This window comes from Scyliorhinus torazame, chromosome 7, assembly GCF_047496885.1.
Source record: "Scyliorhinus torazame isolate Kashiwa2021f chromosome 7, sScyTor2.1, whole genome shotgun sequence".
NCBI lineage: Eukaryota > Metazoa > Chordata > Chondrichthyes > Carcharhiniformes > Scyliorhinidae > Scyliorhinus > Scyliorhinus torazame.
This window is the reverse complement of record NC_092713.1, coordinates 116,703,979-116,848,157: the sequence shown is the minus strand read 5'-3', so window position 1 is coordinate 116,848,157 and position 144,179 is coordinate 116,703,979. Positions and strand designations below refer to the sequence as shown.

General features: G+C 46.7%; 3 protein-coding genes across 21 annotated transcripts in view; 2 read left to right on the top strand and 1 right to left on the bottom strand.

Annotated features, from left to right (window-relative positions):
* Positions 1–3,714, top strand: part of ssbp3a (single stranded DNA binding protein 3a) — a 239,744-nt gene extending 236,030 nt beyond the window's left edge. For 7 of the 14 annotated variants that reach the window (XM_072511347.1, XM_072511345.1, XM_072511342.1 and 4 more), the window contains 2 exons: positions 346–447; positions 2,237–3,714. In XM_072511347.1, the coding sequence (XP_072367448.1) occupies positions 346–447; positions 2,237–2,266 (132 nt within the window). In that variant the 3' untranslated portion in view covers positions 2,267–3,714. The remainder of the gene's footprint in view (positions 1–345; positions 448–2,236) is intronic. The other 7 variants (XM_072511344.1, XM_072511340.1, XM_072511339.1 and 4 more) reach the window with 1 other exon arrangement.
* A 20,329-nt stretch (positions 3,715–24,043) lies between these two features.
* On the bottom strand, positions 24,044–74,080 carry mrpl37 (mitochondrial ribosomal protein L37). The gene is made up of 7 exons (XM_072511327.1): positions 73,650–74,080; positions 59,568–59,751; positions 44,354–44,469; positions 34,618–34,803; positions 34,127–34,281; positions 25,452–25,655; positions 24,044–24,546 (listed from the first exon to the last, which is right to left on the bottom strand). Exons 1-7 carry the CDS (start codon positions 73,972–73,974, stop codon positions 24,469–24,471), a joined length of 1,248 nt encoding a protein of 415 aa, XP_072367428.1. The 5' UTR covers positions 73,975–74,080; the 3' UTR covers positions 24,044–24,468.
* Positions 74,081–74,216: 136 nt separating this feature from the next.
* Positions 74,217–136,244, top strand: LOC140426496 (NADH-cytochrome b5 reductase-like). Of its 6 annotated transcripts, XR_011948215.1 has the most exons (10): positions 74,270–74,336; positions 92,102–92,172; positions 96,023–96,199; positions 109,055–109,212; positions 113,875–113,962; positions 114,112–114,216; positions 116,188–116,391; positions 133,345–135,046; positions 135,212–135,248; positions 135,351–136,244. XR_011948215.1 is itself a non-coding variant. In XM_072511330.1 (9 exons), exons 2-9 carry the CDS (start codon positions 92,170–92,172, stop codon positions 135,365–135,367), a joined length of 789 nt encoding a protein of 262 aa, XP_072367431.1. In that variant the 5' UTR covers positions 74,264–74,336; positions 92,102–92,169; the 3' UTR covers positions 135,368–136,244. The 6 variants fall into 6 exon arrangements, 4 of the variants coding, with proteins under 4 accessions (XP_072367430.1, XP_072367431.1, XP_072367429.1 ...); XM_072511330.1 differs by lacking the exon at positions 133,345–135,046 and having other exon boundaries at positions 74,264–74,336; XR_011948214.1 differs by having other exon boundaries at positions 133,345–135,248.
* Positions 136,245–144,179: the final 7,935 nt, after the last annotated feature.

Genomic DNA, 144,179 nt, shown 5'->3' with positions numbered 1-144,179 from the left:
TCCAGTAATAGACTTTTAACGGTCTACCCACTGGCCTCCATTTTTATTTTATTTTTTGCAACGTGAACCATCTTGTCTGAATGTTCAGTTGCATTGCTCTCTCTGAGCTGTGTACCCCATTTCATAAGATTAAAATTTTGTCAAGAGAGACCCCATACATTGAAGACAGTGGGAGCAACACATACCATGTTGAAGGCATAAATTTAGAATTTAACAAGGATGTGCCAGTAACTGAAATTTAAAGTTTTCAGATTTGGATTTGCTTGATATAGCTGATATGCTAGTTGTATGATTACAGGGAGAATTGCTCTTCTTTTACTGACAGTGAAATTATTTAATTTCCAGAACTCTCCTAACAATATGAGCAGCATTACTAATCCTCCAGGCACTCCAAGGGATGACGGTGAATTAGGAGGCAATTTTCTTCACTCCTTCCAAAATGATAATGTGAGTATGCGTGAATGTCAAAGAAGAGCACTTTCAAATAACCATGGCAGATTTTATTTCATGTTATTTTGAAGCAAGACTCAGATTTCCTTTTCTGGCATATTTGTTAAAATTCATTTCTTTAAAGTTACAAAGTGTCAGTGTTTGAAGGTTAATTATACCTATTGTACCTGGCTTTGCACAAAACTGTCTAGAAGAGCAATAATAGAAGTAACAAGTCTCCTTAAACACTTCTTGACTCTGAGCCCAATAAAAAATTATTTCGCCTGAAAATATAAAACTGAGCAGTGGAGAGCAGGAAAGCCTTGGATTTGATTTTTCAATCTGTGCAGAGGTGGAAAACGGAAAAAAAGAGCTTTCAATTTGCCACGGAATCCCAGGTTGGAGGAGAGGAAACATGAGGCATGAAAAGAGTTGGACTTGGCTTTGATGCCCCATCACCATTGAATAAATCATAGAAATTTACAGAACAGAAGACAGCTATTTGGCCAATTGAGCATGTCCCCTCCAAGAACCATCCAATCATACCCATATCAATTTTCATGTTTTTGTCTTTTTCCAAATATGCAGCCACTCTCTTTTAAAAGCTATTAGATTCTGCTTTCATAAGTAGACCTTCCTCTTGGTTCATCTGGTGACATCAAATTCTACTTGCAAGTTGGCCATGATAATTAGAACCTACATTTTAATTAAAATTGATGATTTCAACCACTGGGATCTTTCACTTACGAACTGACCAGTGAAAATGGTTTTCCTGATTTACTTACAAAAAACGCTCTTATTTTGAACAGATTTCCTCATAACCTTCTTTATCCTAATGAAAAGAACCCCCCCCCCATCAGTTCTTCCCAATAACTAAGTAAAACGCTGAGGCGCTGTTGGCGCCTGAAGGACCAAAAGCACTGTATCATTACTCTTGGGAAGAAGAATTAGGATAGAAAAATGGAAATGGTAAATGCTGCTAGTTTCCCTTCTTCCATTAACACTGTTCAAGTATCACAAAATGTACACCTGGGTCAATAAGTTGGGAATCACGTAACTGTAGATAGAAATGAGAGCATTCCCCAAAATCGTCAGCTGGAGAGAAATATTTCAATTGAAAATAAGTGACTTTTTTTTAAAATAAATTGAGTACACCTAATTAATCTTTTCCAATTAAGGGACAATTTAGCATGTTCAATCCACCTTGCACATCTTTGGGTTGTGGGGGCGAAACCCATGCAAACACTGGGAGAATGTGCAAACTCCACACGGACAGTGACCCAGAGCCGGGATTGAACCTGGGACCTCGGCGCCGTGAGACTGCAGTGCTGCCACTGCGTCACTGTGCTGCCCAAGTGACTTTTTTGTTTCAGAAATTAAAGGTCCAGTGCTTTATTAAAATTATGTTAAATTGTTGATCTCGGGCTGGTCCTTTTAGGGAGCTCTGAGAGAAATTCCTTGGTGTTGGGGAGGTAGAGAATGGGAGGGAGGGTGGTGTTATGGGAAGGTAAGAGTTCTACACATGCAACTAACTAGGAGTTCCTGCTGCTCATTTATGGAGGTCATAACTCAGATGCTCGGCTTTCTCTTGATGTCAAAGAAATAGAAAACTATGTCTTTAAATGCAGTTGGTACTTCTCCACAGCAGTGGGAATTGAATAATTGCCTTGTAGCTTATGTACTGAACAGCCAGTCTCACAAACTATGTTTGCATATCTGTCATGTTTAGTAGAACCCAGAATTTCTGATTTGGTCTGGTATAAAATGTATGGTTCCAACCCGTGTAATCTTTGTCACTTTCTTTCAGTATTCCCCCAGCATGACGATGAGCGTGTGATTTTTCCCCTTCCCCCTTCTCCAGGACCAGAATGACGAGACGGCTGCCCTCTGGAAGATTAAAGAACGTATGCAAGAAGCAGTTCAACGTGTTGACGAGGAACTGGGGGCTAAGCCCCAATTTTGAGTTTCACGCAATAAAAAGGCTGAACTTCTTTTATTCCATAAACATGAAGGACAAAAAAAAAGATTCAAGACATAAAACCCTTCTCCTGGAAGGACTGTACGTTACACATCGCATCTTTTTGAAGCAAAGAAAAAATGTAAATGCCTCTAGCACCCGAACAGACCTCCTCTGCTTCATCCTTTGAACCCGTGTATTTTTGTGCTGAACTGAATAAGGCGCTAGTCTAGGTATAAGATCCGATGTTGTCCATATTGTAGCCATTTTATCTGGGACGTTTACACAATGTGGTTTACTTTCGAAGACCCTTTTTTTGGTGGCGCAGATTATTTTTTCTTGCTTCTGTGAGCCCTCCCCTCCAGTTGCAAGGTGTTAATCAGTGGCTTGTTCCATACCTGTGTAGCTGAACGATGATTTGCGCAGTGGGTTGCAGATTGCGAGGATTGTATATCTTTTCCCCAACTCCCACTATCCTCCCCTCCCTGCGCCCACACGTACTTTCACACCTCGAATCTGGATTGGTTCAATCCTCTGTTACTTACCTTTATCAATCCAGAGGAAAACTCTGTACGCAAGAAAGAGACAACTGCAGACACGTGATTGAAAGAGAGGAAAATAAACCGTTTTAGTGGCACTACAATCGTGCTGGGATCTCTGTACAGTTACACACTACCTGTAGATGGTCTTTTGTTTTAACCCACTTCTATACAATGTGTATCAAGTTATGTAAAATATTATCTTGCCTGGACAACCCTTGTGCTGATTCTTGATAACATTGTAGCTGTTCTGTGTTTCTTACATTGTAGTCTGGTTATAAAAAAGAAAAAATTCTACATTGTAGTTTTGTGTTCAATATTTGTTGCTAATGTTTTATTGAGGGATGTTTTTTCTGCACCCCTTTACAGAGTTTTCAGGAACGTCAACTGTGTTTATTGTGCTGACTGCAGGTTATGGGATGTTACCATACTTTGTTTTTGTTTTTTGGGGGGTGGTGGGGGTTGGGGGAATAGCAAGATCTTTCTAAATGAATTGCCTTTTTAGATGTGTTTAAAATCATTCTAACTGTTGTTTAGCTGTAGAGTTGCTGAACGAGTATGTAAATCTCCTATTTGCAGTCAGATTGGAACATACTGATGAAATTTTGGTGTTTTACTGTAGATTTCGATCTCCAGGAAATCGTGCATTTTAAACTGAGAAAAAAGAAAAAAGACAAGTCTGGCAAATGTAATTTTACAAATTCGCTAAATTATTGTCTTCATTGGGATGGTTTTGAATGAAACGGTTCTTTTCTCCAACGCTGTAATAAATATAAACATAAAACTTAATTTTGATTCTTTTCTGCTAACTTGTTGACCCTTTGCTACCTTAAGGATTGGTTGAAGATGTATTTAAAAATATCTGTTCTTCCTCTTAAGATTTTAGCAGAATTAAAGTTGCCATTGAAATGCATTCCCTTCTATATTGTGTAGAAAAATAGAATGCAGTAATCTGTGATGGAGCTGGATATGGATATGTTTGAGATGTGATGCTAACACTTGACTGTAAAGCCGCATTAGGAATTTTCACCTGCGTAGGGAAAAGGATGAAAGGGAGCTGTGGAGAGTGCATAGATAAACTGTCTGGATACACCGTGAGTCAGGTCAATTTTACCTGTGTAGCCAGGGTTTGAGTCCAGGCCATGATTACATAATCGAAACCTTCTCTGCCTGCTAGTTATGCTGAATTGAGTTTGTGAAGCTTCATCTCAATTTGTAGTGGACCAGCCTTGTCGCACAAATTGCCTTAATAGGAGACAACATTGGTACTCTCTAAGTAACCAGGATGGTATAAGAACTGGAGATCTCACATTGGTGCAGCAGGGGGTGGGGTTCAGTGGGACAGACAGAACAGGAAATAATTACCTTTTTCAAAATGAAGGAGAAATTAGAAAATGCGAGAAAACTAGTTATAAATACAAAAACAGAGAGCGAGGCAGTAAGTGTTTCTACAAGTAGATGAAAAGGAAAAGATTAACTAAAGTAAATATTGGCCCCTTCGAGGATGAGACTGGGGAATTAATGGGAAACGAGGAGCTTGCTGATCTTTGAACAGTTATTTTGCATCAGTTTTCACTGTAGAAGACACAAAAAGCATCCCAATAGATGTTGAAAATCAAGAGGGGAAGTAGGGGGGGAGCGACTAAAACGATCACTGTGGGAAAGTTACTGGGAAAATTATTTAGGCGAAAGGCTGACGAGCCCCTTGGACCTGTTGGCCTGCAATCTAGTATCTTGAAAGAAGTGGCTGAAGAGATAGTGGTTGCAATGGTTGAATATTCCAAAGTTCCCTCTATTCTGGGAAGGTCCCAGCAGATTGAAAAGCAGCAAATGTAATGCCTCTGTTCAAGAAAGGTGGGAGACAGAAAGCAGGAAATTACTGCCCAGAACAGCTGTCATAGGGAAATGCTGGAATCCATTATTAAGGAGGTAATAGCAGGACATTTATAAAATCATAATGTAATTGAGCATAGTCAATATGTTTTTTGAAAGGGAAATAGTGTTTGACTAATGTATTAGAGTCCTTTGAGGAAGTAACCAACAGAGTGGAAAATGGGGAACGAGTTGATGTGTATCTGGATTTCTGAAAGGCATTTGATAATGTGCCACATACTGCACAAGCTCATGCTGTTGGAGGTAACATATTAGCATGGATAGAGGATTGAATAGCTAACTGGAGGCAGAGTTTGGATAAATGAGTCATTTTCAGGTTGCCAAGCTGTAACTAGTGGAGTGCCACAGGGATCAGTACTGAAGTGTCAACTATTTCCGATTTATATTAATGACTTGGAAGAAGGAATTAAGTGTATGGTAGATAAATTTGTTGTTGACACAAGCTTAGGTAGGAAAGTAAGTTGTGAGAAGGGAACAAAGAGTCTGCAATGAGATATAGATAGGTGAAGTGAGTGGACAAACATCTGGCAGATGTAGTATAATGTGGGAAAATGTGAGCTTGTCCACTAGGCAGAAGGAATAGAAAAGCAGAATTTTATTGAATTGGAGAAAGACTGCACATGTCTGTGATACTGTTGAATCTGGGTGTCCTGATATACAAATCATAAAAACTAGCACGCAGATACACAAGTGGGGCCTTTATTGCAAAGGAGATGGAGTAGAAAAATATGGAAGTGTTGTTACAGCTGTACAGGGCCTTGGTGCGAGTCCACCCAGAATACTGTGTGCAGTTTTGGTCACTCGAGGGTTTTGCTTACATTAAAAGGTTCAGAGAAGGTTCACTAATCTGATTCCTTCTGTGAGGGGGTCATCTTATGAGGAAAGATTGGGCATGTTGGGCCTGTATCCAGTTTAGAAGAATGAGAGGTAACCTTATTGAAATGATCCTGAGGGAACTTGACAGGGTGGATGCTGAGCGGATGTTTCCCCTTGTGTGAAAGATTAGAATGAGGAGGGGCACAGTTTAAAAATAAGGGGTCTCCCATTTAGGATTTATTTCTCTCGGGAGGTGTTAGTCTGTGGAATTCTCTTCCACAGAGAACAGTGGAGGCTGCTTCATTGAATATATTTAAAGCTGAGTCCGATTTTTGATTACGAGGGAGTTAAGGGGGTGGCAGGAAAGTAGAGTTAAGGCTGCAGTCCGATCAGCCATGATCATATTGAACGCGGAGCAAGCTAAAAGGGCTGATTGTCCTCTACTCCTGTTTCTTATGAGCTGTAAATAGAATATTTTTTTAATGTGAAACTTTTTGAGATGTTTGAGAGATCTGTTAAGGTGCCATATAAAATGCATTTTGCCTATTCCACAATCCTGGTGTAAGAGTGTTTGTTGATGCTGGTTGCCTGAGATAGAATAATATTCCATTTTTGAGCATTAAATACTGGGGCTTTGACCAACAGATCCTAACTAATGGGAGACTTTTTGAATGGGAAGGTGCAATTGAAGTGAATGGGGAGGCAGAGTTTACAATAAATTGGTAACTACAGATAAGGAAAGAAAGCAGACTAATATGAACTGTTATTGAGTTTCGGTATCATTTGTTATTTATAATTCAAATTTTGACTGACGTTCTGATCTCCCATCTCTTGGGTGAAATGGGTGAAGATTTTTGCAAGGGAATTTGGTCCATAGCAATGATGACATTTGTGTATTTCATATGAAGCATTACTGTTAATCCATTTCCATGCTTTTTCCCTATAGATTTTATTATTATTTCTCAAATCTAATTTGTTTTTAAGGACGTTATGACTGCTGCCTCAGTAACTACTTGTCGTGAAATATTTAATGATTTAATTCAAACAAATATACTTTTGTCTGCCTTTGTTGTTCGCATGATAATCCTGAATCTCCAGCCAGTTACTGAATTATGTACCAGTCTTCTGTCATTTACCATCGCCCAATACCTTTTTTAGCTCGGAAAATCTATTGGTATTAAGTGAATCAGACTGAATGCATGGATTAAATCTCCCATGGATACGAAGATACATCAACCCTAAGAAGATTATATGACAAACTTGTCCAAAACAGAGGTGGAAAATAATGAGAAGTGAATAAGATTTTGTTTATTCAGTGGACCTCAAAATAATGCATTCCAAATTAAAACTCCAGTGTGCCAATGCTTTCCTCTGCAAGTACCAGTTGACTAGATCGTACAGCAACTTTACTGAATGTTTGCATGTATATTGTATTTAAACAGTTGAAAAAAGAAAATATATCATTAAGCAGGAGTACAAACTAAAATAAATTATAGAAAGTAAAATGAAAGCAATAGAGGGCAAGGCAGAAAATAAATACTTTCAGTATGTTTTGTAAGAAGAGAGTAAGCGCTGAATGCAAAGAAAATTAGCTTCCAAATTGCATAAAAGAGATAAATATGAAGTAGAGTGTTAGTCAAATGAATGAAAAACAGTGAAACCAATAAAAAGATGTACGGGGAAAGGGCTAACATAGTGAGGAATGTTCAACGTATTTATTTGCTTTGCATTGTGCAACAATGGATGATATAGGGAAGTTGCGATAAGGAGGGCACTGAGCCTACAAAGGGATATAGATAGATTGAGTGAGTGAGAAAATGTTTGGCAGACAAAGTATAATGTAGAAAAATATGAGGCTGTCCACATTGGGAAGAATAGAAATCAGAATATTATTTAAATGTAAAGAGACTGCGGAATGCTGCAGTACAATGGGACCTGGGTGTCCGTATACATGAATCTTAAAAAGTTAGCATTCAGATACAGCAGGTAATTAGGAAGACAAGTAAATGTTGACCTTTATTGCAAGAGGGATGGAATAGAAAAGCAGAGAAGTCTTGCTACAATTGTACTGGACACTAGTGAGATCACACCTAGAATACTGCATACAATTTTGGTTTCCTTATTTAAGGAGGAATATACTTGCATCGGGGGCAGTTCAGAAACGTTCATTAGGTTGATTTCTGAGATGAAAAGGGTTTGTCCTAAATGCAAATGTTGAGCAGGTTGAACCTATACCTATTGCAGTTCAGAAAAATGGCAGGTGATTTTATTAAAAGGTAGAAGATACAGGGGACTTGAGAGGGTAGGTGCTGAAATAATGTTTGCCCCTCTAATCTGTAACTAGGGGTATGGTTTATAAAAAAAAAAAAAGGGGGGGTCCCATTTAATTCAGATGTAATACATTTATTTGAGGGTCGTTAATTGAGATTCTCCATTTCAGACAGCAGTAGAGGCTGGGTCACTGAATATATTATTTTTTAAATAGATTTAGAGTACCCAATTTTTTTTTTTCCAATTAAGGGGCAATTTAGAGTGGCCAATCCACCTAACCTGCACATCTTTGGGTAGTAGGAGTGAGACCCAAGCAGACATGGGGAGAATGTGCAAACTCCACACGGACAGTGACCTGGGGCCAGGATCGAACCTGGCATGAAGCAGCAGTGCTAACCACTGCGTCACTGTGCTGCCCTTACTGAATATATTCAAGCTTGAGTTAGATTTTTTATCTACAAGGGATTTAAGGTTATGGGAACTTGAAGGTGGAGTTACGGCCACAGTCTGATCAGTCACTATGGGCGGGATTTACCAGCGGTTCGCGCCGGTGGGATATTCTGGTCCTATGCCTGCACAGTTTTCCCAGCGGTATGAGACCGTATGATCCTGCTGGTGGGCCTATTTCCCCCACCGAAAGACGCGCGGTGGGGTGGTCGGTAAATTCCGCCCTATCTTATTTAATGATGGAGAGTAGGCTGGAGGAGCCAAATGGCCTACTCATTTTTCTTTTTCTATTTTGTTGACTATGAACATTTCTGTATGGGATGGTTTAACTTCCTAACAGTACAGTGAAGCATCCTTTTTGCAATTTCATGTTACCAATGGAGCACCCATTGTAACAATTAGTTGCAACCAATGAAAACCAGGAATATGAATAGTGTTGTTAAATTTGGTGAATTTTAATATATGTGTATATATATATATATATATATATACATACATATATATATATATATATATATATATATACACATATATATTATATATATATATATATATATATATACATATAAACCATTCAGCATGTTCGTGATGATTTCCTTTCTATAGCCAGTAGTAAAGCATGCTCCGATTTAATTTTGGAGGGGAACTTTAATTGTCGAGCTCACGGTCCATTAAAGCAGAACATTGCCAATGTTGGAAAGTATTTTGGGGGGGTCACTGGGGAGAAAAATCAAGTAATTAGATTATGTTAATTTGGGGTATTAATAAACAGATTACTCAAGGAAAAGTGTACCAAAGCAAAGATGTTTCAGTCTGAAGTGCTATCATTAGAAGTGAAATAATTGAGTTGAAATATTTCTTTTGGTGTTGGTCTTGATGAAATTCCAAAAAATTTAGATTGTTTTATTATCTGAATGGACGTAAATTAGGGGGGAATGTGCAACGAGACCTGGGTGCCCTACACCAGGCACTAAATAATCATGCAGTTGCAGCAAGGCAAAGGCAAATGATATGTTGGTCTTCATAGCAAGAGGATTCGAGTACAGAAACAGGGATGTGTTGCTGCAATTATACAGGGCCTTCATGGGGGCTGCACGGTGGCACAGTGGTTAACACTGGTGCCTCATGGCGCTGAGGACCCGAGTTTGATCCTGGCCTCGGATCACTGTCCACGTGGAGTTTGCACATTCTCCCCGTGTTTGCGTGGGTCTCACCCCCACAACCCAAAGATGTGCAGGTGAGGTGTGTTGGTCACGCCAAATTGCCCCTTAATTGGAAAAAAAATAATTGGGTACTCTAAATTTTAAAAAAATACAGAGCCTTCATGAGGCCACAACTGGAATACTGTGTACAGTTTTGGTCTCCTTATCTGAGGAAGGATGTTCTTGCTCTGGAGGGAGTGCAGCGAAGGTTTACCATACTGATTTCTGGGATGGCACGACAGACGTATGAGGAGAGATTGAGTCGATTAGGATTGTATTTGCTGTAGTTCAGAAGAATGAGGGGGGAATCTCATAGAAACCTATAAAATTATAACAGGACTGGACTGGGTAGATGCGATAAGGATGTTCCCGATGGTGGGGCGGGATCAGGCTATTGAGTTGGATGATCAGCCATGATCATAATGAATGGTTGGTTGAGCATGCTCAAAGGGCTGAATAGCCTCCTGCTCCTATTTTTTACGTTTCTATGTTTTAAGTCGATGAATGTAGCAAAGGAGTTTGTATTAAAACATTGCTGCCCTTGGATGATCATCTTGTTTTTAATAAAATTCTAATTGTTCTTAAAAAGCTAACCTATAAAAAAGGGGAGAATATTTTAAACAATGTTATTTAAGTTTGTGTAGGATTTTAAACTTTTGACTATTTAGAAATACCAAATCATATTTCAAGACCATTTCCTCAACACTCCAAGCCTCTTCTGTGGTGTACAGGGGATGACCAATGATCTCCACGCCCTTCATGCTGCTCTTAAGATAGCAACCGGGAATTCAGTGTGCTGGAGCTTGTGTAACGAACCTGCAATTCAATTGCTGGTGGCACTGCAGTCTAGCCTTGCCAAACTTCCCTAGCCCAGAGATGCCAAGCTCTACTGCAGCAGGTTGATATCAGTCAATCCTGCACAGAACGGGAATCAAACCTGAGACCTTTACACTGGACAAATTTGAACATTTTTGAACAAGTAATTCTTTAGTAATCCACATGTGGCAGAGCTTGTTTTAAAATAAATTTAGAGTACTCTGCACATCTTTTTGGGTAGTGGGGGTGAGACCCACACAGACACTGGGAGAACGTGAAGATTCCACACTGGCAGTGACCCTGGGCTGGGATCAAACCTGGGTCCTCGGCGCCGTGAGGCAGCAGTGTTAACCACCATGCCGCCCTTGCATTTGGCAGTGCTGATTGCAATTTTTTCTTGTGGGCATCACTGGCAAGGTGAGAATTTATTGCCCATCTCAAGTTGCCATTTGAGAAAGTGGTGGCGAGCTACTGCCTTGAAACGCTGTATTCCATCTGGTGTAGGAACACCTGCAGTGCTGCCATGGAGTTCCAGGGGCACTTGACCCAGGGACAGGGAATGACAGTGAGAATGATAAACGTTAACAGATTTTTATTCGGACTGAAGTTAACTGAGGGAGCTTGAAATACTAGAAAAATGTTAACAAAAAACAAATTGTGAAAATGACTCATGCGAGCTGATAAGTATAATATATCAGTTGTCAGACTGTCTGTCTCTGTCTTGGCATGTCTGGCAGCTCTCTCTCAAATTACCTTTGATACATCACTCAAAAGGTTTTGGGGAAAAATAGATATTTAGATCAAATATATGTTTCTCACTCTTGATATTTAACACTGTCATGAGTCATTTAAGAATGTTTTGTGCTAATATGTGATCAATGGTTCTGGCCCGAGTGATATCTCTAAACTATTAAAGCATTTCTTACTGGTGTTGAATTGTCTCTGCTGGAAGAAATAACCAATATCTTGTATAGAGGTAACCTAATTTCTTAAACTAATGCTGTTATTGTCTCAGAATTTGCCTATAATGTCACTTTATTGTACATGCAGAAATTCATTTTGAGTACATTACTCATTTGTTTAAATAAATATGTATAAATGCATGACAATTAAAAAAAATAAGGGGGCAGCACGGTGCCGCAGTGGTGAGCACTGCTGCCTCATGGTGGCGAGGAATTACAGAGATCAATCTTTAATATAAAAATGTATTAAAAATTATACCAATACAGACCTGGGTTCAATCGCGGCCCCGTGTCACTGTCCGTGTGGAAATTGCACATTCTCCCAGTGTCTGCATGGGTTTCATCCCATAACCCAAAGATGTGCACGGTAGGTGGATTGGCTAAGCTAAATAATTGGACGTTTTATTTTTTAAATTATTTTTTATTTTTAAAAATATATATATATTTATTAAAGTTTTTTAACACAATTTTTCTCCCTTACAAACAATAATCTCCCCCCCCCCCCCCAGTAACAAAAAAAAAAACGAGAAATCGCGCAGAGCAAGATATATACATGGCAAAATGATATATTTACACAGCTTTGTACACTGGCCCTCACCCGTACATGCCAGTTTCCCCAACCCTTCATGTTATCTCTTGCTCATCCATCCTCCCAGGCAGTCCCCCCTCCCCCCCCCCCCCCCCCCCCCAAGGTTGCTGCTGACCGACCTTCCTCTAACGCTCTGCGAGATAGTCTAGGAACGGTTGCCACCGCCTGTAGAACCCCTGCGCAGACCCTCTCAAGGCGAACTTAATCCTCTCCAACTTTATGAACCCAGCCATATTTTTTTTTTTAAATTATACCTATACATTAAAATAATCAAGTAAAATGAGTGCATATCCTCATCCATTAATCAGGCTCCTATTTAAAGTTCTTAGAGAGGAGCATAAATGAGTTCAAGAACCAATCTGTCCTGCATCTGAGTGATTGCAACCACAAAATACTTGTTCCTTGTACTAAATATTGGAAAATATATCGAGGTGGTAACAAAATATGATTGTGAATATCCAAAATAGCTGGACTGTTTTCAGTTCTAGATGTCTAAACATTTTTCTGTGTTTAAAATAACTTTTAAAAAAAAGAATTTAGAGTACCCAATTATTATTTTTTCCAATTACGGGCAATTTTGCATGGCCAATCCACCTAACATGCACATCTTTGGGTTGTAAGGGTGAGACCCACGCAGACATGGGGAGAATGTGCAAACTCCACACTGACACTGACCCAGGGCCGGGATTCAAACCCAGGTCCTCAGCGCAGTAGGCAGCAGTGCTAACCACTGTGCCACGTGCTGCCCTCTGGTTTAAAATAACTATAAAGGAAACCTGTGGTGTTTTAAAATGTTTGGTATGTTTTTTAAAGTTAATTATATTGCTGAGACTTGAAACGGTGGCTTCACTTCCTGTAATTAGCTCTTTCTTTGTATCCTGGTCTTTGCTGGCAGCAGGTATTAACATTGCAGCACTCGAGCTTTCTCCTAAGATTTTACAGCTGCATAGGTGGTCAAATGCACCAAAGAATGTACTGTACAAAGACCAATAAATCTTTCTGTATTCCTAATTCCTAAAAGGTCTTCCATGTCCAGGATAATTTGTTGGGCCAGAGATTCGTAAACTTAGAAAATGTGTGATTTGTAATTATAAATTCTCCAGTTAAATTATTCCCAAAAGGCGGCATGGTGGTGCAGTGGTTAGCACTGCTGCCTCATGGCGCTGAGGACCCGGGTTCGATCCTGGTCCCGGGTCACTGTCCATGTGGCGTATGCACTTTCTCCCCGTGTCTACGTGGGTCTCACCCCTATAACCCAAAGATGTGCAGGGTAGGTGGATTGGCCACACTAAATTGCCCCTTAATTGGGGAAAAAAAGAACTGGATGCATTAAATTTATATGAAAAAATTGTTCTCAAACAAAATGGTCAAATACCAGGCCCAGTGAACCAAGTGGAAGTGGTAATTGTTTCAGGATTTATTACCAGAGAAATATACTGAAGGGAACAGCATGAACCTGTTCAATAAAATAATTAAATGAATCTTTGACGAGGAGCAATTGAAAAGGGCGAAAAGACTGGTAAAAAGTTAGAAGCGATTCATTCATAGAATCAACCCATAGAGCCCATTGATTGCAAAGAATGTGCAACAAACTCTTCAATCCAACTGGTTCATGCTAATGCTTCACATTACCCTCCTCCCACTTGGTTTTTTGGGTCCGCTGAACTGTTATAAAAATTCTTGCCATTAAATGTAAAAAATGGGAGGGCAGCACGGTGGCGCAGTGGGTTAGCACTGCGGCCTCATAGCGCCACGGTCCCAGGTTCAATCCCGGCTCTGGGTCACTGTGTGGAGTTTGCACATTCTCCCCGTGTTTGCGTGGGTTTCGCCCCCACAACCCAAAGATGTGCAAGCTAGGTGGATTGGGCACGCTAAATTGTCCCTTAATTGGAAAAAAAAAATGAATTGGGTACTCTAAAATTAAATATATATATATATATAATAAAAAATGCAATGCATCAGGAAACCAGTTTGGAAGTTGGCTGATATTGATAGGTTTATGAAATCAAATCTTAGAAGATTGGGAGGTCAATTAAAAATATTAGCTCAGGAATATGAGAGAGTTCTATGGGTGAGAAAAGAGGCCCGTGTTGATGTTGCTTTGCCTGCAGCTAATTACAGGTACATTTAAGGGTGTGTGCTGGATGGTGCATTCATTATGCTTTAACCTCAAATTATTTGCTACTAAAACGTACTTATGCAAAATAAGATTAGCTGCATCCAAATTAGATAAATGTGATTTTTGAAAAACCCTGGTTAGGTTGTAATGTAAATGGAAAATGCAATTTACTTTCGTGTCAATTTTGTCTCCAGTTATTTTCACATGGCTCTTTTTATGGTTGTCATTAATACTATATGCTTTCAATATTAATTTGCAGTCACTGATTAAATCTGCTTATTGTATATCATTTTAAATGTGAACAAAGCTTTCCTAATAAAACTTTAATACAGGTGGATTTGTGTTACTTAGGAGTATTATCCACATAATTCTACTCCAACATTTGCTTTCAAATGTCATTGTGTAATGTAAGTTGCTGCATACCGATGACTGACATTTTAAACAGTGTGCGCGCTGCAGTTGTGCAATTAATGCTCTTAGCTGGAGTGAGTCAAAGTCTTTATGTAACACTTAGAGTTGCTTTTTGAAGGTAAATTGGGTTTGACAGCAAATTATTTCAAACAAACTGACAAGTGCAGAATACGGAGTTGTCTAGAAATGTTTTAATGTTACATTGAAGTGAATTTACCTTCTTAAATGTGCAATCTGCTATAGCGAAGCAAAATGATATTAGCATTTCCTGTCGTGTGTTAGGTACATTAATTTGACAGTTCATTGTGGGTTGGAGAGAAAGCAAAGAGGAATTTCCATTTAAAATCAATGGGTGTAAAGATGGTTGTTTAGTCTGTGTCTTGAAGTTCTCTGCTGTTTGATAGTTCTGGCATTCTGATAATTGCACAGCACGGGTAAGAGATAACTTTTTATATGAATCTTTACTACTCTTGCACCCCAATGATTTGGGGGTACAGATTTATATGTTCCAGGAATATTCCAAGTCCAGTCACTGCTGAGTAAATTAATCTCCTGTAGGCCAGAGCAGGAAAGCTATTGGGTGGGATTCTCCGTCAGCTGACGGCGGAATCAGGAAATGCGATTGGGCGGAAAATCGGTTCCAATGCCAAAATTGTGATACTCCGTCTCCTCGACAGCAGCGCCAATGCGTTCCAGAACACACGTACAGTAAACAACGTTTGCATGTCATTAGCGGGCCTGACCCGGTATTCTCCGGAGTCTCCGTCTCAAAAATTGTGAAACCAGTTTTGTGGCTGATTAGGGAGAGAGAGAGCAGGTAGGACACAGAGGCGTGACTGCGGGCTGCTGGGCCGGACACTAGCCAGGGTGGGGGAGCCTGCCGGGGCTGGGGATGGGGGGTGATGGTAGAACGGGCTGAGTGACTGGGGCAGTGTCCAGTCACTGACCGCCAATACCGTGGCCTACAAGGTAGCCACCTTGCTGCGCACGCACTGACCACCCGCGCAGGCCCCTGGTTCTGCAGAGTTACACTGACTATGGGCGCCCAGTCCCCCCCACCCGCCGTCGGCCCACCCAGGGCAAAGCCAACAGTAGTCCGTATGGGGGCCACATTGCCTACCCCTAGTAGGGGCAATGCCAGCCATCAGGGGTGGGCGCCAGGGCCAGAGGTCCCCCGGATGGAGAGGGACATGTGGTGATTGATCCCGCAGGGCCACCATGTTGCCTGGTGGATGTGGTTGAGCATGGGGGTATGCAGAATGCTAACATGTTGGCCTTTCACCCCCTGCAGACAATGGATATTGGAATACAACCAGCAATGGTGGCCTTCCCGCTGTTCGCCGCAGCCCTGGGGGATTGTTCTAACCCTGCAACTGTACGAATGGGGGCTGCTCGAGGAGGAGGAAGCTGCCGGAGCGGGCAGCAGAGGGGCAGGTAGCAACCGCCCAGGTTGTTGGAGATCCGGCTGCCCAACAGGCCGAGGAGCAGGTGCCAAGAACCGCCTGTCATTCGAGGACCTGCCAGACCAGGCATGTCATTTTAGACTCCGGCTGAGCAGAGAGACAGTGCGACATGTCTGCCAGATGATGGCGCACCTGGCATCGTGGGGGTATGGTGGAGGCTACCCACTCCCGGTGGCTGTCAAGGTGACGGTCACTCTGAACCTTTACGTGACGGGGTCCTTACAGGCGCCGAGTGCAGACCTGTCCAGGATCTCACAGACCTCGGTCCCCCGCGCCGTCACAGAAACCCAAATGCCAGGCGGCGCAATATACCCAGGATGCCCGGGTAGCACGGTTCGCCGCCATCAACTGGTTGCCTCAGGTCCCCAGGGGGTGGTTGACTGGATGCATGTTCCCCTACGGGCACCTGCAGATAACAGGCCGCTGTACACAAACCGAAAGGGGTTCCACTTGCTGATATGTGTCCATTAGTTGCACATCATGCACGTCTGTGGCCAGTAGCCGGGCAGTGTGCAGGACACCTTCATCTTGGCGCACTCTCCGATTCCTAACATGTTTGAGACGAATCTCCCCACCCAACCAGCTAGGGGGATTGGTTCCTGGACAACGTGTTATCCGCAGTCTTGGCATATGCCACCTAGCTGGAAGACATCGACCGTGGAAACCCGCTACAATGAAGCCCATGCCACGACCAAGAGCGTGATTGAGCGGTGCGTCTGCCTCCTGAAGATGAGGTCCAGATGCCTGGACCACTCTGGAAGGGTCCTCCAGTATGATGCTGAGCAGGTCGCCCGCATTGTGGCGGCCTGCCGTGTCCTCCACAACATCGCACAGCAGAGGGGCGATGTGTTGGAGGAGGAGGAACGGCAGGCCTAGTCTGATGAGGATGAGGGGGTGAGCAGGTTATGGAGCCCAGGCAGGCACGGGAGGCCGCAAGACGTGCGCGCCAGGGCCAACATGCATGGGACGCTCTCAGCGCCTCCAGATTTACCGACTAGGGGAGGCAACAGGCCAGGGGCATGGAGACCGCATCCCAACCTCACACTCCCTCATGCCACCCCCACCTGCAACTCCCTCTGTGATACATACCCGCCGCACTAGTGGGTGGGGGCCCTGGGTTGGCAGTAACATTGGGTCTGGTCCATGGGGTGGAGGATGATAACCCGCTTTGCGATGAGCTCTGGTGCTCCATATGATGAGCTGTGACTCCTGCCCACTGTAGCACCTTTCACCGTCCAGAGTGATCCCTGCATGCGAGCTGGCCATTCCCTTACACGGTCCCATCGGATACCTGGGGTGGTGGTGGTGGGGACTGGCGGCGGGCCACCCACAGGGTCTGCCCATTCCCCCCCCCCCCGCCATCCCAGACCAGCCCACCCTTCGTACCCATCAGACAGAGCACCGAGGCAGGTTGTAACGGTGGCAAGAGGTGTTTAATGTGAACGAATATATACAGATTTGTGCCTTCGCCCCTATAACTAAACTGTGACCAGCGATTGTGTCAACTTAACAGGTGACTAGCTTCCTGGTCTTATGGGCCCTAACGCTATGATTAGGTGGATCCCCAGACGGTACAGCAGGAGTGGTGGTGGCCTGCTGTGATTCCTGCCATGGGACCTGGGTTTTCGTTAGCGGGCGTCTTCTCGGACGACTCAGCTACTGCTCGGGTGTCCCAGGTGGCCTGGTGCTGCCCACTGCCCACCAGATGCACGGGGGGGTGGAGAGGAGGAGTAAGTGGTACTGCCGTGTTCCGGCACACCACCTGCGGGAGTCACCGACACGGACCCCATCACCTCCTCCTCTTCCCTCGATGGCCCCCCGAGCTACGCCATGGAACGCGGATGCAAGGGGAACCATCATCTGAGGCTCCCCTGCCACTCCTGGAGGCCAGCTCTGGTCTCGACCAGGGTCTGCACGCTCGCTCACAGCCATGGAGCACAGGGAGTGAACCATCTTCGTCTGGGACTGCGCCACATCACGTTGCAACTGTGCCAGCACGTTCTGGGTTTGTGTCACATCAGCCAGTAATTGCGCTATCTCCCTCTGTGTCTACGCCACATCGGCCAGTGCCTGGGCAATGCTGCTGACATTCCCAGCTATGGCCTGCTGTGACTGGGCCATACTCAGGAGCGCCACTGGGATTTCCAGGTGGCTCTGGGACATGGCCGCTTGTGAGGTGGCAATCCTGTCCTGGGCCTCGGCCAGCGCCTGCACAGAATGCTCCAGGTCTTGGACATGCTGCTCCAAAGCCAAAACCGTCGCCCCCAATGCCTGCACAGCGGACGCCACAAGTGCAGTTTGGGCCTGGGTGGCACGCATTGTCGGCACCACCTCTTGCTCCTGCACGTGCTTGGGCTCCTCCAACTGCCGCTGCAGGTACTGGGTGCTCGGCGACAATCCCTCATGCATCACCACTATGGTTGGGACTGTTTGGCCAGAAGTTTGAGATCCATCTGGACAGCAGCTAGTCCCTGGGGTTGGTCTGTCCTCCAACTGTCCGCCCCCTCAGTGCTCCTACCTCCACCTGATGTACTGGATCAACTGTGTGGTGAGCACCAGATAGTGTCCCAGGAGCCTCTTCAAAGTGCCCAACCAAGGTGAGTGTATCTGGGATGGTGGAGGGTGTTGGAGACAATTGTGATGGGAAATCTGTGTCATCCTTTGACCCAAGCTCCGGGTTCTCCTGAGTCTCGGGTGGAGGGCTATCTCTGAGTTGTTCCTATCACTGCTCGGCTGACTGGGGAGCTCCACTGTGGCACTGGCTGGGGCGCCTGATGAACCCGCCCCATCACCAGCAGGTCCTGCGAGACACAAGACAAGACGCATGATTAAACCTCAGGCCAAGGGGGAATGGGTTTGTGGTGTTGGGGGGGCGTTTAACATATGTCAGTCGCCCGCAGCTGTGCTCCACCTCGGCGACCTCTAGTTCCTCTGGGCCTCCGACCACGTCCATGGCCCTTTGCTCAGCCACGGTGCGTGGCCGCAGGTCTGGCCTTCCCAAGTAGTTGTGCGTGGCCTTCTCCTGTGGGGGGGCGGACAGAAAACAGTGTTAGACAATCCGACGCATGTAGCCTAGGGCGTGGGTAGCAGGTGGCCTCAGTGGCCAGGGCCTTATCAAACCCCCCTCAGAATATTATGCTTTATAGGGCGGCACAGTGGTAGCACTGCAGTCTCACGGCGCCGAGGTCCCAGGTTCAATCCTGGCTCTGGGTCACTGTCCGTGTGGAGTTTGCACATTCTCCCCTTGTTTGCGTGGGTTTCGCCCCCACAACCCCAAAGATGTGCAAGGTAGGTGGATTGATCACGCTAAATTGCCCCTTAATTGAAAAAAAATGAATTGGGTACTCTCAATTTAGAAAAAAAGAATATTATGCTTTGTACCTCATTCTTCTGAACATCAATGAGTCTAGGTCCAACCTGTTCAACTCTTCCAAACATACAAACCCTTTCATTTGGGATTAGCCTAGTGAACCTTCTCTGAATTGTTTTCAATGCAAGTATATATTTTCTTAAGAAAGGAGAACAGAACTGTACACAGTACAGCAAGTGTGGTCTCAACAGTACCATGTACAGTTGTAGCAAGACTTCCCTAAATTAATACTCCTTCCCCACGATGGCGCTGAGGACCCGGGTTCGATCACGGCCCCGGGTCACTGTCCGTGTGGAGTTTGCACAATCTCCCCGTGTTTGAGTGGGTCTCAGCCCCACAACCCATAGATGTGCAGGCTAGGTGGATTAAAAAAAAAAAATTTAGAGTACCCAATTATTTTTTCCAATTAAGGGCCAATTTAGCATAGCCAATCCACCTATCCTGCACATCTTTTGGGTTGTGGGGGCGAAACCCACGCAGACACGGGGAGAATGTGCAAACTCCACAAGGACAGTGGCCCAGGGCTGGGATTCGAACCCGGGTCCTCAGTGCCGTAGGCAACAATGCTAACCACTGTGACATCGCCCCTAGGCTAGGTGGATTGGCCACGCTAAATTGCCCCTTAATCGGGAAGAGAAAAAAAATTGGAGACTCAAGTAATTTTTTTTTTTTAAATACTCGTTGTCCTTGGAATAAAGGCCATTTGCCTTCCTAATTACCTGCTATGCCTACATGCTAACAGTTTGTGGTTCATGTACAAGACACCTAGATCCCTCTGTACTGCAGCTTCTGCAATCTCTCCATTTTACTCACAGTTCACAATACTTCCAAGTTTTCTGTCACATACAAATGTGAAATTGTGCAATTTCAATTGCACAATTGTGAAATTTGAATTTGAGGGGCTGGCTTGTAATGCAGAACAATGCCAGCAGCACGGGTTCAATTCCTGTACCGGCCTCCCCGAACAGGCGCCGGAATGTGGCGACTAGGGGCTTTTCACAGTAACTTCATTGAAGCCTACTTGTGACAATAAGCTATTATTATTTTGACCATCTGCTTTTCTGTTCTTCCTGCCTCACGTTTTCCCACTATGTTCGTTCTGCCATCTACCTATAACCCTTTGCAGACTTTTTGTATCCTCATAGCTTGCTTTCCTATCTATCCTTTTATCATCAGCAAATTTGGCTACAATATAATCAGCCCCATTGTGGAAGTCAATAATACAGATTCCTTTCTCCCTTTTGTTGATCTAGTTTCCATTTCAATGCATCTCTGCTATTTATCTTGACTATCTCTTTCATTTTTCCATGTTATCTGTCACAATGTCCATTTGTTGTAACAGAAGGACAAATCGATCAAGATTGCAACTCAGTGCAGAATAAGCTGCATATTCTTAAATCAGTTAAAAGCTTGATGTTCACAAGGTGGAGTTTTAGGTTTGTTTTGCATCTCTTCAGCCAATTTCCCAGACCAGGATTTTGGGTGTACAGGGCACAGTTTCAAATGTGTGTGTGACGGGAAACTTGGAAGTTTTGTGAACTGTGAGAAAAATAATGATAGACTTTAAAAGGATGTGGTCTGGCTGCTGGAATAGGAAATTTAATGCAGAGAAGTGTGAAATTATACATTTTGGCAGGAAGGAGGAAAGGTGTAAAGGCTAGAATTCTCTTGGATGTCCAGGAATAGGGAGAACTCAGGATACCTGTGCAAACATTGTTGAAAGTGATTAAAAAGGCATATGGGATCATGGGCTTTATAAAGAGGTGCATTAAGCACAAAAGCCTTGAAACTATGGTGAATCTTTATAAAACACTGGTTCAGCCTCAACTTGCTGTGTCTAATTCTGGGCACCACACTTTAGGAAAGAGAAAGGCTTTAGAGCTGCCAGTCATTAAGATCATGGCTGATCTCTTGGCCTCAGCCCTTTTTGCCTGCATGTTCCTCATTACCCTTGACTCCATAATACTTCAAAAATCTAACTCAGCCTTGAATATATTCAATTACTTAGCCTGCATAGCTCTCTAGGGGTGGGAATTCCAAATATTCATGACCCGCTTGAGATAAGAAATTCCTGCTAATCTGCGTTGAATGGATGGCCCATTATTCTGAAACTATAATCCCTACTTTTAGGTCTCTCTCCCTCCCCCCCCCACTCCTCATGACATCTAGGCTGTCAAGCTTCCTCAGAATCTTAGATGTTTCAATAAGGTTACTTTTCATTCTTCTAAACTCCAATGACTATGGGCCTAACCTCCTCAAAATGTCCTCACAAGATAACCCCTTCATTCCTGGAATCAATCTAATGAACCTCTGAATTGCCCCAATCCAAGCATATCCCTTCTTAATAAGGAGACCAAAACTGCATGCAGTACTCTGGGTATGGTCTCATCAACACCCTTTAGTGAGACTACTTATATGCACCACTCTCCTTGCAATAAAGGCCAACATTCCATTTGCTTTTCTACTAACTCACTGTATGTGCATGCTAACATTGTGTTTCATGTACAATACAGTGACACACGTGATCTTTGAGTTGCAATATTCTGTAGAGTATCTCTATTTAAACAATCAGATTTTCTATTCTTTGCACCAAAGTGAATAGATAGCCTTACATTTTCCCACATTAAACTCCCAATTGCCAATTTTTTTTCCCACTCACTTAACCTATCTCTAACTCTTTGCAATTGTATAAGTTAATCAGATCTTCGGTTCTTCTCTTCACCCTCCCCCCACCTCTTTGCCATCATCTTTAATATCTGTGGTTCTGAACTTACCACTTCCTTATGTTTCCTCTTCAATGTCTTCCGTTGATCTGCCTTTCATTCTTAGAAATGTTTGTTCCCTTATTTCAAAGTGATTTGTTTTTCCCTTCAGACTATGGGAGTTGATTTAAATTACTGTGTCCAGTCGGTTGATGTGATGCAGCTAGTGTGAGGGTGCTTTCTGTTTTTGTGTGCTGGTTTGCTTCTGTTTATCAGCCTTACACCGTCTAGCAGCAACACGAAACCAAGAACCAAATGTGTAAGTCTCTGTCAGTACACAGCTCTCCATCGGCAAGTCCTCGGCTGTGCAACCTCATAGGGACACCCAGAAACTGGGTCCCTTGTTTCAGAGAAACTCAGACGAGGTTTGCAGTGTGCAGGCTCACTGGCATGTGGATATGCTCTTGCACTCGTGAACAGCATTCTGGATACCTCGGGTAAGTTGAAAGCTTAATAACCTTGACAAAGTAATCTGGGGTGGTGCCCAAAGGTGTATTGATGTTTAAACATTTCTGACAACTGCAAACAAGCTCGGGCCAAACGTAGTGCTTCGATTCCCCCGCACTATGGGGCAGCAAATCCCACAAATAAATACGAGAATTAGGAGCATAAGCAGGCCAATTGGCTCCTCAAATCTGCTCCACTTTTCTATAAGATCATGGCTGATCTGATTGTGGCCTCATTCCACTTTCCAGCTCTCGACTCCCTTGTCTATCCTGGTATTGAATGCCTCCACTGTTCTTTAGACAAGAGAATTCTACAGACTAGTGACACTCAGAAAAAAAAAAATCATACCTTAGTCCTAAATGGGAGACCCCTAATTTTTAAAATGAGTGCCCTAATTCTATGCTCCCTTGCAAAGAGAAACATCATCTCAGCATATAATTCTAAGAGAGTTTCTTCGAGCAGCATATTCTGGAACCAACCAGAGAGCAGGTTATATCAGACTTGGTATTGTGTAATGCGGCAGAATTAATTAATGACCACAGACTAAAAGCACCCCCAGTGATCACTATGATTCAATTTTGCATCCAATTTGAAAGCGAGAAGAGTGGATCTAACATTAGGACTTGAAACTTAAGATCGGGCAACAATGTAGGCATAAACATTCAAACAGCTGAAGTGAACTAGGATACAAGGCTACACAATGGATGAATAGAGAAACAGTGGCAGACATTTAAGGGGATGGTTGAGAATATTCTTGCTATGAAGAAAAATTTGAAGGGGAATACCAATCATACATGGTTAACTAAAGTTAAGGAAAGCATCAAACTTTCGGGCGGGGGAGTGGTGGAAGCACATAACTGCACAAAGTGGCTGGTCAGAAGAGTGGTCAGAATATGAAGCACAGCAGAGAATGAAATTAGAGTATGAGAGGAAGCTAGCTAGAAATGTAAAAACGGATAGCAAGAATTTCTACAGGTCTTGTAAGGATCTGCCTCTTTAAACCTGATTTCTCTTTTGTATTCCCTTTTTATTGTTACCTTGGCTGTTATAACTTTTGTATCTGGGCGATTACTGAAACACCCCCACTACCAGTGCAATTTGGTCTGGCCCAGTGATGACATTTTGATGCCCTTGGCTGTCAGCCAATCGGATGCTTTGATTTCCTGGGACTTGACTGGCTCTCAATGATGATTGGTGCTGGTGTTCCGGAATGTTCTGCCAAACTCACAGGCTCGTTTGTAGAGTGAAATATACTTTTTGATTAAGAGGCTTGGAGAGCCACATTTATTTTTCTCTCTCTCAGGCCTTTCTCCCTCCATAACCAGTTACCTTGCAGGATGATCCAGAACTGCACCAGCTGCAGACTGGGTTATTTGAAAATCTCCTTTTGATAATCTGAGAATTAGAGAACTCTAATCTTACCTCAGTGAGCCTGATAATTATGAGTTCTGACTGAATCACGTGCCAGAAAATCCAACCCAACTGGTGGTTTCAACATTCCGCCTCCTGAGAAGACAGCTGACTACAAAGACTTCAACATCAGTCACAAGAATCTTCAAGTTTGGATTTATTGTCACTGAGGTACAGTGAAAAGTATTGTTCACCGAAAAGTCCAGGCAGATTGTTCCATGCATGATAAACATAGGACACATGATAAATACACAATGTAAAGGCATGGACATTGGGTGAAGCATACGGAGTATAGTGCTAACTACAGTAGTGAAAATTTGTAGAGATCAGTTCAATCCATGATACAGATGAACATCAGATTGTAAAAAAATATTTTTAATAAAGTAGCATTATTCATAATTTCCAATACTTTTATCTCTCAACTCCAAATCTTCACGAAAGTCCAAATGTCACTGCAAATGCTTATACCGTTTATACCTCAAGTCTACTTCCGATCCGTTGTTTCCCCTGACATTTCCAGAAGTACAGTTCTTCGTGGTAGCACTGCTTTGTTTTCCTTGTGATTCTATACAGCTCCGTGCAAGTACATGGCAAGGAACTTACTGAATGTTTCTGGACAATATCCAGACAGTCCAGCAGGAATCTAGGGAAAAGAAACCATCAATCTCTCAACATAAGCAGATACAAATTTTATTTATGTTGGTGGACTAGTAATTCAGAGGCCTGGACTATTAAACCACAGATTAAGTTCAAATCCTACCAGCAACTGAGGAATTTAAATTTAACTAATTTAATAAATCTGGAATAAAATGCTGGTAACAATAATGTCGATCATGAGACTACCAGACTTTTTTTTTTTTTTTTAAATACTCCGGTTCTATCTGCTAACAGTTTGGTCGACATGTGACCTAGGGCCCACAGCAATGTGGTTGACTGTCCTCTGCAATGGTTTGGCAAGCCCCTTAGTTACATTCAAGAGGACCGTTCCCACCACCTTCTCAATGGTGGTTAGGGATGGGTATTCCTGTGAATGAAAAAAGATTTCTGGAAATCTCTCCAATATAGTAAAAGAACCCGATTAGCACTGCTGCCTCACGACGCCGAGGACCCGGGTCCGATCCCAGACCCGGGTTTGATCCCAGCCCCGGGTCACTGTGCGTGTGGAGTTTGCACATTCTCCACATGTCTGACTGGTTCTCACCCCCACAAATCCAAAGATGTGCACATTAGATTGATCGGCCATGCTAAATTGCCCCTTATACCAGAAAGGAACCACAGATTTTTTTTTTTTTTTTTTTTATTAATGGCACTGCCATTGCTGATGCATGGTCCGGGGCTGGTTTAGCACACTGGGCTAAATCGCTGGCTTTTAAAGCAGACCAACAGCACGGTTCAATTCCCGTACCAGCCTCCCCGAACAGGCGCCCAAATGTGGCGACTGGAGGCTTTTCACAGTAACTTCATTGACGCCTACTTGTGACAAGTGATTTTAATTTCATTTTCATTTCTTAAGGATCCCTTCCCCCAACAGTTCAATTTTGTACTCACCTGGACCACTTTCTTTCTGATTGTTGGACGACACTTTGCATAATCATACAGTAGCTGATCTTGATCTAACCAAATTAGGTTTTTTACACCATCATTTGATTGTAGATCTGTGGTATTTAGCTGCAACACCAGGAACTGGAACACCCTTCCATTTGTGGCAATGCATTGTACTGTAATAGGATTATCCAACACCTTTGGCTCTTCCTGCGAGATAGAAAAAAGTTCAAATCAGTTCTTCTCAGCTGGTGCAAAACAATCAGTACAATAAACAAGATTCTAGCTTATTACATGGGAGAAGCCAGACATTAGATTCAAAGATTCCTCTTTCACACTATAAGCAACTGCATAGAATTTACATATAATGCTTTCAGTTGTTCAGACATTAAAATCCTGGAAGGATAGATTTAGTGGTTTTGGAAAATTGCAATTCTCCTTTTGCCCCTACAGGAATTTCTTTCTGAATAAATGTTTTCCTCTATCTATCAAACTTTCTTTTTTAATTTAAAAAAGTGCCCAATTGTTTTTTTTCCCCATTAAGGGGCAATTTAGCGTGGCCAATTCACCTACCCTGCACATCTTTGGGTTGTGGGGGTGAGACCTACGCAGCATGGGGAGAATGTGCAAACTCCACACGGACAGTGACCCGGGACTGGGATCGAACCCGGGTCCTCGCACAGTGAGGCAGCTGTACCTCACTCTCAAAGGGTTTCAATCACATATAGCCTGCTCCAGATGTGCACATTAGATGGATTGGCCATGCTAAACTGCCCCTTTGTTAGTAGATGCCTGGAATGCTGAGGGATAAATCATAGAATAATACAGCACCAAAGGTAATTCAGCACATCAAATCTGCACTAGCTCTTTCAAGGAGCAATCGCCTCCACTGATGTTTCCCCACATCCTTGCAATTTTTTCTCCACTTATTCATCTAACTTACTCTTTAATCATTATACACTAATAGGTGCTCCTGCAGCACCTGCATAAATTTCTCTGTTGGAGGGAGTGGGCAGTGCCCCAGGATAGACGTGATGCAGATTTTGTGATCCCGCACAAGTATAAGGGCCACTGCAGCGATCGCAACAACTATCGAGCATCATAAGACAATGGAGCAGAATTAGGCCACTCGGCCCATCAAGTCTGCTCAGCCATTCAATCATGGCTGATATTTTTCTCACCCCCATTCTATCTTTTCCCCATAACCCCTGATCCCCTTATTAATCAAGAACCTATCTCCCTTCTCCCATAACCCCGGATAAATCAAGAACCTATCTATCTCTCAAAGACACTCAGTGATTTGGTCTCCACCACCTTCTGCGGCAAAGAGTTCCACAGATTCACCACCCTCTGGCTGAAGAAAATCCTCATCCCTGGTTAAAGGATCGTCCCTTCAGTGTGTCAGTTGTGCCCTCTTTAGTAGTTTTTCCTACTGGTGGAAACCATCCTCTCAATGTCCACTCAATCCAGGCCTCACAGTATCCTGTAAGTTTGAATAAGAACCCCCCCCCCCCCCCCCCCCCCCCTCCCCTCATCCTTCTAAACTCCAATGAGTACAGACCCAGAGTCCTCAACCGCTCCTCATATGGCAAACTCTACATTCCAAGCAGCATTCTTGTGAACCTCCTCTGGACCCTTTCCAAGGCCAACGCATATGGGGCCCAAAACTGCTCACAGACTACTCCAAATGGGGCCTGACAAGAGCCTTATGCAGCCTCAGAAGTACATCCCTGCTCTTGTACTCTAACCCTCTCAACACAAATGCTAACATTGCATTTATCTTCCTAACTGCCGAATGAACCTGCACATTAATCTTAAGAGAATCTTGAACTAGGACTCCGAAGTCCCTTTGTGCTTCTGATTTCCCAAGCATTTCCCCATTTAGAAAATAGTCTATGCCTCCATTCTTCCTTCCAAAGTGCATAACCTCACACTTTTCCACATTATATTCCATCTGTCACTTCTTTGACCTCCTAGACTGTGCAAGCCATTCTGCAGCCCCCCTGCTTCCTCAATACTACCTGTCCCTCTGCATATCTTTGTATAATGTCCTGCTGAGCATCATGGGGAAATTATTTGCCCTAGTCAGACTGCAGATCTTGGCTGAACGCATCTACCCAAGCCCAGTGTGATTTCAGAACAGGAAGAACAGAACAGAACTGACGTGATGTTCTCAGTCTGACAGCTGCAAAAGAAATGCTGTTACCAAAAGAGAGAGTAATCATGAAATCATCATGGTATCCCTGCAGTGCTTAAGAATCATAGAATTTACAGTGCAGGAGGCTATTCGGCCACCAAGTCTGCACCGACCCTCTGAGCACCCTACCTCGACCCACTTCCCTGCCCTAAACCCCACCTAACCTGCATTTTTTTTGTAGCATAGCCAATCGACCTAACCTGCACATCTTTGGACTGTGGGGGCAAATCAGAGCACCCAGAAGAAACCCACGCAGACACGGGGAGAACGGGTAAACGTCAGACAGTCAAATCACCGGAGGCCGGAATTGAACCCGGGTCCCCAGCACTGTGAGGCAGCAGTGCTAACCACTGTGCCACCTCTTCACTGATCTCACCAAGGCATTTGATCCTGTAAGCAGAGGCGGTCTATTAGGCTGCTGGAAATAATAGGCTGGTTGCCTTCCAAAGCTGCTCAATGTGATATCAACAATAAAATGATGGGTAAAGTCAACAATTATGTGGCAGTGGAGAACTGCAGTGGAGTCAAACAGAGCTGTGTCCTGGCACTGACAGTCGTTGCCATACACTTTTCTTGTGCGTTAAGGTCACCCACATAGGGTGTTCACTTACACACAAACAAGTGAAAGAAAGCTGTGCAAGCTTTGCTTGCCTGAGATCCAAGACAAAGGTGCACAAAGTTCTCAGTTGCTCGATGCTGATTATGCTGCACTGGCATTCCATATCGAAGAACACTCTAGCAGCAAATTAACAGATTCATGCCTGTAAAGAGTTTTGTTCGACCATCGGCATCAGGAAGACGAATGTCGTGGTCCAGGATCTTGCCATCTATCAGCATTAACAATGTGACACTGGAGGCTGTTAATAGCTTCAGATGTCTAAATTCCACAAACTCTAGCAATCTGCCACTTGATGCTGAAATGGACATTGCAATGTTCAAGCTGCAGTTGCAATGTTCAAGCTGCAGTTGCAATGTTCAAGCTGCAGTTGCAATGTTCAAGCTGCAGTTGCAATGTTCAAGCTGCAGTTGCAATGTTCAAGCTGCAGTTGCAATGTTCAAGCTGCAGTTGCAATGTTCAAGCTGCAGTTGCAATGTTCAAGCTGCAGTTGCAATGTTCAAGCTGCAGTTGCAATGTTCAAGCTGCAGTTGCAATGTTCAAGCTGCAGTTGCAATGTTCAAGCTGCAGTTGCAATGTTCAAGCTGCAGTTGCAATGTTCAAGCTGCAGTTGCAATGTTCAAGCTGCAGTTGCAATGTTCAAGCTGCAGTTGCAATGTTCAAGCTGCAGTTGCAATGTTCAAGCTGCAGTTGCAATGTTCAAGCTGCAGTTGCAATGTTCAAGCTGCAGTTGCAATGTTCAAGCTGCAGTTGCAATGTTCAAGCTGCAGTTGCAATGTTCAAGCTGCAGTTGCAATGTTCAAGCTGAGTAAGAAAGAGTGTGGAACATTAGCAATCTGATGGAGAACACCAAGCCGGCATCTGCACTGCAGTCCTGGACAATGCTAAAACCTGGACAACATAGGTTGGACAGGAGAAAAGGCTGAACAGTTTCCAACTTCATAACCTCAGATGTTTCCCTGGCATCTCTTGACAGGACAAGGTCACCGGTTTAGAGGTCCTGGAGTAAACACTCATTACTAAGCCAATGATGTGGGTGCTGGCTCAACCACATTCATCGGATGGATAATGGCCATGTACCCGAAGACCTCCTGTATGGTAAACTGGCCACTGGGACACAACCTGTTGGGTATCCATACCTCGGCTAGAAGGATATCTGCAAGTGAGATATGAACATTGTAGACATTAACACTGACAGCTGGGAGATATTTGTTGATGGCCATGACCTCTAGAGGCTGACTGTTCAGTGTGGCATTGGCAGAGACTAGCAAGAATAAAAATCTCAACTGGCCAAGAACAGGACTCTTGGAGAACGTAGACTAGCAAATCGTGAACCCCTTTTTAAAAAAAAATTTAAAGTACCCAATTATTTTTTTTCCGATGAAGGGGCAATTTAGCGTGGCCAATCCACCTAACCTGCACATCTTTGGGTTGTGGGGGTGAAGTCCATGCACACACGGGGCGAATGCGCCAACTCCACACGGACAGTGACCCAGGGCAGGGATTTGAACCTGGGTCCTCAGCGCCGTAGGCAGCAGTGCTAACCAGTGTGCCACATGCCACCTAAATCACAAACCCTCTTAACCCACTTATTTTCTCTGCAGCAAATCAGCCAGATTGTTATGCCAATGTGCAGATGATGCTTAACAGAGTTGACCACCACGGTCACAATGTCCACTTTGGTTACAGAAGGCTGCCACCATCAGACCAATTCAGGCAGTGCATCCCAAATCCTAATCACTTGCTGCTTTAATGTTTTTTCTCATCATTCTTTTGCCAGTCAATTTACATCTGCACCTTCAGCTATTGGAAACAGTTTCTCTTTGTTTACTCTATCGGAACACTGAGATTAAACACCTCGATCAAATCTCCTCAAATACTTCTCATTTCTAAGGAGAGAAACAAACCCCATTTCTCCAGTCTATCTAAATAACAGGAAGTTCCAGGGATGAGGGACACAGGGAAAACCTCTCTAAAGCCTTCACAGGTGATACCACATACTCTAGCTAGAGCGGAACTAGAATTTCATACTGGTGATCAACATCACAAAAGGAGATTATCTGTTCTTGATCACATTGTTGTTTGTGGGAGCTTGCAGTGCGCAAATTGTCAAATTTCCTACGTTACAACAGTACACTTCAAAAAATATTTAATTGGTTGTAAAGTGTTTTGTGACGTCTGGTGGTCATGAAAGGTGCTTTTAAAACACAAGTCTTTTTTTAAAGAATATAACTTCCTGGCTTGTATTCTATGATTCTATTTATGAAGGTCAGAATCTCATTTAGTTTATTAACCTGTTCTGTCACTTTCAAAGATATATGCACAAACACGTCCAGGTATCTGTTCTTGCATCCTTCCTTTAAAATTGTACTTCACATTTTCCTACATTGAATTTTACCTGCCCACCAATTTCACCAGCCGTTTACTGCCTCTTCATGTATTACTATCGTCCTCACTGTTTAGAACATAGTGCAGAAGGAGGCCAATCGGCCCATCGGGTCTGAACCAACCCACTTAAGCCCTCACTTCCACCCCATCCCCGTAACCCAACAACCCCTCCTAACTTTTGTGGTCACTAAGGGCAATTTATCATGGCCAATCCACCTAACCTGCATGTCTTTGGGCTGTGGGCGGAAACCGGAGCACCTGGAGGAAACCCACGCAGACACAGGGAGAACGTGCAAACTCCACACAGATAGCGACCCAGCAGGGAATCGAACCTGGGACCCTTGCGCTGTGAAGAAGCCACAGGGCTATCCACTTGTGCTACCGTGCTGCCCAAGTATTTCATTTCCAGCATTTGAGACATCTGCAAATTCTGTAACCAAGTCCAACTCATTACTGTATATCAAAAACAGCAGTGATCATAATATTGAACCTTCGAACTCCACGATATACCTTTTTCCAGTCTGGAAAAAGCAATTAACACAGCACTTTTCTATCTCTTAGCTAATCACGCTTCCACTGCCCCTTATATCCCATTGAAACTCAATATATAAAACATCAACTGCGTTGCCCTCATCCAAACTCTCCATTACCTCATAAAAAAGTTAAAATATCATCTGCCCTTAGTAAATCGACACTGGCTCTCCTTTTAGTCTATGTTGTGGGCTAACAGCTGGTTTGTGATGCAGAACAAGGCCAGCAGCGCGGGTTCAATTCCTGTTTCAGCTTACCTGAACAGGCACCGGAATGTGGCGACTAGAGGATTTTCACAGTAACTTCATACTTGTGACAATAAAAAGGTTATTATTATGTTTGTCCCACTGGCTGTTAATTTTCTTCTAGATTTGGTTTCCAAAAACTTCCCCACCACTGACCTTAAACTGGTCTGTAATTGCCAGGTTTATCAATTCTCTTTGTTTGACGAAGGGTGAAACATTTACAATCCTCCAGTTCTTTACCGCCACACCTGTATGTCAGGAGGATTGGAAGATTATGATCAGCACCTCCGCAATTTATACCTTTGCTTCCCTCGGCAAGGTAGCACAATCCACCAACTGGTCAGATGACTTATCTACTTTAAGCATTGCCAGTCTCATTATCTATTTTATCTCATCCAGTATCCTGGCAACCTCTTGTTTATCAAAGGCTTGGCAAATTCTTCTTCCTTGGTAAACATCGATATTAGAAAGAGTTAATCCTTGAAGGTCATCGAAAAGAAGTGGCACAGTGGCTAGCACTGCAACCTTGCTGCGTCAGGGACCCGGGTTCAATTCCAGGCTCGGGTGACTGTGTGGAGTTTGCACTTTCTCCGTGTCTGCGTGGGTTTCTTTTTTTATTTAAATTTAGAGTACCCAATTCTTTTTCCCCAATTAAGGGGAAATTTGGGGCAGCACGGTGGTGCAGTGCTTAGTGCTGCTGCCTCACGGTGCTGAGATCTCAGGTTTGATCCTGGCTCTGTGTCACTGACCGTGTGGAGTTTGCACATCGCCCCGTGTTTGCGTGGGTTTCGTCCCCACAACCCAAAAGATGTGCAGGGTAGGTGAATTGGCCACGCTAAAGTTTAGCATGGCCAATTCACCTACCTTGCACATTTTTGGGTTGTGGGGGTGAGGCCCACACAGACATGGAGAGAATGTGCTAACTCCACACAGACAGTGACTCGGAGCCAGGATTGAACCCGGGTCCTTGGCGCTCTGAGGCAGCAATGCTAACCACTGCGCCATTTTATTGGCCACAGCACAGTTGAAAAACAGCTATCATTCAACTATAACTTGAATTTAAAAGTAAAAAGGACACGTGGGTTTCCTCCGGGTGCTCTGGTTTCCTCCCCACAGTCTAAAGATGTGCAGGTTAGGCGGATTGGCCATGCTAAATTGCCCCTTAGTGGGAGACAAGCACTGATGCTTCACAGCTCCAGGGTACCAGATTCAATTCCCAGCTTGGGTCACTGTCTATGCGGAGTCTGCACGTTCTCAGTGTCTGCGTGGGTTTCCTCCGGGTGCTCCGGAAGTCCTGAAAGACGTGCTGTTAGGTAATTTGGACATTCTGAATCCCACTCCGTGTACCCGAACAGGCGCCGGAATGTGGCGACTAGGGGTTTTTCACAGTAACTTCATTGCAATGTTAATGCAAACGTACTCGTGACCATGAAAGATTTTTTAAAAAAAGGTTAGGTGGGGTACTGGGAAAGGACGTGGCCCTATGTAGGGTGCTCTACCTAGAACACCCCTGTTCTCCCCTGTGTTTGTTTGTCTTGTGTGGGTGTGCCTCTCTCTCTATATAATATATATATATTTATATATAATATGAAAGAGAGAGAAGAGAAAGAAAAGAGAGAGTGAGTGTGAGTCAGACAGACAAGTTAAAGTTATTGTTTTTGTTTACCAATTCTCCTTTGTACTTTTTATGTTCAAATTCCTCCCTTATGTTAAGGCAACATCCGTCATATATCTCCTTTTCTGCTGCAGCCTACTAACTTCTTCATCAAGGAAGCTTTGGTTGCCCTCCCTTTCCCTCTTGTGGCAGTGTACCTAGACTATACTCAACTCCTTTTTAAAAATAAATTTAGAGTACCCAATTTATTTTTCCAATTAAAGGCAATTTAGCATGACCAATCCACCTACCTGCACATCTTTGGATTGTGGGGGTGAGACCCACGCAGACACGGGGAGAATGTGCAAACTCTCCAGTCTCCACACGGACAGTGACCCGGGGCCAAAATTGAACCTGGGTCCTCAACGCTGTGAGGCAGCATGCTAACCACTGCACCACCCTGCCGCTTCTCTATTCCACCCATTTCGTTCTCGAGGACTAGATCCAGCATTGTCCCCTTCCTCACTGGGCAGGAAGCACACTGATTGAAAACATTTCTCCTGAACACTTCAGAAATTTCTACTTTTTTGTTTTTAGTATAATCATTGCCCAGTCAATATTGGGTAATTAAAGTCTCCCACAATCACCACTCTAGTTCTTGCACCCCTCCAGTTTATTTGCAAATCGGCTCCACTATGTCCTTACCTTCTTTATAAAAAAAAATTTAGAGTATCCAATTCATTTTTTCCAATTAAGGGGAAATTTAGCGTGGCCAATCAACCTACCCTGCACATTTTTGGGTTGTGGGGGCGAAACCCACGCAAACACGGGGAGAATGTGCAAGCTCCACACGGACAGTGACCCAGAGCCGGGATCGAACCTGGAACCTCGGCGCCGTGAGGCCGCAGTGCTAACCCACTGCACCACCGTGCTGCCACTATCTCCTTCCCTTCTGATTTGTCCACATCCCTGATGCACGATGCAACAACATCCATCACTGTATCATTCCATAACCACTGAGTTAAAGCTGAGCGCATTCCCAAATTCAAGTATGTTTAACGACAAACACATTAAGTATAAAGTAAGTGGAATTTCTACTTCAACACTTACACCATATAGAAGCTTGGCCCTTGCAAGTGCATTTGCAAATGTGAACATGATCATCTTGGCCTTCAGTGGTTCTGGTTTGAACCTTGTCTTATCCGTAGAAGATTCTGCAATATACAGTGTGTGCGCGTGAGGAAAAGGGTACCCTTCACGGAAACCTGTATCAACACAATTAAAAGCAGTGCAAATGGGTGAGAACATTACAGAAAAAGTGCTAACTACAAAAAGAATACTGTTAGGTAAACCCCATTGACTTGTGAATGCTTGAAGTCCCAAAATCAAAATACATATCACAAACAGCATTGAATTAAACTGAACTTTCGAAATAAATTCTCAGATTACACGTTTCTTTTCTGCACCATTTGAGATATTGCTTTTCTTTCTTCATCCCCTTCAAAATCTCATTAACAGCAAAATCAAAGATGATGTGGTCAGTATTTTGCCAATTGAATGCCAATTAAATATGTAAACAGACTATTCTATTAAAAACCCACCTATGTCATTGCGTACTTCATAGACATGTGTTTGCTGCAGGTCAATGTTAGGAGAGATGGGATAGAAGGTTGGGAGGGCATGACTCTCAGTGCTTAATATCTCCTTATTTCCTGCTGCTGCTGGTAAAGGCTGCTTACTACTCAAGAGGATTCCATTTAAACCACAAACCCGGAATATGTCAGACCCTGCAAAGAAAAGGAAATATTTAGTATTGTATGAACTCATCAGCTATAATTTTCCCTCCTCAGTGTTGATTTCTTCAGGGCACTGACTATTTACTGATTCAGCTTCATGAGTGCTAATCGTCTTTAGTCATCTCGTGGGTAAACTGTCCATGCACTAACCTATCATATCATTTGACTGTCAGAAACATCACTGTCAAACGTAATCTCATCCTAACTAATTGCATATGCATTTCCAAAAGAAGTCCAGTTTAACTAGTAAAATGGCAAATTTGAAAAGTTGAATAATATGGAAAATCAACAGCAGGCCCATCAAAAAGAGGACAGATTACAACTTTACGTAGAAATCCTTCCAGAACATTAGTTTCAATTCTGATGATGTTTAGTGGCCTTTTTACTTTTAAATTCAAGTTATAGTTGAACGATAGCTGTTTTTCCAACTGTGCTGTGACCAATAAAATATCTGCCTGATTATGATCAGAATCAGCAAACTCAACACAGGCAGGGGTTCAAACCTGGACATTTTTGGAGATATGGTTTCAACTCCACATCAGAAAATGCATTTGTCAACTGAGCTAGCATGAGGAGACCTGTACTTATCCAATAACTATTGAAAGCTTCTTGTTCAAATTATTAATAATCACTCAGAATCAAACAGGAGAAGAGGCCACCTATTGTGTTGGCTCTATGAAAGAACTGTCCAATTAGTCCCATGGCCCTACTCTTGTCCCATACCCTTCAAATTTTCTTCTTCAAATATATATCCAATTGCTATTTAATTATTTTTGAGTACAGAGTGTTCTGATAAGCCTTTCTCCTTTATAATTGTTTCTCTGGCGTCTGTTGAGGGTTCTGAGCATGTGTGGACTTTGGTGGGGTTTTCAGTCTGCAAGATCTGCAAGCAAGACCGATTTTTACTAGTGCTTCTGTTTTCATAGTTAATATCGTTACTACAGTTCTGCTGAGTTACTCTTATTGTCAAACTTTGTTATGTATTTATATGAAGTTCCTTATTTTACACATTGCATTCGGCTACCTCATTTGTGGCCTCAAGTTACCACAAAAATTCTTCTAAATTCTCAAAGTAATTAACTGATCTAATTGTTTTATTATGTAACTATTGTCATGAGAATGTCACTTTAAGAAATGTTTGTCTGCTCATGTTACTGCAATGGTGTCAGAGTGTGGGTGGAGCTGGGCTGTATGTCAGTTTTTAGTTTCACTTTGAGAAAAGCTTGGGTGTCTGTGTTTTTTTGGTTTTGTTTCAGTGTTGGAGCTGCAGCCAGCCAGAGAAGGTGTAATGTTGTTCTCTCTGCCATGTAAAGACTATGTCTTGATCATTTGGTAAATTCAGTGATAACTGTTCTCAGTAGTGAATTTAAACCTGATATGCTTCTGTTAAAAGTTTTTTTTTTTAAATGTCGTATGGATGTTAAAAGGAAAGCTTAAGGATTACTTAGTGTTGCATTCTATGGGGGTTGTATTTGAATTGATGGTTGCTAAGATGTTCCCTGTATGTTTTAAAAAGGTTAACTTGAGTTCATAGAATAAACATTGTTTTGCTTTATAAAATACTTTTCCATTTCTGCTTTACCACGCCTGTAGAGTGGGCCGTGTGCTCCCCATACCACAATCTATTAAAAGTTGTGGGTCAGGTGAACTCCATGATACACTTTGTGGTTCTCTAAACCCTGGCCCATAACACGGAGAACGGCAAAGGAATGTATAGTTCAAAATTAACTTTTCCTTCGAGATGGCTTATTTTTGCTTTTACCTCAAAGCCTAAATATATTAAATTATATTAAACACAAACGTTAGCTAGCACATTAATCTAATCAGAAAATCAGTTCATGGTATAAAATACTTGTATTTATTTAATTTTTTTAAGAGCATCGCTGCAATACTTCTGAAATACAATTATTGCTGTCAAATATATTTTTGGCAGGGCAAGTTCTCAGGGTTGTTAAGAAAGTTCATGGGGACTTCCAGTGGCGGCGATGAGGGAGTGAGCCGCACATTCGGTGGCTCTCACTCCGGCGGGATTCGAGGACCTGGTTCCCCGGTTTTGCGGGACTGCGGAGCGCTGGAAAGACTGCCACGGAGGTGCTGAGGAACAGGCAGAGCTGCATGGAACCGCGGGAGAGCAGAAAGCAGCGAAAACGGGAGAGGAAAGGACAAAGGCAAGGTGCAGGGGAAGCTGACCCGGGAGCAAAGATGGCAGACCGACGGACCTCGAACCCGGCGATCCAGCAAGCGCTGGAAAACATGTTGCAGGTGATTAAAAAGCAGTTTTGAATAGTTGAAGCGGGATAACTTGGACCCACTTCAGAAGGATCAATTGAACCAGAGATTGGATGCCCAGGACGAAAAAGTTAAGGAGCTGGGGGAGACGGTGGAGGAGCAGGTGGACGCGCAGACGATTGCTGCGCTAGAAGTCGATGGGTTGAAGGAGAGACAGAGAAGACTGCTGGACAGAGTAGAGGAACTGGAAAATAGAGCCCGCAGACAAAATCTGAGGATCATCGGCCTCCCGGAGGGGGCTGAAGGAGCAGATGCCACAGCGTTTGTGGCTGACCTGTTGATGCAGCTGAAGGGGCCTGACGCCTTTCCGTGACCGCCGGAGCTGGAGGGGGCACATAGAGTACAGGCGAGGCAGATGCATCCGGGGGTTCCCCCCCCGCCCGATGGTGATCAGGTTCCACAGGTTTGTGGAGAAGGAGCGGGTATTGCAGTGGGCAAAGAGCGCTAAGAGCAGCACGTGGAATAACAGTGTTCTTCGCATTTATCAGTACCTAAGCCAGGTGGTGGCCAGGCATCAAGCAGCCTTCAAATAAGTTAAGGAGGTGTTATTTAAAAAGCATGTGAAGTTTGGTCTGCTCTTCCCGGCTCGTCTTTGGGTCACACATCAGGGCCAACACCACTACTCCAAGCCCGAAGAAGCGATGGATTTCCCGAGGGATCAGGGGTGGCTCCCGTAAAAGGGACCCACGGACGCATGCTAGGGTCCGAGTGTTATCGTTTGGGGGGATGCCTACTGTGCCTGGACTGACGGTTGACTGTTTACTGCTTCAAAGAAGCCATGTGTTGTATTTTTGGGCAGCTTTTGCCTATGTGGAGCGTGGGGGGGTCCCCCTCTCGTATGCTCTTTTTTTGCTTTTCTCTTTTTTCTGCTGTTGTTGGTACCTTTTGTCGTGTTCTCTGGGTGTGCTGGAGCCTTCATTGTACCATAAAGGTGGCCGGTAAGCAATGGGGATTAAAGATATTGGTTGGAGTTTTTTTACGTCTATGGTTTTTATGTTTGTTTCGGGTGGGTGACATGGGTTAACACTTATCTGTGTACACAGCTGGAACTGTATTGTACCTGGAGCAGCCTCACGGTGCTGTTTCATGTTTCCATCCTGTTTGATCTTTCCCATTTAAGTGAGACTGCTCCAGTGGGTTGGAGTGGGGGGATCGCCTGGCATGTCAGAGGACTAAATGGGCCAGTCAAAAGGGCACGTGTATTCGCGCACTTGCGGGCTCTATAGGCGGACGTAATTATGTTGCAGGAGACACATTTGAAAGTGTCTGACCAGACTAGGTTAAGGAAGGGCTGGATCAGCCAGGTCTTTCACTCGGGCTTGGACTCTAAGTCCAGGGGGGTAGCAATTATGATCAATAAGCAGATTCAATTTGAGGCGGAGGGGGTAATCACAGACAGCGGGGGCAGATTCCTTATGGTAAGGGGCAAGCTGGAGGGGAGGAGAGTGGTGCTGGTGAACATATATGCTCCGAACTGGGACGACGCTGACTTTATTAAAAGAGTGCTGGGGAAGATCCCAGACCTAGACTCACGCAAGTCCGCAATGGAGGTTAGATGTAGGATTGTTGTCGGAGGAGGGGATATGTGAGAGACTGCAGAAGTGTATGCAATATTACTTGCAGGTGAACGATATGGGGGAGGCAGAACTGGGGGTGCTATCCACGAGTAGGGCTGTGGAACAGCTTAGGAAGGCAAGGGGAGTGGTGTATGAGCATGGGGAGAAGGCCAGCAGATTGCTAGTGCTGCAACTCCGGAAGAGGGAGGCGGCCAGGGAAATAAGTAGAGTAGTGGACGGGAAGGGGAGCACGGGAAGGGGAGCAGAGTGGAGGACCCGTCAGGACTGAATAAGCTATTTCGGGACTTTTATAGTAAGCTTTACACATCAGAACCCCCGGAGGAGCCGGAGGAGATGAAACGGTTCCTGGACGGACTAACCTTCCCAAAAGTAGGCGGGGGACTAGTGGACGGGCTGGGGTCCCCGATTAGAGCGGAGGAGGTACTGGGGGGCCTAAAGGCCATGCAGTCGGGGAAAGCCCCGGGAGCGGATGGATACCCAGTAGAGTTTTACAAAAAGTTTTCGGAGATAGTAGGACGGGTCCTGACTAGGGTTTTTAATGAGGCGAGGGACAGGGGGACCCTGCCTCCGACGATGTTGCAAGCCATCATCTCGCTGATATTAAAGCAGGTCAAAGACCCGGAATCCTGCGGGTCATACAGGCCAATCGCCCTGATCAACGTGGACACCAAGCTCCTGGCCAAGGACTGCGTACCGGAGGTGATTGGGGATGACCAACAGGGTTTGTGAAAGGCAGGCAGCTGACAGCCAACTTGAGAAGATTGCTTAATGTGATTATGATGCCCCCGACGGGCAAGGAGGTGGAGGTAGTGGTGACAATGGACGCTGAGAAGGCCTTCGACCGGGTGGAGTGGGACTATTTGTGGGAGATGCTTGGACGGTTTGGGTTCGGGGAGGGACTGGTTAATTGGATCAGACTATTGTACCAGGCCTCAAAAGCTAGCGTAAGGACAAACAGGATAATGTCAGATTACTTCAGACTACATCGCGGGACCAGACAGGGATGCCCACTCTCCCCGTTGCTGTTCGCACTGGCCATAGAACCGTTGGCGATTGCGCTGAGAGCTGCAAAGCGGTGGAAGGTAATGACTGGGAGGGGCGCGGGGGGGTGGAGGAGCACAGGGTCTCTCTCTATGCGGATGACCTGCTCCTGTACGTGTCGGACCCACTGGCCGGGATGGAAAATATACTGGAAATATTGAGGAAGTTTGGCCGGTTCTCAGGGTACAAATTAAATATGGCCAAGAGTGAAATGTTTGTAGTGCAGCCAAGGGGCCAGGAGAATAGGCTGAAGGAGCTGCCATTTAGGCTGGTTGGGGATACAGGTGGCACGAGACTGGGGCAGGTTACACAAGTTAAATTTGGCTACAGTGGTGGAACAAATGAAGAGGGAGTTTTGGAGATGGGATGCACTCCCGCTGTCACTTGTGGGGAGGGTGCAGACGGTAAAGATGAGAATCCTCTCTAGTTTCCTGTTCATCTTCCAGTACCTCCTGATCTTTATCCCACAGTCCTTCTTCAAAAGGACCGGCAAAATCATCATGAGCTTTGTCTGGGCGGGAAAATCCCCGCGGGTGAGGAAGGCGATGCTCGAAAGGAGCCGCAGCGATGGGGGACTGGCATTGCCGAATCTGATCAACTACTACTGGGTGGCTAACATAGCCATGATAAGGAAGTGGATGGTGGGTATGGGGTCCATCTGGGAGCGGGTGAAGGCAGCTTCGTGCAGGGGCACCAGTTTGGCAGCCTTGGTCACGGCTCCCCTACCGCTTGCGCCGGCCAGGTACTCCACCTGCCCGGTAGTGGGGGCGGCCCTGCGGATTTGGGGCCAGTGGAGAAAGCATGCAGGGGAGGTGGGTGCGTCGGTCTAGGCTCCAATTTGTGATAACCATCGATTCGCCCCCCCGGGAGCATGGATGGAAGGTTTCAAACATGGCGGCGGGCGGGGGTGAGGAGGGTGGGCGATATGTTCCTGGAGGGGAACTCTGCGAGTTTGAGGGAGTTGGAGGAGAAAGCTGGGCTGGAAAGGGGAAATAACTTTAGGTACTTACAGGGTGCGGGACTTTGTACGCAGACAGGTTCCATCCTTCCCATGCCTCCCACCAATAGGGATCCAGGACAGAATAGTCTCTGGAGGAGAAGGAGCAGAGGGTAGAGTCTCGGATATTTACAAGGTGTTCATGAAGGGGGAAGAGTCCCAGACGGAGGAACTGAAACTCAAATGGGAGGAGAAGCTCGGCGGGGAGATGGAGGACGGGGTATGGGCGGAAGCCCAGAGTAGGGTAAGCTCAACCGCAACATGTGCCAGGCTCAGCCGGATTCATAGAACATTACAGCGCAGTACAGGCCCTTCGGCCCTCGATGTTGCGCCGACCTGTGAAACCACTCTAAAGCCCATCTACACTATATCCTTATCGTCCATATGTCTATCCAATGACCCCTTAGTGTTGACGAGTCCACTACTGTTGCAGGCAGGGCATTCCACGCCCTTACTACTCTCTGAGTAAAGAACCTACCTCTGGCATCTGTCCTATATCTATCTCCCCTCAATCTCCCCACATTACCATCCGAGGAAAAAGGCTCTCACTGTCCACCCTATCCAATCCTCTGATCATCTTGTATGCCTCAATTAAGTCACCTCTTAACCTTCTTCTCTCTAACGAAAACAGCCTCAAGTCCCTCAGCCTTTCCTCATAAGATCTTCCCTCCATACCAGGCACCATTCTGGTAAATCTCCTCTGCACCCTTTCCAATGCTTCCACATCCTTCCTATAATGCGGCGACCAGAATTGCAAGCAATACTCCAAATGCGGCCGCACCAGAGTTTTGTCCAGCTGCAACATGACCTCATGGCTCCGAAACTCAATCCCTCTACCAATAAAAGCTAACACACCGTACGCCTTCTTAACAACCCTCTCAACCTGGGTGGCAACTTTCAGGGATCTATGTACATGGACACAGAGATCTCTCTGCTCATCCACACTGCCAAGAATCTTACCATTAGCCTAATACTCTGTCTTCCTGTTATTCCTTCCAAAATGAATCACCTCAGACTTTTCTGCATTAAACTCCATTTGCCACCTCTCAGCCCAGCGCTGCAGCTGATCTATGTTCCTCTATAACTTGTAACATCCTTCCTCACTGTCCACAACTCCACCGACTTTAGTGTCATCTGCAAATTTACTCACCCATCCTTCTAAGCCCTCCTCCAGGTCATTTATAAAAATGACAAACAGCAGTGGCCCCAAAACAGATCCTTGTGGTACACCACTAGTCACTGGACTCTAGTCTGAACATTTCCCATTACCACCCCCCTTTGTCTTCTTCCAGCTAGCCAATTTCTGATCCAAACTGCTAAATCACCCTGAATCCCATGCCTCCGTATTTTCTGCAGTAGCCTACCGTGGGGAACCTCATAAAACGCTTGACTGAAATCCATATACACCACATCAACTGCTTTACCCTCATCCACCTGTTTGGTCACCTTCTCAAATAACTCAATAAGGTTTGTGAGGCACAACCTACCCTTCACAAAACCGTGTTGACTATCTCTAATCAAATTATTCCTTTCCAGATGATTATACATCCCATCTCTTATAAACCTTGCCAAGATTTTGCCCACAACAGAAGTAAGGCTCACTGGTCTATAGTTACCGGGGTTGTCTCTACTCCCCTTCTTGAACAAGGGGACAACATTTGCTATCCTCCAGTCTTCTGGCACTCTTCCTGTAGACAAAGATAACTTTAAGATCAAAGCCAAAGACTCAGCAATCTCCTCCCTAGCTTCCCAGAGAATTCTAGGATAAATCCCATCCGGCCCAGGGGACTTATCTATTTTCACACTTTCCAGAATTGCTAACACCTCCTCATGAACCTCAAGCCCTTCTAGTCTAGTAGCCTGAATCTCAGTATTCTCCTCGACAACATTGTCTTTTTCCTGTGTGAATACTGAAAAAATATTCATTTAGTTTAAGGTCGTTCACCGGGCCCACATGACAGTGGCTCGAATGAGCAAATTCTTTGGGGTAGAGGACAACTGCGCTAGATGTGTGGGGGGACCAGCAAACCACGTTCACATGTTTTGGGTATGCCCTAAGCTTAGGGGGTACTGGGAGGAATTTGAGAGGGTCATGTCCCGGGTGCTGAAAACAAGGGTGGTGATGAGTCCAGAGGTGGCAATTTTCGGGGTTTCGGAAGACCCAGGAGTCCAGGGGGAGAAAGAGGCCGATGTTGTGGCCGTTGCTTCCCTGATAGCCCGGCGGCGAATACTGCCTGCATGGAGAGACTCAAAACCCCTGAAGACTGAACTATGGCTTTCGGACATGTCAAGTTTTATGGGTATGGAAAAAATTAAGTTCGCCTGAAGGTGGCAACCATTCATCGACTTCTTCGTGGGAGAGTGAACGTCAGTGGGGCGGGGAAGAGATTAGAGTAGAGTAGGAGGGATAAATAGGCGTGTAGTGTCTATGGGAGAGGTGCGGGTATGTGCATTATGGTTTGGTTGAAGTGTTGGTTTTCCGTTGATGTTTGCATATTTCTGTAATCTGTAACTGTTTACAATGCCAAAAAATACCTCTATAAAATGGTTTGTTAAAACAAAAGAAGAAAGTTCATGGGATACTTAACTTTATAAATATCATTAATCAGTTGCTTGGCCTTAGCTGGATTCTGGGCACCATACTTTAGGAAGGACGTCAAGGCCTTAAAGGGAGTATAGAGGAGGTTATCAGGGAGATACCAAATATGAGGGACTCCAGTTATTTGGAGAGATTGGAGAAACTGGGATTGTTGTCCTTCGAATAGAAAAGGTTAACGGGTGACTAATAAAGGTAAAAGACTAACATTTATAATCGCACTTTCATGACTACCAGATGCCTCAAGCACTCTACAGCCAATTAGTATTTTCCTTTGAAGTGCAATCACTGTTGTAATGTAGGAAACATGCAGCCTATTTGCTCAGCAAGCTCCCATAAACAGTTATCTGGTAATGACCACATTGTTTTGTGGTGTTGATTGAGGGATAAATACCAGCCAGGAAACTTGGATAACTTCCCCGCTCCTCTACAAACGATCATGGAATATTTCACATTCACCTAAACGGGAAGATGGGGCCTTAGTTTAATGCTTCACCCAAATCATGACACCTCAAAGTGCAGCTCTCCCTCAGCACTACATTGGAGTGTCAGTCTCATCTTTTTGTACTCAAACCGGATGCTAAAGACAAGTGTGTTACCAACTGAATCTCAGCTGACCCTCAAAATAAGACATTCAAAAAATTAGGGATTTTGTTCAGCCAAGTAGGCAGAAAATAACTAAAGGTCATAGATTAAGACTGAAAGGGAAATGAGGAGGAAATGATTGTCCCCACAAAGGGCTATTGAGATGTGGAGGCACACAACCTGAAATAATGGAGGAAGCAGATTTCATTAGCACTTCAAAAGGCAGTTTGACATGTACCTGTAAAGGACTAGGTTGCAAGGACTAAATTGGACAGTTCTTTCAAAGCGCATGATGGCTGAATAGCCTCTGTGCTTAAAATTCTATGGTTATATAATTCTAGCAGGCAAAAACAGATTCTGAAAGTGTACAGACTGATCATGGGCATTACCAGTGAAGGAGAATGGGTAAAGACATCTGTACATATTACTACTTCATCAGAAGTAATACTGACTAACCTCTCTCCCATATTGTAGCCACTCGATAATTTTCAGCCAGCATCCGGTTTCCAAGAGTGGGAAATCGAGGCTGCATAATCCTGCATAAGTGTAAGAGGTCCTGCAACAGCACAGGGCTGAAAAGAAAAAACACCAAAAAAAAACATTAACAAGGAAACTCTCAGAGCAGCAGGGTGGCGCAGTGGTTAGTACTGGGACCACGGCGCTGAGGACCCGTGTTCGAATCCCGGCCCTGGGTCACTGTCCGTGTGGAGTTTGTACATTCTCCCTGTGTCTGCGTGGGTTTCACCCCCTCAACCCAAAGATGTGCAGGGTAGGTGTATTGGCCATGCTAAATTGCCCCTTAATTGGAAAAAAATAATTGGGTACTCTAAATTTATTTTTAAAAAAACAAGGAAACTCTCTTTTTCTCCCCCTCCATTTTGTAAGAACAAAGATTAGTACAGCACTGGAACAGGCCCTTCAGCTCGCCACACCTGCGCCGATGAGGATGCCTGTCTAAAATAAAACCTTCTGCACTTCCGGGGTCTGTATCCCTCTATTCCCATCCTTTTCATGTATTTGTTGAGAAGCCCCTTTAAACAGCGCTATCGCATCTGCTTCCACCACCTCCCCCAGCAGCATGTTCCACGCACTCACTGCCCTCTGTGTAAAATACTTATCTCGTGCATCTCTAAACTTTCCCCCTCCCACATCTCCTCTAAACATTCCCCCCCTCACATCTTAAACCTACGTCCCCTAGTAATGGACTTTTCCACCCTGGGAAAAAGCATTCTGACTATCCACTCTGTCCATGCCACTCATAATTTTGTAAACCTCTATCAGGTTGCCCCTTAACCTCCGTTATTCCAGTGAAAACAATCAGAGTTTACCCAACCTCTCCTCATTGCCAATACCCTCCAGACCAGGCAGCATCCTGGTGATCCTCTTCTTTATCCTCTCCAAAGCATCCACATCTTTCTGGTCGTGTGGTGACTAGAATTGTACACAATATTCCAAATGTGGCTGCAGCTTGATTTGCAACTTTTTATACTCAATGCCCTGACCGATGAAGGCAAGCATGCCGTATGCCTTCTTGACTACCTTATCCACCTGCGTTGCCACTTTCAGTGACTGTGGACCTGTATGCCGAGGTCTCTCTGCCTGTCAATGCTCCAGAGGGTTCTGCCACTTACTGTACAATTCCCACCTGCATTACGCCTTCCAAAATGCATTCCCTCACATCTGCCTGGATAAACTCTATCTACCATTTCTCCACCCAAATCTCCAACTGGTTTATATCCTGCTGTATCCTCTGACAATCCTCTTCACTATCCACAACTCCACCAATCTTTGTATTAGTTTATACTCCCAAGATCAAGTATATCCAGTCAGCTGAAGAGTTAAAGCTTCCTCCACACTCTTCCAAACTCAAAATAGCACCTTGAATTAGATCGTGAAATGTTACACTTGCAACATAAGTTATGTTTAGGATCTCATTGCATGTTTAACAATCTCTGTGCCAACTAAGGAATACATTTGTGCTGTGGACTCTGTTAACAATCAGAATGAAACAAAGAAACTTATTCTACACAGCCTTCAAGCTCGCAGAGTTTATTGAGTCAGATATTAGCCATGGCTCATTAGTAGACACTCTGGTCTGAGACAGTTGTGGGTTCAAGTCTCATATTAAAAAGTTGAGCATAAAAATCGAGGCTGACATTCCAGAGTAATACAATAAAATGCAGCATCATTAGATCATCTCTCTATCTCCTTTCTCAATATTTCCTTCTTTCCTCTCATTTCCAACTCTCACTCCCTTCCCACTGTCTCTCTCCAGAGTGTGGACTCTTTCCTGACAGTCAGCAAGGGCCTAGCCCCTGAGGGTGGTGGTGGCGGCACTCCCTCTTCCCAGTCTGGGTCACTCATATTTCACCCAGTTGATGGACGTCAGCTTCCGTCCCATGCCCTGTATTGCTGCTCCCAAATTTCTGGCCTCGCTCTTTCCCCACAGCCTGGGAGTCTGGTGACTGCATCACAACATAGGAGCAAGGAGCAGAAGTAGGCAATTCAGACTTCGAGCCTGCTCCGCCATTCAAACAGATAACAAATCTCAAATCCACCTCCCACTGTCGTGTTAGGTGCACTGGTCTAACACTGGCTGCAACTGGATGCAGCTTAGATCAGAAAGATACTCCAGACCTTGAAGTTAGTTCAATCAGGTTTATTGAACTAATAGCACAGTTAGCATAGTTCTCTGCGAGTTCGACTCTCTGCTAACTTCAGTGTGGTTACTATGTCTGACTGAACCAGACTAGCTCTTAGTCACGTGGTGGAGGTGCGAGATTGTAACAACACCCTTGACTGACTTTCTAGATGTTCATCAGTGGAAAGAGGTGGCGTGTGAGTGCCTGGTGTCTTTTACAGTCAGATTCCACCCGTGTGTCCTGCCTGCTTATTGGTCATGTCCTGTTCTCGGTGTCCATTAGCTACTCGTCTGTATATCATTATGTGTGTGGCTGCCTATCATGACATCTCCCTTTTTAAAAAATATATGTTTGGATGATATATATGTGAACGTATTTACAAGAATAGGCCAATATTAACATACATACATGCAGTGGATGTGAATATATGTACATGTTGAAACAGCTGTCTAACGCCAGAACACAGCAAACAGAACAAATGTTCATAAGTCCAGTCTGATCCTGGTCGACCGCCGGAGAGGTGGTGGTGGGGACGACAACGCCTTGATGGGCGGGATTGAAGCCTGACTGGTGGCCTCGTGAGTCGAGGTATCAGGAGGTGGCAAAACAACAGAAGGAAACAGAGAAGAATGTGGTTGCGGGCACGCAACTTTGTGCAGTGCCCGTCTGTTTCGTCGCACAACAGAACCATCAGCCAGATGTACAACATACGAGCGGGTGGCAGCCTGTCGAACAACGGCAGCTGGAGCTGACCAGCCTCCATCAGGGATCTTGACCAGAACAGTGCCTGACGGGAATAACACGGGCAAATCGGTGGCATGAGCATCAAAGCCCTGTTTTTGCCCGTCTCGGAGTTGCTGCACCTTCTGCAGCAGCGGGGAGGTGATCCAGGTTGGGCACGTGTCTGGCTGGAAGTGTCGTTCACAGGTCCCTGTTCATCGGGAGTTGAGCCGACGACATGCCAGTGGACAGTGGGGTCGCCCTGTACGCAAGCAGCGCAAGGTGAATATCAGACGCAGAATCCGCGGCCTTGCAGATGAGCTGCTTCACTATGTGCACCCATTTCTCAACTTTTCCGTTTGACTGCGGAGAGTGTGGGCTGGAAGTGACGTGTTTGAACTGATACGACTGGGCAAACAGAGACCATTCATGGCCGCTGAAGCACGGGCCATTGTCACTCATGACAGTGAGTGGGATACCATGCCTTGATGACCGCCCGAGATGAGGTCGGAGAGCTTCATAACTTCAGGGTAATTGGAACAGTATTCAATGATTAACACGTAATCATGACCATTTGCATGAAAGAGGTGATGCCAACCTTGGACCACGGAGAGGTTTTGATTTCATGCTGCTGAAGTGTCTCCTTACTCTGCGCTGGCTGGAAGCGTTGGCAGGTCGCCCAGTTAAGGACCATGTTTGCGGTGTCCTGGCTGATCCCGGGCCAATAGACAGCCTGCCTGGCTCAGCGTCTGCACTTTTCCACACCCAGGTGGCCCTCATGGATTTGACGGAGCACCAAGCTCTGGAGACCGTGTGGAATTACAATCCGGTCCAGTTTGAGGTGGATACCAATAACCACCGTAAGGTCGTCCTTTACATTGAAAAATTGAGGGCACTTTTTTTGCCAGCCATTGGCTAGATGTTGCATAACACGCTGCAAGAGGGTTTTTTTGGCTGTCATCTCATGGATACGAATCACCTTCTCATCAGATGCCGGGAGGGTGCTAGCACACAGCTGCACCTCTGACTCAACCTGTGACTCAATTTGCCGGATGACATTCAGTGGTTCACTAGGCACGGTGATGGAGCGGGACAGTGTATCGGCAATGATAAGCTCCTTGCCAGGTGTGTAGACCAGGTCCAAATCGTACCTTCTGAGGAGGATGCGCTGCAACCAAGGCGTCATGTCATTAAGGTCCTTGTGGATGATGTGGACCAGGGGCCCGTGATCCATCTCGACTGTGAATGTCGGCAAGCCGTAGACATAGTCGGGAAACTTGAGAATGCCAGTGAGAAAGCCCAGGCATTCCTTCTCGATTTGTGCATACCTTTGTTCGATGGGCGTCATTGCCCTTGATGCGAAGGCAACCGGTGCCCAGGATGAAGTGTCATCGCGTTGCAGCAGGACCGCACCGATGCCACCCTGGCTCACATTTGTCGAGATTTTCGTTTCTCTGTCTGAGTCGAAAAATGCCAATACGGGTACCGTGGTGAGCTTGGCTTTCAGCTCCAACCACTCTGCCTGATGGGCCGCCTTCCACTCTAAGACAGTGGACTTCTTCACTAGGTTTCGTAGGGCCGTGGTGTGTGAGGCCATGTTTGGGATGAACTTGCCCAGAAAATTGACCATGTCCAGGAAGCGCAATACCGCCTTCTTGTCTTCCCGGACCTTCATCGCTGCGATGGCCTTGACCTGCTGAGAGATCTGGTCTTCTAGGAACTTGAGTGTCGTCATGCCAAAGCAACATTTGGCCCTGTTCAACTTCAGGCCATTGGCGTGGACACGGCTGAATACCTGCCGGAGATGGGAAACATGCTCCTCAGGATTCGTGGACCATATGATGGCATCGTCCAGGTACACACGAACCCCTTCGATGCCCATCACCTGTTCCATGATGCGATGAAATATCTCCGATGCAGAGATGATGCTGAACGGCATACGGTTATAGCAGTACCTGCCAAACGGTGTGTTGAAGGTGCAGAGCCATCTGCTGGACTCAACCAGCTGATTTGCCAGAATCCATGTGACGCATCTAACTTCGTGAAAACTGTGCATGTGCCATCTCACTGGCGAGTTCCTCCCGTTTCAGGAATGGGGTAGTGTTCATGCATTATATTCTGGTTGAGATCCTTGGGATGAATGCAGATGCGCAGGTCTCCAGAGGGTTTTGTAACGACCACCATCGAGCTGAATCAGTCAGTTAGTTCGGTTACCCTGGAAATGATCCCCTGTTCTGCAGCTCCTTCAGGCGCTCCTTCAGCGGAGCCAGGACCCGGCATGGTGCATGGACCACTGGCTTTGCATCAGGTCGCAGTAGGATCTTGTACCGATATGGCAAAGTGCCCATCCCGTCCAACACATCTGGATACTGAGCGAGGATGTTGTCAATGCCAGCTTGAAGATCCACATTGGAGGATGTCGTTGAATAAACCCGCTGCACCAGGTTTTGCTTTTTGCAGGCATGTGCGCCCAGTAGGGATGCCCTGTCCGGCTTGACAATTTCAAACCTTAGCCGTGCATGGGTACTCCGGTTGAAAACGAGTAGATGGCAGGACCCCAGTGCCGTGATGGCATTACCGTCATAATCCAGGAGCTGGCAGGCTGCTGGAAGGACCTTGAGGGGCTTCTTGATGCGTTTGAAATCTGCCTGTGAGAGGAGGTTGGCAGAAGCAACTGTGTCCAGCTTGAACTGGATGGAGCAGCGGTTGACCTGCATCACTGCACGCCATTCGTCCTCCGAATCCACAGCAAGGATGGACTGAATGTGAGATGAGTTAGGTGTGGCATGTTCACGTTTTGTAATGATGTCCACTCGGTAGGCGGACTCCAGGCACTCGTCCTCTGGATCCGTTGTACTGCCAGGATCAGAATCCTGTAATCGTCGTTGCACATTCTGAATGCGCCATCGTCAGAATTGGGAGCGGGCCTCTGACTGGTGGTGCAGACCTGCACACAGCTATAGTGTTGAGGCTTCCCGCAGTTTAAACATCGCCTGCCTCTTGCAGGGCAGTGTCCCTTTAAGTGGGTGTTGCCAATCCGGGCACATCATGACATCGGCGTCGTGACACGGCGCATGTCATTGCACATGCGCAGTGCGATCGGCAGACGTCTGCACCTGCACAGTGTGGGTGTCGGCCGCTTCGTTATCCCGTTCGCATTGCGCGTGCGTGGGACTCCGGGAAAAGCGTGCGAGATGGCCGCTGTCTTCAATGCGGAGGCGCTGCATCCGGGAGATGGCCTGCACACTCACTGCCTCGTGGGAGGCAAGTTTCTCATTTTCAGCCGATTTGTATTGGGAATACCGATATTTTGCGTGCTCATGCACTGTACATGTTTCAATCGCGACTGGCAGGGTCATATGCTTGATTTGTAAGAGCAGCTCTCTGAGGATCAGAGTGAACTCCAAACACGATTTGGTCTGATCATGGAGTCAGCAATATCACCAAAGTTGCAGGACAGCGCGAGCAGGCGGAGGCTAATTAAAAAGGCATTGAAAGATTCATCTTTACCTTGAAGACGTTGTTTGAATATGTAGCGCTCGAAGATTTCATTGGCGTCCACTTCACAGTGACTATCAAACTTGTCCAGGATGGTCTGAAACTTTGTCTTGTCCTGGCCTTCGGTGAAGTTAAACAAGTTGAAGAGTTCGATGGCTTGATCACCCGCTGTTGAGAGAAGCGCAATCTTTCTTGCATCAGACGCACCCTTGAGGTCTGAGGCTTCGATGTACAGCAGAAACTTTTGCTTGAATATCCGCCAGTTGGCACTGAGATTGTCGTAGGTCCTGAGCTGGTGAGGAGCCTGAATCTTCTCCATGGTGCCGGGATACATTTGCTGGTCGTCACGGAACAGACGGAGGTAAGCCACCTTAAATTATTCGTCTCCTGGTATCATGTTGTGTTAGGTACACTGGTCTAACACTGGCTGCAACTGGATGCAGCTTAAATCAGAAAGATACTCCAGACCTTGAAGTTAGTTCAATCAGGTTTATTGAACTAATTGCACAGTTCTCGGTGAGTTTGACTCTGCTAATTTAAGTGTGGTTACTCTGTCTGACTGAACCAGACTAGCTCTTTGTGGAGGTGTGAGATTGTAACAACACCCTTGACTGACTCTCTAGATGTTCATCAGTGGAAAGAGGTGGAGTGCGAGTGCCTGGTGTCTTTTATAGTCAGATCCCACCCCAGAGTGTCCTGCCTGCTTATTGGTCATGCCCTGTGCTGTGTCCATTAGCTGCTTGTCTGTATATCATTTTGTGTGTGTCTGCATATCATGACAGCCACAGGTTGCCCCCTTTAACCCATTTTTTAGCAGAAATATATCTATCTCCTTCTTGAAACCATTTTGAAACATAGCAGCAGCCGGTCCAGGTGCAAGTTCTGACGGAAAACCGAAAATGGCGACAAAAATCGAAAAAAGCCTTAAAGAATTAAATACATTAAAGCAAAACAATTTTAAGTGGAGCAACTTAAAGCAAGGACTTACTGTATTAACTGAAAGGACCACACCACAAAATATCACGCTTTAAATGATTATTGTAACACATCACAGCACTACTAACTTAACACTACATCTGGCACGATGATGCAGTGGTTAGCACTGCTGCATCACAGCGCTGAGGACCCGGGTTCGATCCCGGCCCTGGTTCACAGTCTGTGTGGAGTTGCACTTTCTCCCCGTGTCTGTGTGGTCTCACCTCCTCAACCCAAAAAAAGTGAATTGGCCATGGTAAATTGCCCCTTAATTGGGAAAAAAAAGTATTGGGTACTGTAAATTTTTTTTTTTTTTTAAAAACCTTGAACACTACAATTGGACCCTTATAGTTTAATATCAAAATTCTGAACAGAACACTCCCCGTTTTAATTGTAATTTAATCCAAGAATCCCTTGTTACATTATTGGAGTTTTCATTTAATTCACCTCGAATCAAATCACCTTTGTGTCACAGCTCCCTGAATTTGTTCCGATTCTCCTTAGCTTTTCAGTCCGACACTTCCAGAACACGCTCCCTGTGGAAAACCAAAACTCTCCCTCCACTGCCAATCTCTTCCAGTAGCTTGACTAGGCAGATCTAGCAATCTTGCATGTTTCATAAATCTGGACTTTTGATTCTGAGCATTGTAATCATCTGGGGTGGCCACTTCCAACTAGATACAGAGAAACTCGCAAAGCCTGGCGGGTAAAATGGACAAGCCAAGACTCAGGCAGGCTCAGAGCCTGAAATGCATATTCAAAACGGAATCAAAACTCCATCCAATTAGCATTTTAATGGGGCAGATTAGCATTTGACCATCTTCACCAAAACAAAGGACTGGTACTCGAGTGACCGGGACAGTCCCAGACATTTCGGCGCCACTCCCTGTTCAAGGGAAACGCAAAGAACAGGGTCAATGACCGCTTGCGACACACCCAGCCATCCAGATCCCCGCCTACTTATTGGCTAAGGAATCGAACAGTGATCAGGGATCACCCAATTAGTAAGGCCCAATCGAAGGACCGCCCAAAAGAGCGTGACCCCCCCCCCCCCCCCCCCCCCCCGAGTATCAGAAGAAGAGTCCGCCACACGGTCGCTCTCTCTTGGTCTTGGTACCCTGGTCACGGCCATCGCCAAGTGCAGCAACACCAGAAGCAAGTCCAAGTTCAACGCTCGCTACCAGACGGATGAGCCTAGCTGAGCAGCAGTTACTCCTTCGAACCCGATAGGTCAGAAAACAGTGGCCGCTGTTCGATTCTGGATCTGAGCCGGGTGCCCGAAGTTAAGTACAGGTAGTCTTAGTCGATAGGTGTAGTTAACTAGTAGTGTTTATGTTGCATGACTATTTGGGTGTAAATAAAAGTACCCTTGACCTTGAACTAACTAACTGATGTTTGGCTCTTTGATCGATAGCCGGTTGAAGCTTGTGGTATCATTTGATACCTGGTGGCTCTAAGCGTTCAGACATAGATAACATAGAAAGGGGAAACTCACTGATTGCCATAATTGGAACAGAGCCACAGAAAAGAAAGGCAACAGCATAGACTCCATTTGCAATTCCTGCATAGTATCTCACAGAAACACTCTCTACTTCTGTTGCCTTTATTCACAGCTCCTGGCAGATTCTTTCTGCCTTCTCCAAATTGCTCACAGACCTCTCACAGACTTCTCCCAGGCCAACTGCCTCACAGAATGTGAAAATAGCACAGATATATTAAACCAAAGGAACCTTCCCTCTCAACCCATCTTCGTGGCAACATGGTACCCATTAACCTGTCTTCAGATAAAAATGCAAGTTAATCATCTTTAACTCGAACCTCTGTTTTGAACTGAAAAGTATACGGATAGCTCAAAACTTTCCCTTCTTTCTCTGATCTGGGAAAATCACATGAATAATTTAAACCCTCACAGACCTGCAAGGCCCTCCTGTAACCAATATTCCTATGGTTGAACTTTTAACACCTCACATCATAGCTTCATAACATGGATCTGCTTTTGATCTGTAGTAACCCCAGGCCTGACTGCCGGACTCGGCCTCTTTCACTTAGTTTGCATTTTAAAATTATAATTTTCAAACTAAAAATCTTATAACAAAAGTGATACCACTTTAAAAATAATTAATTGGCTATGAAGTGATATGGTCATGAGGAGTGGCATACAACTCTCTTCTATCAGAATTGGCTGTATTGATGTACAAGATTCTTCAATTTCAAATGCTGTAAAGAACTGTGTTATGCCTATAAGAGGGGAAAAGATAAATAAATAAACACAAAGCAGCAGAAGGGGGCAGAAACTCTAGCTCCCTCTGCCAACTGAAATGCATTAGGAAGAGTTGTACATGCACATCTGGCCCACAGTGCAGAAAACCAGAAAAGCAGGATGAAAGACAAGAGGAAAGTAATTGAATCATAGAATTTACAATGCAGAAGGAGGCCATTTGGCCCATCGAGTTTGCACCGGCCCTTGGAAAGAGCACCCCATTTAAGCCCACACCTCCAACCTATCCCCGTAACCCAACCTAACCTTTCTTTTTGGACACCAAGGACAATTTAGCATGGCCAATCCACCTAACCTGCACATCTTTGGACTGTGGGAGGAAATCGGAGCACCCGGAGGAAACTCACGCAGACACGGGGAGAACGTGCACCGAAGCTGGGATACGAACCTGGGACCCTGGAGTTGTGAAACAACTGTGCTAACCACTGTGCTACCCTGCTGCCCACAAAGAAACATGCTTCAGGAAAATAGGCAAAGGAGAGAGAGCAGTGAAACACCTAGAAAGGAGGATGGGATCGGAGTTAAGTCTGTTTCTCGTGTGCATTATTATGCAAATATATGTAGACTGCTCACTGCTTGACCGCATGTCTCCAATTGGGCATTTTTGCATTATGCCGCAAGTAAAGAGAACAGGACGAGTAGACACAGGTCTTATTAAATAGTTTCAGGCTTCCTTTACAAACAACAACTTGAAATTCAATTTTAAACATCCAATAAAGAATGGAAACACACTGGCCTGGATCCTCCATTTGGGAGACTATGTTCTCCTGCCAGAGGGGAATTGGACCTGATTTGCAGTCATGAAGCAATTCACAAACCAATGACATGCAAATGTATGCATTGCGAGGATTACGAGTATCGGGCCACCATTTTGATTGGGTAGACTGACAGCAAGGTCCCACAGTTGGCCACGCACCAAGCCCCCGCCCCCTCACTGCACAATGAGATGAGTCCGAAACCAACGACACACAAGTTCCGCTGGCGCCACGGTGCTTTAGCGAAAAATAAAGTGAGCCAACCATGTGTCGAGGGTCATTCCACGCTTGAACGTCTGGACCGCCGTCTTGGCCAAACCATTGGACGCTTGGTGTTATGGGCATTGCATATGTGGCGTATGTCATCGATCCTCCTGAAATTCCTGAACTCACACTAGTAAATGACACCTGCTGTCAGAGACCAGTACCTCTGGAATGCCGTGAATACTAAATGAGAGCTGAAGCTCTCAACCATCGCCTACGAAGTTGTCAATGACATCCGGAGGACATCCAGCCACTTTTAGAGCGGGTGTCATGAAGGGGAGGAACATGAACCCCTGAAAAGGACTGGCAAGATCAGCATGGAGGTGTATCCATGGGCAACCCAACCTTTCCCAGGTGTGAAATGGTGCTGCAGATGGGAACTTCTGCTCCTGGCACACTCCGCGTTGCTGAGCGAGCTGCTCAATCTCCACGTTCATACCTGGCCACCACACAGAAGCGCGGGCAAAGATCTTCATCTTTGACCGCCAGGGTGCCCATTGCAGAGATCCACTAAGATGTGACCTTGCCCTTAACCACCACTCGCATTCCCCGAAAGGAGTATACCATCTTCCACACTGAACTCAGCGATCTTTGTTGTAAATGCCTTCCGTTCATGGGAAAGGTGCAAGCTGGGCTCCATACAAGATGATATGACGAACCCTGGATAACAGGAGACCGGTCTGGGTCCACGCACATATCTGGGCTGCCATAACTGGCAATGTGTCCATGAAATGCAGCGTAGCGATGACCTCGTCAGCCCTGGGTGGCATCTTGGGCCTCGTTGGGAGCAGAAGCCTACTCAAAACTGTCCACGGGCGCTATCTCCAGTCCCAGGCGATATTCCAGCAGGTACTTGTATGCTGCCAGAATGAGGGCCCACCGTTGAATTTTGGACGACATGATGGGAGGAACAGCCCTGTTATCCTTGAACAACCCCAGCAATTGCTTGTGATCGGTTAATATTGTGAATCGATGCCTGTAGACATACTGGCAGAATGTTTTGATGGCAAAGACCACGGCCAGCCCTTCCTTCTCTATTTGGGCATAATTGTGCTCAAGGCAAAAGCCATTCCCCACTGACGTTCATCTATCGGAACAATACGGCAAGTGTCCTCAAGGCAAAAGCGATTGGGCACTCCCGACTGACGTTCATCTGACGGAATAATACGGCACGGATGCCGTACGGTGAGGGGTCACAGGTGACCAAAAGCAGCTATGTGAGGCCGAAATGAGCCAGCAGTTGAGAAGAAGTGAGCTGCCATTCACTTCAGCAAACGCCGCCACCTCTGGCTGTTCCCATACCCATACCTGGTTCTTCTTGAAGAGATTGTGCAAGGGGGCCAACACAGTCGCAAGGCCTAGGATAAACCTGCTATAATAATTGACCAGCCCAGGAACGAATGGAGTTCCATCGCCCCTTCTGGCACAGAGGCCTGTCGAATGGCCCACACTTATCTTCAAACGGGTGGAGGCTCTCCCGGTCCATGCAATGGCCCAGATAGGTCACCTCACGGGCGTGAAAAACATATTTCTCACAACAGTGGGGAACGCCAGACTCAGTGAAGCGATGGAGCACCTCATCCAGGTTATCCAGATGGTCCTGTTCAGACGTGCCGTGACCAACATGTCATCTAGAAAAACAGCTATGTGCGGTAGGCCCCACGAAAGATTTTCCATCACATGCTGGAAAATAGCACAGGTTGATGACACACTGAAAGGCAATCTGGCGTACTCTTACAGCCCCAGAGGAGTGTTCACCGTCACATATTTAGGAGACTCAAAGTCTAACACCACCTGACGGTACGCATGATTCATGTTGGGTTTGATGAAGGAGTGACCACCAGCCAACTTGGCACACATTTCCTTGACCCATGGCATGGGATACCGATCCAGCTTGGAGGCCCTATTTATTGGCATTTGATAGTTGCCACAGAGGCAGACAGTGCCATCGGGCTTCATAATGGGGACGACCAAGGGCAGCATGTGACACAGTGGTTAGCGCTGGGACTGCGACGCTGAGGACCCGGGTTTAAACCCGGCCCTGGGTCACTGTCCATGTGGAGTTTGCACATTCTCCCCATGTCTGCGTGGGTTTCACCCCCACACCCAAAGATGTGCAGGTTAGGTGGATTGGCCACACTAAATTGCCCCATAATTGGGAGAAAATAAATTGAGTACTCTAAATTTAAAAAAGAAAATTACGGGGGTGACTGGTGCTGCCCATTCAGCAAATGTCACTAGTTGGATGATCCTTAAACCTTTAAGCCGGTCGACCTCCGCTTCCACCTTAGGCAGCAGCATGCAAGTGACTGGGTGAGCACGAAAATATCTTGGTTATACCGCAGAGTCCACATGGATCTTTGCCAAGGCTCCGTGGATTTTTTCCAGTCCAGCCAATGAAAACCTCGGGGCACTTTGCTGATACCATGTTGAGGCCGCCCAAACCCATCAGGAACACCTGCTTCCAGTCTATGCTGAGGCATTATAACCAGTTGCGACCGAGCAAACTGGGGCCGTCACCTCTGACCACCACCAGGAGTAGGCAAGCGGACTGCTGCACGTAGACCACCAGGGCCATAGTGGTCCCAGCAATGACCAGCGGCTCCCCGGTGTACATGGCCAACCGAGCTTTAGTGTTCCGCAATGACAGGAGCTGCACCCCCGTCTGGAGTTTCTCAAAAGTGTGCCTAACGACAACCGAGATGGCGGCACCAGTATCCAACTACATCAGTAACAGGTGACCATTGACATGAACCGTGACCTTAATGGGGGCGACTTTGGATGCGGAAATGCAGTTCAGTTGTCGACAATCATCGGTGGGCTCTTCCATGATGGTGGTGCAGGACCGGGGCAGGCAGCCAGGCCTAGCGGTGCAATGGGCGGACGGACCATCCCGCAGATGCCTCTCTCTGTGACCATGCTGAACAAACATCCAACAACACTCAGGGTCGTCCTCGTCCACTGAGCCAAGCCCCGGCGGGTTTCTGCCCAAGGCGGAGAACTGGAGTTACCTGACCAACGGGGTGCCGCACCCTGGGGAGGGGTGCAGCCTAAACTTAGGTCTTCTATCCCTTCCAATTCATGTATACCCAGTTCTGCGCTTTCTCATGACAAGGCAATTTCCACAGCCCTCTTGAGGTCCAGCAAGCAATTTCCACTGTGTTGCATTATGGACACCGCAGAACAACCAGTTACGCAAAATTTCAGAGAGTGCGGCACCATATTTGCAGACTCCACAAGTTTCCTGAGACATGGCAACAAATCTCTTCTGGACTCCCCAGAGGTCCATTTGGCTGTATTGAAATGGTAGTCCGAGGCGATGACCAAATGTTTGGTCAGTCATCAGCTGCCAGGTCCGCGTATGACTTAAGAGTCCGGCGTGGCACCATATGTTAAGTTTTTTATCACACTAAAAGTGGAAGCAACAAAAGCCGCTGAGAATCATGGTCCGGCGTTCATCGCCAAGAATATCGTTGGCCTGAAAAAAATAATGCTTACCCTCTTCGATACTTGGATCAAACACCTCTAGCTTCCCAAAATGCAGCATCACTGTGGCAGGCGAAATAACCTCAAAGGCCTTCAGTGAGGCGGCCGTTTACAGCAAAAATGGCGCCATCTGCAGCTCCACTCCTCTTCGTCGGTGCTGAGTTCAAGGAGCAGTCACACAGGAAGTGTAAGGAATGAAAGATTTATTGAAAACAAGTCAAGACTCTGTGTACGCTGGTCTCAGAAGGATTACCTGCACCCAACCCACACTCGGGCCGGGGTTTTTTAATATCCTGATTTCCTCTCCGACTGATGAGGAAGCCCTGCCCCATCAGCGGGGAAGCTCATAGTCCACAAGGAGCCTAATCAGCCCAGCCCCGTGGGTCTAGTGTAGATTAAAACACCCCTAAATAGGGGGACACCCCACAGACGCCACCCCTCCCCCACCCCCAAAGAAAAGAGACCACTGTCTGGAAATTAGAGATCAGTCCAGACAGGGTCAGTGGAAAGAATTGCTGTTAGATCACTCACCTGGGCATAGTCCCGAAAGTGGTGCTTGTTGGGTGATTTGGACATTCTGAATTCTCCCTCAGTGTACCGGGGTGTGGACAGGTGCCAGATTGTGGCAACTAGGGGATTTTCACAGTAATTTCATTGCAGTGTTAATGTAAGTCTACTTGTGACACTAATAAAGATTATTATAGATGCTGGCTCAGACAGAGAAAGCACCACATGTCAATTCTTGGAAAGAATAAACCAGTGACCCGTGTTTAAATCCCTCAGATCTTTGAGCTGCAAACCATTCATTCATTTCACTTAGTGGGTTGTGATCGACAGCTTCCACAACCACAGCCCTGAGCCTAGCTTCATTCATCGTTTTCATGGTTCAGTAACTCTGAAGTGCTGGACCACAATGTTTACAAACATAAACCACGTCACAGCCCCCTCCCCCTACCCACTGCCCCCTCCCATTTACCGTGCAGCATTTCTCAAGAATTACACAAAAAAATCTCTTGAGTTAACAACTCTAGCAGCAACATATGTCTGCTCACCAAAACCGATCTCTTTTGGGACGAGTTTCAGTGGTGGTCCAAAAACGGGCATGACTGATAGCTGCCTCCACCCGCTCATCCTGGTCTTCGATGCAATTTGCAGGATCTTCAGCTATGCTTAGTATCTGCTTAGGAAGGCCTTCTATTAGTTTAGACTTGGTCAGCCACAGAGCTTGCTTAACACCTGGAAACAAAAATAAATCCTAATGTGTGTACATTTAACGAAACCCACCATTACTGCAGTAACACCAGCATTAATATTATTTATATAGATACTAGTTAATTGCTCATTGCATTACCCAGTCACTAAATGATACAAGCTTCTTTTTATATCTGAAAATAGAAAGAGTTCATGGACACAGCAAAGAATTGCTTTACAGAACCATATAGTGGCCTCAGGCTGCAACTACACTAAAGTTGACATTAAAACTGAATGGAAAGTGTACAAATTGTAAAAGATGAAGTAGCATAAAATGATCATATATTTTTATATATGAGACTTGTGGAGGGCAAGTGTGTTCTACACAGGATTTCTAATGATCTTTGCATGCAATTATACAACATGTTGTTCTACTGTTTTACTCCAAAATTTGTGTTGGGATTTCCTTGACGGAACTCGGGTGGCTGTATAGCTTATTTCAGTGCTGATAGGCAGTACAATCTGGCCGAAACATTTCCACCATCACAGCGGGATAATCTGTAACCAGTACCATCTTTCTCTGGTGCCAAGCAATGGGATATTCGTATCAACATAATCATTACCAGTGGGGATGGATTCCATTTTCCATACTAGCCCCAACTAATCTATCACCCAAGATTGAAATCAAAGGGCAGCACGGTGTCGCAGTGGGTTAGCCCTGCAGCCTCACAGCCCCAAGATCCCAGGTTCGATTCCAGCTCTGGGTCACGGTCAGTGTGGAGTTTGGACATTGTCCCCGTGTTTGCGTGGGTTTCACCCCCACAACCCAAAGATGTGCTGGGTAGGTGGATTGGCCACGCTAAATTGTCCCTTAATTGGGAAAAATTAATTGGGTACTCTAAAAAAAAATTTAAGATTGAAATCTACTCAATGAATAAAAGGAAAATCCTCGGTTTCCTTGCTTTGCAAGGTCATATTCTTAAAAAATTATACTTTTCAAAGTCCCCATGATTGTTGGCAAATTATTACCTAGAGAAAATACAGAATTCTCCCACATTTCATTTGATGAATTTATTTTCCAAGGTAACTAATTGTCTCAATGTTTTAACCACCTACACCAGGATGCTGTTTAAATTTCAGAAGTGCACAATGATAATGAGCGATAAATGGAAATGATTTTTTATGAACATGCATTAAGTACTGCATTAATATCATTTGATTCAGCAACTCTCTAAAAACTTGTAAATCAGAACATATTGCTGCATAGCACAATTTTATTTCACTTGTTTTTAATTAATCTATAACAACTTAGGTGGCAGTGACAAAAACTATTACCGCAGTAAAGCATTTTTCCACCTCATGCAGGATTGATCCTCTACCAACCTACACATGGTAGCAGCTATTAAATCAAGATCATAACTCATTGATCAACTAGGTTCAAATTTATTATGCAGAGTAAAATAAAGAACGAATCATTATACTTTACACTGTGACAGGATACTTTACATTGTCCCTGTGGTGCCAGAAAAAGCAAGAGATGCTTGAAAGAAATGTCGACATATCATCAGAGAGAAACAATAATTCCACGAAATACAAGAAAGTGGGGAATTTTAAATTATGGCAAGATTTGAAACAAATTGAAGAGGGGAAGAAAGAGGTATAAAATCATAAGGGGAAAGAGAAGAGTCTTTGTTTCTGATGGTTTCCAGAACTTTATTCCTCTTGAAACTTTACATTCAGTTTGTGGCTTTTATTATATGTTTGTTTAGCTCACTATAGTTTCAGAAATCTAGCACTCACAGCCTATCTGGAGAGAGAGAGAAGGTTTTTGTTTTTGTATGCAGCCAGCCTGTAATGGTTTTCCTGTAGATTAATTCATTCAGGTTCTCTGCAGCCCTAGGAAATACAGCCTTTCTGGAGAGAACACAGTGGAGAGAGAGAAACCTTCTCCCTGTGCTTTCAGGAGACAAAACTGAAACTCCTTGGGACTCTGAAAATCATTCCACTGTGATAAGATCCAATCACCGCCTGTTACCTGGCAGAGTACGACCTTTTGGGCAAATTTATTGGCTACCAGCCAATCAATCAAACTGAGTCCCACCCCATCTCTCTCTCTGGTGCCGACAAATCTGAAGCTCCTGTTCAAACCAGCAAAGTGTTCTCTTCTGTAACCTCTGAATTCTGCTGCTTGACTTAAAGATACATGTCTATTAATCATTCATGGATTAACAATAATATCAAAATAAAAGAAAGGGGGAATAAGGGAATAAATGGGAAGGACCCTTACAATAGGCAATGGTAAACATTCACGGTGCACATGGGGAAACTGTAACAATTGTTTATTCCCGTCTGGCACGAAAGTAAAACGGGAAAGGTGGCCAATCCATGGCTAAGGGAAATTAGAGTTAGTGTTGAAAAGAAACATACAAATTGGTGAAGAAAAACAGGCAGCACGACGGCACTGTAGCTAGCACTGCTGCCTCAAGGCGCCGAGGTCCCAGGTTCGATCCTGGCTCTGGATCACTGTCCGTGTGGAGTTTGCCCATTCTCCCCATCTTTGGGTGGGTTTCGCACCCACAACCCAAAGATGGGCAGGGTAGGTGGATTGGCCGCACTAAATTGCCCCTTAATTGGAAAAAATTAATTGGACACTCTAAATTTATTAAAAAAGAAGAAACCAATAGGTCCGAATATTGGGAGCAGTTTAGAATTGAGCAAAGAACGACCAAGGGATTGATTAAGAAGAGGGGAATAGAATAAGCTTGCATGAAACATATTAACTGACTGCAAAAGGTTTTATATATGGACTTCCGCTTGTGACCATGGAGTGGTTGGTCACAAAGGGCTGTTCCTGTTCAAAGTCACAGAAAAGGGCTCTTTTTACCCAGATCCGGGTGGAATTTTGATGAAAAGGCATAGGTGAATGTTAGAGGAGTAATTTACCCCTGGAATGGCATGCCTTCTGATCACCGGTCCCGGCAGAAAACAGTGAGAGGTTTGGCTAGAAAGTTGAAAAAGAGTCTTGTGCTTCACAGACATTCTCTTCCAGCATGCAGGCGGGGGAGGGGCAAGCTGTAAGGCCCCCAGATACAGAAACTGATGACTTTTATCAAGGAGGAGTTCCATAAACAGAGGAAAGAAATTCATGAGGAATTTGTTTGAAGGTGCATGGGTCACAGATTTGCGAGGTTGAAGGAGTGATCTCGGACCACAGCAATCGTGTGGTGGCTCTGGAGTCGGAGGTGGGGCTCCTAGGAGACCTTTGTAAAATGCTGAGGGCAAAGGTTGAGGAGCAGGACAATACCTCGAGAAGACAGAACCTGCGGGGGCCTGCCTGAAGGAGTGGAAGGTGTGAGTGCCACGAGGTACGGCTCGAGGATGCTGGCGGGACTGGTGGCAGAAGGGGTGCTAGATAAGGCCCCTGAAGTGGACCAAGCGCATAGGTCTCCGAGACAAAAGCCTAGAGCTGGGGAGCCACCGTGGGCGGGGGTCATGCGACTCCATAAATTTGTGGAGAAAGAGAAAATTCTACGGTGGGCCAGGGAGAAGCGTAGCCACGGCTGGGAGGGAAATAACGTCCGGATTTATCAGGGCATCGGAGCAGAGTTGGCAAAACGGCGGGCAGGTTTCAACAAGGCCAAGACGGTGCTGTACCGGCGGCAGATCAGGTTTGGGGTGCTCTACCGGCGAAATTATGGCTGAAGTGCGGAGGCCGGGAGTATTATTTTGAGATCCCAGAAGCGGCCGAAGACTTCATTAAAGGAGCATAAACTAGGGGAGAACGGAGTGGACAATGCTTGGGAACCGGGGTGCTGGCACTATGTAATGGTCGGGAGCATGTTTGAAGTGGGTGTAGGGGTTGGGGGATTTTCGCCTATTTGTGTGTGTGTGTGTGTGTGTGGGGGGGGGGGGTTCTGTTCAATGTTGAGATTGTAAGGAGTTGTAGGGGTGAAAGGTTTATGTGGGGATGGATGTTCCCATCCCCCCCTCCTGTTTTATGGGACTGTTGGTGTTTAACATCTGTTTGTTTGCCTTTGGAGAAGGCTACCTGGAGTCCAGGAGAAGTTCTTGTTTGGGTGGGGAGGGTAAAGCCAGCAGGAGGCCTTCTTCTTTGAGCTGAGGTGTGTGTTGGGGGGGGGGGGGGGTCATTAGGATGTGCCTTTGGGCAGGGGCAGCCGCGCCAGCAGGTTATGCTGGTGAACGTAAGTGAGGTGCTGGGGAAGGCCAAGAGGGGTGGCCGGGGGGGGGGGGGGGGGGGTGAGAAAGAAGGGGAAAGGGAAAAGCGGGGGGGGGGTTTCTGCGACGCGGCAGGGGGTGAGAGATGACATGGTCAAGGGAGAAGAAAGGGGCCATCTGGGATGGGCTAGGTACAGAGTGGAATTAAAGGGGCAGGAGTTAAGTGGGGAAGATGACGGACAGTAGAGGGGATTGGAGGCGCAAGCTTCCGCGGAGTCAGGTTGGTAACGTGGAACGTCCGGAGACTGAATGGGACGGTTAAACGGTCGCAGGTGTTCGCGCACCTCAGGAGCTTGAAAGCGGGGGTTGTTTTTTTGCAGGAGACACACCTCCATGTGAAGGACCAGGTTAGGTTAAGGGGTGGGTCGGGCAGGTTTTTCCACTCGGGGTTTGATTTGAAATCGAGGGGTGTGGCGATTTTAATGAGCAAAAAAATGGGATTAGGGAGTGCGAAGGAGGTGAGGGATCCAGGTGGGAGATTTGTGAGTGGGGTATTGGAAGGGGCACCGGTAGTGTTAGTAAATGTGTATGCCCCAAATTTGGGATGATGTGGGTTTTATGAGGGAGTTGCTGGCAGCAATCCCGGATTTGGCCACGTACCAGTTGATCACGGGAGGAGATTTTAACTGTGTCCTGGAGTCGAGGGTGGATCGATCGAGCCCCAGGTCAATGGGTAGGGTACGAATGGCAAGGGAGCTGGGGTTTTTTTTGGAGAGGATGGTATGGTGGATTCATGGCGCTTTCAGAACCCAGGGGGAAGGGAGTATCCCTTCTTTCACACGTCTATAAAGTGTATTCGAGGATTGATTACTTTGTAGTGGGACAGGAGATTTTGGTTGGGGTGGAGGGGGCAGAGTATGCGGGGATAGTTATCTTGGACCATGCACCCCACTGGCTAGATATTCTGTTCAGTACGGGACGAGAGCAGAGGCCGGGGTGGAGGTTTGACTCGGGGTTGTTGGCGGATGAAGGTTTTTGTGATGAGGTGCGGTTGGCGATTAGGAATTATGTGGAGTTCAATCAGAATGGGGCTGTGTCGGCGGGCATTTTTTGGGAAGCACTGAAGGCAGTGGTCCAGGGAGAAATTCTCATTTACGGTTCGTGCGAATAAGGAAAGGAGGGCGGAACATGACCATCTTGTGAGCGAGACAGTGGAGGTGGACAGGGAATATTCGAGGGTGCCCACCATGGAAGGATTGGCGAGGAGGAAAAGGTTGCTGGGGCAATTTGACAGGCTGACAACGGGGAGGGCGTTAGGGCAACTGCGTAGGGCAAGAGGGGTGCAATACTAGTATGGGGAGAAGGCGAGCCACATGCTGGCGCACCAGCTGCGGAGGCAGGCTGCGTCCAGGGAAATATTGAAGATCCGGATTGGGGCTGGGGATGTGGTGTCAGAGCCAGGGAAGATAAATAAGGCATTTAGAGAGGATTACCAGGGACTTTATGAGGCAGACCCAGGAGGAGAGGAGAGGGACATGGGGTGGTTTCTGGACGAGCTGGAATTTCCCCAGGTGGAGGAAGCAAAGAGGCAGGTGTTGGAGGATCCGCTGGGGCTGAGGGAGGTGCTGGATAGTATCAGGGGTATGAAGTCGGGGAAGGCCCCGGAGCCAGATGGGTACCCGGCAGAATTTTATAAGGAATTTGCAGCGGACCTGGCACCACATCTGTTGGGGGCATTTAATGAAGCATTGGAGAAGGGGGAGTTGCCAGAGACGATGAAGCAGGCAGTAATCACACTAATTCCCAAAAAAGGGAAGGATCCGGTGGAATGTGGGTAGTATAGACCCATATCACTATTGAGCACGGATGTGAAAGTATTGGCTAAGTTGTTGGCGGGGAGGGTGGAGGATTGTGTCCCGGGGGTGGTTGCAGAAGATCAAACAGGCTTCGTGAAGGGCAGGCAGCTCGCGAGTAATAGAAGACAGCTGTGAATGTGGTGATGAATCCGTTGAGAGCTCTGGTACCGCAGGTGGTGGTGTCCATGGACGCGGAGAAATTTTGCTGGAGTGGCGGGCGGCATCGCCACAGTGGGTAGCAGCATGGTTGGATGATTATGACTTCCTGCGGTTAGAGAAGATAAAGTAGGAGTTAAGGGGCTCAGCAGGGGAGTTTGAGAAAAGGTGGGGGATGTTTGTGACCGTGTTTGAGGAGCTGTTCATCGCAGGGGAGTGGGGGGTGAAAAAGGAGAAAAATCTGTACAAACTGTATAGTTGATTGTTGGGAAGAATGTTTCCCAGGGTGTTTATTTCTACTTTGATACAAGTTTGAATAAAATGAGTTTTAAAAAAAAGGTTTTATAGATACGTGAAGAGAAAAACATTAAAGACAAACGTAGGTCCCTTATAGTCAGAAACAGGGGATTTATAATGGGGGGGGACAAAGAAATGGCTGAGCAACAAAATACATACTTTGTTTCTGTCTTCACAAATGAGGACATAAATAAGATACCAGAAATGTAGGGGAAAGCAGTGTTTAGTGAGAGCGAGGAACTGAAGGAGATCAATATTAGTAGAGAAATGGTGTTGATGGGATTGAAAGCTGATAAATCTCCAGGGCCTGATAATCTACATTCCAGAGTACTTAAGAAAGTGGCCCTAGAATTGGTGGATGCATTGGTGGTCATCTTTCAAGATTCTATAAACTCTCGAACAGTTCCTATAGATTGCAGGGTAGCTAATGTAACTCCAGTATTTAAAAAGAGTGGTATTTGGACACAGAAGAGCTGTATGATTTGAGAGATTCTGGCTAGACCACCACAGTCTACATATATTTGCAGTCAAGTGCACACTCGTGTATGAATTAATGTTTTCTGAGCATCGTTCAAAAACAGTGTCCCTTGGGCACAGGATATACTTAGATCTAAAAACAAATACTTCTAGGGGTAGTTTGCAAGCAAGTTCAATTCCCTCATCCATTTGAATTTCTCCAGTTTTATGCTTGATCTGATCCTTGACATTCTGTTGCATTTCCATCTGTAGCCTTTTATAACAAGATTAATTATCTTTCCATTGGGCATCCCTTCCAGCCATATTTCTCCAAACTCACCTACTAACTCACTCTTTATTTCTCATTTCACACTGTTGGGTACCACTATTCCAGCCACTCCATCTCTATTCTCTGAAACTTTCTACTCCTATCCCTCATTTTAAAATCCTTTTCTTCAACTAGACTTCTGCCCATGCTTAAATATTTTCTTTTCCTTCCAGCTTTGCATGTTATTTTCCTACTTCTTGTAAAATACTTTGACACATATTTTAGTATGTGACAGCACTATGGTGAGTATTATTTCCTGGCATCATTTGAATGCAATTCAGATAACTGAGATGATTGACAAGCATAACTATGTCAATAGCCACTTAAGCATTGACTCTAGAATTTCAATAAAGCTTTAGGATAGATGTATGAAATTTACATCCAGCAGTAAAAAACAATATTGTCAATCCGAATTTGAAATATTAATCTACTCTAATGCAGTTAAGTTTACTAATTTTGAGGGCGGCATGGAGGCGACGTGGTTAGCACTGCTACCTCACAGCGCCAAGGACCCAGGTTCGATCCCGGCCCAGCCTTACCGTCCGTGGGGAGTTTGCACATTCTCCCCGTGTCTGCATGGGTCTCACTCTCACAACACAAAGATGTGCAGGGTAGGTGGATTGGCCACACTAATTGCTCCATCGTTGGTGGCTGTGCCTTCAGTTGCTTAGGCCCCAAGCTCTGGAATTCTCTCACTACACCTTTCCACATCACAACATCAATTTCTTCCTTTAAGACAGTTCTTAAAACCTAACATTTTGACCAAGTTTTTCGTCATCTGACCTAATATATATTGGTTTGGTGTCAAATAGTACCTAGTTTTGTAATGTTACTGTAAAGCACCATGGAACAGTTTATTACATTAAAGGCGCTTTGAGTTGTTGTTTTCTCATTCCTCAGTCTTTAGTCTTTTGAATTCCCTTTTGGACTCCTGCACTTGCTCTTCTCAATCTCTCCGATCGTCCGCAATCCCGCACTTCTCGCCATTTAGAATATGCACATATCTTCGGTCCAAAGTAGATGACCAATAATTTTTCACAATACACTTCACCTGGCAGAGTTTTGTCCACTCAATTTAAAAATAAAATATTTTATTTCAAACATAACAAAAAAATTACACAACCATCCAAAAACAAGTTAAAGTACAAATGGTTTGTCAGTTTCCTCCTTTTTATACCTTGCCCAAGTTTTTTTAAAATTTAGAGTACCCAATTATTTTTTCCAATTAAGGGGCAATTTAGCATGGCCAATCCACCTAACCTGCACATCTTTGGGTTGCGGGGGTGAGACCCCCACAGACACGGGGAGAATGTGCAAACTCCACATGGACAGTGACCCAGGGCTGGGATCGAACATGGGTCCTCAGAGCTGTGGGCACCACTGTGCCAAACCTTGCCCAACTTAACCCTCTCCCAGAGAAGACCCCCCCCACTCCCTGACCCGCCAGGGATAAACAAATCTTTTAACACAGATATACACAGCCTCTATCTCACGCAAAATCCCTCCTCAGAACCTCTAAGAGCAAACATAAATTTTTTTTCCAACCGCAGGAATTCCCCCATGCCGCCCAGCCATGTCGATGCCTTCGGTGGTGCCGCCGTCCACAACCCTAGCAGAATTCGCTGCCGAGTAATCAGAGAGGGGAAGGCCACGGGCTTGGCTCTTTCTCCTCCAGTAGCTCCAGCATCTCTGACACTCCAAAGATCGCCACCAGCGGGCACGGCTCCACCCTCACCCCCATGATCTCTGACAATGTCTCAAAGAACAATGTCCAAAACTCTACTAGCTTTGGGCAGGGCCAGAACATGTGTACATGATTTGCCGGGCCTCCTGCATATCTCTCGCACCTATTCTCCACCTCAGGGAATAATCTATTCATCCAAGCCCGCGTCATATGAGCTCTGTGGACCACCTTGAACTGTATCAGGTTCATCCTGACACACGAGGAAGTAGAGTTCACTCAACACAAAATTACCAAATACCACTCTAGGCACCAACCCCCCCCCCCCCCTCACCCCCCCCCCCCCCCCGCCCCAAGCTCCTCCTCCCACTTCCCCTTTATTTCTTCTAATGGTGCCTTCCCTGTTTCTAGAAGCCACCCATAAATAGCTAAAATACGTCTTACCCCAACTCATCATCTGATAACAACCTAACCAGTAGGGTATGACTCGGCAGCTGAGAGAACGAAGGGAGCTCCTTTCAATCAGAGACCTGTAGCTGCATATATTTGAATTCACTTCCCCTCGGCAACTGGTATAACCCAGCAACTCCTCCATATGCGATCCTACTTCCCTTTCACAAACATGTCCCTAATCCTCCCCCTTACTCCAATTCCTATACATGGCGTCCAACCTCACTGGTGCAAACCTATGATTCCCACATATTGGGGCCAGTATCGACATTCCACCCACTCCAAAGTGTTGCCAAAGCTGCTTCCAGATCTTTTGAAAAAATAAATTTAGAGTACCCAACTATTTTTTTCCAATTAAGGGGCAATTTAGCATGGCCAATCCACCTACCCTACACATCTTTGGGCTGTAGGGGCGAAACCCACGCAAACACGGGGAGAATGTGCAAATTCCACGCGGACATTGACCCAGAGCCGGGATCGAAACTGGGACGTCGGCACCGTGAGATCATAGAATTTACAGTGCAGAAGGAGGCCATTCAGCCCATTGAGTCTGCACCGGCCCTTGGAAAGAGCATCCTACTTAAGCCCACGCCTCCACCCCATCCCCGTAACCCAGTAACGCCACCTAAACATTTTGGACACTCAAGGGCAATTTAGCATAGCCAATCCTCCTAACCCTCACATTTTGGACTGTGGGAGGAAACCCACGCAGACTTGGGAGAAAGTGCAAACTCCGTACAGACAGTCACCCAAGGATGGAATTGAACTCGGGACCCTGAAGCTGTGACCACCGTGCTGCCCTGGTTCCAGATCTTAAGGGATGCCACCACAACCGGGCTCGCTGTATACCTGGTTAACGAAAATTGGAGGGGCCGTTGCGACAGCCCTTAAGCACACACCCTCCCAGGAGGCCTCCTCTACCCACCACCACCACACATTTTCCACATTCGTTGCCCAGTAATAAAATAACAAATGTGGAAGTGCCAGCCCCCCGCATGCCGTCCCCTTTTCAAGAAAGCCCTCCAAATCTTGGGTGTCTTGACTGCCTACACGAAGACCGAGATTAGCTTATCTACCCTCCGTAAAAATGCCTTGGGGAGGAATATCGGGAGAGACCGAAATACAAACAAAAACCTGGGAAACTGTTTATCTTTATGGTCTGCACTCTCCCTGTCAAGAACAACCGAAGGCCTTCCCACTTCTTCAGATCATCTCTACCAAACTGGCCAAGTTCCACTTGTGCACCATAGCCCAATCATGAGCCACCGAATCCCAAATACCGATACCTTGTTTCGGCCATCTTGAACAGCAGGGCTCCCAAGTTGGCACTTCCCACCTGGGTGTTCACAGGGAATATCTCACTCTATAGCACATTGAGTTTGTACCCTGAAAAGGCGCCAAATATCCCGAACAGACCCGTTATCTTCTCCATGCATACCAGCGCAGATCATCGGCACAGAGCACCACGCTGTGGCCTCTTTCAATACCCTTCCACTCCTTTGATGCCCAAAGCATGATAGCCAGAGGCTCAATAGTCAACACAAGCAGCGGGCATCCCTGTCTCGAGTCCCTATGCAGCCGGAAATATCACAGCTCACCGCATTGCGGGGGCGGTATACAGCAATCTCATCCAAGAGATGAACACGGGTCCAAACCCAAATCGCCCCAGGACCTCAAACAAGTACCTCCATTCTGGCCGGTTAAAAGCCTTCTCCATGTCCATTAAGATAACAACTTCTGGCAACTTCCCCCCAGATTTAGTCATCACTACATTCAACAACCGCCTGACGTTGCTTGACAATTGCCACGCCTTGACAAAATCTATCTGATCCTCAGAAACCACCACCGGCACATCCCTCCAGTCGCCTTGCCAACACCTTCACATCGGTATTCAGCAGGGAAATAGACACTCCACTGGGTCCTTATCCATTTTTGGAATCAAAGCGATCAACGTCTGCGCCAACGTGACCGGCAACTCTTGCCATGCCGATGAATCATTGTATATCCTCAGGAGATGGGGTGCCAATGCTGCCGAGAACTATTCATAAAATTCTACCGGAAAGCCATCCTGCCCCAGTGTCTTCCCTAATTGCATCTGCCTAATGGCCTCCAGCATCTCCTCCAATCCAAATGGCGCCTTCAACTCCTGTCCTTTCCTCCTCTCCACCTCCAGGAACGCTAACCCATTTAGAAAGTGCCCCATCGCCATCTCCCTGGCGCTCGGATCTATACAACCCCTGATAAAAATGTACTCAAATGCCTTGTTAATCTTTTCCAGATCATCACTGTTAACCAAGGTGACCAGCGCCCCAGCTAAGATCCCCAATGCCATGGAAGATTTGAAAACAAGGGTGAGAATTTTCAAAACCAATTTGTTGCAGTCAGAAGCCAGGGTAGATCAGACAGCATAGCAATAAGAGAACGGTAGAGTGTGAACATAGTGGTGACAAAGGCAAGGATGTTTTTAACAGAAACAAACAGGTCCTGCTGTGCTCCAGTAGATCACACACACACACAAGGTCTTCTTTCCCCCTCAATATGGAAGCAAAGCCTCCAGATAACAGAAGAGGAACAAGCTACAGAATCACAAGTACCACAGCTAGGGCAAAGATTGCAATTGCTGGACTGAGAGCCACTCAGAGTGACAAGAGAGTTAGCAGGAAAGGTAGCAGTCAAGGGTGTGATGCAGAGTGAACAGCAATCTATCTGCTGGACCCTCAGGTTTTCAAAACCTGCTGCACACACAGTATTGTCACCAAAGCTTCAATAGGATTCAGATTTCACAGCTTTCTTTAGGGGTACACCTGGGACACAATGACCAGAATAAAACTAGGTTTTATATTAAAACTAAAAAAGAGGGGACACAGTTAACGATACATGTATTTTACAATAAAGGGAAGAACACAAATACATTGGAAAGAAAAGATGGGAAATAGGACAGGGTACACTGGAGATAGTTATGGAATTCCATTAATAAATAACAGGTAGATTAGATTGCATACTTGCATGCTAGCTATCCCGTACCAGCTGAGGTTATTCATAAAGTCCCACCTTCTCAACCTTGCCCTGGAGGTATGATTCTCAGGTTAAATCACCACCAGCCAGCTCACCCCTTCAAAGGGGAAAGCAGCCTATGGTCATCTGGGACTATGGGAACTTTACCTTTTTACCTAGCTATCAAAGACGTTAAAATTAATATTTTCAGCCAAATTCATTTAAGAGGTACATTGATATAACTAACAAACAGATGCATACAAGTGCACTAACATGACAGGGAACCCTCCCATCTCCCTGCCTGATATCCATCGGATGCGAGTCCGGAGTTCTAGATCCAATGCTTTTTGCTGCAGACTCCTGGGCTTCTGAGTAAATAATGTGGCATTTGACCCCTTCCCTCAGGAGCAGCCATAACCATACCCAAATAACAGGAGGATTTTAGGAAAAAAGTGAAAAAAATTAAATACAAGAGCTCTGACCTGCTGCAGATTAAATAAACAACTGAAGTTTGAAAACTAACATAGATGGCCAGTTTTATGCTTGAAAAAAAAAAAGCTATCTTATGATTTTATACTAAATCCTTTAACCTTGGACGTTTGTCTCATGATTTGTAAGAAGGTGGGGTTAAACATTTACTGTGCTGACAGTGTCATGAAAGCAAACAGTCTCAGGTGAATCAGGCACCATGAATTTGCACTCTCTGGTTGAGCCTGAGCAGGTGTCCAGGGAGAGATGGGACCGGTACCCATGACAAACTTCAGACCTGGGGATGGATTACTATAAGGATGTCCCTGGTCTTTCAGTTTTGCACAGTTGCAGATAAACAGTGCAACTCCAACATATTCAATCACTTTGTTTGGGGCCCTTTACCTCCTCAACATTGATGGACTGCATCCTTAGCCAAGACCAAGGGCAATGTCCGGCTGCCTCTTTTTTCCAAATTAAAGGGCAATTTAGTGTGGCCAATCCACCTACCCTGCACATCTTTGGGCTGTGGGGGTGAGACCACGCAATCACGGAGAGAATTTCATAGAATTTACAGTGCAGAAGGAGGCCATTCGACCCATCGAGTCTGCACCGGCTCTTGGGAAAGAGCACCCTACCCAAGGTCAACACCTCCACCCTATCCCCATAACCCAGTAACCCCACCCAACACTATGGGCAATTTTGGACACCAAGGGGAATTTATCATGGCGAATCCACCTAAGCTACACATCTTTGGACTGTGGGAGGAAACCGGAGCACCTGGAGGAAACCCACGCACACACGGGGAGAACATGCAGACTCCACACAGACAGTGACCCAAGCCGGGAATCGAACCTGGGACCCTGGCGCTGTGAAGCAATGGTGCTATCCACAATGCTACCGTGCCGAGAATGAACCGTCTGTATTTCAATGGGACCATAAGGGCCTCGAATTATTTTCTTCCCAAACGGTACTCTTATAGCCAGTCGAGGGACTCAAATGCGAACTAATCAAGCACCCAACCTCTGTCCCATTTAGAGCAGCTGAGTACCCTTTAGTACCCGGGCAGCCCAATCCTTACCCTCCAGCATCTTGGTTCTCTGGTGGAATGTGTAACACGGCTTCTCGTTGTACCGCGGCATTTCCTCATACTTGGGCCCCCGGCGGTGGAAGGGGTCTTCCCAACCTCTATCCCAGACCGGACATTTGGGGTCGGCCAAGCCCGGCAGATAGTGCATCCTGTCCCAGTATGTGATGGGCTCCAGGCCCGGGATTTCCACCGGCTCCGGCTTCTTCTGCGACCCCTGGGCCTGGGCGGACATCCTGGCGGTGACGTGGAGGAGACGGCAGCCTGACAACGCAGGCACTAAACTTAGCACCCGGACACGCGAACCCCGATTCCACATCGCGGGAAATGTTTAAAACAAAAACTCGATCCACCGGTTAATCGGAGGCTTCAGGAGAAAAATCAGGCCCGGCTGCGTTACTCTGGCAACAGGGCTGCGCAAGGGATGCCGGGTGGTGAGCCTCGATTGGTTTGCGTATTTAATTGACATTGGAGGTGACCATACAGATAGACGTGGATGTCACATTTGACCAATCAGCGAAGAGAGGGTGGAGTGGGCGGGTTCAAAGGTGACCGTTGCTCATTGTGGAGAGTGTCACGTGAGAGTGATTTGTCCTGACAGATTGTCTCCCTGTTCTTCAGTCAGGCTGGACTATGGGCCGTGCTACTCCAAATGCCGTGCCAAACCGGAACAGTTAATTCGTGAGCGCCTGTCTTACTTTGAAATATGATTTCATTTTTGGGATTTTCATTGTTACCAACCATCGGAACACTCGCAGAGTGTTCTGTGAGGTTTAGGTGTTTTTGCCCTCTAATTTTCGTCGGGCGAAATTGAAAGAAGAAGGAATGCGCTTTTGCCAAACATCTCACACGTTCTGGGGCGGCCCGGTGGTACAGTGGTTAGCATTCCTGCCTCAACGCCAGGGACCCAGGTTTGATTCTGATCTCGGGTGACTGGGAGGAAACCCATACAGAAACGGGTATGGGTGGAGTTTGCATGTTCTTCCTGTGTCTGTATGGGTTTCCTCCGGCTGCTCCGGTTTCCTCCCACAGTCCAAAGGTGTGCAGTTTAGGTGAATTGGTCATGCTAAATTGACCCTTAGGGTGGGGTTGCAGGGATAGGATGGGAGATTGGGCCTAGGTAGCGTGGTCTTTCAAGGGGTCGGTGCAGACTCGATGGGACAAATTACCTCCTTCTGCCCTGTAGGGATTCTATGATTCTCAGGACATCCTGTACATTACACATTCAATGAACTACTTTTGAAGAGAGGTCACTTGTTTTGTAGGGAATCAAGGTTGCTAAGTTTGCGAACAACAAGGTCCCACCAACAGGGATAAGGTTAATTGAGCAGATTACCAGAAGTATTCCCCCTCTGAATAATGTGGTATCTTGTAAGTCGGCTGGAACAGACATCTCATGTTTTGTTTTTATTGTTGAGATGATGGTGTGCTGACAAGGCTAGCACTTATGCCCATCCCTGGATGCCCTTAGTGGATCTTCTGGAACTGCTGCCGTTCCTTGCAGCACTTTGGTACAACTGAGTGGCTTGCTAGACCACTTCGGAGGACGGTCAAGAGTCAACAATGATAGTTTGAAGCTGAAGTCACACATATTGAGAAAGAGTAGGGACACAAAATTTCTTCCCTAAATGGCATCAGCAAACTAATACCAGCTTTTTATTTTCACTTTTTAAAATACTGAATTCAAGTTCTCATCATGGGATTGGAACACAGTTCCTCTGGTTTAGTTCAGTACAGTAACAAATGCACTACCCTATCTAGTTTCTGAACAACTGCACCTCTGATAATGCATCGATCATCACTGGCCTGGTGTCAGCCTACAATATATGCCTAAATGCTGAAGTGCACCATGAATTTGAAACCTTGTAACTCCGAGATAAGACCCCTACTAGTGGCCAATCTGATATCAGGAAAGAAAAATGATTAATCATTAAGTGGCTGTCTGTAAAGGGCAGCATGGTGGCATAATAGCACTGCTGCTTCACAGTGCCATGGACCTGGGTCTCAATCCATGTGGAGTTTGCACATTCTCTCCGTGTCTGTGTAGGTCTCACCTCCACAACCCAAAGATGTGAAAGGTAGGTGGCTTGGCCACGCTAAATTGCCCCTTAATTGGGGAAAAAAAATAATTGGGCACTTAAAAAAAAAAAAAAAAAATTAGTGGCCATCTGTGACAGATAAAATACTGGGACCTGTCCAGTATGAACATAAGCTTCATGCCAATAGATTTGAATTTGAAAGTTAGTTATGTATTAGATAATTTATTGATAGGAACCTCTTAGTAACATTAATATGCACATTGCTGTCTGGTTGATCCTAACAACTGACTCCATCCCTTTACCTGGCATCTTCTGAGGCTGGACCCAACTGTTTGAAACCTTGGTTTCTATTTGACCCTGAGATGAACGATCAGTCACACATCCACAGCATCACTAAGACCTACTTTACTTCGGTAACATAATCTGGCTCCACCCCTGCCTCAGTTCATCTACTGTTGAAATCTTCATCCATCTCTTTGCTCCCTCCACACTTGACAATTCTAAGGTACCTCTGACCAGATTCCCATGTTCTCCAGCCTCAACCCATTATGAGTTGCAGGCATCTCTCTCTGCTCACTACAGTTCTGTGTGCTGCTGCCATTTTACCTCCTGTAGTTTCTGATGTCTACCCATCCATTCCTTCTCTGACCTGGCTTGTCATTACCTAATGTCCCATCTTCTATTGTCGCCAACACTAGACTCTCACCCTTCTCAATTTCCTCCTCCTCACTTCAACTAAAAACCTGTGATACGCTAGAACTCCAGTTGGCCTGCAGAAAAAAATCATTGCTTTTTCGCTCTGACTAGCTGACTCTAAAATCCTTTTGCTAGAGCTATAATTCAAAAGCTATATTCCTCTTCTCATCAATCTTATTTAGGGTCTAGCTCTCAGACCCACACAGCGCATCTGTAAACTTGATCCTGCACCAAGTCCTGTTCATCCGTCACCCCTGTGATCGCTGGTTTACATTGGTTCCTGGATAAACAATACCTCAATTTTAAAATTTGCATCCTTGTTTTCAAATCCCTCCATAACCTCTCTATCTCTGTAATTTCCTCCAGTCCCATAACCCTCAAAAGATATCTGTGCTCCTCTACTTATGACCTCTTGAGCATCTCCAATTTGAATTGCTCCACCAGTGCTGGCTGTGCCTTCAGGTGCCTGGCACCAAAGCTCTGGAATTCCCTCCCGAAGACTCTCCATCTCTTTATCTCACTTTCCTCTTTTAAGACACTCCTTAAAACCTGCCTCTTTGCCTTGGTATCTGCTTATATTTAGTAGTGTCACTTGAAGTACCTTGAGATATTTTATTACAATAAAGGTATTTAAAGGTACATTCAGGGTGGCATGGTAACACAGTGGTTAGCACTGCTGCCTCACAGCTCCAGGGACCCGGGTTCAATTACGGCCTTGGGTGACTGTGGAGTTTGCACATTCTCCCCGTGTCTGCGTGGGTTTCCTCCGGGTGCTTCAGTTTCCTCCCACAGTCCAAAGATGTGCAGGTTAGATGAATTGCCATACTAAATTGTCCCTTAGTGTCCAAAAGGTAGGGTAGGGTGACAGGGATAGAGTGGATGCGTGGGCTTTGGTAGGGTGCTCTTTCCAAGGGCTGGTGCAGACTCGATTGGCCAAATGGCCTCCTGCACTGTAGTGATTCTATGATAAATACAAGTTGTTGAATTTATTAAGTAGCTGCTGTGCTGGTTGGTTCCATATGAAATTGTTCCAATGCCAACCTGTTCTGAATTTATGAAACAGGCAGTGCTCAGACTTAGGAGACAATTGGTTCCTAAAGACTGAATTGTAAATCAAAACATTGTTAGTTAGAACCGATTTTCCTGCAGGAACAATGTTATAAATGGGGGATTGGCTCCTGAAGCCAGAAAACACTTACGGGATGCCCGGTGGTATTGAATGCTCTCAACTCTTGCCCTTTCTTTGTTTTTTAATATTTGTATTAAGGCATTTATAAATATATAAATAAAACACAATCCAAAACCAAGAAAAAGAGAACAAACAGTAGGTCACATAACAGGCAAACTTAATCTTTTCCAGCTTTAGCAATTCCACAAGGTCACTTACCTACACTACTGGTTTTGGTGGCCCCAAGTCCCTCCATTCCAACAAGATCCGTCTCCGGGCTACCAGGGAGGCAAAGGCCAAGACGTCGGCCTCTCTCGCCCCCTGGACTCCCGGGACTTCCTACACGCTGAACTTCTGGACTCGGGACAACCTTCACCTTCAGTACCTAAGACATAACATCAGCATACCCCTGCCAGAATCCCTCCAATTTCAGACCTACTTCGCGGGCCCCCTGCGCACCGCCCACACCTATCCTCTCCCCTCTCAAAGAACCTGCTAATTTTGGCCACCGTCATATGCACCTTATGGACTACGTTAAATTGAATGAGGCTAAGCCTAGCACACAAAGATGATGCGTTCATTCTCCTCTGAGTCTCCTCCCATAACCCTGCCTCCATCTCAACTCCCCCCAACCCCAACTCTTCCTCCCATTTCCGCTTAACTTCTCCTATTGGGGCACCCTCCCAATCCCGCAATTCCTTATAAATCTCTGACATCCTGCCTTCTCCAACTCCTGTTTACGACACCACCTTGTCCTGCAGCCCCGTGGACGGCAGGTCAAGAAAGGATGACACCTGCTTCCTAACGTAATCCCGTACCTGTCAGTACCGGAACCCATTCCCACCAGGCAGCTCATACTCTTCCAGTTCCTCGAGGCTCGAAAAACCTCCCCCACCCCCCCACAAATATGTCCCCAAACCCTTCGATCCCCACCCGCTGCCACTCCCGAAACCCCGCATCCAGCCCCTCCCTGAGGCAAACCTGTGGTTCCCACAGAACGATACCCAAACTGACGCACCCTCCAGTAGCTGTCGCTGCTGTCTCCACACCCTCCGAGCCACCACCAGCGGGCTTGTGGAATACCTGGTCAGTGAGAACGGCAGAGATGTCATCAACAGTGCCCTAAGCTAGTGCCCTTACAAGAGGCTGCCTCCATCCACTCACAATGAGCCCTCCCCCATCGCCCACTTCCTAACCATGGCTATAGTTGTTGCCCCGTAGTAGTTCATTAAATTTGGTTGGGCCAGGCAACCCCCCCCCCCCCCCCCCCCCCATGCGCCTCTTCCACCAGCACCTTCTTTTCCCGGGGGATTTCCCCGCCCAAACAAACCCCAAATAAGGGCGTTAACTTTCCTAAAAAAAAAGCCTTTGGGATAAAAATGGGGCGGTTCTGAAAAACGAATAGCAACCTCGGGAACACCATCATTTTCACGGTTTGCACCCGCCCCACAAGCAACCAGCGGGAGCACATCCCACCTCCTAAAATCCCCCCCTCATCTGCTCAACCAACTGCGTTGGTTCAATTTGTGCAAATGTTCCCATCCCCGCGCCACCTGGATACCCAAGTATCCAAAGTTCATCCCCGCCACTTTAAATGGCGTCTCGCCCAGCCTCCCCGCCTGTCCCCTTGCTTGAATCGGAAAACTTCACTCTTCCCCATGTTTAATTTATACCCAGAAAACAGGCCAAACTCCTCCAAGATGTCACCCAACAGGTCCGAAATATGGAGGAGCAAACTATCTACGTATAACAAAACCCTATGCTCCACCCCCCTGCATTATCCCTTTCCAACTCCTTGATGCACTAAGTGCCATTGCCAGTGGCTCTATCGTCAGGCCAAAAAGCACCAGGGAGAGTGTGCATCCTTGCCTTGTCCCACAATGTTATCCAAAATACCCCGAGCTCGCCCGATTCGTCCTTACACTTGCTGCCGGGGCCATATTTAGCAACCGGACCCAATCCATAAACCCCTGCCCAAACCCGAATCGTCCAAGAACTTCCCACAAATACTCCCATTCTACCCAATCAAAGGCTTTCTCTTCATCCATAGAGACCTCCACCTCCTGTCCCACCAGGGGCATCATAATCAGATTTAATAAAAATACATAATAGGGCAAACATAAAATACACTATGTAAATACATAGACACAGGCATCGGGTGAAGCAGTGTAGTACTACATGGTAGAGAAGATGTGTGAAGAGAACAGACCAGTCCATAAGAGGGTCGTTTAGGAGTCTAGTAACAGCAGGGAAGAAGCTGTTTTTGAATGTTAGTGCGTGTTCTCAGACTTTTATATCTCCTGCCCGATGGAAGACGTTGCGAGAGTGAGTGAGCTGGGTGGGAGAGGGTCCTTGAACCTGTGCCAATTTATTGTCTCACAAGATCTCCATTGCCTCCTCTGGTGTTCCAAAGTAGTATTGACGGCCGTTGTGGGTCACCTAGAGGCGGGCTGGGTACAGCATCCCGAACTTCACCCCCTTCTTAAAGAGGGCAGCCTTGACCTGGTTGAATCTGGCTCTCCTCTTTGCCGGTTCCGCTCCCAGGTCCTGATATACCCGGAGCTCGTTACTTTCCCAGGTACATCTCCTCGTCTGCCTGGCCCACCGCAAGATCTTCTCTTTGTCCACAAATTGGTGTAGCCTCACCACCATCGCCCTCAGTGGCTCATTCGCCTGCAGGCTCCTCAAAAGTACCCTATGTGCCCGATCGACCTCTAGGGACTGATCAAAGGCCCCCTCCCCCATTAGCTTCTCCAACACCTTGGCCACATAAGAGTCTGTGTCCGCTCCCTTGATGCTCTCCGGCATTCCCACTATCCTCAGATTCTGCCTCCAGGAGCGGTTCTCCAAATCTTCCCCTTTCTCTTTGAGCCGCACCGAGTCTCACTCAGCATCTCTACTTCGGCACCAACGAGGTAAGCTGCTCCTCATGCTCCCCCACCACCTACTCCACTTTCTGGATCGCCTGGCTCTGGGTCTCCAGCCTCAGCTCCACACTGAGCGGATCTGCCACCTTCACCAGGTCCTCTTGAGCCTCCCTCCTCTGTTGGCTGAACTTTTCGGTAAGAAAGTCAACCAACTGCTCCATCTACCCATTGGGTTGGTAGGGCCGACCCTTTACCCTCTGCCATCTTCCCCTCTGTTGCACGAAGAGTTTCTAGCTCCTTTCTTCTAGACTCACCCCTGGTCTGTAGATCCATCCACCAACCTCACCAGTGGAGTATTGCTTTCCTCCACCACATCTGCACCTTTTCCTCCAAACATCCACCCGGCAACCGGGGGAAAGGACCAAAAAAAACCTCCTTGAGCAGGAGCTGCCAAATGTGCAACCACTCACACCATGGCCGCCACTGGAAGTCTCCAACTCTTGCTCTTTCAAGTCACTGAGGCAACTGTTCCTGCATACCTTAGCACAAGTTCCTCTGATAGTGTGGAAGATATGATGAAGCCATTCATCACAGTCAGTTTCCTGTTTAACCTCGAACGTCTGCATATTAAATACAGCACAAGCGCATAAATGCATGAAAAGTGCAGTGGTTGTGCCAAAAAGATTAGTAAAACACTATTTTCCAACGTAATATAGATAGTTTGAGCTGTCCATTTGTACAAATGGTTGGCATAGAACTTCATAGTGCATATATGAATGTCCTGGCATGGCACTGTAAAGCGGAAAGCAATGTTGTAATGTAGGGCGGCACAGATGTTAGCACTGCTGCCTCACAGCTCCTGGGACCCGGGTTCAATTCCGGCCTTGAGTGACTGTCTGTGTGGAGTTTGCGCTTTCTCCCCGTGGCTGCGTGGGTTTCCTCTGGGTGCTCTGGTTTCCTCCCACAGTCCAAAGATGCGCAGGTTAGATGGATTGGCTATTCTAAATTGCCCCGTAGTGTCCAAAAGGTTAGGTGGGGTTACTGGGTTATTTACGAATAGGGTGCTCTTTCCAATGGCCGGTGCAGACTCGGTGGGCCGAATGGCTTCCTTCTGTAATGAAAATTCTATGAAATGGGGTGAAAATTTGTAACTGTTGTAAATGCCATTCATTGTAACTTGAACATCGTAAAATCGAGGACTGCCTGAATAGAACGATTTTAAACATTTAACATTGTGCAGGCAGACAGTGCAGGGATCCCTCGTGGCCGTTCCCCTTCAAAACAAGTATACCGTTTTGGATGCTGTTGGGGGGGATGACCTACCGGGGGAAGGCCCTAGCGGCCAGGTCTCTGGCACTGAGTCTGGCTCTGGGGCTCAGAAGGGAAGGGAGGAGAATAGAAAAGCAATAGTTGTAGGAGATTCAATGGTTAGGGGAATAGATATGAGATTCTGTGGTCGCGAGCGAGACTCCCGGAAGGTATGTTGCCTCCCGGGTGCCAGGGTCAGGGATGTCTCGGATCGTGTCTTCAGGATCCTTAAGGGGGAGGGGGAGCAGCCAGAAGTCGTGGTGCACATTGGTACCAACGACATAGGTAGGAAAAGGGGTGTGGAGGTAATAAACATGTTTTGGGAGTTAGGCTGGAAGTTAAAAGCCAGGACAGACAGAGTTGTCATCTCTGGTTTGTTGCCGGTGCCACGTGATAGCGAGGCTAGGAATAGGGAGAGAGTGCAGCTGAACACGTGGCTGCAGGAATGGTGTAGGAGGGAGGGCTTCAGGTATTTGGATAATAGGAGCGCATTCTGGGGAAGGTGGGACCTGTACAAGCAGGACGGGTTGCATCTGAACCAGAGGGGCACCAATATCCTGGGAGGGAGGTTTTCTAGTACTCTTTGGGAGGGTTTAAACTAATTTGGCTGGGGAATGGGAACCGGATTTGTAGTCCAGCAACTAAGGTAGCCAATATTCAGGACGCCAAAGCATGTAATGAGGTAGTGGGGAAGGGAACACTGACAAAGGAGAGTACTTGCAGGCACGGAGATGGGTTGAAGTGTGTATACTTCAACGCAAGAAGCATCAGGAATAAGGTGGGTGAACTTCAGGCATGGATCGGTACTTGGGACTACGATGTGGTGGCCATCACGGAAACTTGGATAGAAGAGGGGCAGAAATGGTTGTTGGAGGTCCCTGGTTATAGATGTTTCAATAAGATTAGGGAGGGTGGTAAAAGAGGTGGGGGGGTGGCATTGTTAATTAGAGATAGTATAACAACTGCAGAAAGGCAGTTCGAGGAGTATCACCCTAATAAGGTAGTATGGGTTGAAGTCAGAAATAGGAAAGGAGCAGTCACTTTGTTAGGAGTTTTCTATAGGCCCCCCAATAGTAGCAGAGATGTGGAGGAACAGATTGGGAAACAGATTTTGGAAAGGTGCAGAAGTCACAGGGTAGTAGTCATGGGTGACTTTAACTTCCCAAATATTGAGTGGAAACTCTAGATCAAATAGTTTGGATGGGGTGGTGTTTGTGCAGTGTGTCCAGGAAGCTTTTCTAACACAGTATGTAGATTGCCCGACCAGAGGAGGGGCAATATTGGATTTAGTACTTGGTAATGAACCAGGGCAAGTGATAGATTTGTTAGTGGGGGAGCATTTTGGAGATCGTGACCACAATTCTGTGACTTTCACTTTAGTAATGGAGAGGGATAGGTGCGTGCAACAGGGCAAAGTTTACAATTGGGGGAAGGGTAAATACGATGTTGTCAGACAAGAATTGAAGTGCATAAGTTGGGAACATAGGCTGTCAGGGAAGGACACAAGTGAAATGTGGAACTTGTTCAAGGAACAGGTACTACGTGTCCTTGATATGTATGTCCCTGTCAGGCAGGGAAGAGATGGTCGAGTGAGGGAACCATGGTTGACAAGAGAGGTTGAATGTCTTGTTAAGAGGAAAAAGGAGACTTATGTAAGGCTGAGGAAACTAGGTTCAGACAGGGCATTGGAGGGATACAAGATAGCCAGGAGGGAACTGAAGAAAGGGATTAGGAGAGCTAAGAGAGGGCATGAACAATCTTTGGCGGGTAGGATCAAGGAAAACCCCAAGGCCTTTTACACATATGTGAGAAATATGAGAATGACTAGAGCGAGGGTAGGTCCGATCAAGGACAATAGCGGGAGATTGTGTATTGAGTCTGAAGAGATAGGAGAGGTCTTGAACGAGTACTTTTCTTCTGTATTTACAAATGAGAGGGGCGATATTATTGGAGAGGACAGTGTGAAACAGACTGGTAAGCTCGAGGAAATACTTGTTAGGAAGGAAGATGTGTTGGGCATTTTGAAAAACTTGAGGATAGACAAGTCCCCCGGGCCTGACGGGATATATCCAAGGATTCTATGGGATGCAAGAGATGAAATTGCAGAGCCGTTGGCAATGATCTTTTCGTCCTCACTGTCAACAGGGGTGGTACCAGGGGATTGGAGAGTGGCGAATGTCGTGCCCCTGTTCAAAAAAGGGACTAGCGATAACCCTGGGAATTACAGGCCAGTTAGTCTTACTTCGGTGGGAGGCAAAGTAATGGAAAGGGTACTGAAGGATAGGATTTCTGAGCATCTGGAAAGACACTGCTTGATTAGGGATAGTCAGCACGGATTTGTGAGGGATAGGTCTTGCCTTACAAATCTTATTGAATTCTTTGAGGAGGTGACCAAGCATGTGGATGAAGGTAAAGCAGTGGATGTAGTGTACGTGGATTTTAGTAAGGCATTTGATAAGGTTCCCCATGGTAGGCTTCTGCAGAAAGTAAGGAGGCATGGGATAGTGGGAAATTTGGCCAGTTGGATAACGAACTGGCTAACCGATAGAAGTCAGAGAATGGTGGTGGATGGCAAATATTCAGCCTCGATCCCAGTTACCAGTGGCGTACCGCAGCGATCAGTTCTGGGTACTCTGCTGTTTGTGATTTTCATTAATGACTTGGATGAGGGAGTTGAAGGGTGGGTCAGTAAATTTGCAGACGATACGAAGATTGGTGGAGTTGTGGATAATAAGGAGGGCTGTTGTCGGCTGCAAAGAGACATAGATAGGATGCAGAGCTGGGCTTCGGCCCATCGAGTCTGCACCGGCTCTTGGAAAGAGCACCCTACCCAATATCAACACCTCCACCCTATCCCCATAACCCAGTAAGTACTTGCACAGTACTCTGGTCTGCAGACTTGCTTGAAAGTTTAACATCAGTGTCGGGCATTTTAGCTACAAGAGTCTCAATAGTAATAAGAAAGACAGCTAGTGTCGATACTTGTTCAGATGTTGCTCTAAAACCAACTGTTTTGTCTGATGCTATTTTCTTAGATGGGGTACAGCACCATTTCTTTCTTTTAAAAACATTTTATTAAGGCATTTATGGGGTTATAATAATAAAAGACACAAGTACAGATATAAACATGGTTGAACGCATAACACACCCCTCCATCTCCCACAGTTCTCGCCTAAGCTAGACCGACATAGTCTAACTCCCTATCCCACCCTTGTTCCCTATTCTCTAAACCCCCGCCCCCCGCTATATTGAATCTGCTGACGGTTCAATTTTCTCCGAAGAAGTCGATAAACGGCTGCCACCTCCGTACGAACCCTAATGATGAACCTCTCAGGGCGAACATGATTTTCTCAAGCCTGAGAAACCCAGCCATGTCACTAACCCATACCCCTGTTTTTGGGGGCTTCGAGTCCCTCCACGCTAGTAAGATCCGTCTCCAGGCTACCGAGGAGGCAAAGGCCAAAACATCAGCTTCTCTCGCCCCCTGGACTCCCGGGTCTTCCGTCACTCCAAAAATCGCCACCTCTGGACTCGGCGCCACCCTCTCCTTTAACACCCTGGACATAACATCTGCAAATCCCTGCCAGAATCCCCTGAGCTTCGGACATGCCCAAAACATGTGGATATGATTTGCGGGCCCTCCTGCACATCGCCCACACTTGTCCTCTACCCTAAAAAACCTGCTCATCCAGGCCACCGTCTTGTGTGTGCCCGGTGGATACCTTGAATTGTATCAGGCTGAGCCTGGCACATGATGAGGACATATTGACTCTGCTCAGGGCATTCTCCCACAGACCCGCCTTTAACTCCTTTCCCAACTCATCTTCCCATTTACGTTTTGTCTCCCCTATCTGGGTTTCCTCTCACTCCATGAGTTCTTTATAAATTTCCGACACCTCCCACTCCCCCGTTCTAGAAACTACCTTGTATTGTATCCCCTGTGGCGGAAGGAGCAGGAAGGTAAAACCCTGCCTTCACACAAAATCCCGTACCTGGAGATATCGGAACCAATTCCCTCCTGGCAATTCAAACTTCACTTCCAGATCCTCCAGACCGGGAAAGCTCCCATCAATAAACAGTTCCCCTAGCCTCTCAGTACCCGCTCTCTGCCACCTCCGAAACTCCCCATCCATCACCCCCGGCACAAACCGGTGATTATCACAGATTGGAGCCCAGACCGACGCTCCCTCTACTCCCATATGCTTCCGCCATTGTCCCCCAGACACTCAGGGCCGCCACTACCCTGGGCTTGTGGAGTACCGGGCCGGCGAGAACGGCAGAAGTGCCGTTACCAAAGCCCCCAAACTTGTGCCCTTACATGATGCCGCCTCCACCTGCTCCCACACCAACCCCATCCCAACTACCCACTTCCTAATCATGACTATATTCGCCGCCCAATAGTAGTTCCTAAAGTTTGGGAGTGCCAGCCCTCCCTCCCCTCGGCTCCGCTCTTTACTCGTGGGGTTTTACCCGCCCACACAAACCTAGATATCACCCTGTTCACCCGCTTATGAAAGGCCTTTGAAATAAAAATAGGGAGACACTGAAAAACAAACAAAAATCTTGGGAGAACCGTCATCTTCACGGTCTGTACCCTCCCCACCAGTGACAACGGGAGCATGTCCCACCTCTGAAAGTCCTCCTTCATTTGTTCCACTAATCGGCCCAGATTTAATTTGTGCAGCTGCTCCCATCTCCTTGCTACCTGAATACCCAGGTAACAAAAACTGCCTCCAGTCTCCTCTCCTCCCTCGCTTGGATCACACAAACGTCACTTTTACTCATATTCAATTTGTACCCCAAGAATCGGCCAAACTCCCCTAAGATCCGCATAATCTCCCCCATTCCCCCTAAAGGATCGGAAATACATAGGAGTAGGTCGTCTGAATATAGTGAGGCCCTGTGGTCGTCGTCCCCCCCGCTCCAGACTAGCTCCTTCCAGTCTATTGATGCTCTCAGCGCCATCGCCAATGGCTCTATAGCCAAGGCAAACAACAGTGGGGAGAGGGGGCATCCTTGCCTCGTCCCCTGGTGCAATCTAAAATAGTCCGAGCTCACCCAGTTTGTCCGCACACTCGCCATCGGTGCCTGGTACAGCAACCAAACCCAGTCAATGAAGCCCTGCCCAAACCCACTTTTGCACCATATCTAATGTGTAAATCCCTCACTGTACCTTGGAGGTGCTATATGACTGCTAATAGCTGGATTTCTAGTTCAACCTGCAGCACGGTAGCATTGTGGGGGCAGCACGGTAGCATTGTGGGGGCAGCACGGTAGCATTGTGGATAGCACAATTGCTTCACAGCTCCAGGGTCCCAGGTTCGATTCCGGCTAGGGTCACTGTCTGTGCGGAGTCTGCACTTCCTCCCCGTGTGTGCGTGGGTTTCCTCCGGGTGCTCCGGTTTCCTCCCACAGTCCAAAGATGTGCGGGTTAGGTGGATTGGCCATGATAAATTGCCCTTAGTGTCCAAAGTTTCCCTTAGTGTTGGGTGGGGTTACCGGGTTATGGGGATAGGGTGGAGGTGTTGACCTTGGGTAGGGTGCTCTTTCCAAGAGCCAGTGCAGGCTCGATGGGCCAAATGGCCTCTTTCTGCACTGTAAATTCTATGACATAACCTTCTCTGTTAGGTAGTTAGACTTCTCCAACTCTTGCTTATTTTTAATATTTTCAAGCTCTCTTTGTTGCTCGCCTTTTAAGTTAGCTAAGGCATAGAATATAAGAGCATGGAGGTTATAATGGAGCTGTATGAAACCCTGGTTAGGCCATAACTGGAATACTGTGTGCAGTTCTGTTCAACACATTGTAGGAAGAGGGTGGCATGGTGGCGCAGTGGTTAGCATTGCTGCCTCATGGCACCGAGGACCCGGGTTCGATCCCACCCCGGGTCACTGTTTGTATGGAGTTTGCACACTGTCCCTGTGTCTGCGTGGGTCTCACCCCCGCAACCCCCAAAAAAATGTGCAAGGTAGGAGAATTGGACATGCAAATTGCCCTTTATTTGGAAAAAAAATGAATTGGATACTCTTTTAAAAAACACATTATAGGAAGGATGTGATTGCACTGGAGAGGGTGCTGAGGGGATTTACCTGGATTCTACCTGAACTGGAGGATCTAAGCAATGTGGAATGATTGGATAGGCTGGGGTTGTTTCCCTTGAGAGTAGCAACGGTTGAGGGTGGACCTGATAGAGGTGTATAAGATTATGATGGGCATAGTTAGGGTGGATAGGAAGGCATGTTTTCCATTATTAGAGGGGTCAATAACCAGGGGGCATAGATTTAATGTAAGAGGCAGAAAGCTAAGAGGGGAGTTTACAAAAAATAAATTGAGAGTACCCAATTCTTTTTTTTCCAACTAAGGGTCATTGATTTAGCGTGGCCAATCCACCTAACCTGCACATCTTTGGGTTGTGGTGACAATATTGAATTCTTTACCCGTCAGTCTGGCCTCAATAAAACTCGAGATGGATTTGTAGGTATAGTATTATTTATTTTTAACCAACTTGCAAGGCTGACTCGCTCCACAGAGATTCAGAACACACAAGCGGTCTCCTGGAGCTCCAGAACCGAGTGAGATCGGAGACAAGAAATCTCTGCAAACCTCATTCAAATGGCATCAAGTTTCACATACAAGATTCTCATAGGTCATCCTATACACCTCCTGACCTGGCCATATATCCTGATTGGCTCACTTCACATTCCTTAACCCTGGGCCTCTTGTTACTCAGCATCCTTTTCCCCATCCTTGCCATGCTTTCTGAATCCCTTGGTCCTTTGTTTGTGAACTCACTACTATCAGACTGGCTCACATCTACATTATTGTAACTAATATTTGAACTAACTATTTTATATCACATTCGTTTGTTCAATTCCTCAGTGGGGACACGGGAAGAATGTGCAAACTCCACACAGGCAGTTACCCGGGGCCGGGATCGAACCCGGGTCCTCAGCGTTGTAGGCAGCTGAGTTAAGAGGGGAGTTGACGAGAAACCTTTTCACTCAGAGGCTGGAGGGAATCTGGAATTCACTGCTTGAAAGTGTGGTTGAGTCTGAAACTCTCATATTTTTGAGAAGTATATAGATCTTCACTTGCGCTGCCATAACCAAGTGCTCGAAAATGGGATTAGATTAGATTGGTGTTTGATGGCCGGCGCAGGTACGTTGGCCAAAGGGCCTCTTTCTGTTCTGTAAAACTCTTATGACTATAAATTGTTCTAAGGTACTCTTTAGCTGTAGAAGCTCTGTAGTTTGGGTCATTACTTCTTTACTGAATGTAAGTTTGAGTTTTTCCATGGCTTGTTGATGAGATTCAAGTGTGGGCTCTAGCTTATAGGTGTACAGATTTATAACCTCTGAACTTTCGCTATTGGTTTGATCCAATTGGAGTTAAGCATCTCATTCTCCCTGGATAGCTTTTTGCTGTCTGCTTGCAATTGCTATTGCATGTTGATGGTGAGCTCAGTGGAATAACAAGACAAATTTACCTCTTTATTACCTTCAATAAAAGTGTAGTTCTCCTTAAAAGAGACAACAAAGTCTTCACAATCATTGGCAGTGGAGTCAAAGAGTGTAGTAAGGTCCAGGGCCTCTACTTCCAAAAGATCATTTGCCTCTGTGATGCCTTCATCCTCTTGCATTCTTTCCTGATGGAGAAAATTTAGGTCTAAAATATCATCTTGCAAAAGGTCAGGGTCATTCTTTGTGCATCCTGTTCCCACTCTTTCTAGCCTGTCCCCCAAAACTCTGCAATATTCTCCTGTGGTCCTTGGAGTTGAATGGAACATGGTTGCAGCATCACTTTATTCAGCCATGAAACTCTGTCAGTACTGTGACACCTCCTGTGTCTAACTTGAATTCGGCCAGGTGGCCATCAATGTCAGCACTCCAATACTGGTTTGTGTTTTTCTTTATTTCTCCTAGAAAGGTGCTTTCATGGTTTTGAAGGTGTTGAGTTTTTTGAATGAAGGTTCCTTCATTAGATTTCTCCTCTGTCTTATAATACAGGTTTCATGGAAGGGCAGACCAGTTTAACATGGCCTAACTTGCCCCAGCCATTGCACTCTACAATTCACACCTATGGATCTTCATCCCACCACAGTGAGGATATTGGAAAATGGCCACCAGTGCCTTTTCAGGACAGTTCTACAGCTATGCTTAAACTTAAATCTTCCTGAGACTGTAATAAGTCAGAGCGATTCTCATGTAAAACACCAATAACTATTCTATCTCTGATCAGGTCATCTTTTAGTGCTCCATACTCACAATTTCCAGCTGGGCATACAACTGATTAATGAATGAATCAATCCCTTCACCTTGTTTTTGACTGCACTGATTAAATTTTGCCCCCTCAATGACAATACGTTTATGAAGATGTAAGTATGAATCAAACGCTCCGGAGACATCCAGGTAGGAGATTGTCTCTTTGTTTACCTGTCTGGTCAGCACATCATCTACTATTCTCCCAATAGCATATAACCTGATCTTTGTTTGCTTTATCTGAAGACGACGCATTACAGTACCGGGTAAAATGTATTTTCCGATTTTGCCAATGCTCAGCCTGTCTGGAATCCTCTCTATTTTGAAATTATTCTGTTGGGACAAAGTAGTAGCCATTTCTCACCCTGGTTCAAGGTTCTCTTTTCCTGCATTGCTTGCCTTGCCAGCTGCTGGGCTGCCCTTATTATTTTGTCGTCTCTGGAGTGGTTCCAGACTGACCACAAAGTCCTTCACCTGCTGTGCTCAACCATTGCTGAGTTTCTTAGGGATACAAGTGGCGCGGGACTGGGGCAGGATGCATCAGTTGAACTTGTCTACGCTGGTGGACCAAATGAGCGGGTTTCGGAGATGGGATGCGCTCCCGCTCTCACTAGCGGGGAGACTGCAGACGGTGAAGATGATGATCCTCCCGAGATTCTGGTTTATTTTTCAGTGTCTCCCTATTTTCATTCCGCTGTCCTTCTTTAAAAGGATCAATAAAATCATCCTGGGATTTGTTTGGGCAGGGAAGTCCCCACGGGTAAAGAGGGGGATGCTGGAGCGGAACCGTAGCGAGGGATGACTGGCGTTGCCGAACCTCAGCAACTACTACTGGGCGGCTAACATAGCCATGATAAGGAAATGGATGGTGGGTACGGGGTCGTTTTGGGAGCGGGTGGAGGCTGCTTCGGGCAGGGGCACCAGTTTGGCAGCCCTGGTCATGGCTCCTCTGCCGCTCCCGCTGTGAATTAGTAACGTTTCAGTCCGGATGAAATGATCAATCGAACACCAAGTTACTTCAACATCTGTTTATTTCTCGGCCGGTGCTAAAACCACTCCATCTCTGAGAGTTACAACAGTAAGCCAAAGTCAATACATCTAACAGCAGTTTATATACATTTTGACACTGGTTCATTGCTGAGGGCAGCCCCTTCGCATTCTGTCTGTGCTTTCAGCTCAATTATAATTATCTTTAAAGCTAGCAACCATTCCCAAGGCCGTTACTGCAATTTGTCTGGTACAATAGAACAAGTGATTACAGCTTGCTACCAAAAAGCCTGTCTTGACATTCCTGCACACAAAGCTTTATCTAACATTTTGTTTTCCCATAAAGTTCCAATCCATCTTGAACCAAACTCTCACTGCCGGCCAGGTACTCCACCAGCCCTATAGTGGTGGCGGCTCTGTGGATTTGGGGCCAATGGAGGAAGCATGCGGGGGAAGTGGGAGCGCCGGTCTGGTCCCCAATATGCGATAACCACCGATTTGTCGCCCGGGGAAGATGGACAGCGGGTTTCGAGCGTGGCGGAGGTGGGAAGGATGGGCGACTTGTTCCTGGAAGGGAGCTTCGCGAGCATGAGGGCGCTGGAGGAGAAGTTCGGGTTGGCAAGGGGAAATGATTTTCGGTACTTGCAGGTGCGGGATTTCGTACGTAGACCGGTCCCGTCCTTTCCACGCCTTCCACCAAGGGGGATCCAGGACAGGGTAGTTTCCAGGGGCGCGGTAGGAGAGGGGAGAATCTCGAATATTTATAAGGAGCTTATGGGAGCGGTGGACACAGGGACCAAGGAACTGAAACTCAAGTGGGAGGAGGAGCTTGGTGGGGAGTTGGAGGGAGGCGTATGGACAGACGCTCTGAGGAGGGTAAATGCAACCGCAACATGTGCCAGGCATGGCCTGATTCAGTTCAAAGTAGGTCACCGGGCCCACATGACGGTGGCCCGGATGAATAAATTCTTTGGGCTGGAGGACAAGTGTGCTAGATGTGCGGGAGGACCAGCGAACCAACAAGGGTGGCAATGAGTCCAGAAGCGGCGGTTTTTGGGGTGTCGGAGGACCCGGGAGTCCAAGAGGGGATAGAGGCTGACGCTGTGGCCTTTGCTTCCCTGGTAGCCCGGCGACGAATACTGTTGGCCTGGAGGGACTCAAAGCCCCCAAAGACCGAAATATGGTTGTCGGACATGGTAAGTTTTCTCAGCTTGTAAAAAATCAAGGTCGCCTTAGAAGGATCACTATCTGGGCTCGCCCGGAGGTGGCAACCATTCATCGACTTCTTCGCAGGGAACTAATCGTCAGCGGGAGGGTGGGGGGGGGGTAGAATAGTGTAGAGATGGGGGAAGAATAGGCGGGTCTATTTGCGAGAGAGGAACTGTTATTTGCACTATGTTTTTGTAATTGATATTTGCACACTAATATTGTTACTGTTTACAATGCCAAAAATATCTCAACAAAATTGTTTGATTAAAAAAAAACATTGCTGAGTTTCACTTGAGAATTTTCCCACCATTTTCCACTGTTTCTCTGTGGGTGTATCCCACTGCTGCTACCATCTGTTATTGTGGTTTTATCTCCGGGTTTGTTAGCTTGTTAATCTAGAAGAGATCTTGCTGGAAACAATGATCATTTGTTGAAAACAAATGTATTTATATGTTAACTATTTACAACGGTTAAGTAAGACCAAGACTGTAACGACGGTCTAAGATGCTTCTCAAGTCATCTTCTCTCAGTGAGTAACATCACTGGGACAAAGTTCCTTATGCGCATGCTCAGCAGCTATTATTAGATTTAACCGTTTAGTCTACAAATATGACTTTTTTTTAAATGTATTTTATTAAAACGTGTATCAGAAAAGTTACAACACAATACCCTGGGAAGCATGCTTCCCAACAGTCAATTTGTACAACTTTTCCCCCTTTTTCACCCCATCCCCTCAAACACGGTCACAAACATCCCCCATCTTGTCTCAAACGCCTCTGCTGAGCCCTTTGACTCATACTTTACCTTTTCCAGCCGCAGGAAGTCATATAGGTCACCCAACCAGCCCGCTACCCCATCCAGTAAGATTTGTCGCCGGGCAATGAGAGAGGCAAAGGCCACAACATCGGCCTTCCTCGTCTCCATGAGCTCCGGCTTTTCCGAAACCCCAAATATCGCCACCAAAGGATCCGAATCCACCTCCTCCCCCACTATCCTTGCTAGGGCTGTGAACACATCCGCTCAGAATCTCTCCAACTTTTCACAGCCCCAGATCATATGTGCATGATTTGCTGGTCCCCGCCCCCATCTCTCACACTCACCTGCCACCCCCTGGAAGAACCCACTCATTCTTGTCTGAGTCATATTTACCTTGAGTACAACCTTGAACTGTATCAGGCTCATCCTTGCATACAAGGAGATTGCGTTTAGCCTCACTCCACACATCACAATTAATCTCCCCTCCCAACTCCCCTTCCCATTTTTCTTTGATGTTCACCACCCGCTCACCTCCCTGCTCTCCCAGCCACCTGTATACATCTCCAATTCTACCCTCCCCTTCCACATCTGGATGCAACAGTCGCTCCAGCAGGGTGTACCTCGGCCAATGAAGGAACTCCTTCCAAACCTTCCATGCAAGGTCTCTCACCTGCAGGTACCTGAACTCACTCCCTCTCAGGAGCTCTACCCTCAGCTCCTCCAGACTGGCAAACCCTTTCTCCAGGTACAAATCTCTCACCTTGACAAGCCCCACTTCCCTCCACCTCCTATACATACTGTCCATTCCCCCGGCTCAAACCTTTGATTCTCACACAAAGGCATTAATACCGACATGCCCTCCACCCTAAAATGTCTCCTCAACTAAATCCAAATCTTCACCGTTGACTTCACCGGGCTCCCTGAATACCTGCTTGGTGCCATTGGCAATGCTGCTGTCACCATAGCCCTCATGCTGGACCCCCAACAAGATTCCTCCTCCATCCTCACCTCTTTGCCCACTCTACTTCCCACCATCGCACACCTTTTCCACATTCGCCGCCCAATAATAATGAAGCAGATTTGCAACGCCAACCCCCCCGCTGCCTCTGCCTCTGTAGCAGGGTCCTCCGAATTCCACCCTGTACCTAGCCCATCTCAGATGGCCCCCTTCTCCGCCCCTCACCATGCCATCTCTCACCTCCTGCCACGGAGTCAACCTCCCCCTCCCCCTCCCCTACGGCCACCTCTCTCAGCCTTCTCCCCCACCTCACTTCCGTTCACCAGCATTACTTGCTAGCGTGGCAGCCTCTGCCCAAAGGCACCTCCCCTTCCCCTCCCCCACTCCTCTGCTCAGGGAAGAAAGCTCTCACCTGACCTTACCCTCCCCCACTCAAACAAAGACTCACCCTGAACATCAGTGTCACCTCCCCCAAGAGCAAGCAAACAATAAACACATACAGCCACATGAAACAAGAGGGAGGGGGGATGGGAACATCCACCCCCACATAAACTTTAAACCCCTGCCACCCCTTACCAACCCAACAGTAAACAACAATACCAAACAAGAACCCCCTCCAGACCGGAGGGAATGAAAAAGCCCCAATCCCTACCACCACTTTAACCATATCCCCAACCATTGCAAAATGCCAGCACCCCAGTTCCGCAACATTGTTCAATTCCGTTCTCCCCCAGTTTATGCTCCTTGACAAAGTCCTCGGCCGCGAAGGGTCTGAAAGTAATATTCCCGGCCTTCAAACGTCACTCATAATTTCGCCGGGTCGAGCACCCCAAACCTTTTTTTGTTTTTGTTTTAAATTTAGAGTACCCAATTCAATTTTTCCTATTAAGGGGCAATTTAGCGTGGCCAATCCACCTAGCCTGCATATCTTTGGGGTGTGGGGGCGAAACACGCAGACATGGGGAGAATGTGCAAACTTCACACGGACAGTGACCCAAAGCCGGGATCGAACCTTGGCACCGTGAGGCTGCAGGGCTAACCCACTGCGGCAGAGCACCCCAAACCTGATCCGCCGCCAGTACAGCACAACCATGGCCTTGTTGAACCCTGCCCACCATTTTGCCAACTCAGCTCCAATGTCCTGATATATTCGGATCTTCTTCCATTCCCATTTGCAGATTCTCCCTGTCCCAAGGCAAGATTTTCTCTTTCTCCACAAATTTGTGGAGTCTCATGGTCGCTGCCTGCAGCGGCTCCCCAGCTCTAGGCCTCAGAGACCTGTGCACTCTGTCCACTTCAGAGGCCTTATCTAGCACCCCCTCCACTCTCAGCCCCGCCAGCATCTTTGAGACATACCTCGTGGCACCCACACCTTCCAGTCCTTTAGGCAGGCCCACTATCCGCAGGATCTGCCTTCTCAGGATGTTCTCCTGCTCCTTTGCCCTCAACGTCTTGTAATGGTCTCCGAAGAGCCCCACCTCCGCCTCCAGTGCCATCACTCGATCGCTTTGATCCGAAATCACCCCTTCAATCTCTCGGATCTGCAACCTCTGCACCTCTAAACACTTCTCCACCCGCTCCATTGAACTCTTCAGGGGTGCCATAGCTCCTTTGATGGCCTTTGAGCGGTCCTCCTGCATCTCCTTTCTCTGATGGCGGAACTCATCCTTAATAAAAGCCAACAAATGCTCCATGTTGGGCTTTCCGACTTGCACCAGCCACTCCCCCTCTGCCACCCTTCCACTGGCTGCTGAGCCACAGGTTTCCGCCAACTCCTTGGCCAGTACTCTCACCATCTTCTGCCGGGTTTGGTAACCAGTGGACATACCACTCCCGGAGGAAATTACTCATCCGAACTTCAACTACATCTTTTTGTCGAAATTACACCCAATGTCGGGTAAAAAGAGCTCTTTCCTATGCCTTCGAGCAGGAGCTGTCCTGTGTGCGGCCACTCACACCATGGTCGCCACTGGAGGTCATCTACAAATATGACTTGAAAACTATATTCCCCCAAAAAACACTGCAGCTAATTTGTGAGATCAGCGGTGAAGATTTAAGTTTTTGTGCTGACAAAGTTAAGGAAAAAATACTTATTAAAAAAAAACTTCTATGGTATTTTGCAGCTGATGGCTGATAGTGAGGATGAATGGCTTTCCCTTCGACCACAAGAGCCTATGCCCACTCAGTGTTGTGGTAGTGGATGTAAACCTTGTGTATTCGATATTTATGAGCGGGAACTCGAGCAATGGAAGCAGGCAAAGGCGAAAGGAGATCAAAGTCTTCTGAGTCCGAGCAATGAGGTAAGTGTAGATTGGAAATCCTTTCAAAGCTCCATGGTAAATCAAAAACAGTTACTGTTAAAAATGTACACAAAGCTTTTCCATGTGTCTTCCCCCTCTGCCTGTGGCCTCTCCCTGCCATATCCTGATGGATAAATGAACCATGATGTACTGAACTATACAAACCAGGAAGTTCCAGAGCCTTATTGAGTGTGTGCGCCTGATCAGACATGAATCAGGTTTGACATTGAGGCCACCGTAATGGGATAATCTGTTGCGAGTTGACTTGGTCCAAACTGATTTTATTTGATTTTGATTTGATTTATTGTCACATGTACCGAAGTACAGTGAAAAGTATTTTTCTGTGGCTGCGGAAACGTACACAGTATGTACATAGACAAAGAGAATAATCAACAGAGAACATTGACAAATGGTACATCGACAAACAGTGATTGGTTACAATGCGGAACAAGGGGCTAAACAAAGCAAATACATGAGCAAGAGCAGCATAGGGCATCGTGAATAGTGTTCTTACAGGGAACTGATCAGTCCGAGGGGGAATCGTTGAGGGGTCTTGTAGCTGTGGGGAAGAAGCTGTTCCTATGTCTGGATGTGTAGGTCTTCAGACTTCTGTACCTTCTGCCTGATGGAAGGGTCTGGAAGAAGGCAATGACTGGTGGGAGAGGTCTCTACTAATGCTGTCTGCCTTCCTGAGGCAGCGGGAGGTGTATACAGAATTAATGTGCGGGTGGCAAGCTTGTGTGATGCGCTGGGCTGTGTTCACCACACTCTGCAGTTTCTTGCGATCTAGGACTGAGCAGTTGCCATACCAGGCTGTGATGCAGCCGGATAGGATGCTCTCTATCGCACATCTGTAGACATTTGTGAGAGTCGATGCAGACATGCTAAATTTCTTTAGCTTCTGTAGGAAGTAGAGACGTTGTTGGGCTTTCTTGACTGCTGCATCAACATGAGTGGACCAGGACAGACTGTTAGTGATTGTGACCCCCAGGAACTTAAAGCTATTGACCATCTCCACTTCGGAGCCATTGATGCAGACGGGAGTGTGTGTCCTGCTACGCTTCCTGAAGTCGATGATCAGTTCCTTGGTCTTTCCGACATTTAGAGAGAGGTTGTTTTCGGCACACCATGCAACAAAGTAATTTATCTCCCTCCTGTAGTCTGATGCATCATTGTTTGAGATACGGCCCACCACAGTCGTATCATCCACAAAGCCTTTGACAAGGTGCCACACAAAAGGTTGCTGCATAAGATAAAGATGCATGGCATTAAGGGGAAAGTAGTAGCATGGATAGAGGATTGTTTAATTAATAGAAAGCAAAGAGTGGGGATTAATGGGTGTTTCTCTGGTTGGCAATCAGTAGCTAGTGCTGTCCCTCAGGGATCAGTGTTGGGTTAATCCCAGAGCTGAAGGGGTTGGATTACGAGGAGAGGTTGAGTAGACTGGGACTGTACTCATTGGAATTTAGAACGATGAGGGGGGATCTTATAGAAACATATAAAATTATGAAGGGAATGATAGGATAGATGCGGGCAGGTTGTTTACACTGGCAGGTGAAAGCAGAACTAGGGGGCATAGCCTCAAAATAAGGGGAAGTAGATTTAGGACTGAGTTTAGGAGGAACTTCTTCACCCAAAGGGTTGTGAATCTATGGAATTCCTTGCCCAGTGAAGCAGTAGAGGCTCCTTCATTAAATGTTTTTAAGATAAAGATAGATAGTTTTTTGAAGAATAAAGGGATTAAAGGTTATGGTGTTTGGGCCGGAAAGTGGAGCTGAGTCCACAAAAGATCAGCCATGATCTCATTGAATGGTGGACAGGCTCAAGGGGCCAGGTGGCCTACTCCTGCTCCTAGTTCTTATGTTCTTATGTATAGATTGAGTTGGAGTTAAATCTTGCCACACAGTCATTTAAAAAATAATAATAATAATTTAGAGTACCCAATTATTATTTTTTTCCAATTAAGGGTCAATTTAGCTTGGCCAATCCACCTAACCTGCACATCTTTGGGTCGTGGGGGTGAAACCCACTCAGACATGGGGAGAATGTGCAAACTCCACACAGATAGTGACCCAGGGCCGGGATTCGAACCCGGGTCCTCAGCGCCGCAGTCCCAGTGCTAACCACAGAGCCACATGCTGCCCCGTTGCCACACAGTCCTTTGTGTATAGGGAGTACGGTAGAGGACCGAGCACACATCCTTGCGGGGCCCCAGTGTTTAGGACTAATGTGGAGGAGATGCTGTTGCCTATGCTGACAGATTGTGGTCTGTTGGTGAGGAAGTCAAGGATCCAGCTGCATAGGGAGGGGTCAAGTCCAATCATAATCTTTATTAATATCATAAGTAGGATTACATTAGCAATGAAGTTACTGTAAAAAAAAAACCTAGTTGCCACATGTTCGGGAGCACAGAGGGAGAATTTAGAATGTCCAATTCACCTAACAAGCACATCTTTTGGGACTTGTGGGAGGAAACCGGAGCACCCTGTCATGATATGCAGGCAAGCACATAATGAGATACAAACAGGCAGCTAATGAATACAGAGAACAGGACATAACCAATCAGCAGGCAGAACACTTGGGGGTGGTTTCCCACTATAAAAGGCACGAGGCACTCGCACTCCACCTCTTTCCACTGGTGACATTCAGTGTGAGTCAGGGTGTACATATATAACTCCTACAGCATGTGGCTAAGAGCTAGTCTGATTCAGTCAGACAGATTAATCACACTAGGTTAGCAGAGAGTCGAAATCACAGGATTGAGCTAACTGTGTGACAGTTTCAATAAATCATATTGAACTAACTTCAAGGTGTGGAGTATCTCTCAGGTAAAGCTGTATCCAGTTGCAGCCCGTGTTATCTTACTGTGCTTAACACGACATGATACCAGGAGACTGCAATCCCTGGGTGATTTACGTCAATCTGTTCCGTGACGACCAGCAAATGTATCCCGGCACCATGGAGAAGATCCAGGCTCCTCAACAGTTGAGGACCTCCGGCAATCCCAGTGCCAACTGGCGGACTTTCAAGCAAAGGTTTCTGCTGTACATCGAAATCTCAGACCTCGAGGGTGCGTCTGATACAAGGAAGATCGCGCTTCTCCTCTCAACTGCTGGGGATCAAGCCATCCAACTCTTCAACTCGCTGAACTTCACCGAAGGCCAGGACAAGACAAAGTTTCAGACCGTCCTGGACAAGTTTGATAGTCATTGTGAAGTGGACACCAATGAAATCTTCAAGCGCTATATGTTCAAACAACGCCTCCAAGGTAAAGATGAATCTTTCAACTCCTTCCTAACTAACTAACTAGCGCTGTCCTGCAACTTTGGTGATATTACTGACTCCATGATCAGGGACCAGATCGTTTTCAGAGTTTTCTGTGATCAGCTTTTAAAAATCAAGATTATGACCCTGCCAGTCGCAATTGTAACATATACAGTGCATAAGCACGCCAATAACCGGTATTCCCAATATAAATCGGCTGAAAAGAAGAAACTTGCCTCCCACGAGGCAGAGAGTGTACAGGCCATTGCCCAGATGCAGCGCCTCAGCCTTGATGAAAGCGGCCATTTTGCGGGCTCTTCCCGGAGCCCCACACATGCGCGATGCAACTGGGCCGATGAAGCGGCTGATTACCACTCTGCGCAGGTGCGAACGTCTACCGACCGCACTGCGCAGGTGCGACGATGCACGGAGTGTAATGAAGTCATGACATGCCCGAACTGCAGCACCGCCCACTTAAAGAAACACTGCCCTGCAAGAGGCAGGCGATGTTTAAATTGCAGAAAGCCTGGACACTATGCAGTCGTGTGCAAGTCTGCACCACCAGTCAAGGGCCAGCGCTCCCAATTCCAACGCAGACGCGTTCGGAGTGTACAGCAAGGTTTACAGGATTCTGATCCTGACAGTACAACGGACTCAGAGGACGACTGCCTGGTGTCCCCCTACCATATGGGCATCGTTACCACACGTGAACATGCCTCACCAAAATCATCACGACGCCTGCCCATCCTCACTGTGGATTCTGCGGACGAATGGCTTGCGGTGCTGCAAATAAGTCAATGCTCAATCCAGTTCAAGCTGGACACCGATGCGTCTGCCAATCTCCTTTCTCAGGCGGATTTCAACCACATCAAGAAACCACCCAAGCTCCTTCCAGCAGCCTGCCAGCTCCTGGACTATAACGGCAATGCCATCACAGCACTGGGATCCTGCCATCTGCTCGTCTCCAAAGAGCAATCACACAAGGCTACGGTTTGAGATCGTCAAGCCAGACAGGGCCTCCCTGCTCGGCGCACAGGCATGCAAGCAGCTACACCTTCTGCAGTGGGTCTACACAATGACCTCCCCCAACGGGGATCTTCAAGCCGACATTGACGACATCCTAGCTCAGTATCCGGATGTGTTCGACGGGATGGGCACTTTGCCATATCGGTCCAAGATCCTGTTACGGCCTGATGCCACGCCTGTGGTCCACGCACCATGCCGGGTCCTGGCTCCACTGAAGGAGTGCCTGAAGGCACAGCTCGAGGCTCTTCAGGACCAGGGCAACATTTCTAAAGTTACGGAACCGATGGACTGGATCAGCTCGATGGTATGTGTGAAAAAGCTTTGGGTGAGCTGTGCATCTGTATTGATCCCAAGGATCTCAACCAGAATATAATGCGGGAACACTACCCCATCCCGAAGCAGGAGGAACTCACAAGTGAGATGGCACACGCCCGGTTTTTCACAAAGCTAGATGCGTCACAGGGATTCTGGCAAATCCAGCTGGATGAGTCCAGCAGAAGGCTCTGCACCTTCAACACACCGTTTGGCATTGTCTCGGCCTCCGAGATCTTCCATAGAATCATGGAGCAGATGATGGAGGGCATTGAAGGGGTTCGTGTGCATGGGGACGACGTTATCATATGGTCCACGACCCCCGAAGAGAACATCTCTCGTCTCCAGCAGGTATTCCACCGTGTCCATGCCAATGGCCTCAAGCTGAACAGGGCCAAGTGTTGCTTTGGCATGTCGACACCAGATATCTCAACAGGGTGTGCGCCCGGACGCAGACAAGGTCAAGGCCATCGAAGCCATGAAGACCCCTGGAGACAAGAAGGCGGTACTGCGTTTTTTAGGCATAGTAAACTTCTTGGGCAAGTTTATCCCAAACCTGGCTTCACCACCAAGGCCCTCAGACACCTGGTATAAAAGTCTGCCTTTGAGTGGCAGGCAACTCATCAAGCAGAGTAGTTGGAGCTGAAAGCCAAGCTCACCACTGCACCTGAATTGGCATTTTTTGACCCTGACAGGGAAACCAAAATCTCGACAGATGCAAGCCAGGACGGCATCGGCGTGGTGTTGCTCCAGCGCAATGACACATCATCCTGGGCAACGGTTGCCTACGCATCACGGGCAATGACCACCCACCGAGCAGCTGTCTGCCCAAATTGAAAAGGAATGCCTGGGCATGCTTACTGGAATTCTCAAGTTCCACGATTATGTCTACGGCCTGCCGCGTTCACTGTCGAGACGGACCACAGGTCTCTGGTCCACATTATCCACAAGGACCTGAACGACATGACGCCTCGGCTGCAGCGCATCCTTCTCAGACTCCGGAGGTATGACTTTGAAATCGTGTACACGCCTGGAAAGGAGCTCATTATTGCGGATGCCTTGTCCCGCTCCATAACCTTGGCTGCTGACCCGTTGGCATTCGTCCAACAGATCGAATCACAGGTGCAGCTGTGGGCCAGCAACCTCCCGGCATCGGATGAAAAGGTGATTCACATTCGCGACGAGACGGCCAAAGACCCTCTTCTGCAGCGTGTCATGCGCCATCTCACCAATGGCTGGCACAAAGGACAGTGCCCTCAATTCTTCAATGTGAAGGACGACCTGATGGTAGTTGATGGCATCCTCCTCAAGCTGGACCGCATTGTCATTCCACTCAGTCTCCAGAGCTTGGTGCTCCGGCAAATCCATGAGGGACATCTGGGTGTCGAGAAGTGCAGGCGCAGAGCCAGGCAGGCTGTCTACTGGCCTGGGATTAGTCAGGATATCTCAAATATGGTCCTCAACTGTCCGACCTGTCAACGCTTCCAGCCAGCACAGGGCAAGGAGGCACTTCAGCAGCACAAAATTGTGGCCTCCCCGTGGTCCAAGGTGGGCATCGACCTCTTTCCTGCCAATGGTCGTGATTATGTGTTAATCATTGATTATCTCGAACCTCACATCCAAGACCGTCAATAAGGCCTGTAAGGAGACGTTCTCCAGGCATGGTATTCCACTCACTGTCATGAGTGACAACGGTCCTTGCTTCAGCAGCCAAGAGTGGTCAAGATTTGCCCAGGTATATCAGTTTCATCACGTCACTTCCAGCCCGCATTACCCGCAGTCCAACGGGAAGGTTGAGAAAGAGGTGCACAGAGTGAAGCAGCCCATCTGCAAGGCTGCGGATTCTGCTTCTGACGTCAACTTTGCGCTGCTTGTGTACAGGGCAACCCCTCTGTCTACCGGCATGTCACCGGCTCAACTCCTGATGAACAGGTCAACTCAGTTCGGACGACTCTTCCAGCCATACACTTGCCTGACCTGGATCCCCTCCTGGTTCTGCAGAAGGTGCAGAAACTCGGGGACCGGCAAAAGCAGAGCTATGATGCTCATGCCATTGATATGCCTTTGCAACTCCATGAGGATGCTGTTCGAATCAAGCTACCTGATGGAGGCTGGTCAGCTCCAGCTGTTATTGTTCGACAGACTGCTCCCCGATCGTATGTTGTGCGTATGGCTGATGGCTCTGTTGTGCGGCGCAACAGACGGGCACTGCGCACAGTTGTCCGCCCGCAACCACACTCTTCATTGTTTCCATCCGTTATTGTGCCACCTCCTGATACCTCGAACCACGAGGCCACCAGTCAGGCTTCAATCTCACCTATCAAGGTGCCGTCATCCCAACCACCACCTCTCCGGCGGTCGACCAGGATCAGACGCAAGCCCCAGAGACTGGACTTATGAACACTTGTTTTGTTTGCTATGTTCTGTTTTTGCACCTTAGACACCTGTTTTTACATGTACATATGTTCCCATCTGCTACTGTATGTAAATAAGTTAGTTTTTCTGCCTACACATGTAAATACTTTCACATATGCAACAGAAAAATATTTCAAAAGGGGAGATGTCATGATATGCAGACAGGCACATAATGAGATACAAACAGGCAGTTAATGAATACAGAGAACAGGACATAACCAATCAGCAGGCAGAACACTTGGGGGTCGTTTCCCACTACAAAAGGCACGAGGCACTCGCACTCCGCCTCTTTTCACTGGTGACATCTAATGTGTGAGTCAGGGTGTACATATCATATAACTCCTATAGCATGTGGCTAAGAGCTAGTCTGGTTCAGTCAGACAGATTAATCACACTAGGTTAGCAGAGAGTCGAACTCACAGAGGATTGAGCTAACTGTGTGACAGTTTCCATAAATCATATTGAACTAACTTCAAGGTGTGGAGTATCTCTCCGGTAAAGCTGCATCCAGTTGCAGCCCGTGTTATCTTACTGCGCCTAACACGACGCACCCGAGGAAAACCACACCGACACAGGGAGAACGTGCTTATTCTGCACAGACAGTGACCCAAGCGGGAATCGAACCCGGGACCCTGGCGCTGTGAAGCAACAGTGCTAACCACTGTGCTGCCATACCACCCACGGCATTTGGTTATTAGAGGGCAAAAATAATTTGTGGATCTGTACCCTGCATCTTCAGGAGAGACAGGGAGAATATTCACGCATAAGGATTAACACCACTACAATCATAGAATCACAGAATTTACAGTGCAGAAGGAGGCCATTCGGCCCATCTAGTCTGCACCGGCCCTTAAATTGAGCACCCTACTTAAGCCCCACGCCTCTACCCTATCCCCGTAACCCAGGAAATACACCTAACCTTTTTGGACACTAAGGGCAATTTAGCATAGCCAATTCACCTAACCTGCACATCTTTGGACTGTGGGAGGACCAGAGCACCCGGAGGAAACCCACGCAGACATGAGGAGAATGTGCAGACTCCACACTGACAGTCACCCAAGCAAGGAATCGAACCTGGGACCCTGGAGCTATGAAGCAAGTGTGCTAACCACTGTGCTACCATGCTGCCCTTCTGCCAATAAAATAATTTGCACGTGGTGTGCCTGAGTATAGTTAATAATTTTAGTAAATGACTTCCGGTTGCAGCGATGCGGAGCTAAGCTGCACATTTCGTCAGCTCCCGCTATAACGGACTTTTGGGCGCTCCAGAGGAGCCCCAACGGAAATATTTTGATTTAATCCCATGTGGGAAGGTGAAGTAAGGTCCTCCCTTGGGTTGCATGGTGGAAATTAGCGGTGAAGCGTCGGAGAAAGAGGCTCTGGAGCAGCGGAAAAAACAAGGGGGAAAAAACAAGATGGCGGAGGGCGGAAATCGAGCAGCGTGGGGGCCGGACCAGCAAGAGTTCCTTAAGCGCTGTGTGGAGGAGCTTAAAAAGGAGGTGCTGGCGCCAATGCTGTTGGCGATCGAGGGGCTGAAGGAGACCCAGAAGGCCCAGGCGGTGGAGCTTCGTGAGGTGAGGGATAAAACAAATGAGAATGAGGACGAGATCCTGGGCCTGGCGGTAAAAATGGAGGCGCACGAGGCGTGGGCCAAGGAGGTGGGCCAAGAGACTCGAGGTCCTGGAGAAAAGGTCGAGGAGGAAGAATCTCCGGATTCTGGGTCTCCCGAAGGAGTGGAGGGAGCTGATGCCGGGACGTATGTGAGTACGATGCTCCAGTCGCTGATGGGTGTGGAGGCCATCTCCGAGCCCCCTGGAGTTGGAAGGGGCTCACCGGGTCCTGGCGAGGAGACCCAAGGCTGATGAGCCGCCAAGGGCGATAGTGGCAAGGTTCCATCGCTTCACGGACAAAGAATGTGTTCTGAAATGGGCCAAGAAGGTGCGGAGCAGTAGATGGGAGAATGAGGTGATCCGTGTCTACCAGGATTGGAGCGCGGAGGTGGCAAGGAGGAGAGCTGGCTTCAACCGGGCCAAGGCGGTGCTGCACAAAAAAAGAGTCAGGTTCGGCGTGCTGCAGCCTGTGCGACTGTGGGTCACTTATCAGGACCGACACCATTATTTTGAAACGCCAGAAGAGGCTTAGACCTTTATCCAAACGGAAAAACTGGACTCGGACTGAGGGGCTGTAGTTGTGGCGGGGGATGTTGGTTGTATACGGGGTTGTAAATATGGGTAAAGAATATTTCATGGGTGGGATGATGGATGGGGAGGTGGGTAGAGGTCTGGTTAAAATTCTTTTTTTTTCTGTAGACGAGATGGTGGGGAATGTGGGCGTTGGTGCTGGAGGGAGGTGAGACTCGGGGATGGGGGAACCGGGACAAAGGCCGCAACAGGAGCTGCGCCACACGGGGCGGGGCTGGATCAGGAAAGCGCGGTCTTTTTCCCGCGCTGGGGGGGGGGGGGGGGGAATGGAGGAAGGTAAGGAGGAAGAGAGACTCCCACACGGGGGAGATCAATGGAAAGGCGGGGGAAGCCGGGGTCAGCAGAAGTCAGCTGACTCACGGAAGTAATATGGGGGGAGCAAAAGTGCTAGATGCGGATCTAGCGGAGAGGGGGGGACATTAGGGTTGCTGCTGCACTGTCCGAGGGGGAACTGAACATGGAAGAGATGGTCGGGGCGGGGGTTCCCCGTCTGGGGGACTGGAGGGTGCGGGGGGCGCGGGCACGGGACTGGCCTAGGATAGGAGATGGCTAGTCGGCGGGATGGGGGGTTGGGTAGCCCCCCGATCCGGCTGATCACGTGGAATGTGAGAGGCATAAATGGGCCGGTTAAGAGGGGCCGAGTGTTTGCGCACCTAAAGGGACTGAAGGCAGACGTGGCCATGCTTCAGGAGACACATCTGAAGGTGGCAGATCAGGTCAGGTTAAGGAAGGGATGGGTAGGACAGGTGTTCCATTCGGGGCTGGATGCGAAGAATAGAGGGGTGGCAATATTGGTGGGGAAGCGGGTGTCGTTTGAGGTCAAGAACATAGTAGCAGACAATGGAGGCCGATACGTGATGGTGAGCGGTAGGTTGCAGGGGACGGAGGTGGTACTGGTGAATGTATATGCCCCGAACTGGGACGATGCTGGATTCATGAAACGGATGTTGGGGCGTATTCCAGACTTGGAGGTAGGGAGCTTGATAATGGGTGGGGATTTTAACACGGTGCTGGACCCAGCATTAGATCGTTCCAGATCTAGGACTGGGAAGAGGCCGACTGCTGCCAAGGTGCTTAGGGGGTTTATGGATCAGATGGGGGGAGTAGATCTGTGGAGATTTGCCAGGTCTTTGGCCAGAGAATTTTCGTTTTTCTCCCACGTACATAAGGCCTACTCTGGCAGACGAGGAAGTGTGTGGGAGGGTGCGGAGGTGCATCGAAAGGTACACCACGAGCCCGGGGGTAGCGGCAACGCTAAAGATCTGGGGGCAGTGGAGACGACACAGGGAGCGTTGGGAGCCTCGGTGTGGTCCCCGATTAGGGATAACCATCGGTTTGTCCCAGGAAGAATGGACGGGGGGGGGTTTCAGAGCTGGCATCGGGCAGGGATTAGAAGAATGGGGGACCTGTTCATCGATGGGACGTTTGCGAGCTTAGGGGCGCTGGAGGAGAAATTTGGACTACCCCCGGGAAATGCCTTCAGGTACATGCAAGTGAGGGCGTTTGTGAGGCGGCAGGTGAGGGAATTCCCGCTGCTCCCAGCACAGGGGATTCAAGACAGGGTGATGTCGGACGTATGGGTCGGGGAGGGCAAGGTGTTGGCAATATACCAGGAGATGAAAGAAGAGGGGGAGGCTTTGGTAGAGGAGCTGGAAGGTAAATGGGAGGAGCTGGGGGAGGAGATTGAGGAGGGGCTATGGGCTGATGCCGTAAGTAGGGTTAATTCCTCTTCCTCGTGTGCCAGGCTTAGCCTGATACAGTTTAAGGTAGTGCACAGAGCGCATATGACAGGGGCGAGGCTGAGTAGGTTCTTTGGGGTGGAGGACAGATGTGGGAGGTGCTCAGGAAGTCCGGCAAACAATGTCCATATGTTTTGGTCATGCCCGGCACTGGAGGGGAGTTGCGGGAATAGTATCTCAGGTGGTGAAAGTCCGGATCAAGCCAAGCTGGGGGCTAGCAATATTTGGAGTAGTGGACGAGCCGGGAGTGCTGGAGGCGAAAGAGGCCGGCATTCTGGCCTTTGCGTCCCTAGTAGCCCGGCGAAGGATCTTGTTAATGTGGAAAGAGGCGAAGCCCCCCAGCGTGGAGGCCTGGATAAATGATATGGCAGGGTTTATCAAGTTGGAGAGGATAAAGTTTGCCTTGAGCAGGGGTTCTACAGGCGGTGGCAACCGTTCCTAGACTATCTCGCGGAGCGTTAGATGAAGGTCGGACAGCAGCAACAGCAACCCAGGTGGGGGGAAGGTTTTTTTTTATGGTGGGGCATTTGAGCAAGAAAACACTTGAATGATCCGGAAAACTGACATGTAAATTTTAGTAAATATCATTCAAACACAAGTCAGACCCTTGATAAGTTGTGAAATTTGATTTGATTTATTATTGTCACATGTATTAGTATACAGTGAAAAGTATTGTTTCTTGCATGCTATGCAGACAACGCAAACTGTACATGGGGAAGGAAGGAGAGACTACAGAATGTAATGTTAATGAAGTTTTAAAAGCATAGAACGAGAGTAAAAGATAGAATTAGAGGGTATGCTGGGCACAGCTTGCAGGAAGTCGCCTCTTTCCAGCATCATCTTGGAATTTATTTTAGCTGGGTAAATAGCTGGGTACCTTAGTTGTACTGAAGCAAAGGCAGCATTCTACAGCAAGTGACCTGGATGCAAACTGGATAGGATGTAGATATGTCAGATTAGTTGGAGTTTTAAAATCAACATGTTCCAGAATTCACTAGTGCTTAGTTCTAGGGCCAGTTTATAGGGTCAAGGGACAGGTTAATGGTTGCTGTATGCAACACTGCTTGTACAGATCCGAGACTGGTGTAAGAAATAATGAGCCTAGAGCAGGTCATGCAAGGACTAGAGTACTAGACCAGTATACTGACCCTGGACAAGTGGGGCCAGCTAATGCATGTAGCGCTGACCTTGGTACAAAATCCAAGACCTGGGTACACAGCACAGATTCTGAGAATATGACCTTATATAATAGCACAGTTTTATATTTGGGATGGCCAATAGTAAACAATTATGGAACTCAATTATATTTTCATGTCTACTAATTCGTCACAACAATCATAACAAACTTTCAGTCGTACGGTCACACTTTAAAAAAGGAAATTCTGCTTTAACTACAAGAATCATACATTGATAGATGGCACTGCTTTTCATCAGGGTCATTCTTTTCCAATTAAGGGGCAATTTAGCATGGCCAATCCACCTAGCCTGCAGATCTTTGGGTTGTGGGGGTGAGACCCAAGCAGACATGGGGAAAATGTGCAAACTCCACACGGACAATGACCCAGGGCCAGGATCGAACCCGGGCCCTCAGCGCCGTGAGGCAACAGGGCTAACCACAGCGCCAGAGTGCCGCCCTAAGACTATTGTTTAAGCGTAAAAAAAAGTTTACTCTTGACAGATTAGAAGAGAAATGAAGTGTGTGAATGGTAGAAAATGAAATCCAAACACTGTATTGTAACTATCTGATGTGAGCATTTATGATGTAAGCATTAATGAAAGCTGTGGGCTTATGAATCTCAATCTTCCTTGTTTTGGTATAGAACTATACAAATGGAACAGAAATTCAATGTCATTGTCCATTATTAATTAGAAAATACCTTATTTCATATCTGTTTCAGTCAAAGCAGAATGACTTGCGGTTAATTGGAACTGAGAAATGGAGTGCTTTTCAGATAGAGTGTGTGGAGCAGCAGGCAGCTGACACGTACCTGTATAGATTCCAGCTGCCCAGTGGCTGCCGTCTCGGGTTGACCACAGGACAGCACATTGTAGCCAGGTAAGAGAGCTGGGGAGTATTTATTTATATCCATGGTATTAGTTATTCAGTTCAATACAGTGAAAAATAAACAGAAAGACTTACATTTATATGGAAAGTTTCATGACCCCCCCCAGACATCTAGGAGCACTTTAGAGTCAATAAAGTACTTTTGAAGTGCAATGAAACACAACAGCTAATTTTCACACAGCAAACTCCCACAAACAGCAATGTGATAACGACCAGATAATCTTTTTATTGTGATATTGATTGAGAGTGTAGAGGCTAAAAGAAGAGAAAACAGAGGATATATTTGGTACTATGGTTTTGAATCAGAATAGTGAGTAATGGAAGAGGGAGGCGAAACCTGAGAAGTAAGGAGATGCCTGTGTAAAATTTGGAGGTGAGAGCCCTGCCACAGCCATGATTATTTAGACAGAACACATGCTGGAAAATCAAACAGGGAAGTTTCTTTAAGGAGGAAAGAATCATGTTTGTCAGCGCTGAGTGTCATCCATCATGAGCAAGTGTAAATTCTGCAGGGAAGTGCAAAGAGGAAGAAACTGTTCTAACTTTGGCATTGAATGGGAGATGGGGGGAGCAGGTTAACCTTTCAGGAAGGCACTGGACAAGATTGTCAAGAAGAGTAGATAATGATCTAGTTGGATCAGACTCAGAGAATGTTCAACGACTGGAACAAAGCCAGCAAAGTTATGAACGTCTAAAGCAGCAATCAAATGGCAGAAATTATTTGTCTGTAGACTACAGAGTGAGACCCGCTGTGCATCAATACATTGACATGGTGGAAAGTCTTTTGTGCTCCAGCAATTCTTTCACTGATGCCATTGAAAGGTCTGGACTCCTGCTAGGTCTACCCATGATGGCACGGTCATGGGGCGGTACCAAAGAGTCCTCAATGGCAGAACAGGCAAAGGAAAATGTGCATCTCATAATTTGCAAAGGCGGAAGAAGGCTGCAGCGGCAAGGTGTCCTGGACATCATGCTTCAGCATGTTACCAAATTCTGACTACCAGCCTGTCAAGATTATGTGGGCAATAATAGCACACCATGATCCCCACGTTAAGCAAAGCAGGCTTCTATCAGGATTCATTTGCCAAGTCCTGTGGTGATGGAGAATTAGCGATGGTGACAGAAATCTACCTTTTTATTATGTAATAAGTTTAAAGGAAGAAATGGTTCAGAAGTAAAATGGTTTATTAAAGTAGTTTATTAAAGTTACACATTTCAAACATGACAGTGAAAACTGCTGAATAGCATGGGAATGATCAGATTAAAATAGGCCAGACAGAAGCAAGGACACATTTTGTTAGTATGAAAATCTGGGCAATGTCCCTAGTCCAGTTTTCATGGCGACGGATAAAGCTTGGTGGGAAAGCAATATCTCAATCACACCATATCAAAATTTGATGGACAGACATTTCAATCAAATTGAATGAACTATAATTATTATGACCCAATCACAGCTAGAAAGAGGACGATACATTGACGATAGCAATTACCTTAAAGCTAGGTGCCAGTTTTGAACAATTCATCCCAGGGATCATCTTATTTCATTTCTGAAGCTATTTCCTGTGCTTTGCTTTGTAAGCCGCCATTTTGTTTATTCCCAACTTCTCTGTATTGTGTATTTTGATTTGAAGAAATTATCAAGAACGTAATCTGTATTGAATTCAACTCAGTCATCTGTATTTGCTTGGACAAAACAAATTTTCTAAAGCTCTGTATTTTCAAACAAACTGAACTGATCAAGAGACATTTTAAAACTGACTGAATAAAGCTGCAATTTACTCCACACGTGAAGCTCTGTTTTATGTTCTGTTGAGTTATAGATGAGTGCGGCGACACATAGATCTGTACTTGGTTAATATATCTATCAGATGGGAACAAGGCAGTGAACATGGGAGTCCCTAGTCAAAGATCTGCACACAGGTGACAGATGCATGAAGGTCATTGAACAGCTGTGTTGGGACAGAAGTTTCTTTAGGCAGTAACATCTGTGGTACTGAGTAGTCTTCCTCAGGATACCCTCTGCTCATCATAATGGGGTTGGGCTGGAAAAGATGCCCTAAAAGTAGGCTGTCCCACTTTCTCCTGGCTGGCAACCACCCCTATGGGATAACCATCTTTGTAGCCAAAGAAATAAAATTTAAACTTTGCAACTTGGAATTTTAGAACACTTATGGATAATCTTAAGAGTGGTCATCCGGAAAGACGAACTGCAGCCATGTGATGTAGCTATCAAGACTCCAAATTGACATCGCTGTCCTCAGTGAGGGCCGTCTTCTTGAGGAGGGGCAACTGAAGGGACAAGCTGGGGGCTACACCTTCTACTGAAAATGAAAGGCCGATGGCAACCCTTGTGGCCACAATGCTGATTTTGCCATCCGGAATAGGATCTTGGATGCACTGGCAGAATCCTCAATTGTATAAGTGGAAGATTCATGGCACTTTACCTACAACTCAGCCATAACTAATATGACACCATCATCAATTCTTATGACCGACACTTAACTTCAATGAAGATGTTCAGGAACAGTTGTTTTTTGACTTTGATAAAGTTCTCATTGCCATCCCAAAAGAAGAAACGATTATCCTACTTGGGAACTTTAATGCCTCGGTTGACCATCGCTCCCATATCTGAAGCGGAACTATTGGGAAAATGGGGAGGGAAAAGCCAATGCAAATGGTGTTCTCCTGCTGACAAAGTGTGCTCAGCATGGCCTCATTATAACAAATATCCACTGCTGCCAGAAGGACAACGCAGAACCGCTTGAAACATCCTAAATGAAAGCACTAGCACCCTAGATAATGTAATTGTTCAACACCAAGGTCTAAGTGATATTAATGTGATTCCTTCCAAGTGGGAGACTGAAGCCTGCTGGACATGTCATAGAATTGTTTAGTCAGTGGTGAGCATCCACCTAGCACTAAGTCATTGCAAGTCCCAAAAGCCAAGAGGAAGAAGATTAATCTCTCAGTGTTAAAGCAACCTGATGAAAGAGAGGAATTCCAAGTGCAGCTCACGGCCAATGTGAAAAAATGGAGAGAAAAGCTGGTGGTACAGACGGATTTGGGTGTCCTGATTTATGAATCACAAGTTATTCAGGCATAGCAAGTGATTAGGAAGGCAAATGGAATGTTGATGTTTATTGCAAGGAGAATGGAATATAAAAGTAGCAACGTTTTACTGCAGCTGTACAGGGCCTTGGTGAGACGGCATCTGGAGTACTGTGCACAGTTTTTGACTCCTCAAATCAAATGTTTAGGGTGGGATTCCACCCCCCCACCCCCCAATGCAGCATGTGTTCCAGTGGCAGAAGCGGCCCATCATTGTTTGCTGGCGGTTCTTTCATGCCCTCCGTGCCCACAGGATTTTGTGTGGCACGCCGGGTTGGAGAATCACCAAGGCATGGGAAATTCCTGCCCCAACACTGGGCTGCTGATTCTCCGGCGATCGGAGAATCGGCGGCAATCGCGCCCGCCCGGTTGCCACAACGCCGGTCGGGGGCCGTTGCAATAGGCCCCCGCGGCGATTCTCCGCGGGCGACTGGCTGAACTCCCGCCGGCGACTGGCTGAACTCCCGCCGGCGACCGGCTGAACTCCCACCGGCGACCGGCTGAACTCCCGCCGGTGTGATTCCAACCTGGTACCACCCAGCGAGAGGTCGGACCCGCGGCTGCGGTGGACGCCTTGGTGGGGGCGCGGGGGAATCTGATTTTGGGGCCTTCCACGGGGCCCAGGTCCGCGATCCGGGGCTTCTGATCGGCGGGTTGCCGTGATCTGGAGGGGGCCTACCTCTTTCCACGCGACCGCGGTGAGGTCCCCGACATGTTGCTCCGCGCCGGCGTGGAGACGGCATCCCTGCGCATGCGCCAGCACAGAGATGGCCGGCGTGCGCATGCACGGACCCGCGCCAGCCATGCAGGGCCGCCTTTCGGTGCTGGAGCAGCGTGCAGCACTCCGGCGCTGTGCATCTTATTGCTTATCCAACAGGCTGGTTTGTTAAACTGCATCCACAGCTGTTTCAAAGTCCATGGCCGGGATTCTCCGAAATCCCGGCCAAGTGTTGACGCTGGCGTAAACACCAGAGTGGTGTACGCCGGCGTCAACTGGCCTCCTGGCCCAGCAATTCACCAATGTTCAGGGGGCTGATGACCTCAGTCCATGGGTATATGTGGCTAAGAACTCTCTCAATGCTGGGAAAAAAACTAGATAAAAAGTGGAGGCCAGAAGCCTCCACCACGAGACCTGCAGGAATAATAATCGTGTACAGAAGCCCCGAGTCCGGGCCTCCGAGAAGAAGACCAGTCCAACTTAGAAAGGATACCTCATCTTGCAACAGGTAGTATTTGAGTAGAAGTCGTGAGTCTTGTGGTTCATTGTAACAGGTAATCAGTACTTTAACCTGTAGAATAAAGATCAGTTCAGTGTTTATCTCATGTTTTAAATATAATAAAGATTCAGTTGTCTGAACTATCTTGTGTAATTGTTTCTTTGTCTGCCATGTCAATTGATACATTAGTCTGGGAGCAACAAGGTTCTCCGGAGCACATAATGTAAGTTTGCGGTGGAATTTCTTCAATTGTTTAATTGAACATAAATTTGATTATCAAACAAGTATCATAATGTAATTGATTCTAAGCATTCTGTTTAATTGAAAGGGGAATTGTGAGCGGTCTGGTAGTTCAGAGAGCCTATACTCCAGTGAACCCTGTGGATGCAGAAGGTTATTTTGAAGTTCTGATAAAGGTACTGTGCCATTGCTGAGCTGTAATCAGACTATTACACATTTGTTACTGTACTATAATTGAGCAATTGATCAGGCAACAGATAATTCTACCATGCAATGTAATTAGTTGCTATATAAATGCAACTGTTTCATTTCAACTTCATAATAGATCTATGAAGATGGATTAATGTCTCGGTATGTAAAGACCTGGAAGGAGTGGGATAATATATGTTGGCGGGGCCCTTTTGGAGGCTTTCCATACAAGTCAAATCAGGTCAGTTACTCAGTGAGTGTTAATTTGCAAACTAGAATATTTTTATCATAGTGACAACTTTTGATGTAATATAATGTAGTTATATAATTCAAATATTTCTTGTGTTTAATTAGAAAGATACATTTTTTTAAAAATAATTTTTATTAACGGTTTTCATAAAATATCAATAACAAAATGAGAAAGAAAAAAGAACCCAACAGGGTTACTACAAAACACAATCTAAAAAAGCAACCCCTCAAACCCCTCCCTCCCCATACATAAATAATAAATTAACATTAACACCCCGACTTAACACAACAGGTGTATACACCCCCTCAGACCCTCCAGTGTAAATAACATAAACAAAAATAAAGTAACCCCCCCCCCCGAGCTGCTCCTGCCATTGACCAATGTCTATCGTTCTGCCAGAAAGTCTAAGAACGGTTGCCACCGCCTAAAAAACCCTTGTACCGACCCTCTCAAGGCGAATTTCACCCTCTCCAATTTAATGAACCCTGCCATATCGCTGATCCAGGATTCCACGCTTGGGGACCTCGCATCTTTCCACTGAAGGAGAATCCTTCGCCGGGCTACCAGGGACGCAAAGGCCAGAATTCTGGCCTCTTTCGCCTCCTGCACTCCCGGCTCCTCTGCCACCCCAAGTATTGCGAGCCCCCAGCCCGGTCTGACCCTGGATCCTACCACCCTCGACACCGTCCTCGCTACGCCCTTCCAAAATTCTTCCAGCGCTGGGCATGCCCAGAACATATGGGAGTGATTTGTTGGGCTCCCTGAGCACCTAACACACCGGTCCTCACCCCCAAAGATCCGGCTCATCCTTGTCCTGGTCATGTGTGCCCTGTGCAGCACCTTAAACTGTATGAGGCTGAGCCTCGCGCACAAAGAGGAAGAATTCACCCTCCCTAGGGCATCTGCCCACGTCCCCTCCTCGATCTTCTCCCCCAACTTCAACTCCACCACCGAGGCCTCCTCCTCCTCCTGCATCACCTGGTAAGTTTCCGAGATCTTCCCCATCCCCCGAGAGCACCCTGTCCTGTACTGTGTGTGGCAGTAGCCGCGGGAATTCCATCACCTGCCGTCTAGCAAACGCCCTTACCTGTAAGTACCTGAAGGTGTTCCCCGGGGGGAGCCCGTACTTCTCCTCCAGCTCACCCAAGCTCACAAACAGGTCCCCCAACTTTCGTATCCCTGCCCTGTGCCACCCCGAAAACCCTCCACCTGTTCTTCCTGGGGCGAACCGGTGGTTCCCCCGAAATGGGGTCCATGCCGAGGCCCCAACTTCCCCCCATGCCGCCTCCACTGCCCCCAAATTTTGAGGGCCGCCACCACCACCGAGCTCGTGGTATACCTCCTTGGAGGGAGCGGCAGCGGCGCCGTTGCCAGCGCCCCCAGACTCGTACCCACACAGGACGCTGCCTCCAGCCTCTTCCATGCAGCCCCCCCCCTTCCATCACCCACTTGAATTAGAAAGATAAATAAGTAGTCCCTATGACTTTTTCCTTCCCTATCTCTCCTGAAAAAATTCCAGAGCTGGCTATGTGAGATTTCTTAACATTGGTCAGAAAATAATGGAGAGCTCTGTAATATTATCCCTTGGCAGTTAGCTGTCAGTCACCATGAACTGGTGCCTTCTCAATGGCAACACCTCCATCGATCAAAGTCCACGTGCCAACCAATCAGCACCCCCTTCTCATAAAATAAAGTTGTTTGTTCCCCTGAAGCTGGTGTTCTTCCAATTGTCCTAATGAGTGCAAGATAAAAAGCTTTGTCAGAATGTCTTTTTCAGCAATATTGTCTCTCTGATTTTTAGTTTTCAAACACTGACCTGAGATTGAATGATTCCTTGCTTTAGATTACTTTTAACATTGACAGTCTAAAACAGTAGATGAAATGTACTAAATGTCTGCAGTTTATTAAGGTAAAGATCATTGGTTTGTGGTGTATTGACACTGTTTGCTTTATATCTGGCAGTATGAGCAGCTGTTGCTGTTTGCCTCAGGGACTGGTATAGCTCCAATGGTGCCTCTGCTCAAATATATTGTAGCAAATGAAGAGGATGAAACTTTTGTTACCTTGGTGGGTTGCTTCAGGACTTTCCAAGATATCTACATGAAGCCCGGACTTCAGGAACTGGCTGCTTACTGGAATGTGAAAACGTTGTTTGTTCTGAGCCAGGTAAGATAACACATTAACCCAGATTTTGTGGTCAGCGGCAAAATGAGCCATACTCGAAAAGTTTTAAAGAAAGTTGTTCACAATAATGTGCCAATCTCTTGCCGTCGGTTTTCCCTTTCCTTTTAAAAAAAAAAAAATTTAGAGTAACCAATTTTTTTTCCAATTAAGGTGCAATTTAGCGTGGCCAATCCACCTAACCTGCACATCTTTGGGTTGTGGGGGTGAAACCCACGCAAACACGGGGAGAACGTGCAAACTTCACACGGACAGTGACCCAGGGCCGGGATTCGAAACCGGGTCCTCAGCGCCGCAGTCCCAGGGTTTTCCCTTTCCTGACATCAGTTTAAATCTGATGCCGAGGCAAGAGGATTTTCAGATGTCCAACAACAGTGGTATCTTTCAACAGGATAAGCAGCCAATAACAATATTAAAGAATTCTCACAGACAGCAAATGAAGAAGTAAAATCTACTGATCATCCTTCACTTTTTTTTTAGAAATTTTACAGACCACAAAATAAATTTTGGGACCCGCATATTGGAAGCTGAAATGGCATAAACAATTAAAAAATATATCTTTTTTATTAAACCACTATTTATCATAATTGCAAAGTTTGGTGTAACGCAACTGTAAAATTATTTCTCTAGGGCCAGAAAGGGTCTTTGGCAGTCGTTATGACTTAATGTGCTTTTAAAGATCGATTTACACCTCATTAATAAGCCATGAATTTTTAGAGGTATTTTAATAGTCATATTACAGTGGAAAGGGGGAGTTTCTTGTCAGTAATATTTAAAGGTTACTTCCTGTGGGGTCTTCAATAGCGCATCCTATGGAGGAGCAAAGAATTACTGACAGTAACTTGTATTTCTGCATTTAACTGCATATGTGCAGTCAACCAGATATTGCAGTTACTTCCATAGTTGTAATGTTGGCAAATGCTAACAATTTTACAAACACAAAATGTGGGCTTTTGAAGATTACAACATGAGCAGAACATTGGGAGCGGCGAATGCAATGAATTAGCACTGATTTTTCACTACTGAGAGCTTAGTCTATAACTAAGGATGCCAAGGGTGAAAGTCTCCCTTCTTCTGTCTGCTTTGTGCTTACTCACACTCTATAGGCTTTTTCAGTGCATGCACCCTTCTCACCACCCCATAAAGTAATATAGTTTGTAAGGAGCACAACAGATAATGAAAGAACTGAGACTATTAGAACATAGAACATTACAGCGCAGTACAGGCCCTTCGGCCCTCGATGTTGCGCTGACCTGTGAAACCACTCTAAAGCCCATCTACACTATTCCCTTATCGTCCATCTGTCTATCCAATGACTATTTGAATGCCCTTAGTGTTGGCGAGTCCACTACTGTTGCAGGCAGGGCATTCCACAGCCTTACTACTCTCTGAGTAAAGAACCTACCTCTGACATCTGTCCTATATCTATCTTCCCTCAATTTAAAGCTATGCCCCCTCGTGCTAGACATCACCATCCGAGGAAAAAGGCTCTCACTGTCCACCCTATCCAATCCTCTGATCATCTTGTATGCCTCAATTAAGTCACCTCTTAACCTTCTCTCTAATGAAAACAGCCTCAAGTCCCTCAGCCTTTCCTCATAAGATCTTCCCTCCATACCAGGCAACATTCTGGTAAATCTCCTCTGCACCCTTTCCAATGTTTCCACATCCTTCCTATAATGCGGTGACCAGAATTGCACGCAATACTCTAAATGCGGCCGCACCAGAGTTTTGTACAGCTGCAACATGACCTCATGGCTCCGAAACTCAATCCCTCTACCAATAAAAACTAACACACCGTACGCCTTCTTAACAACCCTCTCACCCTGGGTGGCAACTTTCAGGGATCTATGTACATGGACACAGAGATCTCTCTGCTCATCCACACTGCCAAGAATCTTACCATTAGCCTAATACTCTGTCTTCCTGTTATTCCTTCCAAAATGAATCACCTCACACTTTTCTGCATTAAACTCCATTTGCCACCTCTCAGCCCAGCGCTGCAGCTTATCTATGTCCCTCTGTAACTTGTAACATCCTTCCACAACTCCACCGACTTTAGTGTCATCTGCAAATTTACTCACCCATCCTTCTACACCCTCCTCCAGGTCATTTATAAAAATGACAAACAGCAGTGGCCCCAAAACAGATCCTTGTGGCACACCACTAGTAAGTGGACTCCAGTCTGAACATTTCCCATCAACCACCACCCTTTGTCTTCTTCCAGCTAGCCAATTTCTGATCCAAACTGCTAAATCACCCTGAATCCCATGCTTCCGTATTTTCTGCAGTAGCCTAACGTGGGGAACCTTATCAAACGCTTGACTGAAATCCATATACACCACGTCAACTGCTTTACCCTCCTGTTTGGTCACCTTCTCAAATAACTCAATAAGGTTTGTGAGGCACGACCTACCCTTCACAAAACCGTGTTGACTATCTCTAATCAAATTATTCCTTTCCAGATGATTATACATCCTATCTCTTATAAACCTTTCCAAGATTTTGCCCACAACAGAAGTAAGGCTCACTGGTCTATAGTTACTGGGGTTGTCTCTACTCCCCTTCTTGAACAAGGGGATAACATTTTCTAACATAAGAAAATCAGAACTAGGAACAGGAGTAGGCCATCTGGCCCCTCGAGCCTGCTCCGCCATTTAATGAGATCATGGCTGATCTTTGTGGACTCAGCTCCACTCTCCGGCCCGTACACCATATCCCCGAATCCCTTTATTCTTTAGAAAGGCATCTATCTTTTTCTTAAAAACGTTTAAAGAAGGCGCCTCAACTGCTTCACTGGGCAAGGAATTCCAGAAATTCACAACCCTTTGGGTGAAGAAGTTCCTCCTACACTCCGTCCTAAATCTACCTCCCCTTATTTTGAGGCTATGCCTCCTAGTTCTGCTTTCCCCAACCAGTGGAAACAACCTGCCCGCATCTATCCTATCTATTCCCTTCATAATTTTATATGTCTCAATAAGATCCCCCCCGCATCCTTCTAAACTCCAATGAGTACAGTCCCAGTCTACTCAACCTCTCATCATAATCTAATCCCCTCAACTCTGGGATCAACCTAGTGAATCTCCTCTGCACTCCCTCCAGTGCCAATATGTCCTTTCTCAGGTAAGGAGACCAAAACTAAACACAATACTCCAGATGCGGCCTCACCAACACCCTATACAATTGCAGCATAACCTCACTAGTCTTGAACTCCATCCCTCTAGCAATGAAAGACAAAACTCGATTAGCCTTCTTAATCACCTGTTGCACCTGCACACCAACTTTTTGCGACTCGTGCACCAGCACACCCAGGTCCCTCTGCACAGCAGCATGTTTTAACATCTTACCGTTTAAATAATAATCCATTCTGCTGTTATTCCTCCCAAAATGGATAGCCTCACACTTGGCAACATTGAATTCCATCTGCCAGACCCTAGCCCATTCACCTAACCTATCCAAATCCTTCTGCAGACTTCCGGTATCCTCTGCACTTTTTGCTTTACCACTCAACTTAGTGTCGTCTGCAAACTTTGACACATTGCACTTGGTCCCCAACTCCAAATCGTCTATGTAAATTGTGAACAACTGCGGGCCAACACTGATCCTTGAGGGACCCCACTAGTTACAGGTTGCCAACCAGAGAAACACCCATTTATCCCCACTCTCTGCTTTCTGTTAGTTAACCAATCCTCTACCCATGCTACCACTTTACCCTCAATGCCATGCATCTTTAGTTAATGCAGCAACCTTTTGTGTGGCACCTTGTCAAAAGCTTTCTGGAAATCCAGATATACCACATCCATTGGCTCCCCGTTATCTACTGCACTGGTAATGTCCTCAAAAAATTCTACCAAATTAGTCAGACACGACCTACCTTTTGTGAACCCATGCTACGTATGCCCAATGGGACAATTTCCCTCCAGGTGCCCCGCTATTTCCTCCTTAATGATAGATTCCAGCATTTTCCCTACAACCGAAGTTAAGCTTACCGGCCTATAATTACCCGCTTTCTGCCGACCTTTTTTAAACAGTGGTGTCACGTTTGCTAAACAGTGGTGTCACGTTTGCTACTTTCCAATCCTCTGGGACCACCCCAGAGTCTAGTGAATTTTGATAAATTATCACTAGTGCGTTTACAATTTCCCTAGCCATTTCTTTTAACACTCTGGGATGCATCCCATCAGGGCCAGGAGACTTGTCTACCTTTAGCCCCATTAGCTTGCCCAATACTGCCTCCTTAGTGATTACAATCATCTCAAGGTCCTCACCTATCATATCTTTATTTCCATCAGTCACTGGCATGTTATTTGTGTCCTCCACTGTGAAGACTGACCCAAAAAACCTGTTCAGCTCCTCAGCCATTTCCCCGTCTCCTATTATTAAATCTCCCTTCTCATCTTCCAAAGGACCAATATTTACCTTAGCCACTCTTTTTAGTCTTATATATTTGTAGAAGCTTTTACTATCTGCTTTTATGTTCTGAGCCAGTTTACTTCCATAGTCTACCTTACTCTTCTTTATGGCTTTTTTAGTAGCTTTCTGTTGTCCCCTAAAGACTTCCCAGTCCTCTAGTCTCCCACTAATTTTTGCCACTTTGTATGTTTTTTCCTTCAATTTGATACTCTCCCTCACCTCCTTAGATATCCACGGTCGATTTTCCCCTTTCTACCGTCTTTTTTTTTTTGTCGGTATGAACCTTTTCTGAACACTGTGAAAGATCGCTCGGAAGGTTCTCCACTGTTCCTCAACTGCTTCACCATGAAGTCTTTGCTCCCAGTCTACCTTAGCTAGTTCTTCTCTCATCCCATTGTAATCGCCTTTGTTTAAGCACAAAACACTAGTGTTTGATTTTACCTTGTCATCCTCCAACTGTATTTTAAATTCCACCATATTGTGGTCGCTCCTTCCAAGAGGATCCCGAACTATGAGATCATTAATCAATCCTGCCTCATTACACAGGACCAGATCTAGGACCTCTTGTTCCCTTGTAGGTTCCATTACATACTGTTCCAGGAAATTATCCCAGGCACATTCTATAAACTCCTCCTCAAGGCTGCCTTTACCAACCTGGTTAAACCAATCGATATGCAGATTAAAATCTCCCATGATAACCGCTGTACCATTTCTACACGCATCCGTTATTTCTTTGCTTATTGCCTGACCTACCATCCTGTTACTATTTGGTGGCCTATAGACCACTCCTATCAGTGACCTTTTCGCATTACTATTCCTGATTTCCACCCAAATTGATTCAACTTTGTCCTCCATAGCATCAATATCATCCCTTACTATTGCCCGGATGCCATCCTTAAACAACAAAGCTACACCACCGCCCTTACCGTCCATTCTATCTTTTCGTATAGTCTGATACCCTTGGATATTTAACTCCCAGTCGTGACCATCTTTTAATCATGTTTCAGTAATGACCACTAAATCATACACGATGATTTGCGCCATCAACTCATTTACCTTATTTCGTATACTACGAGCATTCAGGTAAAGTACACTTATGCTGTTTTTTATGTCTTTGTTATGAATCCTAACACCTTGATCAGTAACTTTTCGCAATTTATTTTTCCTCTTACCTTTTCTCCTAATTTTCCTTGTCTTTGAACCCATATCTCTACATAATAACCTGTCACGTAACCTGCTGCCTTGATCTCCATTATGTGGAGATGCCGGCGTTGGACTGGGGTGAACACAGTACGAAGTCTTACAACACCAGGTTAAAGTCCAACAGGTTTGTTTCGATGTCACTAGCTGCGCTCCGAAAGCTAGTGACATCGAAACAAACCTGTTGGACTTTAACCTGGTGTTGTAAGACTTCGTACTATTGATCTCCATTAACCATTATACTGTCCATAGCTTTACATTTCCCTTCCCCCAACTTGCTAGTTTAAAGTCCTTGTGACCAACCTATTTATCCTATTCGCTAGAATACTGGTCCCAGAATGGTTCAGGTGAAGACCGTCCCAACGGTACAGGTCCCTCCTGCCCCAGTACTGATGCCAATGCCCCATGAAATGGAATCCCTCTTTCCCACACCACTCCTTTAGCCACGTGTTAACTTCTCTAATTTTCTCAACCCTATGCCAATTGGCACGTGGCTCGGGTAGTAATCCAGAGATTATAACCCTGGAGGACCTGTTCTTTAATTTAGTCCCTAGTGTTTGATAATCCCCAAACAGGTCCTCTTTCCTAGTCTTACCTATGTTGTTAGTCCCAACGTGGACCACAACAACTGGATCCTCCCCCTCCCTCTCCAAAATCCTTTCAAGCCGATCAGAGATGTCCCTCACCCTGGCACCGGGCAGGCAACATACCATGCGGGACTCTCGATCTGGCTTACAAAGGATGCCATCAATTCCCCTAATTATAGAATCCCCTACAACTACCACTTGTCTTTTTGCTCCCCCCTCTTGAATGGCTTCCTGTACCACGGTGCAGTGGTCAGTCAACGCATCCTCCCTACAGCCCTCTTCCTCATCCACACAGGGAGCAAGTACCTCATACCTGTTGGACAAGGTCAAGGGCTGAGGCTCCTCAACTCCTAAACTCAGGATCCCCCTACATGCCTCCCTTGCAGTCACACCACTCTGTCCCTGACCACTGTCCGAATTAACAGCACTTATTCTACCGGGTGTGACTGCCTCCTGAAACAAAGCGTCCAGGTAATGTTCCCCCTCCCTGATGTGCCGCAGTGTGTGCAGCTCGGTCTCCAGCTCATCAATTCTGAGCTGAAGTTCCTCGAGCAGCCAACACTTGCTGCAGATGTGGTCACTGACGGTCTCAATGGGATCCACCAGTTCCATCATCATACAGCAACAGCACATCACCTGTCCAGCCATATTCAACTAGTTAATTAATTTAAATATTTAAAAAAAAAATGTTTTTATATAACCTCAAGGATAAACCTGAACACCAACAAAAACACAGCCCTCTCTCGCCACTCACCCGAACTCAGTCACTCGCCTAAACTCAGATGCACTCTGTTCCAATCAGCACTCAGTCACTTACCTAAACTCAGATGCACTCTGTTCCAATCAGCACTCAGTCACTCACCTCAACTCAGATGCACTCTGTTCCAATCAGCACTCAGTCACTCACCTAAACTCAGATGCACTCTGTTCCAATCAGCACTCAGCCACTCACCTAAATTCAGATGCACTCTTTTCCAATCAGCACTCAGTCACTCACCTAAACTCAGATGCACTCTGTTCCAATCAGCACTCCGTGACTAAAGGTACTCCTGCCACACCTTTTGTGCACTCACCTCTCCCAGCACTGTCCCGGCTCTCTCCTCCCACGCTTTTTAAATCTCCGGCTTTGTCCTCCGGCGCTGTTTTCGCTGTCCCGGCTCTCTCCTCCCACGCTTTTTAAATCTCCCGGCTCTCTCCTCTGGCGCTGTTTTCGCTGTCCCTGCTCTCTCCTCCCGCGCTTTTTAAATCCTCCAGTCTTCTGGCACTATTCCTGTCGACAAAGATGACTTAAAGATCAAAGTCAAAGGCTCAGCAATCTCCTCCCTAGCTTCCCAGAGAATCCTAGGATAAATCCAATCCGTCCCAGGGGACTTATCTATTTTCACACTTTCCAGAATTGCTAACACCTCCTCCTTATGAACCTCAAGCCCTTCTAGTCTAGTAGCCTGAATCTCCGTATTCTCCTCGACAACATTGTCTTTCTCCTGTGTGAATACTGACGAAAAATATTCATTTAGCACCTCTCCTATCTCCTCGAACTCCAAGCACAACTTCCCACTACTGTCCTTGACTGGCCCTAGTGTTTCGACTGCTTTAGTAAACTGCATTCCCTTGCTCGACCATTTCCAGTGTAGCCACCTAAATTGGCCAACTCCCGATTTAAAATGGCGAACGGCAAAGGCTGATGGGAAAATCAGCCAACACAGACAGAAACCAGCAGGTGCAGGTTTGCTGTGTATTTAACTCTGCAAAAGGCCAGACAACATCGATACCAGCGACCATCAGCATAACAATGTAGCAGCCATCTACATACTGATGAGCAATCCCCGGGAACAATAAGTAACATTTGGGACACACAAAGCAAAGCCAGACTCCCCGGCGCCAGCAGGAGCCAACACAAAGGAGGTGAACGAACACCTCGACCGCCCATCGATCAGGGAACCGCTCCAGTATTGGAGAAATCGAACCAAGCGATTGGGACAAAGTCCAATCACTTGGGACCAGGTACAGGGTCCAACCCAAAAGGCGGGCAGCCCCTGGGGACTATAAAGTTAAGCCCCCAAGTTCAACTCTCTCTCTTCGGCCTGCCCTGGTCACCCAGCAACATGAACCAACATTGACCGTGACCGGTGCAGTGACCGCCGAAAGAAGTAAGTCTTAATTCAACGCTCGCTACGAGATAGGCGCCCCTAGCTACCAATCCGTACCAACTTCGAATTCCGCAGACTCAGAACCGGAACAAAAGGCCATTTGTTCCACTGACCTGGTGGGCCAGTCCGAAGTTAAGTATAGGCCTGTTAGTTGTAGAAGTAGCTTAGACGTAGAATTTGTGCATGAGTAGCGATTACGGTGTATAATAAATGTGCTTTGATTTGAATCTTACTAATCGGTGTATTGAGTTATTGATCATTACTTGGACTTGAACCTCGTGGCGGTATCATAAAGATACCTGGCGACTCGAGAGCAAAGGTAATAAAACAGAGCAATTGAACCAACCGGAAAGTTAGCAACATTATTTGGCGACTCTGACGTGGTGTGCGTGGTTAGACTGTGTTCCATATGCCTTCAGCTGGTTGATAAGAACCACGCAGTCTTTCCGTTGGGATACTTTATCTTGTAGACGGAAGGGCTTAGTTTGTCCGCAATGGAGTATGGACCCGAGTACTTTGGTGACAGGAATGTGCTGGGGTTGTATATGGAGAGCATGACTTGCTGTCCTACACTGTACTCAGTCGCATGCACTGTCTTGTCGAAACAAGCCTTGCTCTGTTTCTTTCTTGTGCCCAATTTCACTGCGGCTGCTAGCTGAGCTGTTTTAACATTATCCAATAATTGCTCTACTGCTTTCTCGTGTGTGAGTGCCATCACTTCGGGGCTGGTCAAGTCTAAACCTAATAAAATTTCTGTGCCTTTCATGGGGCGGCCGGTCATGAGAGTGTGTGGGATGTAACCTCTGGAAGTTGAAACTGTATTGCGCAAAAACATCAGCACAAAAGGGAGGACTGAGTCCCAAGTGGTGTTGTTTTGCTGGACCATTTTTCTGAGGGTGGATTTTAGGGTCCGATTCATGCGCTCCACGATACCACTTGACTGTGGGTGGTATGCAATGTGGAATTTTTGGGTAATGCCAAATATCGTGAGGACGTTCTTCATGACGCGTCCCGTAAAATGGGAACCTTGGTCGGATTCAATGCTGCGGGGGAGTCCCCATCTTGTAAAGATGTGGTGGGTCAAAATCTTGGCTGTGGTCTTTGCAGTGTTTGTTCTGGCTGGGAATGCTTCCACCCATTTTGTAAACGTGTCTATCACCACGAGTACATATTTATAACCATTCCTGCAAGGGGGCAATGGTCCTATAAAATCAATCTGGAGGTTAGTTCAGGGGCCATTAACGGGTCGGGTGTGACGAAGCTCAGCCTTTTTGGCATATCTGTCTGGATTATTCTGGGCACAGATAAGACAATTCTCGATGTAGTGATTTACATCGTCCTTTAAATTCGGCCACCAACAAAGCTGCCTGAGGTGGGCTGTAGTGGGATCGATTCCCTGATGTCCATGACCGTCATGGAATAAACAAATCAGTTGATTCCTGTCCTGTTCAGGAATCACATAAAGGGTGTCTTTTAACACCACACCGTCATGTGTGGTCAGAGCATTTTTAAATCTCTTGTAGGGTGCTGGATAGTTTCCTTTTAAAATCTCCCTGAGATTGCTGTCCTGCTTCTGGGCCTCCACTAAATCCTCGATCTTAGTCTGTGAGACCTGAACTGCATTTACTGGTGCGCTTTCAGGGGGTGTCCAAAAATATCCGTGCCTGAAACCTGCTTTAGCCAGTGCTTTGTCTTTTACATTTCCAGGGGGGGAGGAACAATGGTGACTTCGAACTTTGACTATCCCAAAAGTCTGTTTTGTGCTCTCTCTAAAATGTGACGGAGCAATGGGGCTGAGGGGAGGGGTTTTCCGTCTGCGGAAACAAATCCTCTTGCATTCCACAGGGGCAGGAATTCCATGAGGCTGTTGCAGACATAGAAGCTGTCCGAGTATATGTCTGCTGGGCTGGGGAAGGAATCTGGGTGTTCCACTATATATGCGATGGCCGCAAGTTCTGCGCCTGTGCGCCTAAGTGTCCTGGAAGTTTTATTGCTATTTCTTCTAGGAAGCGTCCCTGCGCGTCCTCGACATAAATATCGCAACCTGTTATGCGCTTCCCATCCAATACTGTGGAAGATCCATCCACATATATCGTTATGGGCTTGCATGTGTCTGTGTGCTGGGGGCTCTGGGTTGAACTACCTATCTTTCTGGGGGGTGTTTTCGCAATAAAGGGGCCTGTGTTGTGGTGTGGAGAGATAATTTCACATTCATGGGGGGTTCCGGGGTACTGTAGGTTGTCGGCTAAAAAAGTGTGGGTCTTTGTCCGTTTCACAGTGATGTCCCGTCCCTGCAAGAGAAGGGTCCATCTAGCTGCTCTAATCTGGCTTACTGTACCGTCCTTGAGTCGTCCGTCCAGTAAAAGTTGGGTGGGGGTGTGTTCTGTGAGGATTGTGATGCGGTTCAGTCCGGTAATGTACGAAAAATACTGAACTGCCCAAAATACTGTGAGCAGGTGCCTCTCACAGGCTGAAAATCCCTGCTCCACAGCATCTAAAATTCTGGAGGCGTAAGCTACGGGCCTTAACTGTTCGTGCCGTTCCTGGAGGAGCACGGCCGAAAGGGTGCGGTCTGTGGTTGCTACCTCTATAGCATAAGGGGAAAGCGGGTCTGGAACTTGTAGTGCAGGGGCTGCTATGAGTGCCTGTTTTAAAGAGTCCACAGCTGCAGAAGCCATTCCCAGGGGGCTCCTTTCCTTAGGAGGTCTGAGAGGGGTGCTGACGAAACCGTCAATGTGGTTTCGACAGTAGCCAACCAGTCCTAAAAATGACCGGAGGGCTGAAACGTTCTGGGGAAGGGGCAATTTAGCAATCGAGTCAATCTTTTTGTGCTCGATCTCGTGTTTACCGTGCGTGATAATTGTCCCCAAATATATCACCTTGTCTTCCAAAATCTGGGCCTTTTTGGGGTTAACTTTACAACCAATTGAGTGTAAGAGTTCCAGGAGTTCGGACAGAAGCTCGATGTGCTCTTCCTTGGTGTCTGTCTGCAGTAGTAGGCCGTCTACGTACTGAACCAGACATTCGGGGCGAGAGAATTTGGCTGAACCATTTGCCAGCTGTCAGTGGAAAATGGAGGGGTAGTTGTGGAATCTTGTGGCAGGCATGTCCACGTGTATTGCTAGTTTTTAAAGGTGAAGGCAAATTTGTACTGGCACGCCTTTGCCAATGGAATGGACCAGAATCCATTACTGACATCCAAAACCGTAAAGAATCGGGAATTGAGTCCCTGCATGAGCATGGTCTCGGGACTTGTGGCTACTGTTGGGGCTGCTGTGGGGGTGATTTTGTTGAGTTCCCGGTAATCGATGGTCAGTCGCCATGATCCATCGGGCTTTCTCACTGGCCAAATCGGGGCATTATTAGTGGAGGCTACTGATCTAAGTACGCCCTGCTCTAATAAGCTATCTATTACCTTTGCGATTTCTCCCTCTGCCTCTTGGGGACGTCCGTATTGCTTTTGGGGTCTAGGGTCAGGTCCTGTTATTTGTACGGAACCAATCATCCGTCCACAGTCGTGTTTGTGGGTCGCGAATGCTGCCCTGTTCTTTTGCAGAACTGCCCTAATCTGCTTGTCCGTACTAAGCGTGGTCGGGTTGAACCAAAATTTGCCTACTGTGCTGATTTTGTTGGCGTATTCACCTATGTTGAGTGTTGCGGGGGCTCTTGCAGACTTTGCCATTTTCCAGACACACTGGTTGACTGGATCAAATGATAGGTTGTGGGAATTCATGAAGTCTATTCCCAGAATGTGTTCTGCTGTGTGGGGCAAGTCAACTAAAACTACGGGGTGCTTGGTGGTGATGGTACCAATTTGAATGGGTACAGGGGCTGTGATGTGTCCCTGCTGTGAGTGGCCTGTAAAGTCTCTGAGGGTAATAGTGGCTGTAGTGGGCCACGTGTTCTTTTGAAGCATGGTGGAGGAGTTTCTTGTGGTGCGGAACCCTCCTGTGTCCCATAGAAATTCGATGGGCTGTCCCCGAATTTTCGCTGCAACTAACGGTCGTCCGGACCTATCCCAAAGGGTGTCGCAGACCCAACTAGGGGAGCCGAACCACGTTAGTCCGTTCCGGTCAGGTCCATCTGATCTGAACGGGTGCTAACACTATGAATGGGCTCTGTCTTCTTCTTACTCAGAGTGCCCGTCTGCTGGGCTCTCTGTGGCTTTCGTGGGGCATTGCACTCTCTTGCAAAGTGTCCTAAATGTCCACAGTTGCAACACTCCTGTGACTTGGGTGGGGGGCTGTTCTTTCCTTCATTCACCCATGCAGGGTTCTGGTGTGTTGTAACTGCCTGTATATCTGCGTCGGCCTGCTTTTCCTCGGGATTTTTAACTGCGGGTTTGCTTTGTACAGACTGCTCCCAGGCTCGGGACAATCATTTTACTACCCACTTCTCGTTATGAGCCTCCTCTGAGGGATCATAATTGGCGCACGCTTTCTGTCCTGTTTCTGTGGCATGGGAGATAAGGGTGCGGATCCATTTGGCCATGTTGTCTGGGGACAAATTGGCACGGTCTACGTCTCCAACGACTGCTGCAAAGTGGATCCACAGGCGCCCAGCAAACGCTGTGGGGTGCTCGGTTTTCTTTTGCCTGCATTTGTTGAGGCCATCTACGGGATCAACCCGGTTATACCCGATCGCATCCAGGATCGCGGTATGCATTTCTTCTGCAAGGGGGCCTCCTCCTACATTCTGTGGGTCGGAAAGGGCTGCTGCGACTGAAGGATCTAAACTTAAAACTGTGAGCTTTACATGTTCTCGCTCATCCAGGCCGTACATGGTCGCCTGCTGCTTTACTCTGGCAAAGAAATGATGGGGGTCTGAGGTGGGGAGGAACGGTGTGATCTTATCGCACGCGTCCCGTAATTGGGTCACTGTTAAGGGGGTATAGTATAGAAATTACATATCGTCCAAAATGGCTGTGTGGCGGGTGGTTACTGGGTTCATTGGAGCCTGAACTATCTGCTCTGTGGGGTTTGGGGTTCTTTCCTCTTCTGTGGCTTTCCCTGCGCACATGTTCCCTGAACATATCTCTGTACTGTCTCGTTTAATTCTTACCAATCAGGGCCGTCTTCCTCATCTAACTTTGCTCCAAAGGGTTCCTGGAATCCTTTCTGAACTGAAAGCCGAGATTGCAGCTCTGCAATCTCTGCTTCCGGCACTTTGCGTGGTCTAGTGAGCTTTGGCTTTGCTCTGTGGTGGCAGCATGGAGTGCTCTTAACGCTGCCTTCAGGTCACCACACTGTCTCTGCAATGCTTCTACCTGCTGCTCTGTTTCTTCACGTACCAGGACTGCACGTTGCGCGTCCTGCTAGGCCTTTTCATATTGGGACTGGAAGCTGCTTAAGTGCGCCAGACTAGACTGGTGTGCCTTTTTGGCCTCCTCCACCTCTCCGTCTTCTGCTGCCAACTTCCTTCTCAATTCTAAAGTTCTCTCTTTCTACCTCGCTTACATCGACCTTACTCATTCGATGTATGCCTTCTACTTCTTTCCGGAGCGTCCTAACGACCTCCTCTGTGCCTCGCAACTGTGCCAAGCAGGACACGATTGCCATCGGCTTGCGCGCTTTCCCTAAGCTCTTTTTGTGAATTTCGCTCAGGTTCACCCACCAAGTATGTCCTATACTCCCGGGACATGATTCCTCGTTGTCACAGAATTTGCTCCGAAGGGGCCATCCTTTCCCTTTGAGGTACTTCCTGATTTCTTCCTCCCAAATGGGACATTGTCCCACTCTACTGCTGCTGGTCGCTGCGACCGCAAATTCCTCTGGGTTCATGAGGCGTTGCATTGCCTGCATTGCCATCTTTCCTATCCGAATGCTGCTCTTCAAATTTGGGACAGGGGTATTAAGGCGGTGCTGCAAATATGGGTACGGCTTTCGCTACTTTCCGAAGTACAAACTCCCAACAGTTTTGTTGCAACAAAAAAATCTATCAGTTTTACCTTATCGCCTGTTAGTTACGCATGCATACACACACTTCCGAATTATGAGTATTGATCAGAACTGCTTGAACGCTTGTGGTTTTCTGTTCCTAATTGGATCTCTAATTCAAATTCTGGGTTCTGCCGGAGTGGGTATGCCACTTCTAGATCGGGTCCCGTCAGATGTCGCCAAATAATGTTGCTAACTTTCCGGTTGGTTCAATTGCTCTGTTTTATTACCTTTGCTCTCGAGTCGCCAGGTATACCGCCACGAGGTTCAAGTCCAAGTAATGATCAATAACTCAATACACCGATTAGTAAGATTCAAATCATAGCACATTTATTATACACAGTAATCGCTACTCATGCACAAATTCTACGTCTAAGCTACTTCTACAACTAACAGGCCTATACTTAACTTCGGACTGGCCCACCAGGTCAGTGGAACAAATGGCCTTTCGTTCGGGTTCTGAGTCTGCGGAATTCGAAGTTGGTACGGATTGGTAGCTAGGAGCGCCTATCTCGTAGCGAGCGTTGAATTAAGACTTACTTCTTTCGGCGGTCACTGCACCGGTCACGGTCAATGTTGGTTCGTGTTGCTGGGTGACCAGGGCAGGACGAAGAGAGAGAGTTGAACTTGGGGGCTTAACTTTATAGTCCCCAGGGGCTTCCCGCCTTTCGGGGCGGACCCTGTACCTGGTCCCAAGTGATTGGACTTTATCCCAATCGCTTGGTTCGATTTCTCCAATACTGGAACGGTTCCCTGATCGATGGGCGGTCTTGAGGTGTTCGTTCACCTCCTTTGTGTTGGCTCCTGCTGGCGCCGGGGAGTCTGGCTTTGCTTTGTGTGTCCCAAATGTTACTTATTGTTCCCGGGGATTGCTCATCAGTATGTAGATGGCTGCTACATTCTTATGCTGATGGTGGCTGGTATCGATGTTGTCTGGCCTTTTGCAGAGTTAAATACACAGCAAACCTGCACCTGCTGGTTTCTGTCTGTGTTGGCTGACTTTCCCATCAGCCTTTGCCGTTCGCCATTTTAAATCGGGAGTTGGCCAATTTAGGTGGCTACACCTCCCTGCCTGACAGGTACATACTTATCAAGGACACGCAGTAGCTGTTCCTTGAACAAGCTCCACATTTCCATTGAGCCCATCCCCTGCAGTTTTCCTCTCCATCCGATGCATCCTAAGTCTTGCCTCATCGCATCTCATTGCCTTTCCCCCAGATATAACTCTTTCCCTGCGGTATATACCTATCCCTTTCCATCACTAAAGTAAACTTAATCAAATTGTGGTCACTATCACCAAAGTGCTCCAAATCTAACACCTGTCCTAGTTCATTACCCAGTACCAAATCCAATATGGCCTTGCCAATCGTTGGCCTATCTACATACTGTGTCAGGAAACCCTCCTGCACACATTGGACAAAAGCAGACCCATCTAAAGTACTCAAACTATAGCGTTTCCAGTCAATATTTGGAAAGTTAAAGTCCCCCATAACAACTACCCTGTTGCTTTCGCTCCTATCCAGAATCATCTTTGCAATCCTTTCCTCTACATCTCTGGAACTTTTCGGAGGCCTATAGAAAACCTCTAACAGGGTGACCTCTCCTTTCCTGTTTCTAACCTCAGCCCCATACTACCTCAGTAGACGAGTCCTCATCAAACGTCCTTTCTGCCACCGTAATACTGTCCTTGACTAACAATGCCACCCCTCCCCCTCTTTTACCACCTTCCCTGAGCTTACTGAAATATCTAAACCCCGGCACCTGCAACAACCATACCTGTCCCTGCTCTGTCCATGTCTCCGAAATGGCCACAACATCGAAGTCCCAGGTACCAATTAGGATAATAAGGACATGAATAAGGAGACTGGGTGGGAGAGAAAGGACCAGCCATGAAGGAGGAAAGTGGAAGAGAGTGAAACAAGTGGAGGAGCAGCAGGAAAGAGAGGTAAAGAGGGAGTGAGAGAGAAACAAAAGTGAATGAGAGACAAGTGAACTGGGTGAGAGTGAGAAACATACAGCGAAGGGAGAGGACAGTAAGAAAAGTGAAAGAGGGAAACAGAAAGAGCAAGACATGAGGGAGGAGTGGAATAGAAAGAAAAATAAAAGTGGAGTGGAATAGGGAATAGAGACAAGTGTAGAGGATGTAAAACATGAGAAACAAGTGAAGGAGGAGAGAAATTAAAGCGATGAAGAATCCAGAAAGACTAAAGCGTGAAAAGGGAAACAAATAAAGGACGGTAGAGAGTGACTCAGAAGATTGGGAGTTCACGTTCCAATCAAACACTTCCACACATAACTAGGCTCACACTTCAGTGTAGCCAGTATCTCTAAATAAGAGGCATTGAACATTTTTTGGTCCAACTAACAAAAGAGAAACCCCAATGAGAGACGACGTATGACTGTCCAACACAAATTTCACAAAGATCAAAAGACAAAAAGATATCTCTAGTTTACTTCTGTTTGTCACTCCATTGACTGAGCAAATGGATAATGTTGATTAAAACCAATGTGTTTTTGTCAATTTTGTCCAATTAAACATACCTTATTAAGAAATGAAACAACTGCTGCAATGAGAATACCATAAACAGCCCAGTTATCAAACACAAGTTTCATCTATTTTTGTATAAATTATTGATCCCTAAATTATTTTAGGAGCAAGACCTGGAAGCACTTCCTTGGAGTTATCGAGAAAAATCTTACTATGGACGGGTAAATGCGGATATGGTGAAGTATTTTGTAGACACATGCAGACGGAAACCATTTGTTGTGGTTTGTGGATCCATTACTTTCAACAAAGACATCCTTAACTATCTTAATTGTATAGGCTTCTCAGAAGATTTGCATTTTATGTTTTAGAAAATTGGACGCTTGTTACCTATTTGCATAAAATTCTACTTTAATGCATTACGCACCTTCTGAGATTAGTGGAAGAATCCACTTCAAAGACTTGCCTGTGACTGAATTAATAAATGCTGGAGTCCAGAAATTGGAAGAGGAGACCATGTATTAATTTCTGAAAAATAAGGCTGAATATTCCAAGGGTTCAGATGGGATTTACCACCAAACCTTCATTTCAGCAGAAGTTAGAGGATGGTGATCAGAAGAAATGTTTTCCCTAAATCACTTTGAAGGACCCATACAACCTCTAGTTCAGATCAGCTAACTTACCATAGACCGGTGATCAACCCTGTCTACTGTGGCTGGACAGGTCTGACAGTGCATTTACCCAGTGAAACAGGTTCAGTTCTTTCTTAGCACTGAAGTGTCATGATGCAATGCAGTCGAAAATATTGCATTGGCTCACTATGGTTTTTTGATATCTGTCATGCTAGACAGCTGTAAGCAATAGTATATTTGACAACAGACAGGACAAGAGAGAATTAATTTTATGAAGCGGGGCTTGAGTCATTGTGTCATGTGTCGGCACAACATTGAGGGCCGAAGGGCCTGTTCTGTGCTGTACTGTTAAATTTGTTCATGAAACAGGAATATGGTGCTCTGGTGATGAGAAATGGCAAATTGTTACAAGCCTGGAGTTTTAAACTAAATGGTTTTGGGTTTAGCTACTGCTGTTTTTAAATCTTTTAAATGAAATTAATTTAAAATCTGTAAACTTTTTGTCTCCCACTAAACTCCTGTAAAGTTTTTTTCAATCAATTAGATTTTTAACCAATGACGATAAGGATTGCTGAAGAGCCGGATTTTCTTCTGATATTTTGCATTCATTGTTGTTAAACCTTTCCAGCTTAAGGAGATAAATACAAAGTAAAGCTCTCCACATTGCCAGAATGTTGTGTCTTAGCCCAGCTTCGGTGGAGTGTACCCCAACTGCCAACGTGGCAATTGTATTTTTCATTAATTCTTTTATCATTTGAGTGATTCAGCTCCTTCATGCCACTTGAAGGTCACTTTATTCTGAGGTCTTGTGCAAGTAAAGAACTGAACTCCGAATAAGTTGATCCCCTTACAGTCATTAGAAAATGTTTCTGCAAACTAATGTGAGGCTGCATCTGTTACTAACACTAGTGGGGAAAGCTGTGTTTGCACTGAAGCAATTTTAAGCTGAGTGTTACTCAAGCTAATGAAACTAAGTAAATCATGCTATGGACTGATAGGAATGAATTCTTTTCAATAAAAATTCAGTAGTTCAAAGTCATGGAAAAGAAAGACAAACACCTTTCACAGCATCAGGACGACCATCTTGGATGACAAAGCCTTGTTTAATGTTTTATCTGAAAGACAGCACCTCAAACAGTGTAGCTGTCCCTCAATACAACATTGGAGTATCAGCCGAGATGTCTGTGCTCAAGTCTCTGATGTGGGGACAAAGAACCCATAATCTTCTGACAACAAGGTAAGAGTGCTACCAGCTGAGCAACAGATGATACACATTAGTTTATTATAGGCTAAACAAACAAAATGATGGTTTCCTATATTATTTTGATAGTGCATTTTCAACAAATACATAATTTATATGCAAGAAATCCATTCATGCTAATGAAACTGCAATGTTTTGCAGATTTCTTTTCCATGGAAGGAATACAATCAAAGCAGAGGTTAGTTTATCAAATCAAAATTGAATCAATCCAGAAAAAAAATTGATTATTTTCCAAACTGTTTTGTGGAATTCAATCTAGTCAGTGATTTTGTTTTCCCAGAATTCCATCGGAGCTGATGTCTCCCCAGCTGAAAGGGAAAATATAAAATCCACGATAGTCAACTTTTCAATCAATTAGATTTTTAACCAATGACAATAAGGATTGCTGAAGAGCCGGATTTTCTTCTGATATTTTGCATTCTTTGTTGTTAAACCTTTCCAGCTTAAGGAGATAAATACAAAGTAAAGCTCTCCACACTGCCAGAATGTTGTGTCTTAGCCCAGCTTCGGTGGAATGTACCCCAACTGCTAACGTGGCAATTGTATTTTTCAATAATTCTTTTATCATTTGAGTGATTCAGCTCCTTCATGCCACTTGAAGGTCACTTTATTCTGAGGTCTTGTGCAAGTAAAGAACTGAACTCCGAATAAGTTGATCCCCTTACAGTCATTAGAAATAGTCAACTTTATCATGAATTATTTTTCCTTTTCATTCCAATTTTGTTACCCCTTTGGAAGATGTTGTCTTTTGCTGTGATAATAGCTTTGTAATAGCAATAAAAGGCAGGAAAAATAACTTGTGTTTTATCTCTGCTTAGCATAGTATTACAGTTGCTAATTGTAGCATTCCAATGTCTGCTTGATGGGATTCAGCTAACTCAGCACACACCAGAGATTAAAATGAAATGTAACTGTTATAATTCCACATTAGTTTTATCCAACTCATCCACCAGGTCAGCCTCCCCTCTTACGAGTCGAAGAAAACCAACATATTTAAAGAAGTAACTCATTCTTGCTTGAGTTTCAAATCTGAAATACATGAAGTTCCCCATATTATAATGTTCTTTTATGAACACATTGCTGTATATGTTGATAATACATGTTTGTTAAAACAATAATGAATGAGCATTGGCCAATTGGATTCTAATAAACTACTGACTGATAGTTCACCAAATCTCTTTGTTTCAAACACGTATATATTCAGATCTCATTTGATGGACGTATACAATGTTTGTTTTTTCCTTTTCTTTCAATGGATGCGGATTTTTTTCAAGGGATGTGGACGTCACTGGCTAGGCCTGCATTTTTATTGCCCACCCTTAGTTTCCCTTGAGCCGTCTTCTTGAATGACTGCAATCCATCTGTTAGGGAAGGAGTTCAGTATTTTGATCCAGCAATAGTGAAACAATGGTGATATAGTTCCAGGTCAGGATGGTGAGTGGCTTGGAGGGGAACTGTGAATGTTGGTGTCCCCTTGTCCTTCTAGGTGGTAGAGGTCGCGGGTTTGGAAGGTGCTGTCAAAAGAGCCTTGGTGATTTGTAAATGGTACACACTGCTGCCACTATTCAGGTGTTGGATGGGGTGCCAATCAAACAGGCTGTTTTGTCCTGGATGGTGTTGATCTTCTTGAGTGTTGCTGGAGCTGCACAACGTGCATGTTAGGCGGATTGACCACATTAAATTGCCCCTTAATTGGAAAAAATGAATTGTGTACTCTAAATGTATTTAAAAAGAGGAAGGCCATTGATGAAGCAATTGAAGATGAGAAATTCCCGCAGTGATGTCCTGGGACTGAGGTGATTGACCTCCAACAAGCACAACTATTCCTTTGTGTTAGGTATGATTCCAATCAGTGGAGAATTTTCCCCGATTCTTATTGACTCCAGTTTCTACCAGGGTTTTTGGTGCCACACTCAGCCAAATGCTGCCTTGATGTCAAGAGCAATCACTCTCACCTTGCCTCTTGAGTTCAGCTCTTTTGCTCCTGGGGTGGCATGGTGGCGCAGTGGTTAGCACTGCTGCCTCACGGCACCGAGGGCCCGGGTTCGATCCCGGCACTGGGTCACTGTCCGTGTGGAATTTTCACATTCTCCACATGTTTGCGTGGCTCTCACCCCCACATCCCAAAGATGTACAGGCTAGGTAGATTGGCCATGCTAAATTGCCCCATAATTGGGGGAAAAATAGAATTGGGTGCTCAAAATTTTTTTTAAAAGCTATTTTGCTCCGGTTTGGACCAAGACTGTAATGAGTTTAGGAGCTGAGTGACACTGGCAGAACCCAAGCTGAGTGTTAGTGTGCATGTTATTCCTAAGTAAGTGCTGTTTGATGACCCCATCTATCACTTATTGATGATCAAGAGTAGACTGATGAGTAAATAATTGACTGGGTTGGATTTGTCCTACTCTTAGTGGATAGGACATAGCTGAGCAGTTTTTCACAATGCTCGGCATATGCCAGTGTTACAGTTTGACTAAGGGTGTAGCTAGTTCTGGAACACAAGCCTTGGTGCTATTGCTGGACTGTTTTCAGGACAACATTTTGCAGTATCCAGTGCCTTGAGCTATTTCTTGATATCACGTGGAGTGAATTGAGTTAGCTGAAGACACGTGTGTTGCTGGGGATTTAAGGAGGCCAAGATGGATTATCCATGTTATAACCCCCACAAGACTCACAGGGATGACCCTGTAGTCCGGGTCATCTGACTACCCTTCACAAAGCCAGGGTCCCATGTTCGTTTCCCGCTTGGGTCACTGTTTCTGCTGAGTCTGCACGTTCTCCCTGTGTCTGCGTGGGTTTCCTCCGGGTGCTCTGGTTTCCTCCCATAGTCCAAAGATGTGCAGGTTAGGTGGATTGGCCATGATAAATTGCCCATAGTGACCAAAAAGGTTAGGAGGGGTTATTGGGTTACGGGATTAGGGTGGAAGTGAAGGGCTTAAGTGAGTCGGTGAAGACTCGATGGGCCGAATGGCCTCCTTCTGCACTGTATGTTCCATGCTGTTCTATGTTCCTCCAACCCTCAGATGGCATACTTAATCTTCTGGTGGAGAAATTCCGAAAAGTCAGTAAGCCAGTCTACAGCTGTGGGTGGAGCTGCTGGTCACCAGCCGAGCAGGCTTCTCCGACGTGCGATTAGGAAAGCGAAAGCTAGGGCATCGGGCCTCTTCCTCATGTGTGGTTCTGGCTGCTCTGATACCCCGAAGATTGCCACATTTCGGCATGGCTTCACCCTCACCCCCACAACCTTGGACATTGCCTCAGGGAAGGCTGTCCAGAACCCAGCAAGTTTGGGACATGCCCAGAACATGTGGGTGTGGTTGGCTGGGCCCCTCTGGCACCGTTCACATTTGTCCTCCACCTCCCAGAAGAACCTGCTCATTCGGGTTCTGGTCAGATGTGCTCTGTGCACCACTTTGAACTGCATGAGGCTAAGCCTTGCGCAGGAGGAGGTGGAGTTGGCCCTGTTCAGTGCTTCGCTCCAGAGTCCCCACCCCACTCCTGTCCCCAATTCGTCATCCAATTTCCGTCTGGTCTCGTCCAGTGGTGTTCGGACTCTATCCAGTAGCTGTCCATACATTTTCCCACGTGGTCCCCTTCTTTACTGTCTGTGTTGCACTTTTTTTCGAAGGTGAACGCTGTCATTGGGGATGATCACTAAACTCTAATTCTTCTGAACGCTTACGGGGTCCCACCTTCAGCGTCCTAAAGAGCCTAACATACCCCTCAGCCCCAGACTCCCAAGGCATTCAAAGAGCTAGTGGCACTTGTGACAAACCACTATGACCCCAAGCCATCGGTCATTGTACAAAGATACCAGTTTAACATGACAGAGAGTACCTCAGGGGAGAGTCCTTTATCGTTTTTTTGGTTTGATTGCGCAAACTGTTTTGCGACTATGTATTATGACTATGGGCCATCCCTGCCCAAAATGCTATGGATTGCCTTGCATGTGGGGTAAATAATATGACTAACCAATGAAAATTGCTCATCGAGCCGTTGCTTACCTAAAAAGACAGTCGCGATCTCCCTCTAATGGGAGAGCACAGAGAAGGGAATCCAGGAACTCTAGGGGATATCAGGGTGGAGGTAAACAGCGTTGGATGCCCACCATTCAGATCCCTGGAACACCACCCTGGTTCGTATACCGTCGAGACCAGACCTGTTGGCCGAGGGCCGCCGTGCCACCTCCCAGAATCGATAGAGAATGATCCATGACTGTGCGGCACTTGTGGCCGGCGAAGCCACAGAGATAGGAGACCACAGTTCAACCAGCAAAATTGCTGCCCTACCCGAGGGAGACACCGGAGCTAGGACAGCCTGTTGAAGATTAAAAATTGCATTGCCCCGCCGTGGGTTACCCCACCCAAACAACTAACCAGGTAACCTGCCACCCATTGGATAAGGAGCTGGACATTGGGTCACGGTTTCAGCGATAAGGAGACAGACATTTGAGAAAATTAGGATGGGGATTCAACAACTGGGTTTGCGGGACAGGGAGGCAAGACAAGCAACCTGTACGAGGGAACCTCTAGCCATAGCAGGTATGACTATGACCTCAGTTCTCTATGGACAGCAAAGTATTTTTATTCCAATTTTCAACATTTTACAATGATAAAGAAAAAACACAACCAACATATTAATCCCCTACACAACCCCCCCCCCACCCCCCCCCCCCCACCCCACTCTTAACAGCCAACCAGCTCTCCAAAATGAACAAATCTTGTTGAACCCATCACACACACACCCTTAGGGCAAATTTCACCTTTCCAGGGCTAAGAACTCCATTAGGTCCCCCTGTCACGCCAAGGCACAGGGTGGAGAAGCTGACCTCCACCCCAACTGGACTGTCTGCGAGTAATCAGCGAGGTGAAGGCTTAAACATCTGCCCCACACCCGGCTGCAAGTCCGACACCCAGAATATGGCCTCCAGAGGGCCGGGCTCCACATCTACATACAGAACTGCCGAAATGATGCTAAAAACTGACCACCAGAACCTTTCCAATTTCGAGGCAAAGACCAGAACATATGTACACGATTAGCAGGACCACTCCCACACCGCTCACAGATGTTATCTACCTCCTGAAACAGCCGGCTCATCATTGCTTTTGTCAGGTGCGCCCTGTGCACCACCTTCAGCTGTATCAGCCCCAGTCTCGCACATGAGGTTGAAGCATTCACCCTCCCTAACATCTCACACCACATTTCCTCCACTGCAGCACGGTAGCACAATGGTTAGCCCCTTGTCTGCATGGATTTCCTCCGGATGCTCCGGCTTCTTCCCACAGTCCAAAGGCGTGCAGGTTAGGTGGATTGGACATGCTAAATTGCCCTCAGTGTCCAAAAACAAAAGATTAGGAGGGATTATTGGGTTACGGGGATGGGTGGAATGGAGGGCTTAAGTGGGTCGATGCACACTCGATGGACCGAATGGCCTCCTTCTGCACTGTATGGTCTATGTTCTCATGCCACCACGAACTCCTCTTCCCACTTAGCCTTAATCCCTTACATGGACACCTTTATAGTCCCCAGGGGCTTCCCGCCTTTCGGGGCGGACCCTGTACCTGGTCCCAAGTGATTGGACTTTGTCCCAATCGATTGGTTCGATTTCTCCAATACTGGAGCGGTTCCCTGATCGATGGGCGGTCTTGAGGCCTCCAAATCTTCAGTGTGGGCACCACCACCGGACTTCCCGAATACTTCCCTGGAGCCAACGGAAGCAGGGCCGTCATCAGTACCTGCAATCCTGACTCCCTACATGAACCCACCTCCATCCTTACCCACAAAGCCTCCGCTTCCCTATTCCAACCCCACATCTTTTCCTCATTCACAGCCCAGTATCAAATTTGGGAGGCCTAACACCCCCTGACTGCCGTCCCTCAGCAGTACCACATTCCTTATCCTGGCCACTTTCCCTGCCCAGACGAACGAGGAAATCAGTCTATACACCCCCTTGAATAACACCTTGGGCAAAAAGAACGATAGGCAATGAAATAGAAACAAAAACAATCATCTTCACCGTCTGCACCCAGCCTGCCAATGACAGCGGACGATTATCCCACCTCAACGGATCTGCTTTCACCCTCCCCACCAAGCTTGAAAAATTCAATTTCAGAAGACCTGTCCAATCCTGAGCCTCCTGCATCCCTAGATATCTAAAATGAGAAACTGCCACACGGAATGGCAATCCCCCTACCCCGACCCCTGCCCCTGGAGCGGAAACCACAAAATACTCACTTTTCTCCCAAAACGCCTGATACCTTTTAAGCAAACCCATTGTGACCCCCACGAGGAGCCCGGCTCTGAAACATATAACAACAAATCATCCACTTACAAGTACACCCGATGCTCCATCACCCTCATTATCCCCTTCCACAACTCTGAGCTCCGCAGCGCAATAGCCAAGGGCTCTATTGACAATGCAAACAGAAGTGGGGTGGGGGGTGGGGGGGGGGGGGGGGGGAGAGACATGGGGCATCTCTGCCTCATTCCCCAATGCAATGAAAAATAACCTGAGTTCATATAGTTCGTATGCACACACCATATCAGATCCTTATACAGCAACTTCACTTCACCCAGGCCACAAACTTAGGCCCAATCCCAAACTTCCCCAACATCACAATCAGATAACTCCACTCTGTCAAATGCCTTCTCTGCATCCAATGCCCTCCAACTCCCTTCCCTCTGCTGGAGAAAGCACCATATTCAGCAGCTGCTGCACATTCGATGACAGCTGTCTGCTCTTCACGAACCCTGCCTGATCTTCCCCAATCGACCTCGGTAGGCACATCTCCAACCTTAGCGCCAGCACCTTTGCCAATATCTTAGAATCTACATTCAGTAGAGATATGGGCCTGTATGACCCACACAACACCGGGTCCTTATTCTTCTTTAGCAGCACCGAGATGGAGGCCTGTTCCATCGTTTTCAGCAAAACCCTCCTGACCACTGTGCCCTCAAACATTTCCACCAGCAACACCGCCAACTTAGCCTTAAATTTCTTGTAAAATTCCACTGGGAAACTATCCGGCCCTGCTGCCTTCCCTGTCTGTATCTACCCAATTGCCGCCTTCACCTTTCCTAACCCTCCAGCCCCGCCCCCTCCGTTTCATCCACCCATGGACATTCCAACCTCCCCAAGAATTCCCTCATCTCCCACCTATCCTTTGGTGGTTCCAACTTATACAAGTCTCTATAGAACTCCTCAAATACCTTATTGATCCACTCTGGGGCCACCACCAGCTTGCCCGCCCTATTCCTAACCCGAACTATCTCCCTCGCTGCAGCTTGTCTACGGAGCTGACCTGCCAACATACGACCTGCCTTCTCCACATACTCATAGATGGCCCCCTTCGCCTTTCTCAGCTGGTGCACTGCGTTCCCAGTGGACAGTACATCAAACCTTGCCTGCAACGCCTTCCTCTTCACAAAGAATCCCGGGTCCGGGTCCCCCACATACCTTTCGTCCACTTCCAGAATCTCTTCAAAAATTTGTTGCCATTCCTCCCTCTGCTCCTTATCCACTGTAGCCTTAAATGAAATAACCTCAACCCTCACCACTTCCTTCAGAGTCTCCCAAACCACCGATGGCGAGACTGCCCCAACACACAGAAACCTCACATACTCCTCAATCACCCTCCCCATTCTTACATAGACACTCTGGTCCAACAACAACCCCACATCCAACCTCCACCCCGACTTCTGAGCTAACCCCTTCTCCAGAACCATGTCCATCCGTGTGGAGCGTGGTCGGAAATCACAATTGCCAAATACTCTGCCCTCTTAACACCAGCGAACAGCACCTTTCCCACCACAAAAGAATCAATCCTCGAGAACACCTTATGCATCGGCGGAAAAAGCTAATACTCCTGATCCCTTGGGTAAAAAAACTGCCGCGGGTCAGCCCCACCCCATCTCCCCCAATGAACCCTGCCAACGTCTTTGCGCCCCCCCCCCTCCCCAATGGGGTCTGCGAGGGCATCTGGGACCTGTCCTCCCTCAGTTCCAGCACTGTATTCCATCCCTCCCCAAAATCAACTTGTGGGTGTCCAGATTCAGAATGGCTGCCAGCGTTTTCTTCACAAACCCCGCTTCATCCCAATTGGGTGTATATACGTTAACCAATGCCACTAACCTCCCCTCCAGCACACCCATTACAATCATGTACCTATCCCCCCTGATTCGTCACCACCTTCTCCGTCTGAAACCTCACCCGCCTGCCCACCAAAATCGCCACTCCCCGGGCCCTACTATGAAAACCCGAATGAAACACCTGGCTCACCCATCACTTCCTAAGCCTCATATGGTCCTTCACCCCCAGGTGGATCTCCTGTACCATCACCATATCAGCTTTCAAACTCTTCAAGTGTGCGAAAATTCTCGCCCTCTTCGCCGGTACTCCCAACCCTCGCGCATTCCACCATTCTGACCGGGGACCTATCACTGCCCCTTTGATCTGCCATTGCTACTACCCCAGGCCCCACCTATTCGGCAGGACCCGCCCTATCTTCTAGTTACCAGCAACCCCCCACCACCACCACCACAGGGCCCACGTGACGGCAGCCCGGATGAGCAGGTTCTTTGAGGAGGTGGAGGACAGATGTGGGTGGTGTGAAGTCAACCTTCGTTTGGTAGCGCGGTGACCCTTGCCATATGTACATATGTTTTGGGCATGTCCGAAATTGAGGGGATTCTGGCAGGGATCCACTTACGTTATGTCAGATGTCCTGGAAGGGAGGGTAACTCTGAGTCCAGAACTGGCAATATTTGGGGTATCGGAAGATCCGGGGGCCTGGCCTTCTCCTCCCTGGTGGCCCGGAGACGGATTTTGCTGGGATGGAGGGACTTGGTGCCCCCGAATTCAGGAGTGTGGGTCAGCAATATGGTAGGGTTTCTCAGTCTGGAAAAAAATCAAGTTCACCTTGAGAGAATCAACTCAGGGATTCACCCAGAGGTGGCAACTGTTCATCGATTTCTTCAAGGAAAATTGAACGTCAATAGTAAGGGGGGGGGAGGAAAACAGGAGGCATGGCAATGTTAGATAAGGACAGGGAACTTAGTACATGGGTAATTAGGGATTAGGGCGGGGGTAGTAGGGGACATTGTTTTCTGT

Bases quoted from the DNA above. Each gene is read 5' to 3' on its own strand.
- mrpl37 (XM_072511327.1), bottom strand. From the start codon at position 73,974: ATGTGGAATCGGGGTTCGCGTGTCCGGGTGCTAAGTTTAGTGCCTGCG. The intron at 34,804-44,353 runs GTTAGTCAGTAT...TTTTCTTTGCAG, and splicing joins GGCTACAATATGGGAGAGAG to GGTCTGACATATTCCGGGTT. The intron at 24,547-25,451 runs GTGAGTACAAAA...TCTTTTCCCTAG, and splicing joins TCAGAAAGAAAGTGGTCCAG to ATTCCTGCTGGACTGTCTGG.
- LOC140426496 (XM_072511328.1), top strand. The intron at 109,213-113,874 runs GTAAGAGAGCTG...TTTAATTGAAAG, and splicing joins GGACAGCACATTGTAGCCAG to GGGAATTGTGAGCGGTCTGG. The intron at 113,963-114,111 runs GTACTGTGCCAT...ACTTCATAATAG, and splicing joins ATTTTGAAGTTCTGATAAAG to ATCTATGAAGATGGATTAAT.